Source organism: Manduca sexta, chromosome 4 (assembly GCF_014839805.1).
Source record: "Manduca sexta isolate Smith_Timp_Sample1 chromosome 4, JHU_Msex_v1.0, whole genome shotgun sequence".
Classification (NCBI taxonomy): Eukaryota; Metazoa; Arthropoda; class Insecta; order Lepidoptera; family Sphingidae; genus Manduca; species Manduca sexta.
Window position 1 is genome coordinate 2,268,314 of NC_051118.1, and position 127,093 is coordinate 2,395,406.

General features: G+C 36.5%; 6 protein-coding genes across 6 annotated transcripts in view; 3 read left to right on the forward strand and 3 right to left on the reverse strand.

The window, feature by feature from the left end:
- The window catches only part of LOC115444582 (myrosinase 1), a 16,345-nt gene extending 14,088 nt beyond the window's left edge, over positions 1-2,257 (reverse strand). The window contains exon 1 of the mRNA XM_030170410.1: positions 2,205-2,257. Coding sequence (XP_030026270.1) covers positions 2,205-2,233 — 29 coding nt within the window. The 5' untranslated portion in view covers positions 2,234-2,257. The remainder of the gene's footprint in view (positions 1-2,204) is intronic.
- An 18,020-nt stretch (positions 2,258-20,277) lies between these two features.
- On the forward strand, positions 20,278-37,054 carry LOC115444575 (myrosinase 1). The gene is made up of 12 exons (XM_030170402.2): positions 20,278-20,362; positions 20,711-20,747; positions 26,124-26,233; positions 27,664-27,811; positions 28,401-28,567; positions 29,596-29,856; positions 31,780-31,868; positions 32,697-32,844; positions 33,624-33,787; positions 35,400-35,552; positions 35,770-35,861; positions 36,850-37,054. Exons 1-12 carry the CDS (start codon positions 20,323-20,325, stop codon positions 36,968-36,970), a joined length of 1,530 nt encoding a protein of 509 aa, XP_030026262.2. The 5' UTR covers positions 20,278-20,322; the 3' UTR covers positions 36,971-37,054.
- Positions 37,055-60,944: 23,890 nt separating this feature from the next.
- LOC115444553 (myrosinase 1) lies at positions 60,945-99,386 on the forward strand. The gene is made up of 12 exons (XM_030170376.2): positions 60,945-61,045; positions 84,780-84,889; positions 85,372-85,519; positions 92,290-92,456; positions 93,020-93,280; positions 93,656-93,744; positions 94,364-94,511; positions 95,480-95,643; positions 96,133-96,282; positions 96,450-96,541; positions 97,426-97,549; positions 99,300-99,386. The coding sequence occupies exons 1-12, from the start codon at positions 61,017-61,019 to the stop codon at positions 99,381-99,383; spliced, it is 1,566 nt and encodes a 521-aa protein (XP_030026236.1). The 5' UTR covers positions 60,945-61,016; the 3' UTR covers positions 99,384-99,386.
- Positions 82,215-84,539, reverse strand: LOC119190287. Its single transcript, XM_037441822.1, has one exon. The coding sequence runs from the start codon at positions 84,323-84,325 to the stop codon at positions 83,474-83,476; it is 852 nt and encodes a 283-aa protein (XP_037297719.1). The 5' UTR covers positions 84,326-84,539; the 3' UTR covers positions 82,215-83,473.
- A 335-nt stretch (positions 99,387-99,721) lies between the features above and the next one.
- On the forward strand, positions 99,722-109,524 carry LOC115444555 (myrosinase 1). The gene is made up of 11 exons (XM_030170380.2): positions 99,722-99,779; positions 100,677-100,783; positions 102,173-102,320; positions 102,872-103,038; positions 103,330-103,587; positions 103,982-104,070; positions 104,460-104,607; positions 105,931-106,094; positions 107,383-107,532; positions 108,378-108,466; positions 109,320-109,524. The coding sequence occupies exons 1-11, from the start codon at positions 99,751-99,753 to the stop codon at positions 109,441-109,443; spliced, it is 1,473 nt and encodes a 490-aa protein (XP_030026240.2). The 5' UTR covers positions 99,722-99,750; the 3' UTR covers positions 109,444-109,524.
- A 1,584-nt stretch (positions 109,525-111,108) lies between these two features.
- Positions 111,109-119,202, reverse strand: LOC115444567 (myrosinase 1). The gene is made up of 9 exons (XM_030170395.2): positions 119,082-119,202; positions 117,952-118,058; positions 116,732-117,046; positions 116,080-116,340; positions 115,677-115,765; positions 114,073-114,220; positions 113,485-113,648; positions 112,213-112,362; positions 111,109-111,415 (listed from the first exon to the last, which is right to left on the reverse strand). Exons 1-9 carry the CDS (start codon positions 119,108-119,110, stop codon positions 111,203-111,205), a joined length of 1,476 nt encoding a protein of 491 aa, XP_030026255.1. The 5' UTR covers positions 119,111-119,202; the 3' UTR covers positions 111,109-111,202.
- Positions 119,203-127,093: the final 7,891 nt, after the last annotated feature.

The window sequence follows — 127,093 nt, forward strand, 5'->3', positions numbered from 1 at the left end:
AAGGCCAAAGGCCAAAAGACAAAATCAGTGGCCAAGTCAAAAGTACCCTGAACCGGCAAGAATGCATGACAAGATTGATGAAGGTGGAGGAAGTGAGAGAAGTATGCCAGAATTTTGCAAAGTGGCAATCTATAGTTTCTGCCTACCCATGAGACAGAGGCGTGATATTTATGTATTTTAGAGTCTTGTAACTTGAAAATCGGACACCTTCTAAAGTTGGTCTTGAGTACAGTAAATTGATCAATAAAATAAAAACCCTCGCTATTTAGTGATCAAATTTAAAAATAACTTCTTGTACTAACAATATCATTATTATTAGCTTTAAACATAGAAATATGGGTTTTTCAAAGCAGGTTTCTTATATTCCTCAAGTTATATAATAATATCCCACTACTGTAGCCTTGTTCAACCTTTTTTTATAGGCTGCAAAAACTTAGTAATACTGCCTCAGGGCAAACATAAATTCATTAACCTACATAACTTTTTAAAACATAATTAAAAGTTAACGTATTATGTATTTTAATAAAGTAAGTTAATTAAATGATTTTATGCTCATAGAGTTAGCATATAGCTATGATTATTGGTAATTTTCTGACTGTTTTTTTAAGTCAGGTGAGTTACGTAGAAAAGATAAGCGAGGCGCTGGCAAAATGTCTACAGACAGCGAACATAGCTGCACTAGTGAGAAAATCGAAAAATTTCCGGTTAAAACTTACTTAAAATATCAAATTCAAATCCTGAATTGAACTCAAAAATCTTTAAATACTAGATAGATATCGTATTGCACCATATTAGAGGCTGTATCTAAATTTGCTTTTGTATTTCAGAATGAAAAAAATATAGCAGACAGAACCACTGGTAAATGCTACTGTGAAAAAATAATATATTAGAGACCGTAATATTTAAATTTGCTTTTGTATTTCAGAATGAAAAAAATATAGCAGACAGAACCACTGGTAAATGCTACTGTGAAAAAATAATATATTAGAGGCCGTAATATTGAAATTTGCTTTTGTATTTCAGAAAGAAAACATTATAGCAGATAGAACCACTGGTAAATGCAACTGTGTAAAAAAAATACAGAATCATCTTGGTGGTAGGATTGTATGAGATCAGATAGCGATAGTACACAAGGTGTAAAACCCGACGTAGTGGCCCACGTTTCGTTTCGGGATCAGCCTGTGTATATCCGACTTCATGTCGGCCTGACATAATTGTGTCGACGGGGTAATCTCTCGCCAGTCGACATTATGTGCACTCTACTCTGATAAGATCAGATGCAGGATCAGTCTTTTATTAAATAAAATTAATAACATTAACACACAAAGCATAAACGCTTATGGAGCGCAAATATTTCACAGGAATTATTTAATTATGTATTGCGATAGCTTAGTTGGTTGTGGAACAGACTGCCGAGACAGATATCCTCATATAAAGAGAAAAAATCCCAAGGGCACACACCTCCGACTTTTCTAAAGATATGTGTGTATTTTTTGTGAATTATCGCTTGCTTTAACGTTAAAGGAAAACATCTTGAGGACACCTGCATCCTGAGAAGGTCTCTATAGGAATTGAGGGTGTGTGAAGTCTATCAATCCGCACTAAGCTAGAGTGAACGAAGGCCTTATCCCTCTCAGTAGTAGAGAAGGCCCGTACCCAGCTGTGAGATAGTATATAATACAGGGTTGATATTATTATTATATTTATGTAAAGTAATTTAGATAGTTTTTGATTGTAATAAATGTCTTACGAATTTACTCACGTCAAATAATTCGCGTAAGACAACACAATAATCAGGTCAATCCTTTTACAAAATTTAAAACTGCCTTTAAAACCCAGTAAACATAACAGAACTGAATCCTAATATAATACCATTTAATTTATAAACTATCTATAACATGGCTATATTTAATTTGAATTGTTTATTTATTTAATAAAATTAAGACGCAAAACAAATCACAATCAAAATTAAAGCAAATTATAAAATATACAAGCATAAAAACTAGATTGTTAAACTATTTGTCGTATTTTTAAGGGGTTTAAATTACTTAGTTTAAAAATATTCTATGCAATACCAGATGATCTTAAAAAATACATTTAAGACTTCAGTACACTTAGAACAAAAACCAATGTCCAAAAGTAAAAAAAATCTAATTAAGTATCACCTAAAATTAATTACTTTCTTTAACACGCTTACTACGTACCTGAACACGACCACACCATAATAATACATCTTGTTGACTGAATGACATTTTGCGCATCCAGCGAGCGGTGAATTAATAAAAAATGAACAGTTTCCAACTGAAACACACGTTACTGAGAATTGTATAAATTGGTTAATGAAGAAAGAATTCTTGTTCTCGATATTGTTAAATTGAATTTGAAGAAGCAATTGCGTAGGTCTGATGCCGCTTTTTTATGTATCTAAAATCTATAATGGGATACTGGAATCCCCCGGCTTAGGGATTGTAAGAGTTTGGAGGAAAGTTGAGAGGGGATATCTGGGGAAGGAGAAGGAACCTTAGGATAAGAGGAGAAGGCTAGTTAATGTGCGCTAGCTCTCATAGGACTCAATGTGAGCAGCAAATCATAATATTAGCAACCATGAGATATACACAGTTATCTGTGGTTTGAGCCGTGTCAAATGTCCCTCTGTGTATAGGCGTGCATTCAGTGTGGAGACCAAGCGCACAATAATTGCATCGTCTTCATTACACTTGATATTAATGTTTTTTTTTTAATATTATGTAACTAAAACCAAAGAAAATATTTCTTTCTTTCTTCTATTACGTGTAGTGAAGTGTTTATGGCGGGCTCGTTTAAAAAAAAAACATGTATTTCGAGCATACATATGCATCCATCATTTTTATCATCATTTTTGCATTGTGTTACTAAATTCAAAATGGTATTTTATAACAGAAAATAAAACTATCCAGAATTATATTAACTTGTACCACTTTTATTTTTATCAATGTATAATTATGTTTAAACCTACATATATTTTATCATTCCGAACGAATCAGTTTATTCAGTTCATATTCGCGAATGCAAGTGCGCAAAATTATTGAACGTTAAAAATATAACGCGGCATGACGACGATTACCAAATAATTTACAATAAATTATTAAATGTCGATATTGAGATGACATTTGCCTCATAACTGTTAAAATTTTAGCTAAAATTTGTTTCAAAGAAAAACAAATTTACCAATCAATAATTATAACATTTTAATAAAAGCAAGTATCAAAAAGTTATTGATTAAGTATAATTGTGTTGCGAAATTGAGGTCACATGATGTCAATAAAACGTGTGCAATTTAATTTACGTTGTAGCCAGTGTAACTACTGGACGTAATAAGACTTAATATCCCATGTCTCAGGAAGGCGAGCGCAGTGGAATAGCAAACAATACTTTATAATTTAAGGTGTTGGATGGTGTACTGTTTATGGGCGGTCGTTTCGCTTACCATCAGGCGAACGGCAAGCTCGTCTCGTCATTCAAAGCAAAAAAACTACGTCAAGGTAAGAACTGAAGTCTCAACAGTGCCCAACTTCCGGAGACATGCATTTTATTGCAATATCTTTCGCGACTTCGGCTGCGTGAAAAAGGATTTTCGGGATAACAGTCCCTGTTAACGGATTGTAAGAAGTGACGCAGGAGCCAGTGTGTGTGATGTCATTGACGGTAACATTTCTATATATATATATATATAAAAATGAATCCCTGTTTCCCTTGGTCACGCCATCACGCGTTAACTGGACCGATTACACTATTTTTTTTTGTGTTTGTTATTGTCAGGAGAAGGTTCTTATGAAAGAAAAAATTCAAAAAAATGCGCGGAAAATTAGAAAATTTAAGGAAAATTCACGACAATATTAATTTTACATAACAGTCAGTGGTTTGAAATAACTGTCAACGATCGACAATGCGCGCGTGCATACATAGTTGAGATAGGTCAACGTCTGTCGGGTCAGCTAGTGTATAATGTTTTTTCTAATCTACCGACGTTAGTTGCTACGATCAGGGGCCTTATTCTCTATCCCGCACGTTATTTTGACAGTGCGTAACAAGCACGTAACACAACCCATCATGTTTAGGACTATAGAAATTTGGCTTACAGAATACCATTCCACGCACATTTCTCGAAGATAACATGACACGGCCGCGTTACGCGTTTACACTATCATACAGAATAAGGGCCCAGTGCGAGTGTCACAAAAGGCTGCTGCGTTATTCCTTTTAAAAATATTAAAATCGAGGTAAATACGTTATAAACGGTTTCTCTGTATTTATTTTGCTTCACTTACGTCCGTGCAATAATAACAGCCCGCTTTTTTTTTACCAGGAAAAAATTTACAATTTACTATAAGTTTTCAACTGGACCTCTAGCAATACATCGGTGAAAATTACATTTGATAACGTTGTAGCCACGCTTGACCCTTTTTCTGCAGCTATTAAATCATATCAAGCAAAAGGCAATTCCCATGACCAGCGAGATATTATTATTGTTTTTCATTATATGTTTATCTGGCCATTTGTTATAATTATGCGGTTTTTTCAGACAACAATTTATGTTCTGAGAAAATACGTAAAACATAATTAAATTCTACGTTTCCGCAGATAACGCGACGGTTTATTATAACAGTTGAAAATAAATAATTTAAATAACTAGACAATTATAACAAAAAATCCTCTAAAACGTTTTACAAACACAACTTATTTATTTACTTTTTATGATGATAGTATTCAATTTCCTTTTTTAGTATTTTTCCACGACGGGCTTCGATTATCACCCGATACCAACAACTACATCCAATCACGTTGTATGTGCTGTATGTTACTTAGGAGTTGAGTATCCCGTAGACAATGACGCTGCCAAAGAAAATACAAATACTACGTAAGAAGAGACGGGACTTCCATATATAAAAATAAATGTAAGAAACGTCAAAACAGGGCTAGGTTAGCATAGGCAACATAACGACAATAACGAGCATCATAAAGTGCTACCAACATAAGATTAAAAATGAAATAGTGATGTGCAGTTAGTAGGAATATCGAAATCGATAATAATCTGCATATCCAGAATATCCAACAGAATGAAAATAAAATATATTTTATTGTCGTCGCGAAACCGCCTTTGATAATACTGCTGTCATTGGCGGTTTCACGACGGTCAATCTAGTATAAGGTAAAATAAAGAAATGAGTACAATTATCATTTTTATTCAGTCAAACGTAACATCTTCAGCTGTATTCCTTTTAAAATCGTAATTTGTAATATGCTTTCCACAAATGAATTTTCATTGATGAAGTTTTTCGATAGGCAAATAAGCTAGATCCTCATTTCCTGCCATTTTTACCCATTCTTTACACCTGAAAGTAAAAATGACGAAAATTTAAATATTCTGTTTCCCAACACTATTTCCCTGATTCAAAACTTTCAACAACTAATTTATTAGAGAAAAAACTAAGATTTATGAATGAAAATCAAAACAAAGATCTGTTAAATAAAGAAATTCCAACTTACCGAAGTTCGTCTAGAGGAAATCTAGCTACAGAATAACGTTTTATGCCATATTTACGCTCCAATCTCAAACCACATATTTCACATTTCCTATAGGCTATTTTTATAAATAAAATGTCCTGCATAAAACTAAATCCAAATAAACACTTTCAAACACCTATTTGCAGTTCTAGACATGGTAAATAAACACTTTTTCGGCTAAAAAATATGGTACCGCCGGTAACATTTGATCGATACAAAGCGCAAAGAGAATGATTAGAATTACATTGTGAAGAGAGTGAGGAACACTAAGAAAGTGAGCGAGACAAATATAGTCGCCATTAAAATTTAGCCCCGTTTCATACATTTGTTTTTTTACTATGAAGTTGCGATAGACTGGACGCTGCAGCATCAGCCAAAGGTCGCCATGTCTTAGAAATACAACCGAAGTAATAATAAACCCAATTTCAAATCAGTCAGATCCGTTAAAATAGAAAAAGAGCCTATGGTCTTCAAACGTTTGAAAAGATCTTAAATTATACCTAAGAACTATCTCGATCACACCAGCTTTCAAACAAGCGGAATCACATCGAAACCGGTCCATTTGTTGTTAGGTGTTGTTCATCCGCAAAGTCAAAGTTACAATATCTATCTACATTTTAAAATTATACAACTTTTTAAAATTTTTAGCTGTTGGTGGTCCGATCTACGCAGAATGAGCTCACAGTGTCTTGAAGTCTGGCAGCCAGTCATTTGGGTTCCGATTTAATTAAATGTAGAACTCGATCCCAGGCTTGTGCAAGCTTCCAACCATCTTCCCTATTAAAATTAGGATGTTTTTTAATAACATAAACCTCACGGATCATCCTAGGCCAGAATCGGTGTTCTTTGGCAAAATTAATCGACCGTCAAGAGATAAATACATACCCTAGATCTGTGGTCGTCAAAGTTATGCTGGCCCTAATTGCTTCCAATTCCGAGTAAGGTCATATAAATATACAGCTGTGGCGAAAGGTGAAATTTTCCGAAAAGAAAGCGGACTTAGAGGTAAATAGGTACTAATATGCATAAATGCTGTCTACAAATCATTCTGATGATAATTACATTTTACATAAATTACGAAAGAGAAGCCGGTAGTAATCGCATTATATAGAACCTTTGCCGCTGTTATAATGTCAAAATCATTACTACTCTTTTTTTATACGTGCATGGAATAGTGACTCAATGGTCCAATCGAACGTCGACTGACGATAGATAATATAGACATTGGTAGTCGACACAATTATGCCGGCCTGTTGGAACCGTATATACACAGGCTGATCCCGGAACGCGACACACGTGCGCCACTACGGCTTTAACACCTTGTGTACGGTGGTGGCTTTCCGGGCGAATATAAAATATATCCTACCATCAGTAAAATAAAGATAGCGCTGAACTGATGTAGATCTGGGGTTTTGGACTAGATGCCTTTCTGTAATAGCCTATTTTACGATGTAAGATGTATTTCGTTCGTTGCAGTCGAGTAAAACATCATACATTCATGTTGCAGAAGCGATTCAGTTTAGGTTCAAGACGGGCTGTCTTTGGGACTGTCTGACATCACTTTGGGTCATCCAAACTTCTCATTAATCAAAACTATACAAAGTTGAATGACGTAAAACCATAAATAAAAACATGTTTTTTATGTTTTATATTACGTGCATATTTTCATGTCTATTGTTCAGTAAAGGGACTGGTCGTAAGCGATTAACTTTGCCCGTGATCTTTTTCGTTTATTGTGAATTAACACAGACAATGATACTGCGCATTGATTCTGAGAGCATTGACGTATATTCTATAGATACGAACGTCCATATAAACTATTTGTTCAAAATCTAAACTAAAATGGCATCCGAAACGTCACTGTTATAACCTATTTATTCACTTGAACAACAAATAATTTTACTTATTGGACTAATATTTTTTATTCACATCCAGGTTTACATTTAGACTCGAGTTCTTATATTATGAGCGCCACTCTGTACATAACCACACTAACAAAGCATACCAAATTTGGGTGTACGGATTGCAGTACAGTTGACTCGACCACAATGAGCGTACGAAACACCAGATCTAGTACGAAGTACATATATATTGAAGTTACTACGTATTTTGAGACGCCTCCAGCAATATGAGGTATTAACCGTATTTTTTGAAGCAATCTATTCAAAATTTTAAATACAAATAAATAATATCAACGCTGTATGCGGCATGGACCTACTCTACATATTACTGAAAGGGTTTAGGCCTTAGTCCACCACGCTGGCCTAGTGCGGATTGGTAAACTGCACACACCCTTAAAACCTCTCAGGTATGCAGGTTTCCTCACGATGTTTTTCTTTACCGTTAAAGCAAGCGATAATTTACAAAGAATTCACATAATTTTAGAAAAAGTCAGAGATGTGTGCCCTTAGGATTTGAACCTGCAGACATTTGTCTTGTCAGCCGATTTCACACCTAACTAAGCTATCGCCGCTTTTGAATAATACATATAATATATGTATAAACTCTTTCCCTTGGTCCCGCCGTTCCTTGAGAACGCCAAAACGATTTCATTCATAATTTTTTTTTAAGATCTCATACTCTATAAAAGGTACGAAAAGAAAAAAGGAAAGAAATAAAATGATAAAGTTAGAATAATTTTTCCCGACCCGGGATCAAACCCGAGACTTTAGTCCAGCATATCTGTATACACCAAGAGAGTTCACCATAAACTCCTATATTAAAAATGCAAAAGTTAGTAATCATATTGTGACGTTCGACAGAAGCAAGACCCAAAGCATTAAAACTTTAACCTGTTTTCCTTCACTTTATTCGCGTAACAAAGACGGTATTTTTATAGACCGGACATTAGGATTCAATATTTTGCTCCAAAACTAATTATCAATTGATAATAAGTTGCTGTCTTATTTAGAATGTCCGTGTGACAAGATGTCACAGCGTCCTTAGATATTTATACAAGAATAATATCGATACCGGAAATTTCAATTGTCGTAAGGGACAAACCATCACTTTTCAGGAGAGCCAAAAAACATATTTTTTTTCACTTAAATTCGTTGTAACTTTTTCATTTGTAATCGGATTTTAAAGGTGTCTAGGGACCACAGATCTATTTTTTTGTGCTCTTTCTATTAGCTTTATCAAAATTAACGTAGGTCCACTACTTTCAAAGATAGATGTCCCTTACATCCCACCAAAAATGAACAAAACGCCTATACACCCTTGGCTTAGTAAGGTTGCATAGGTTGTAAAGGACATTTTTACGCAAATTAAACTAGCGTTTTAGGTAATAAATGTCACATTACCTCAATGTGAAGGGTAATAGAAGGTCCAAATTTATAAAATATTAAGAAATAAAACCCTTACTACATTTTTATTGCCTTTTTATTAGAGTAAATCGAATAAAAAAATTACATTCGAAGAACAAATCCAAGTCTTATAATGAAAAATAATGTTCCTGTATAAAAAAAAAAAACCTAATCCAGTATTTGGTACAAACTTTCACAATATTTTTTCATATTTTCTAAAATAATCTCAAGTATCAAAATAATAAAAAATTTAAATATGTCTATCATAAAAACAATTATGACTAGTTAAACAATATTAATTATAAATCAATGGAGTATCTTGCACACTTTACCCATATTTGGTAACGAAAGATCAAATACTCTAAAGTATGAAAATACTTATTCATCGTCCTTAGCCTCCTCCGCATTAGTCTCGGGAAGAGCATCTCTACCGAAAGCCAAAAACGGTGGCTCTAGGTATTCCTTGTGAATACGCTTCGGTGTAATTGCATTATTGCATAACTTTTTCAAATCATTAAATTGTTCTACTGATATAGGAAGACGATTTCCATAAAATGTTGGCAAAACTATGTTCTTGGGATCTTGGTTTTCTACAACTTCAGCCATTGCTTCTTCGTCTTTTCCTTTCCTTGTCTTTGATCTTTTACCTTGAAATTTCCCATTACTAAATAAATCCTTCTTCTTCTCTCACTTACGGCTATTATTTGGGGATTTTTATCTTCTTTCATAGAATACTTCACCTCTGCAATTTTATATTTATGATTGTTCAAAGTCACTGTTCGTATCTTTTTTAATTGTGTATTTTTTTTTATATTTATTTGCTATGGTTTTGCCCGTTTTCTTACCGATAAAGCGTATGCTGGCCATTAGCTTGGAGCCCAAATGATAATTCGCTTGGTCTCCCGTTCAATAACGGCATACATAGAATCAACTGGCATGTATTGATGCCTAGGTAATTAATAATATATCTGTACTCCTTGAATATTGACAGTAATTTTCAAAAAATGACTGATTGCGGTGAGTAGGTATTATTTAGCTTTTATTTTCCCCGGGGCAAGAATCGCAATATAATAAACATTTTCGATGGAACGGTTATCAATTATAAGAAGGAATTCACAAACACGAGTGGCAATGTCGATACCTCCACGTTTATCACGTCTATCACTCTCTCTCTCTCTCTACAAGAAACAATGTCCAATGTTAGTTTGGCTCTCATAGAATGTATGTGCAGTTATAATCGGCATATTTTTCTGGAGTAGTATAGAACCATGCTCTGCCCATAATATGGGGTAGTCAGCACTTCGTGTTAATCAAAAATTACAGTTAGTATATCTTTGAGATCAAATTCTGTGATTAAGTGATTATTAAATCTTTGATAGCTAGCTTTTTTCTCAGCAAATGAAAATCAATTTCCTTTTATCGTCCTTTCTTTGTACAGAGTATGCACTTGTTTTATTTTGGCGTATGGAAACGTATATTATAATTATTATTAAATATACAATGAATACTTTCTTACTCATATGAATTTAGAATTTTCTGGACAGTTTTCTAGATAGATTCTATAGAAATGTGTGATATTTCTATATTCTTGTGCTAATAAAAGACATTAACTATTCTTCTGGCATTAGTGCGATGACACTACACATAGTGTTTAAAAAAGAGTCAAAATAAGCTGCTGCTTCTTCACTATAATATTGGTGCTTTACGTCTAGATCCTTCACCTTTATTTATATAATATTCTTATGTTAGGCTTCTTCTACTTTCTACTAGTTTAGCATATTTATCTCTTAGTAATGCTTGGTTATTTACATCTTACAATCTAATCTCGCTGGCATCGTGGTTCAAAAAATGCTCAAATAACCTTTGTCTTTTATTTTATGATATTTCATAGCATTTATCTGGTAAATACGAATTTTCTATAATATTTTTTTCTTCTCTTACTTGATCTAATTTAATTTCATTTTCAATTAAATTTCAACTCAATCCAGCTTAGTTCTTAATCATTTCGTTTTATTTTTTCGTTATTTGCATGTTTTTGGTGAACCAGACTCCAGAACTGCCTAAAGAATATTCTTTGTCAACAGAAAGAAAATCAACGTGAAATTAAAATGTTTTTGTTGCACCTTTTTTTAGTAGTAGTTCTAAATTCAACATCAATCGAGCTATTTACTTTGGGTGTTGAATCACACCATGAAGAGTGACCAGGAGCAAGGCAGAAGCCGATGTCTTGTGTAGGCAGATACTTGTTACTGCGAAGTGTCTGAACGTAGTTTTTCCTCCTGGAAACTTTCCCTAATCCCAAGGGCCGAGCTTTGAAACGAATTTTGATAACAACCAATGGTACACATAGATAAAATGATGTTGGTATGTAAAATAATGTGAGAAGCTCTAGCAATATAAGGTTCCGATAAAAGCATAGAGTCTACAAGCTGATGAAATCTTAGAGGTTCAACAATAATAACAACTGTCTCTCGCAAAACAGTCCTCGCTGCCGCTTCGGTAATATAAGATGCAACTGCAGCATAGAGCTCTCCTTGATGCCAAAGGATGTCTAAATAATTGCCTCCGATACCCGTGATTTAAGGTCGTAACGGACATAAAAAAAAATATTAGACCTTTAAGCCCTTATTAAATTACGACATATATAATTGTTAACCGGGTCGTAACGGACAATAATAAGTAAGGCTACAAATATGACCACCTTGTTTTGATATTGGAAAAAAATTAAGGATGTAAATGCACTTTGCAATATTGTGGTCCAAAGTTACCTAGGTTATTTGGAAAAATGTACCTTAAGCCAGCTTGAAGTATTTACATGTCTCATAAGAACTATTTTCTCAAATATTTAGCTTCAAAATATCAAATTTGTCAGGGCGTAAGGGATTTTTTTTTAAAGATAGAATTATTTCATATATACCAATCGATAGAGCTCGAAAAGCCGAATCCGGCAATATATATAACTCATTTTCGCCAAAAATGTCCCTTACGCCAATTGAAATTTCCGGTATCGATATATTTACAGAAAATATGTTAATATTTGCATTAAAAACGTGCAAATGATTATATGGAAAAAATTTGAAGTATTTTACATTAATAGTTTGCTATTTCATGGTAGATAGAGTAACTATCACATAAGCGAAAACTTTGTAAGACAATCTTCCCAAAGTCCGCTCTATATAATCTTAGAACTCTTTGGTTATACAAATATTTGGAATCGCCAGAGTTTTTGGCGTCGTTTGATCTAGGATTTATAGTTCTATGACAATTTTACTATCATTACACAATTTTTTAATAAAATAAATAGTTTAATTAATATGAATTATAAGCGGAAAATGTTTGTATAACAATCTTCCCAATGTCCGCTCTATACATCTTAGAACTCTTTGACGCATAAGTCGTTAACACGTATATACCAAAGGGTGAGTAATAAAATATTGCTGTATTTCCAAATAAATAATAAAAGAGTAAAATGTTCTGACGCAAATATCGGCTTCACTTAAAAATCTGATTGCAAAGCGGTTAAGAATTTTTGACTTAACAAAAAATGGAGTCCCAGTTTGACTTATAAACCTTTTCATGTCGCTGCTTGGAACTAAGAAGCGTTCGTAGAAACCGTTGCAACTACTGATTTGGATGACAGAACAGACTCATTATAGTGGATAAAAAAATTACGCTTTTATCGCCGAGCCTATTGAGCCTATATATCAAATTCCAGGCTGATACTGAGCAGAAAAACCCAAAAATTACTTTGTCCAACCCGAGATTTGAACCCAGGACCTCAGGACGCTATCGTACCACGCATGCTGTACAACAGCGCCTGCCGCCGAGAAAAAACGAACTTTATTTATCATGTACACGAAGTTGCACTTATGATATATTAAAGCAATTTCCAAATATATGTAGTTATTTTTACTAAATTACATTTAAATTAATTTAGTAAGTACGGACTTTTTAAATTCCGCATAAAATTAATAAAAAATCGCACTAGGTAAACCAAAGAAGCTAGCTCGGGCTGGAAGGTAGGGGGAAATAAAAAAACACATCGCGATCCTCACCGGTGAGGACATGAGCTCAAAGCCTAGCTAAACTAACAGCCTTTCACTACCTAAGTGATAACTATCCGAAAAAGAAAGGCAGGAAGAAACTTCGAGCTTTCTTTTTGCCGTCAATTGTGTTTTCTTTCTAATCTTTTGTGTATAAAGTCAGATTAGTTATATAAGCTAGTGCACGCACTTCACCTGGAACGCCCGGAGAAACTTAGACATGCATGAAACAAATATTACACAACAATATTTAAAAAATAAAAGAGCGAAAGAATTAATAAATAACGGTGTACAGCACTGTACGGTAAGAATACCGTTCTGGAAGCCTTTTACACAGGTGAAGCCGTGAGCAAAATTGAATTTGTAACCAAATGCTGATTATTGCTATTTTTAATGAACAGGCGTTTATGGTAAATGGGCGAGTTGAACTCTCGGTTGTATTAATCAAGTGGATAATAATATTATAAACTTTTTTTTTATAATTATCTATCAAAATATATGTTGTAACCTATTCGGATATGAAATTGAAAGACATTTGGTTGAATATCTCAAAGGAATGGATTGATTTGATGCGGTTTTTATATAATAGTTTATAGGACTTCTATTATAGTGTTTTAAATTTTTTGTATTTAATCGGGAAAATGATGGATTATATTCATCATATTAAATAACACCATATTAACAATGTCCTTGTAAGTTTACTTATCTATATTATAATTTTGTTATGTGTTAACTAAAAGGCGTAATGTTATAAGTAATGTAAGTGTAGCAATACATTGAGCGGTTTTTGTGTGACTTGCTTATGAAAAATCAAATACCTATGGGTGGGTAGACCCCACCGTAATGCCTATTTCTGCCGCCAAGCAGCAATGTGTAGTCACTGTTGTGTTCCGGTTTGAAGGACATTTACCCTGTGTAACTACTGGACATAATAGACTAACATCTCATGTCTCAGGACGGCAAGCGCAGTGGAATACCAAACCATACTTTGTAATTTAAGATGGTATTTCTACTATTTATGGACGGTTGTATCGCTAACCATCAGGCGAATGGCAAACTTATCTCGTCATTCAAAGCAATAAAAAAATATATCCAAACAATTAAATGACACCTTATAACGACATTGAAAGTACGATCGAGAATGTACCGTCTTATCTGGACTCTAAATCTGATAGCCTTTATACCTATTAAAGCAATAAACATGTTTAACATTGCTAAAGTCATGCAAGGCCTTAATATAAGCAACCGAGACATTTCATCGCTAATGAGTAATGATAAAGTAAACCCGTGGCCAGACTTATTAATCAAATGACTGCCTTCTTAAAAAGATTTTCTTTAATCATGTTTTGTGTAGGTAAATGTAGAAAAAGCTAAAATTATTGTTTTTGAGTTATTCCCGTTCAGCCAGACAGACAAATGCGCCGGGGGCTGTTTTGTAATATAATTTTTTGAACGTTGAGTAACAATTCCGTCATACATGTCGTCTAACTCTCGATGGCCTCAAAAGGAATAATTTTTCCCGTTTTTGGAACAGTTTTCATTGATGCTCCGGTCCTACTGGTCAAAACTTGATGTTTTATAGCCTAGAGCATTCCTCGGTAAATGGTCTATCCAACACTTATATATATTTTTAATTCGAACCAGTAGTCCCTGAAATTAACGTTTTATCTTTACATAATAGTATAAATTAGATTCGTTTGAGTATATCGCGGTCAAACGGATGCAGCGGTGGACTTTTGTTTTTATAATGTGTAAGATCCTTCCGTACAATGTAATTTAAATACTGATTAATCTTAACGATCACATAGTCTATGAGTCTACATAAAACTAAAACTGAACCTTGCAATACAAGGTGTGGGAAATCTTTTGTTTACATAAACTATAGTAGGAGTAGGTATTAAGGACATTGTAATCTAGAATGGAGTAAGGTTATACAATAATGTAGGATTTTAAATAATATATACGTTCCAAGTCACTCCGCGCGCTATGGAGCGAGCGATGCTCGGATTCTCTGGTACATAAAATCAGAAATGAAGAGATCCACCAGAGAACCAGAGTAACTGATGTTGCTTGCAAAATCAGCACATTTAAGTGGAAGTGGGCCGGCCATGTTTGCAGACGGACGGACGATCAATGGAGCAGACAGATGCTGGAGTGGAGACCGCGATTAGGTAGACGTAGTGTGGGACGCCATGCACGACGGACGGAGGACTTGAAAAAAGCGGCGGGTAGTGGATACGGGCTACTCAAGTACGGGATGGTAGGCGCTCACTTGGGGAGGCCTACATTCAGGAATGGATGGAGAAAGAATGATTGATAGGTTCTTAAAACGGAATCCGGTAGGCAACGTCTTGGCTGTGCATCTGGCATTGCTTAAGGCGGATGCTGCTTACTATCAGGCGGACGGCTTCTAGTTTGCCCACTAAGGCTTAAAAAAATCAGAAATAAATTAGTAGTTATAATCCAAAATATGTCTAACTTCGATATTAAAAGTTGATAAACTTATGATATCATTTATGCTGGCTGATTATCTAAAGCTGTCGCGTGCAACACGTTTTCAAATTGCACGTTTAAAGTCTGATAAACAAGTCAATCTCTGACAAACTCCCACGCATCAAGGAAGTTAAAATATAGTATATTTTGATGATATCTCGGTGATTCCTTCCCGAATTCCATCACGGTGGCCAATCTCAACGGAGATCAGCCAGATACGCAGGAAATATTGTAATGCACAAGTGTGTGCACAATACACAAGCACTCTCTGTTCCTTCACTCTGATAGTCCGGTGAGACGGCAATCCGATATAACCGGAGAGATCAGCTGCAGGACCAACGGCTTTACGTACTTTCCGAGACACGAGGCTATCACAACACCACATGTGACATTGAAAAATAAAACACTAATATTTCATAGACAGTAAATTATAATTTCTACTTTTGGCCGATGACGAGAGCAATCTTGACACATGAATCACTTTTTTTATCACTATTATCTACAGCGATAAAAAAAGAGATACATTGGAAAACTCATAAAATTATGTCATTGACTATGATTTCCTCAACGTATAGGTACTGATTTTTACTAACAGAAAAAAGTAAAAATTAAACACTTTCTAACAAAGAATTATACCGCCTTCAAAAAACCACTAAAAACTAAAAAATTATTTAACTTTACCTATATGCAGTTTACCAAATTTGGAGTCGGTGCCCAAAAAAATTAAATATTAGTCGTTATAATTGCTAGTTCAGCTAGATAAATAAATGAACTTGAAATATATGAAACTTGTGGTAGTTCTCTCATATGTGAGAGTCCGACTGGGTAGGTGCCACAGCAATGCCTACTTCTGGTGCCCAGCAGCAGTGTGTAGTCACTGTTGTGTTCCGGTTTGAAGAACATTGTAGCCAGTGTAACTACTGGACATAATGAGACTTAATATCTCATGTGTAAGGATGGCGAGTGCAGTGGAATACCAAACAATACTTTGTAATTCATGGTGTTGCATGGTGTTTCTACTGTTAATGGGCGGTCGTTTTGCTTACCATCAGGCGAACGGCAAGCTCGTCTCATCATTCAAAGCAATAAAAAAGAATTGTCAACATAGTCCGACCGCACCTTGACTTAACGTAATAAACAAGCAAGTCTACGTCTACGCTCTGCGATAAGCTGATAGTTCATATTTTGCTGTTGTATACATATTACCTATACACAGATACACAAAGTCAATATGTGTGAAAAAAATTCGCAAAGTTATGCTTAGTTAAAACGCAAATTTATTCGATCAGCTGTAAGTCAAAACCCGCCATCTTGCCTCTTAATAAAGTTTAAACTAGGAACCGGTGATGTTTTTGGCAGCTATTTAAGCAATTCTTAATCATCTCTTAACGCTAAAACAAGTTTATAAGTAAGACTGATAGTTTCTATGTCGACTGTTTTTAATTCAACAAGTAAAATACAATCACCTTTTTTATACTCGATAAAAAATGAGCTTATTCCAAATAGAAATATTTTGAAATATATTCCGGTGGCGTCATTGTATTGTGCAGTACGACACCGCTCTAAAGTCCCGGGTTTGAATCCCAGGTCGGGCAGTATTGAGTTTTTCTCTTCAGTATAAGCTGCGAGTCCTGAAAATTGTGCTTAAATGACGATAGAATCTAATTTTTGAGGAAGGCTCATGGTCAGCAATGGACATCCTGCGGCTGATGACGATGATCATGACGATGATGATGATGATGATGATGACGATAGACGCGTGCCCTATATTAACGCACGGAACGCACGGCTAAAAGCATATGAACTATTTGTACATACCTCTTCGAGGATGAAGTGTGATTTGTTTTTTATAGCGCTATAGCCTAACTAGAGTGGTTAAGCAGTCCTAAAGAAAAACAAAAAATACTACTGACTTATTGCAGATTTGATAATTTCGGGCGTTTTAATTATTTATAGTAAGTACTGAGATACCTCCGCATCCTGTGGATGGGCATCGCGCAATTCTAGTTTATCAGAACCCAACCAATATTCCCTGGCGAACCTGATAGTAGGTACACATAGTTTACGAAACGTTTCTATAGGAGTAAGAATCGTCTTCTGAATCAGTGCGAAACTCTACTGTGGGATAGTCGCATTACTTGCTTTGATTGCAAAGCTGGTATTGAGCATCCTTTATTTCTTATTTGTACAGGTATTTGTTCGTTTATCGGCTGTCATGTCACCTATCGAGTTGCTCGTCATTAATTTGGATAAAAGAAATAATATATATTATGTGTTAAATGTTAAGACAGGTTTTAACGTCATCGCATGAACTCTTGTTAAAATTAGAACGTTGTTTTGACATACGTTTTTGGGACGAATTTTAATGAATCTTAATTGATATAAATTCGTTGTAGTGTAGTAGTTGAACAAATAAATCATACATTCTACATTCTGCTAAAATAATAATAATAAAACCGATCTGATTTCTTTTAATCAAAATTTGATTTGATTTGATTTTGAATCATGTTTGACAGCCATACGAAATGTTATTAATATGCATCCACTAATTATAGAAATTAAGTAAGAGACCATTGATTTACTGAAAGACAACTTTAAATTTGAACTTATTTGGATTCCAAGTCATCATGGTATTAAAGGAAATTATACAGCAGATAAAGAAGCTGAAAATTCCACAAAGGAAAATTAAATTGACAGTTCAATTAAATCAAGCTCAGTTAAATTAAAAAAATATTTTATACAAACAATTTGAATTTTTTGGCACATAAAATGGAAAACAAATAACACAAGTAAATTATTTAATTTTATGAATTCTATATTTGATAAATCTCCTGTCTTTTGCCAGTAGAAGAGATCAAGTTATTATTACTAGATTACGCATGGGGCATACAAATAGCACACTTATTCATTTGATAAATAAAGCTAGCAAAAACAAATGCGAATGTGGACTGAATTTAACTGTGTTACACCTATTGGAATATTGTACTGTTTATAGTGATGAAAAAACCTACTGTCCCAGTGCTGGGCACGGGCCTCCTCTGCTAGAGAGAGGGATTAGGCCAGCGTGGTGGCGCTGGCGTAGTGTGGGTTGGTAGACTTCACACACCCTAAAAATTCCTATAGAAAACTTCTCAGGCACGCAGGTTTTCTCACGATGTTTTTCTTCATCGTTAAAGCGAGCGATAATTCACAAAGAATACACATATCGTTTTTAGAAATGTCAGAGGTCCTGCCTGCGGACATTCGTCTTGGCAGTCTGTTCCACTCCCAACAAGGCTATGGCTGCTCCTCCTGCTCAAATACATTTTTTATATTATTGCGTGAATCTTTTTTTATGTCAGAAGTAAGTCGTTTGATACGTTTTTTTCTGTTCCCGAGACATTTAGAAATTTCAATAACATCTTAGAATTATATTTTATTGAGTTAAAAATATATTGTACTAGCTTTTGCTCGCGGCTTCGCCCGCGTGAAGGAGTTTTGATAAAAGCTCGATAGTAGCCTTCGCCCGCGTGAAGGTCAGTTTATATGGGATAAAATTTTATTTTCCACCAATTTTAACACCACTTTATTTTATATATATAGATATATTTTAAAATCGAATATACTAGCAAAAAATCACTCGTTGAATATGGGAAAAAAAGAAAAGAATAAACAGTATGGTTACACTGTCTGATGGTGTTGCTAATAAGGATCAAATTCTGAGATACAATGACATGCGGCAAACTAAAGGAATGACATCATTGTAATCGTTTAATTTTTAATATATTTGGCAAACACCTCGCAAATGTTGGGACCCGGTAAAGGACATGGTATTTTTGTTTTTGAACTTTTTAAATATTACTTTCTTACATAATAAAACATCAAAAAGCCTCAATAAAATTTTTGCGAAGAAAAGTTTTTTTTTATTTAAAAGTCGCTTGAAATCTGTTTTCCGTCAGCTACGACTGCGTTATCGTATTCTAATTGTATATTGTGTCGTAACATTTTTATTTTAAATGATTTACACAGTTTCAAACACCTTTTATTATCAGAGCATAAACTAATATTTTGCACTTACCTAATCAATATTTATCAGCACCGATCATAAGAATTTCACCGCTGATTTACGAGGCTCAATCCATGCTGCAGTTAATCTTATTACTAATATATATCCCTAAGTTTGTATCGACTGGCGAAGGGCCATCTCTCATCAGATGACACTATCAGGACCCTATTCCACTTTTTTTTTGTTTTCGCGGAGAAACTCTCTTATTACTACCGCCCAGCCTTCACAAAGGGCGACTGAGCGGTTATGTTGGGGTAACCGTTGCCTTACGACCGACAATTAAAGCGGCCCGGGACCATCGGGCGGCGGTCGGGCCGAGTTCCTAACCAAAACCTAATCTAAGTCGTTACGCACCGGCCTAGCAACTAAAAGTCCGCGTTGACCCTCTTCAGCGCATAAGGGACGACTGCGGGCTTCCTCGGACAGCAGGTCTAAGTCTTCGTCCGCAGCCGCCCCTGCGCGGTGCCGCCTTGTGGACCGCCTCCTAAATATGGGGGGAACTTCGCGCACCGAACGACGCCCTCAGCGTCAACGGCAGCATGAGGTCAACACCACACTGGCGTCCATCCCACCCTATTCCACCTACCATTGACTGAAGTATGCGTACCATGCCGTACGCGTCTATCTTTTATGGATATAATGTTTTATATGTGATATTTTGATGGTGGTAATGGAAGCTATTTAGACGAATACAATGCTAATCCGTATCTATTTAAATACGTAAATAAACTTAATCATTTCATGTATATTATAATTGCCTTTTGCATTATTCAATTCCAATTAATTCCTAAGAGTTATCAGGAAATGAAAACGCGCGCGACAAAATAAATTCAATTGGTCTCACATCGACGTGCCACACGCGGTCTTCCACTGTTACTATACAAGCCGAACGATGAAACGCGCCGAGATACATACTAAGGCAGAAAAAAAATGTAAGCATATGTTCTGCTACCGAGATGAAGCCGGGAAGGGTAACTAATTTTAAATAAGAATAAATGATTCCTGTAACCTAGAAGAGTTCAGAATGATATTTAATTGTTCAAAATGTCTCACGCGAGCGAAACGAAGAGCAGCGCTTAGTAAACAATTAAATTATTGTTGTATTTAATTATTTCTAAATGATTATTTATTATATCTAAAAGCGTTATAATTTATTAGAAATTTATCCACAAATTTAGTAACAAATATATTTCTCTGGACTTTTGTATTAATGACTAAAACACTTTGACCACAACACGGATTTAAACATTAGTATTTAAACCAATTTCCAATTATTTTAGTTACCATCATGCTGTTCTTCGGGCTTCTGGTTTTAAGGTAAATTAATTTTATATACTTATAAACCGTAGCAGACTGAGTTAGCTTTAAAAAATCGAGTTGTAGTTTTTATACCTTACATTTATGAAACAGTATTAACTAGGGGTCGCAATACCGGACCATTTTTCAAAACCGGTATTTTCGGTATTTCCGGTATTTGAAGAAATATTAGAAAAATAGGAAATATACTTACATTTAAGTTAGTAATTAAATGTCAAATTTTAATGACAGCTTAGTAATTAGTTAAAGGCTGAATGAAAAGAGATTATTTTCGTAAGCCAACGTTCATGCCGTTCTGATTTCTGAGAGCTGGCTCAAACCTCACCTTCCTTCTACCCTTTACCCCCTCCCTGGTTTCATTTTGATTAGAAATGATCGAGTTGACAGGAGAGGGGGCGAAATCGCTATATATTTACGTAGCGACCTGAAATATAATACTGTAATATCTTCCTCTGCTTCTTATTCTGCTTATGCGAGATTTCTGTTTCTTGAAGTTTGGGTCAAGAGAGTGAAAACCTTTCTAGGTGTTATTTACTGTCCCCGATCTCTTGATTACTTCTCCAGTCTGGAAACTTTAAGATCAGAATATGCTCATCACATAATCATGGGTGATTTAAATACTGATCTACTTGCCAGCTACTCTTCGCGATCTCGTAAACTCCTTACTGTCCTTGATTCTGATAAACTGCATGTCCTACCACTGCCTGCCACCCACCATAATATGGATGGTCACGACACTTGGCTTGACATTATCCTCACCTCTGCTCCTTCCCCTATTTTCTCCCACGGTCAATTTCCGTTCCTGGCTTCTCTCACCATGATCTCATCTACATGTCTTACGCCCTAAAACCTCCCAAATTCCCTTTAAGATATTGCACTTGCGTAGTTTTGGTCGCATTGATGCGGATAAGCTGAAAGGAGACGCTGCTAACTTTAACTGGGATCACCTATTGGCAGCCACCTCTGTTGACGATTATATTGATATTTAAAGAAAATTAAATTAAAACGTCCTCCTGCACCATGGATTACACATGGGGTTAGGATGGCGATGAGACGAAGGGATCGGGCTCTTCGCCAGTACAGAAGTTATCGTTCGGAGGAGAACTGGTGCCTTTTTAAGGCTGCAAGGAATCGGTTTAACCAGATGGTACGTAATGCTAAACACCGACAAATTCTCAGTAATATTTCTTCTTCCTCGTCAGTATCTGGAGATTTCTTGGAACTCTGGGTATTGGCAAAGTTAAAAACATAGATCTCCACGGTGCGACTATTGGTTTGGATGACATTAATAAAAATTTCACATCTGTTACCATGATTGATCACCAAAGCTAGGCGTCGTACCATGGATTTCTTAGCGGGTCTATCCAGGCCTAACATTAATACTTTTCATTTTTCTTCTGTGCCATTGGGTGAAACTAGAAAAGTTATCCTGTCCATTAAATCTAGTGCCACTGGCTGTGACAACATCAGTCGTCATCATCGTCATCATTCTACCAATCATGTCCCATATCATTAACGTCTCCCAGCACTGGTATCTTTCCGTCTTTGTGGCGGAGAGCTATTGCTATCCCTCTTCCCAAAAATCCCCTAACCCATCACTTGCTAAGCATTTCCGTCCCATATCCATTCTTCCTTTTCTCTCGAAAGCGCTCGAGGTCTGTCCTCACAAGCAACTGTCTGAGCATATGCACCGAAACAACCTACTGTGCCCACTCCAGTCTGGCTTCAGGCCTGGCCATAGCACTATTACTGCACTCCTCAAAATGACTGGCGTTATTAGGGCGGGCATGAAGGATTCCAAAGTCGTTGTTTTGGCTTCGGTTGATTTCTCCAACGCCTTCAATATAGTCAGTCACGACATACTTCTTGCAAACCTCTCCCACCTTATGAGCTCGCCCACGGCACTGAATTGGTTCTCGTCATATCTTCAGGGACGCCAACAGTTGGTGCGCCTAGACGATTCTTCGTCTAGCTGGCGCGATATAGACCGTGGCGTCCCTCAAGGCGGCATACTCTCCCCATTATTGTTCTCTATCTTCATAAACCTCATAACACAAAATCTTCAATGTGCGTACCAGCTGTATGCTGATGATTTGCAAATTTATTCTCAGGAGCAAGTCGATTGTGTGTCCGCAGCTGTAGATAGGATAAATAAGGACAATTTCGGCCTTTCGGTAAACCTCGTGAAATTGCCATGAAATACCAGGCCTTTATTGTAGGCAGCTCAAGGCTTTTAAACAGGTTGTATTTTACATCTATTCCCCCTGTTATGTTTTTCAGCTTTCTTTATCTGACAGCTTGCTGTTTGTTCAGCTTTGTTAATCTGACAGCCAACTAGATTCAAGTTGTATCACAATATTAGCCAATCACAACGGCCCTACGTCTACGCACTGCGAAGGCTGCCATGCCGTCAGCACTGAGAAACAGACTTGTTATCACAGCAATGCTCAGCCCTTAGATGAATAACGTCTTTGAGTAATGAGGATAGACTTTGAAGAACAAAAAATATTTCTAATAAAAATAACAATTAACAGTTAACACCGCTATGCCTAGAACAAAACAAAAGTAGCAATATAGCCATAAGCCATGTATTTTGCTCGCTCTTTATAGAATATACGCCTATACGAATGAATGAAATTGTAAGCAGCGTAAATTTTTGCGATTTAAAACGCGAGAAATTAATAATTATACACACATTTTGTACTGAATTTTATTTTTATAAAATACCGAAAATACCGAAAATCCCGGTTTTTGTAAAATCAATACCGGTATTTTGAAGTTCTTAATTTGGTCCGGTATTCCGGTATTTTCGAAATCCGGGATACCGGTATGCGACCCCTGGTATTAACCTTTAACTGTGGACGCGCGGTCTCACAGGCCGCTCGCAGTTTGAAAATTTCCACTTGCTCTCCGTGTATAAGGCGCTCAGTAGCTTCAGTTTTAGTCGCGTAACGTGTGTTAAAATGGGAGATAGTGTCGGCGACTATAAGGCCAGTTATTTGTCTTTAAACTTTAGACCGCACGTCCATGTTTCCTATACAAATTTTTTCGCCGATTGTGTTTTTTGCGTTATTTTCATTAAAAATGTTAATAAATATTAATGAAAGTGCATCTATGTCAAAATAAACGCCAAGGTCACAGCTGCAACATATTTATGATCTACTTTTAGAGTCGCACCAGTCTGATAATGAGGAAACTATCGAGGATTGCTTTTACCAGAAACTTATTTTATCCGAAAACATATAAGTGACTATGAAGATAATACCAATGTCTCTAGCATAGACGATAATATTATAAGAAGTATCAGCCCCAAGCGAGGATCCGCGAAAATTTATCTGGTTTGCTAGTACAGTACTAAAATGTTGGCTTGACGTCACCTATCAATATAGGCAGATAATATTGATAGGGGTCGTGAAAGGCACAATGAGCCCAACATAGCCCCCCGCGATTCCTGGGTGGTAGTTGTAATGCACATTCTCTGCGAAAACTAAAAAAATAAAAAGGTCCACCGAAACCAACAAAATTTTGAAAGGGGTCTATGAGATATATAAATCTGGGAACCTCTGCTCTAGACGAACCCCCTAGTTAGGATACTGACTCGTCAAAGCGCAAAACATGTCGTCTTTGTCCCCCAAAACTAAAGAGAAAGTCCAATTTTAATTGCATAAGTTCTAAACAGGTCATACAGTTACAGTGTTCCAAACCCTTGTGTAAAAACTGCCAATAATTTGATACATATTGGATCATTGTGAAAATTTTTATGTTTGAATTTAAGAAAACGTTTATTTGATTTTATGTTAGAATAAGCCTTAGATTTATAGAAAACACGGTAATTTTTTTTAAAAAGATTAATTCATTTAAGTTTTCAGCCCTAAAACTGATCTCAAGTAAATTTATGCCAAATAGTGCCTTTAACTGTTAATATGATTTGATTAGGTGAGAAAAAATAAAGATTGATTAAAAGCTTCTAAATTATTTCATTTTAATATGCCTAGAAAATAATGAATATAATAGCGTAAAAATAAAATTTATATTTAAGTTTTATTTTAACTCAGAACATAGCGGTCCGAGAGACCGCGCGTCCGTGGTAGTGTGACAAAAAAATGACGTCCATAGTTAAGGGTTAAGTAATTGTTAGATTTGCGTTAAGCAACTGTGGATTTATGTAGCAAATATTTAAAGCAATAGGATATAGTGATCGGATCAGAAATGAGCTCGGTAGAACGAAAGTCACCGACATAGCCCATCGGATTAGCGAGTTGAAGTGGCAGAGGGCGAGGGCACAGAGCTCACAGAACTGATGGCTGATGGGACAAGAAGATTATGAAGTAGAGGCCACGAACTGGCAAGCGCAGCGTCGGACGTCTACCCACGAGGTGAACAGAAGACCTCATAAAAGTCGTAGGGTGTCGCTGGATGCGGGCCGCTTACGGATCGATCTGGAAATCTTTGGGAGAGGCCCATGTTCAGCAGTGGACATCCTGTGGCTGATAATGAAGATGATCAGTAGTTCCATTATTGTATAAAAATTAAAATATAGACAGTTTGTTGAGTGGCTTTCGTATTATTATCGAGGAACAAATTGGCAGTCTGCGTGGCGCCTTCAAAAAAATATAAATGTAAGGTCAGTCACAGTTAGTCATTAGCTGCTGTTTTTAAGGATTTGTTTTTTGTATATTTAATAATAAATAGCCAAGTTAATGATTATTTAAAATAACTTCTATAGAATTTATGTTTAAAAAAAATATTTGTGTTTAATGCGCTGAAAAAGCCTCTGATTTTACGCAACGCACCTTATACTACTTATATACATACCATCTTTCGAATATGCTTAAATAATAAGTAGGTACAGTCAGCCACAAATCAAGTCTTCAAATCATCGATATAGGTTAAATTTAATTGCATTTTTTTGCTTGGTGTAAAATATAGTTCATCCTCTTTGTTTTTGTAGTGCAAAAATTTGCCAAAACATAATTATAAAAGCGGTTTAAATTTTTACCCCTAATTCATAGACGTTATTTATCTAAGGACGGAGCATTGCTGTGATAATAAGTCTGTTTCTCAGCTTTTTTTATCTGACAGCTTGCTGTTTGTTCGGCTTTGTTCATCTGACAGCCAGCTAGGTTCAAGTTGTATCTCAATATTAGCCAATCACAACGGCCCTATGTCTACGCACTGCGAAAGCTGCCATGCCGTCTGCACTAAGAAACAGACTTCTTATCACAGCAATGCTCCGTCCTTAGATAAAAAACGTCTATAAATAAGGGGGTTAATTTGTTCAATATTTTATGTGGGTGATATATACATATAATAATTTATGACCATATTTCTTTATGAAAAATTAGATTAGTTACTATCACAGAATTTGTTGTTCAGTGCCACAGCTTCAGCGAGCTCGTGTCCCATCGACCCAACATTCCCATCATGTTTCAAACTGGGCGCATCCACTGCAGCTTATCAGATAGAAGGGGCTTGGAATGTTAGCGGTAAGTCTTTTCTATGTGCTATCCTACTAATATTATAAATGCGAAAGTTTGTGAGGATGGATGTTTGTTCCTCTTTCACGAAGAAACTACTGAACCGATTTGCATGAAACTTAACAGTAATATTGTTTATACATCAGAATATCGCATAGGCTACAATTTATAATGATTTTGTGTACTTTGGTCATAATAAACCGACACATTTCAAGTAAGACAGAAAAAAAAACGGAAAATTTCTTCACGCGTGCGAAGCCGCGTGCTAAAGCTAGTAATTTATAAAGGACACGCCCTTTGTCTATTGCCGGGATAAAAAGTCATTAATACATAAAAGGTATCCCTTTATGTAGAATCTAATTATCATTAGAACGATTTGTAGGCCGCATTTATACATATTAGTACCTATATGTTGTGTCATGTTCCTTTTCGGAAAATTTCACCTTTCTCCACTGGTATATTGAATAACTAGCGACCCGCCCCGGCTTCGCACGGGTGCAATGCTGATACTAAATACACTACAGAAAAACTGTGAGCGTTGTATATAAAAACATACCGGCCCGCTCTGGCTTCGCACGGGTATAACATAACAAAATAACTGTATTTCTCCACTATTTAATGGATGTTATTATACATATAAAATCTCTTGAATCACTCTCTATTAAAAAAAAACCGCATCAAAATCCGTTGCGTAGTTTTAAAGATTTAAGCGTACAAAGGGACATAGGCACAGAGATAGCGACTTTGTTTTATACTATGTAGTGATAATCAGTATTACGTGTAATCTCACACCTGAACAGAGTGTATGTTGTATAAGTTTATATATTTTCACGTGTAAGATTTTTATAGATAAGCATTAAAATATATATGTATTATAACATTTCTTTCGAGATTATATTAATATAATTTAATCTATTTATTATGCATATTATATATTTATTAGTTTATTCAGCTCTAATGGACGGTATCTTGCTGTTATATCAATAAAACTACAATCTCTTATAGTATCGCCATTGTCATTAAGTATAAGCTAGAAGATATATTACAACAATAACTATTATAATACATGATGTACGTATTCTAATATCAATTTAAGTATATTTTATGTCTTATTGTGATAATGAATATTTATCACAATAAAAGAGAAAAAGACGTGACGACATAAATTAAATTTGAAACTTACATTTGTTCGAAGTTTTGAATTTTTGAGCTACTTTTGTGGCTGACTGCACCACCTACAAATTCCAGTACAATAAAAATCTTAATGTATATAATTAATTTTAAAACACAGTTTATACTAATCTATTAGTATTTAATGTAATTAATGGTAATGTTACTTCAACAAAAACAATAAAAGATCATCAATTTGGATCTAAATTTGACCTTATATTCTTAACCATCTCGCAGCCGATACAAAGCCGATATTAATATGATTTCAGATAAAAGTGTTAGTATTTGGGACAACTTCACTCATAGAGTACCGAGAGTGACCGTAGATAACAGCACGGGAGATGTCGCGTGCGATTCGTACAACCTGTGGCAGCGGGACGTAGAAATGGCGGCTGAGATGGGCCTGGACTACTACAGGTACAGAGACTTTCCAGCCCTCACACCCACCACTACAATTCCTGTAAGCCAGTATCAGCAGTGGCATGCATTATGACACCGAGCAGTGAAGCTCGGCGAGCCTCAGGGAAAACTAATCTGTCATTATCCCGCAACGTAATTAATTAAATAGAAAAATAGCTGAGTAGGGAGGAGTTGGAAATGTTAATTGTCTACTTACCTTCATAGCAATGCGGGTGACAAAATCATGATCTAAGGAGGCATTTTAACCTCAAGGATAGGGACGTTTACCACAGGTACAGCCCAACAGCTACAGTCAGCCTTCATTGGATGTATACGTATATAGAAAAATTACAAAGTTTTTAATACATGGATAGCGACTACCGTACATAAGGTGTTCAAACCCACCATAGTGACCCACGTAAGTGTGTCGCGTTATGGGATCAGTGTGTATATATCCAGTTCCAACAGGCCGGTATAATTGTGTCGACCGCCCCTCTCCACATACCATCAGATGCAGTGGGGTCATTTTGGGACTGTTGAGCAAGGGTTCTTCCAGGTTGAGAGGGTTTCTACCACACCCTATCTCAAGTGTGTATTTTCTTTCTAGATTCTCTATATCCTGGCCTCGCTTACTGCCGAAAGGTTACGATTACTATGTGAGCAAAGATGGCGCTGAGTACTACAATAATTTGATAAATGGCCTCCTGGAGCGTGGAATTGAACCGGTTGTGACGCTGTACCACTGGGACCTGCCAGATATCCTGCAGCAGTTAGGTAAGTCTGGTAACTCGTAGGTATCACCGCGATGTCTATTTCTACCGCCAAGCAGCAGTGGGCATGTAGTACTAGGCATTATGAGTTCTAGGAAAAGTTCTGGAGTGGCGACCTCGAACCGGGAGACGCAGCGTAGGCTCCCCACGAGATGAACGGACCTGGTGAGGGTCGCCAGAGTCCGATGGATGAGGGCGGCCCAGAACCGGTCCCTGTGGCGCTCAATGAGGGAGGCCTATGTCCAGCAGTGGACGATTCCCGGCTGAAATGATGATGATGAGATCTATATTTTGTCTTAGGTTACGAGCACAGTACTTAGTATTTTGTAATCCAGTTCTGTGTGGTGTTTATAGGCGGTCGTATCACTGACGATCAGGCGAGTGGCATGCTCATCCCGTTATTCAACTGCAATAAGTACATCTTCATTTAGTAGAAGCGTGTTTTGTACTTGAAACATTATGCTATACGTTTTGTCTTCGTTGAGACGTGAGCATTGCGTTGTCATGACGACCGACGTGTTTATTCACGCAAACGCGCAAGCGCAGTATCTACCAAATTAATAGGATTAAAGCCTGTTGTACACGGGTACATTAAATAGTGTAGTAATACAGTAGAGTACTGATTGTACCAATGTAAACAGATTTGTTAGATTGCTGAATTAAATCTACTAAACTGGTGAGTACTTGGAGCCAGTCCTGCATTTGTAAATAGGCCGTATAAGCCGCGGCCCGCGGGCGGCAGATTTCACAGGACGCTCACTCGATTTAATTAATCATTCGTTTATTAAACTTTAGTGCGTTCCAAAATACAAACAAATGGAATATTATTACGTATTTTAGAAACCTACATACATACATAAACCTATCTACATGGGGCGGCGGAAATAAAGTGGCCTACACTCATAAAAAATATAAATCCGGCACTGCTTGGAGCTCTTAGTTCAAGCACATTGACTGCACTGTTTACTCTACGTAGACAGAGCTTAATGGTGACTACTTTAATCAAAATTATACCTTCTTTATTTTCTGCAGGTGGATGGACTAACCCTTTGACAGCAGATTGGTTCGCGAACTACGCTCGCATTGTCTTCGATCTCTACGGAGACCGAGTCAAAACCTGGATAACCATAAACGAACCTATCGTGGTATGCGATGCTGCCTACGCCGCGGGGTATACCGCTCCAGGAATCAAAGAGCCTTATTCAGGAGTATTCGTTTGCACGAAGAATGTTCTCCTAGGCCACGCTAAAGCATGGAGGATTTATGACAAAGAGTTCCGACATTTGTATGATGGTATGCATTCTATTTTTAAAATATTTGTATTTGTGTATCTTTTTTTTTGATTGGCAAAGGAAGGTGATGTCATACCACCGGTTTAAGGATAAATAAATTGTTCTTACAATGATAAATCCTTAAACTGTCAATCATGATGTAAACGATTTACTTTGTAATTAATTTTTCTAAATTGTTGTTGTTAAAAATAATAATATTTTCACGGAAGATAAAGATACTGACTCATGGATGACGTAGTTGTGTTGCCGTACTAATGCTGTGCTGAGGTCTCGGGTGCGATCCCCGGTTTGCGTAAATAATTCGTGCTCGGTCCCGCGATAGGCTTGCCTCCTGTCAAAGGGGACAGAATATACGTTATGACGAAATTTAATGCACTAGTTACACCTCTACTCACCCTTTCGGGAATAAAAAGCGTGGGTGAATATGATAAAAAATAACAAAATTAAAATAAAGGTATACTTGGTCCTAATGAAGAAGAAAATTTTGTTTTTATGATAAAATAAATAAAAAACATTGACAATTATAATTTTTGTCTTGGTGTCATCCTTTAATTTGTTTATTTGGGCCTCTTGTTCATTATGTTAACAAGCCAATACCATAGTCAGTTTTAAATAGGCTGGCAAAGGAAGCTCGGTCAAACAGCCTCATGTTGGCACCACGTTTTTAAACTAGACATACCCACTGCTTAATACGGATAGATATACGTTTAATAGTTGTGGTATAGCGGTCCACACAATACATGTTTGTATTATCTATGGAAGAACAAACTGGCTAAATTCCAGCTACCTAATGCGTCCTCGACCAATAGAATCGTAGTAGTTTCGATAGGCGTGGCTACATCACTATTCACTGGTTATTATTTAGATTTAAAAGATAATATTTATTTACAATTCTTAAAAATGTCGTAACAGTTACAAAACAAATTGAAAAAATTGTTTTATGGTTGATTTTATTTGAGAGTTATAAATATAAATTTGAGGAAAAATACAAGTATTTTTATAGGTTGCATTAGTCATTACAATATTACTAACTGGAAGGTTATCGAACTTTTGACAACATGAACATCGATAAGTGAAGCCCATTACTTCATAGAATAAATTGAACTGTCTATAAGCGGCGAAGGTGGACCCTCTGCCAGATAAGTTTCCTTTGGATCAACGGTATCTGGCTATCGAATTGTGAACCTCAATTTTTTGGTCATGCTAATGTAGACTCCGTCAAGTCTCCGGTGGATTCTTGAGGGTCCACCTGGACCACTTTAGGAAACAATGGCCTAGCTGTTTTGACAGGCAGACAGAGGGGCAACAAAATGATACTACAAGGTTCCTTTTGAGGTACGGTGCCCTAAAACTTAATAGGGAAATTCAGGAAGAAAAAAATTCTCAAAAAACAATTAAAGAGTATATTTTAATAGATTTTACATGGATTCTAAGTTGCATACTATCGGTACAAAAATTTATATATGGTTAGAAATTGAGGCGAGTTATTAAAAAAATTAATATAACTATCGCTGGCTACAGAAATACTTTCGCCAATGATTCGCTACGACTGTCCACGAACAACTGCCCCGATCTGTGATATAATATATATAAGATCCTGACTTACGTTTGTTAGCCTGGCAAGGGCCGGCTTATACAAACACAGCGGTCTTGCGGGTGCGTGCTTTAGGCACTGCGAGCCCTTAAGTGACCATGCTGAGGGCGACCCTCTAGAGGGTCACGACCTCGGCTCAGGACGGCCACTGAGAGAAGATGTTTTGGGGACATCAGCGATTATGGAAACGCGAAAGGAGCGAAAAAACGACCTAACAGTCTAACATGTGACCCGATCTGTCAAACGCTCAGTGATTTTATAGCAAAAGAGAGTCACAAATACCCTCACAATATTTTTATTGTAACAATATATTATCCATTTTACTTGCAGGAAAAGTGTCAATTTCAAATCACATGATATGGTTCGAGCCAAAAACAAAAGCCGACGAAGCATTGAACGAATTGGCAATGCAATATATAGTAAGTACACAAAGTATAGAGTCATTTGTATATCTAGGATGCAGTGGTGAAGGGTCCATACAATTCAATTCCTGACGGCTTCCCTTGTGTAATTTATATAAAATTTCCATACCGCATTTATGCATATTAATAAATCATTTAAGTAGTGTCGGGTACCCTTTCTGTAATGTATCCTTTGCGACTACGCATTGGGTTCAGTCAGATGTGTTTTATAACACAAAAAAACTTAAAAAAAAAGAAAAGGAAAAATCACTAAAATATAATGGAATTATTTACGGTTCACTTAATAAGGAATGAATAACAGCCATTTTCAATAAGCGATCCTAATCTCAATCTTCAATCCGATTCCGTGAATGACCAATCAAAATAACTCATTTGTAAGCATGTCAAAAACACTTTGTTCTGATTGGTAAACCTTCGCGATAGATCTAAAAAAGCGATTGATATTGTTTATAGAAAATAGAGGTGTAGCATAAGTAATGTAATCTTCTTTCCGATCTATCTTTATGTTTACACACATTAAATATTTGTTTGGAATCAATGCCTCAGTAACAAACACATATACATAAACAATGTAATTGCATATTTTTAGTTTCTTGTGATTTTTTATTTCATTCGCAAGATATTAAGTTAGTCTAGAAGTCCACCTTAGCAGGTAAACAGATAACACAAAGCTTAGAGGACTAGAAGCAAAAGTAAAATTGCACCCGATTTACTTATATAACAAGCTCGAAGGATATATAAAAAAATACTTCCAAACGAAACCCACATTGGTTACCTACAAACTAGAACTTATCGATGGTGATTCCATATTATAATTTCCTCCAGAACGGAAGGTACGCCCATGCCATTTATTCAGAAGAAGGAGGCTGGCCATCATCCCTGGAGAAGTACATGGCAGAATATTCTGCCAAGCAGGGCTACCCTCGTTCCCGGCTGCCTGTCTTTACGGAATATGAAAAAACATTGGTCAGAGGTAATATTGAAGGACTTAGTCTTACCGTTTTGTAATCAGATATTTAGGTATCTTGATTGACTTGGTGGCGTAGTGCGTACGCTGTAGGTATGACTACGACTACCGTGATTAGGTCTTGGGTTCGAATCCCGAGTCGGGCCAAAAATTATTGTGACTGGATTAATCCATGGTGTTATACCCCCGTGCCGTAGAAAGCACTTAAAGCCATTGGTCCTGTGCTTGAGCTCTCTCATGTCGGATTGCCGTCTCACCGGACTATGCAAGTGAGAGAACAGAGAGTGCACCTGTGTATTGCGCACATACTTGTGCAATATAATAGTCCTGCACACCTAATTGATCTCTGAGGGATTCATTAACTGTCTCGATAAAATCCTTGCAGTAAAAGGTAGCTTCTTGCTACCTTAACTTATCATTAAATCATTGTCGTAATCAATCATCATTAAACTTAATTTATGGCAGTTTAGGCATACTTCGTATCCCGGCCACACTGAAACAGGCCGGCATATTTGTTTCAACTGGCGAGGGGTAATCAGTCGACATTCTATCTTGACCTTACTCCACTTATCATCAGGTGAAGTGGGGTCACTTTGCCATGGCTGCACAAATATACGAGAAAAATGAACCTACCTTATTTATCTCTGCACCACTCTAAGGTTGACTGGGAAACCAAGCTTTAGCATTAAGTCCGCCTATATACATTTGTATTTTAAATTCAATGAATACAAAATTAAAAAAAAAATAAAATACTTTAACACTGACCCAGATTTTTCCATTTTCAGGGACCTTTGACTTTATAGCAGTAAATTATTACACCACTAAGTTAATTCGTCCGGCGCGAGAGGGCGAGGTGGTTAACGACCTCTTTGTCTCTGGAATACCGGATCTGAACGCGGTCATGGAGTCGCCTCCAACTGCTACGTACGGTTATTCGACGCTAATGTCTGTGAGTAATCATTTACTGCAAAAATATTCCGGTAAAACCGTTTGTACATTTGCAACATCATTTCCAGAACGAAATTTGTCATATGTGATAATCTAGAACTGGTGTCTGTTTATATAGAGTAAGAAGAAGATCCATTAATGATGTATACGCTGGGTTTCTGGGGGTAATTACCCCTACGTGGGTATATCAGCTATTTCACAGGGGTAACAAAGAACCTAATTATAGGATCATGAAATAAAAAAACAAAGCTGACGATAAAATTGTAAGGCGGTTGTGCTTTATGATTAATGAAGATATTTTGTATGTAATGTTTGTTTTGATAACATTTTGAAGGTGGTATATATGGCGGTACAATCAATGCATACACCGCCATCTCGTCAACATCGCCGGAACTGCCAGTTGATCGATGCTGACACAACTGTAGTGATAACACACAGCAATCACGCTAGATGGCGACAGACGATCCTGGATTACGCTTACACAATTTGAGCGACGCGTTGCATATAACCACTTCCGGATAGGAACCGTCGGAGGGGCCGCGGCCGGTCACAAGCAACATCTGCCTGACTGGAAATCTTCCCCTTCCATAGAGGAGCGCATCCATCAGTTCCTCTACAGCGGTGTCTACCTTTACGTCGCTAAATATAAATTAGTTTTCCACAGGGGTAACAATACTGTAAGGTTAGGAATCACTAAGGTAGACGTATATCAACAGTGTAGCTTTATAACTGATGAACAAATATTTTCAAATACTACCTCAGTGATGTCACTGAGCGTATGTATGTATGTCATATCTCATACGCGTACTTATGTAATTACGCGTATGAGGTATCGCGACCACGTTGAGATTTAGGAAGATTCTATCTCCAGGTCTCTGATTCTCAGCATTAGCATAGAATCTCCAAATGTTCAGGTAATAGAAATATGCTCACTCCTACAGGACCTAATATAGCTGGTATACATTCCCTCCCGAGGCAATTGTTGTGCCCTCAGTCTCCACACCGAATGCACGCTCATGCACGGGGGACATTTGTTACGGCCCTAGGCACACAGTTCCATGTGTATACCTCATAGTTGTCAATTCACATTGAGGCCTATAAGGGCTCGCGAACAATTCCTAGCCTTATCCTATAGGGGGATTCCAGTATCTCATTCGCGGGTTTCCTCTGGTATTGACTGCGGGGTCCGATACCAAAAATAAATATAATAATAATAATATCAGCCCTGTATTATATACTTGCCCACTGCTGAGCAGGGGCCTCCTCTACTACTGAGAGGGATTAGGCCTTAGTCCACCACGCTGGCCTAGTGCGGATTGGTAGACTTCACACACCTTCGAAATTCCTATAGAGAACTTCTCGGATGTGCAGGTTTCCTCACGATGGTTTCCTTCACCGTTAAAGCGAACGATAAATTCACAAAGAATACACACATGATTTTTTAGAAAAGTCAGAGGCGTGTGCCCTTGGGATTTGAACCTGCGGACATTCGTCTTGGCAGACCGTTCCAAACCCAACTACGCTATCGTCGCTTAAAAATAAATATAGCTGGTAAAATATAGGTGTTATCTACCCCTGAAATTAGAAAGGTGTGATGCTATGTGTGATTCCAGATCTATCCCAAAGGACTGCGCAGGATACTTGGCTGGTTGAAGGACACGTATGGAGACCATGAGATGATGTTAACTGAGAACGGATTCTCTTCTTCAGGGAGCGAGTTAAATGACCAAGAGCGGATCGACTTCATAAGAAACCATTTGGAGCAGGTATTTTGATATAATTTTTGTATCATTTAACAGCACAGAATTGTTAACTTGTTGCCAAGAACAAAAACACACAAATACACACGCCTAACATTGGTAGAGTAATGCTTTCAATAGGAGAAAATAATAACATAAATATCGCGATAAAATCCGTAATATAGTTTTATTTAGATATTGAGTTCAAATTATTTTTCTTAATTTAATTTTATTGGATTTTCAGCTACTTCTGGCAATGAAGGTGGACCATATTAATGTGTCAGGGTATACGCATTGGTCACTTATGGACAACTTCGAGTGGTTAGACGGATACACGTAAGAATGTTTTAATAACTATGAACTTTCTACTGTAAAAAATTGAATATGATATACGGGGTAAAAGAAATTTAAATCGAAATTATAAATAAACTAACGCGTAAAGTAGTGGCAGAGTTGTCAATGGTGGTGTTTAAATGTGTAAAATAATCCCATTATTCATAAGGGTTTATCTAAGTTTAGCTGTGATAACAAGTCTGTTTCTCGGTGCTGACGGCATGGCAGCCTTCGCAGTGCGTAGACATAGGGCCGTTGTGATTGGCTAATATTGAGATACAACTTGAACCTAGTTGGCTGTCAGATAAACAAAGCTGAACAAATAGCAAGCTGTCAGATAAACAAAGCTGAGAAACAGACTTGTTATCATGGCAATGCTCCGTCCTTAGATAAATAACATCTATGAAGGCAAGTCTTTTTGTAATTTGTCGCAGTATGTCCAATAGTGTTGCTAGAGGAAGAGCGCTAGGCGGTGTTATTGATTTGTTGGAAACCCTTTTTTGTACTCGCTTGCCGACTGGGGGTGGCAAATTTGATGTTCGCCCTGGGTGACAAAAGCCCACTTATGTAAAAATATTATCTACATAATATTTTTAATGAGAACTAAGATCTCGGTTACAATTCACTTGTTTTATTCATTCAAAAGTAGGATCATACATATACATGTAGTATGTACTAGATTTGGCGTTCCGAACATTGACTGTGTTCATCTGAATTGAACTGCACTCCACTCAAACTGACTTTAGAATGGTCTATATTGACAGCTTGTGGTTGTCATTTTGGTTCAGATTTTGAACAAATATTTTATATGGACATTCGTGTCTATAGAATATACGTCAATGATCATACTGCTTTGTGATTAATTATTGTGGCATGTAACTGTTTCTGGGCAGGCGCATTACCAACACTCGAAATCAATCAAAACAACAAGAATATAATACTAATATTTTAGACAGTATTTTATAATAATTATGTTTAATTTTATTTCCAGATCAAAATTCGGGCTGTACGAAGTTAATTTCACGGATCCCATGCGCGAGCGCACGCCACGAGCTTCTGCAAACTATTATTCTAAAATTATTAAACAAAGGAAACTAGATATATGCTGTTAAAATACTAAAAACCTGGTATTGTTTTTATAAAGTGGATTTAATGTTTTTAATAATATAATAAAATTTATCTATGCGGCAAATAAATCCGTGGTTTGTTATGCTTATCTCCGTCCAATTTTCTTATATTGGGGTGTGTACCTTTTTCTTTGATTTCGTAGAGAAAGTGCTTTATTAATACTTGAACAGCCGTCGTTAGGAGCGACTGAACGGTTATGTTGGGGTCACCGTGCGGTAAGACCCGATGTTGAGCCAAACGGAATTAATGTCGACCTTCGGGCGACCGCCGGGCCGGGCCGTACAACGCACGGCATGCCAACTAAAACTCCGAGGTGGCTCTCTTCGGCGCATTAGGGACGGTTAAGGGCTTCCTCTGATAGAAGTGTCCTAAGTCGTCGTCCGTTCGGCGCATAAGGGACGGCTAGGGGCGTCCTCTGACGGTAGTGTCTAAGTCGTCGTCCGCAGCCGCCCTTGCTCGGAGCCACTTTGTACGGCTCGTCTCCTACGTGGAGGATTGGAAGGACGGTGGTGGTTATATCAATATGGCGAGTCCAATGGAATAGCAATACTTTGTAATTCAAGATGTTGGAAGGTGTTTCTATTGTTTATGAACAGTCATATCGCTAACCATCAGGTGAACGGCAAGCTGGTCTCATTTAAAGCAAAAAGAAGAAATAAGTTAGAGACTGGACAACAGGACTAAATTTGTGCTTAAAAATTAATTAGCTATTAGTAATACGTCGTCTTATTAAAATGTTAGTGTGATAAGATGTCACAGCGTCCTTAAATATTCATATGAACATAGCATATTTACAGAAAATATATTAATATTCGCATTAAAAACATGCTAATCACGATATGGAAAATTTATAAGGTATTTTACATTGGTGTCTTGCTATTTCACAGTAGAATGGTTAACCTTCGCATGAGCGCAAAATTTTTGTATGACAATCTTTCCAATATCCGGTCTATATAATCTTTGAACTCTTTGCTTTGACTATAAACAATTAGAGACTTACAAAAACCTTCTTTGTTAAATAATCACGTAATACGGTGACGCGCGTTTTATTTCGCTGCCAACAATAATGAGACTAATTACTAAAATCCTTTATTACGCAATAAAATTTTTGTCTTACATCAAAAGTTTACTGTTGACTGCCTTCATAGCGTAGTTGTAATTGCACGTATGAATACGACTATCGCGCTGAAGTCCTGGCTTCGAATCCCGGGTCGGGCCAAAAACTATAAGTAACTGGGTTCTTCAATCAAAAAAAATACTGAGTCATAGCTCGGAGACAAGAAATTGGAGGTGTGATACCCCCGTGCCTCGGAAAGCACGTAAAGCCGTCTTGGACATTTCCGATTGCCGTCTCACTGGAATATGAGAGTGAAGGAACAGAGAGTGCATATTATACCCAGCAAAAATATAGGCTTATAATTTGGTACGGAACCCCGAATACGTAGTCAGATTAGCGTTTATCCGGTTTTGATTTCTATAAAAATGAATTACGTTTAAATACTTTATTTATAAACATCAAATGTTGCGTATAAGACATATTTATGGTTATTAAATTACCTTAACACAATTTTATAATCATAATCTTTAGTATTATTGCATATTTGACCGTTTCGCTCATGCAGTTCATAATAATTACATTCATCATAAACAAAATATCTTAAATGTATTAAAACTTGTTTATTAATACGACTTGTCATAATTAATGTTCATAAAGGATTACAAAAATATTCTAAACTAGCGTTTCCCGCGGCTCCACCCGCGTTAAAAAGTTTTTCAGGCTAAAGTTTTCCCTTATGAAAGTAGTAGTTTCCCGGGACCCTATGTTCTTCCCGGGGTCTCAAACTGTCTCCATACCAAATTTCATCTTAATACGTTGGGTAGTTTTTGAGTTCAACATGTTCAGGCAGACAAATGCAGCGGGGGACTTTGTTTTATTATATATTTTTTAGAACTTTTTAAGAGGTACAATCCCGTCATACATCATTGTTGCATAACTTTAACCGTTTACGCAGCGCACATAACGGAAGCTCTCAAAACTAATAAATTGTCCCCATTTTTGCAACATGTTTCATTATTGCTCCGCTCCTATTGGTCATAGCGTGATGATATATAACTAAGAGCACTCCACAAACAAAGGGCTATTCAACACAAAAAGAATTTTTCAGTTCGAATCGGTAGTTCCTGAGATTAGCCATGACTGCTCTGCTCCTATTAAGTATAGCGTGATGATATATAGCCTATAGCACTCCACGAACAAAGGGCTATCCAACGCAAAAATATTTTTTCAGTTTGGACCGGTAGTTCCTGAGATCAGCCATTACTGCTCCGCTCCTATTGGGTATAGCGTGATTATATATAGCCTATAGCACTCCACGAACAAAGGGCTATCCAACGCAAAAAGAATTTTTCAGTTTGGACCGGTAGTTCCTGAGATCAGCCATTACTGCTCCGCTCCTATTGGGTATAGCGTGATGATATATAGCCTATAGCACTCCACGAACAAAGGGCTATCCAACGCAAAAAAGAATTTTTCAGTTTGGACCGGTAGTTCCTGAGATCAGCCATTACTGCTCCGCTCCTATTGGGTATAGCGTGATGATATATAGCCTATAGCACTCCACGAACAAAGGGCTATCCAACGCAAAAATAATTTTTCAGTTTGGACCGGTAGTTCCTGAGATCAGCCATTACTGCTCCGCTCCTATTGGGTATAGCGTGATGATATATAGCCTATAGCACTCCACGAACAAAGGGCTATCCAATGCAAAAAGAATTTTTCAGTTTGGACTGGTAGTTCCTGAGATTAGCGCGTTCAAACAAACAAACAAACAAACAAACAAACAAACAAACAAACTCTTCAGCTTTATATAATAGTATAGATTATGTTTTTATAAAAATTTATTAAATTAGCTTTTGCCTGCGGCTTCGCCAGTGTTAAAAACTGTTTCCATGTATTAGCCTATAAGTAGTACCCAGGGGTAATGTAGCTTCTTATTAGTGAAAAAAAAAAATCAAAATTGACTTAGTATCATGACAGTCATGATTTACATCAAAGAGTTCAAGATTATTGTTACGCGCTGCTATCCTAGCCGATAACATCGGGCGTTTCCGGAAGTATTCGGCTGCGCGAGCAGGCTGGAAGAAGAGATACGTCACACGGCGACTATTCTATTATTCTCTCTGGTTGCGCGTAGTCAAAAAATGTCTAAAATTGTATTCTGTAATTATTTCTGCTAATATAATGTTTAATACTGTAAAAAGAGCGTTTAAGAGAGTTTATATAGAGCGGACATTGGAAATATTGTCATATAAAAAATTTGCGCTCATGTGACGGTTACTCTATCTATCGTAAAATAGCAAAACACCAATATAGATCATATTTTTTCAATATCGTGATTTGTAAGTTTATAATGCGCATATTAGTATATTTTCTGTAAATATGTTATTTTTTATTAATATTTAAGGACGCTATGACATCTTGTCACACAACATTTCAAATAAGACAGCGACTTATTACCAATTAGTAATAACTTTTTAAGAACAAGTTTGGTTCTGATGTTCAGTCTATAATTATACTGTTTAATGTTTGGTTTACATAATTATATAGTATAATATGCGTTAATTAAACAATTATCATAAAAACAATATAAAAAAGGCCATACAATGTTTAATGTTGTAATTGTAATTGCGTTCTCTAATGTCTATATTCATTGGCGCGGTTTAATTGTAACCTATCTTAGATTAATTGATGGTAAAACGGACTTGATTTGTGAAGTGACGCGCAATTTTGCTATAAGGAAGAATGACATATTTATTCTTCGTATAAAATATTGTGAAAACGGTATTTTTCCGTTGGGCGGTATTTTTTTAGTAGGTTCGTATTAGCGCGAAAAATTTAGATCGAAATATAGGCTACTCTACACACAATAGAGGTTTCATGCTAGGAATGATTAACTTCAATAACGTCCCGATTTCTAAATTAGTAACCAGTATATAGGTAATGTTTAAATTTTTTTTTGGTTTTTTATTGGTTTTTGAATGCGGTATAATTAGTAGTTAATAAAGTTTTTATTTTTTGCCTTTTTGTGTTAGTAAAAATCAGTATACGCTGATGGCATCATAGTTGACATCATTTTAATAGTTTCTTGATGTATCAACAAAGTCATGGGTCCATCAATAATTAAATTGATATGGGACCAGACCACCAGCTTTCAAATAAAAAAGAATCATCAAAATTGGTTCACACAGTCAAAAGTTCTGAGGTAACAAACTTAAAAAAATACATTTGAATTGAGAACCTCCTTTTTTTGAGATCGATTAAAAAACAAATTCGCACCGCCACTTCCCACATATTTAAACTTTACCGTTACTACAGTTATATGATTTACGTTTCGAAATTTACACGCGCGATGTTTACGCTGCCGACTTTTAGTACTAACACGCTGGTCAAATTACTATTCTCAGTCCGCCCCGTGACCATGAAGGCTGCAAAGTCTGCGAAACGACCGGAGAAAATAAAATCCGTAAATAGTTTTAATTCAATACACTTAGAAAATTAATTAATGATTTTTGTTAAACGCTCTTTTACAGTTAACATTATATTAGCAAAATAATTACAGAATACAATTTTAGACATTTTTCGACAACGTGCAACCAAATGAATAGTCGCCGCGTGACATATCTTCTCTTCTGCCAGCCTGCCCGCGCAGCCGAATACTTCCGGAAACGTCCGATGTCAACAGCTAGGATAGCAGCACGTAACACTTTACCATAGCGCGTAAATTTGTAGAGCTCGGAGTTCAGTTTCTTAATTTTCAATCGGTAACAGATTGATAGCGTCTGTCCAATCTCTTATGCTGGAAGATCAGAAACTTTTTAACAGGTGGTAGGTCTCTCATATGTGAGTGTTCGTCTAGGTAGGTAGTAGGCACCACCACAATGTCTATTTCTGCCGCCAAGCACCAGTGTGTAGTCACTGTTGTGATGAATATTGTAGCCAGTGCAACTATTGGACATAATAAGACAACATCTCATGTCTCAGAGGGCGATTGCAGTGTTATACCAAACATACTTTGTTATTCAGGGTTTTGGATGCTGTTTCTACTATTTATGTGCGGTCGCATCACTTACCATTAGGCGACTGGCAAAGTCTCGTCATTCAAAACAATAAAAAACAAACTTGCTAAGTTAATTTAGCCTACTTCGCAGACATATTCTTTCATACTCATCATAGTCAATTTTCACAACTATGCGAGTTAACCTTAATATTCCATCAGCATCTTGCATTAGAAGTCGGTGTAGCCCCAGCTTAGCCAGCTCAGTAAATCATAATATAAAACATAATAATTTTACGACAATGTTATAAAATTATTGACTAATTGCTCACAATTGAATGTAAATTATAGTAGCAAAGTTAATTATATATCAATATAATTAGGTTTGTTATTATATTAACAGGTTTATAGGAAATTGCCACGGATACCTTCATAATTATACCTTTATAAATATTAATTGAGAATACTCATGAAATACTGAGTTTTATTCGTGGTTTCGCCATCTTGAAAGTATTTCCCGGGATATTCTATCTGTAAAAACATATCATCATCATCATTTCTGCCGGGAATCGTCTACTGCTGGACATAGGCCTCTCCCATTGAGCGCTATAGGGACCGGTTCTGGACCGCCCTCATCCATCGGACTACGGCGACCCTCACCAGATCGTCGGTCCATCTCGTGGGGGCCTGACTACGCTGCGTCTCCCGGTTCGTGGTCGCCACTCCAGAATTTTTTAGACCCAACGGCCATCAGTTCTACGAGCTATGTGTCCTGCCCACTGCCACTTGAAATTCGTAAAAACATGTAATTAATGTATACTTAATTTTTTTACTTTTTATTCGTAACAATATGCTATTTTACGTTTATTAGATGTATCAAATATTTACGTTATTTAAAATATAACATAAAAACACGATCAAAATCCGGTAAAAAATCAACATGTGAGTCTTTAAAATCCGATGAAAGCCCTACATTTCAAAACACGAAAAGAGACGCAATGATATTTAGTGACGTCATCAGGCATAACGATGCCTGTGAAAGAAAGAGTTAGCGCGCTATATCCATTCAGCGCACATTGCAATTTTTGAAATATGAATTTCTGTTCCATTACTTAACTATTTTTATTACTTGTTATCACAAAAGGGTTTCTTTTTCGTATTATTTGCTACCTATAGAATAAAAGTCAAAATCTGACATTGAAAAATATTCTATTGCAGAAAGGCATCTAGTCTAAAACCCCAGATCTACATTCGTTCAGCGCCATCTTTGTTTTGCTGGTGGTAGGATATATTTTATATCCTGTCGGATAGCGACTACCGTACACAGGGTGTCAGAACTCGCCATAGTGGCCCACATAAGTGTATCGCGTTCGCAGATCAGTCTACGTATACCAATGTGGTTCCAACAGGCCGGCATAATTGTGTCGACTGGTGAGGGGTAATCATCTCTCGTCAGACATTCTATTGGACCCCACTCCACTTACCATCAGGTGCAGTAGGATCAATTTTCCATGCACGTTTAAAAATACTTTTAACAAACATCTCAACAAACTTTAGATCTATATGAGTAGGAAGTATGGTGAGGAAGGTATGCATTGTAAAAAACGTAATAACATTCCAGTATTTACCGAAACATCTCAAGAGCTAGCGCTGAGTTCGCGATAATAGAGTCTGTAATCTTAATTTGCTTGCGTCATGGTGTGGTGCGAATAAATTATTTGTATTAGACGTAACTGTCTATCTAGTTATAGCATCTGGCACTATAATAACCATAGACACAGAAACATATGAACCTTTTGGGTAAGGTAATGTAATTGTCGACTTTGTATTCTGTATGTACAAAGTTGATTTTGCATTTGACTGCCTCAGTGGCGTAGTTGTCTGCATGGTACGGCAGCGCTCTGAAGTCCTAGGTTCGAATCCCGGGTTGGGTAAACTGATATTTGGGTTTTTCTGCTCAGCATCAGCTCGGAGTCTGGAATTTGTGCCCGATATGGCGATAGTCTCGCCACCTACCAGATCATGGGACGGAACACATTTAGCGAAAACTGGGTGCCCTGTTTGCGCCTCTGCATACCCTTCGGGGAAGCGTGATGTGTTTGATTTTGCATTTGCAGTGTGCAGTGCTGTTTAAAAAATCGGATCATGACGGCCAGGATTACCTCAAAAGGTAGTAATTTCTAACTAAGCTACAAAGGTCCAAGAATAATTTTAGATCAATATCGATTTTCTCAAAAAACATAATGGCTTTTTGCACGGTTTTTACTAAAAGATAGTGCAATTCCTGAGGAGTGTTTAGGAAATTTTATGAAATATAACAATTAATGTTGAATAGGTCGCGTGGTTATACAAAATCTCGTGGGTCAAGATTTACGCGGGAAAGACTTTGACGCACTGATTGCCACGCGGTCGAAACCGCGGGCACGGTTAGTAAAAATATAATAGGAGATATAGACAGATACCATTCGCATCCACAAATTACAAGCGAATTATGTTTACACAGTGTCATTATGTTTATTATGTCATTAGTCTATCCTCACTTGGACATTGACTTGTTTTGTATGAGCACCAAGATTATTATAAAAACCTTGATGAGGAACATTTCAACACGTGCGTTAGATTTTGTAGTGATTTTCCTTTTATTTACCTAACACACTAGTGTAATATCCTTGATACTTTTATTATTATCGTTTGATTTTTAAACATTCTTAGTTTGTGAGTATTCATCGGTCCATCATAGACTATAATGCACATTTTGAAGTGCAACTTTTTTAGAATCGTTGAGATTTGAAATTCGAAAAGAAAATACGTCACGGTATTTGAAAAGGAACAGCGTTCAACCAGCCTGCATGTTACTGTTTGCATCCTTTTATTCTTTTGTTAGTGTGTGTTTAATACTTGTGTTGCGCATGCGTATTACAAAGCTCTAATAAGCGTATTTGTGTATTTTTATTTATGTGATATTTTAATCTCACTAATAAATTAATTCTGCAGGTATGTTTTAGTATTATTAGTCCATGGAAACGTTACATTTGGGGTTGCGTTTTTTAGAGGACGCAATTTTATTTTTTTGAAGTGTAGGGGGGGGTCAGTCTAAAGCTAAAACCAAGTTTATGGGGTCGCCACCCTTGTCCCACGGCCGCCATCTTGAAAATAGGGGTTGAAATGGTTTTTACGATGTATCTCTTAAACTATTTATCTGACAAAAATAATGTATAAACATTTTTTGTTGCAAATTAAATTCTCTACAACTTTGGTCTAGTAACTTTTTGTCTTAGAACTATAAATAAAAAGTTATAAGCAAAAATGTTAAGAAATTCAATGTTAAGCAATGTCCATTGCAACGTCATCAGAACGTGTGTTTATAAGGTTCATAATACTTTTTGTACTCTCATTAATACCCAAATACCCAAGGGACCATTAGGGAACAAAAGAACATCTGCCTGCTATTATTATTATTATTTCTAACCTCTCTTATTGTAAGAATAGCTGATAATATTGTGTTGAAGTTGTCCTAAGTAAGTTTTTCATTAGCATTTTGACTTTTAAAAGTCTTTTAAAAGTCAAAATGCTAATAAAAAAAAAGTAGTTTTCACTAAAGTTAAAATCGTGTCTAAAATCATTCGAAATCGTCTGTAGAATTAAAAACTGAATAAAATACATCCGCACGTACAGAAATATGTAGCACAACTAAAAGATATAAGTTGAACGACAACTTCAACATAATATTATCAGCTATTCTTACAATAAGAGAGGTTAGAAATAGTGATGTACGAATGTCATTTTTTGAACATTCGCGAATGCGAATGCGAATATCTGCTACCGACATTCGCGAATGCGAATGCGAATGTTTAGTTTTTGTTCAAATTTGGCGCCAATTTTCTATGATGATTATCTAAATTTTATTATTATCTAAGGTGATAATTATCTTAACATTAGAAAGTTATGTAAACACTGATAAAAAAATTATAGAAGAATTTGTTTTTGTTTCTTTCAATTGCTTTTAATTTCTTAGTTGCTAATGTGTTACAAGTTCTAATGAGAATTACATTTTAAGCTTTATTAAAGTAAACGAAATAATTTTGTTTATTTTTAAAGTTTAATATTCCTCTACTCAAGTTTAATTACTAACTTAAAAACATGGTAAAAATAGTTAATTAATTGGTATGTTTTAAGAAAGAGAGGTATTTTTCTTTGAGAGTCTGTAATTTTTGTTTGTTTGTTTAGACTATATTTATAGTTTATTGTAGAAGAATATTGTTTTAGTTTAGATTTTGTTTTTATTAACCTACTATTACACACACACAGTATTACGAATATTATCTTGGAAGGGATATGCAGAGGCGCAACCAGGGCACCCACTTTTCGCCAAGTGTGTTCCGTCTAATAGTGTGACAGGGGCGAGCCTATCGCCATGTCGGGCACAAATTTCACACTCCGGGCTGATACTGAGCAGAAAAACCCAAATATCACTTTGCCCGATCCGGGATTCGAACCCAGGATCTTAGAGCACTGCCGTACCGCACATGCAGTAGAACTATGCCACCAAGGCAGTCTACTATTATCTTCAATTTTTTTTTCTGATATTGACATTCGCAAAACATTTTGCGAATTTTGCGAATGCGAATGCGAATGCGAATATCCAAAAATATGCGAATATTCGCGAATGCGAATATTCGTTACGTCACTAGTTAGAAATAATAATAATAATAGCAGGCAGATGTTCTTTTGTTCCCTAATGGTCCCTTGGGTATTTGGGTATTAATGAGAGTACAAAAAAAGTATTATGAACCTTATAAACACACGTTCTGATATCGTTGCAATTGACATTGCAACGACATTAGAACATTGACATTGAATTTCTTAATATTTTCGCTTATAACTTTTTTATTTATAGTTCTACGACAAAAGTTACTAGACCAAAGTTGTAGAGAATTTAATTTGCAACAAAAATGTTTATACATTTTTTGTCAGATAAATAGTTTAAGAAATACATCGTAAAAACCATTTCAACCCCTATTTTCAAGATGGCGGCCGGTGGACAAGGGTGGCGACCCCACAAACGTGGTTTTAGCTTTAGACTGACCCCCTACACTTCAAAAAATAAAATTGCGTCCTCTAAAAACGTAAGGTAAGGCCTAAAAATGTAACATTTCAATGGACTATATACAAAAGTAATAAAGGTTACATTTATCTTAATACCATTATATAATAAATCTATTTTTCAGAAGTTTTACTTCTGCCTTGTGTGTATTACACACACATACTTATTTGTTTTTTAATTAATTGGTGTAAGCTTGTAATTGACAATTAATTTCTATCTCATTTGTCAAAAGACTGCTTTCCCTTCACTCATAAAAAAAAAAACTTTATTGCATTAATCACTAAAAAAATACATTTTTGCTAAGCATAACACTTACTTTAAAATAATTATAATGCAAAAAATGAGCTTTGTTTATTATAAAATAAAAAAATACAATTACTATAATTATGTTATGTAGTACAATTAATTATCCAGAGTCGAAGCCAGTAATAAAAAAATAAAAAAATAAACTCGTGTAAATGCGTCACATAAGAGCTGCTTACGCAATTATATAAAACGTAACAAACATATATATATATTGTATACTGTCCCACTGCTGGGCATGGGCCTCCTGTACTACTGAGAGGGATTAAGCCTTAGCCCACCACGCTGGTCTAGTGCGAGTTGGTAGACTTCACATACCCTCGAAATTCCTATAGAGAACTTCTCAGGTATGCAGGTTTCCTCTCGATGTTTTCCTTCACCGTTACAGCAAGCGATAATTCACAAAGAATACACACATAATTTTTAGAAAAGTCAGAGGCGTGTGCCCTTGGGATTTTGAATTTTGAACCTGCGGACATTTGTCTCGGCAGTCCGTTCCACAACCAACTAGGCTATCGCTGCTTTTTTATAGTATACAATAAAATTATCATATTATTAGGCATGAAAGACATTAAACAGTATATTCAGTTATAGACGGACATCAGGGCCAAAGTGCTCCAAAAGTTATTACTAATTGGTAATAAGTCACTGTCCCATTTGAAATGTCCGTGTGACAAGATGTCACAGCGTCCTTAGATATTAATACGAAAATAATATATTTACAGAAAATATATGTGTATTAAAAATTTCCAAATCACTATATGAAGTATTTTAATGTTTTGCTATTTCACGGTAGATTGAATAACCATCGCATGAGCGCAAATTTGTATGACAATCTTTCCAATGTCCGGTCTATATAGTCTTAGAACTCTTTGCTAGGCATTAACAAAAGCACAAAAAACATAACGCGTGCGAAATCAGCATGAAAAATAATAAACAAAACAAGCAAAACACAAATTATTTTTAATTTATAGCACCTATTTAGTTTGAAGTTGGTATTTTTTTATTATTGCTAGTTCTTATTTTTCACATAAGGCCGACTTACGAATCCGCGTAAAACATTTGCGTCACACAGGTTTTTATTTACTATTATGAGCCTTTAATTTTTTTATGATTTTATTATACTATTCTAACATTGTTAGATCTGAAAAATAGATTATTTTAACTACTCAGAACCACAGATGTTATTATTATAATTAACTAGCTTTTGCTCGCGGCTTCGCTCGCGTAAAAAAGGTTTCCGGGATATTATGACTAAATTACACAAAACTATTATAAATTGTAGCCCATGTGTTATTCTGATGTATAACCAATATTACTATAAAGTTTCATCCAAATGCTTTTGGTAGTTTTTACGTGAAAGAGAAACAAACATACATCCATCCTCACAAACTTTCGTATTTATAATATTAGTAAGATTTATTATTAGAAGCGTTTAACTTCATATGTGTATATGTTCTGGAATTTTGCAATCAATATTTCACCCACTTCCACTGAATCTATCGGGCTGAAATTGGGCACACACGTTTGGTTTTCGTGACAAGGCTCAATTATTTAATAGCCACCATTTTTAATCCAATATGGCGGACGTTACAAAATGGCGATTCCAAATTATTTTATGATTCCTGAGAGAGTTGTGTACTCGTTTGGGAATTAACAAAAATATTTATTACCTATTTTGCGAGTATATTAATGAACAAAAAATTAAAAACGAATTATATTTTTTTCCCAGTATCTTGCACTGTAGTTTATGCTTTAAACTGATTTTGAAAGCAACACCAGAGTTTCTTGTCCGTTCTTCTCTGGTGAGAAGTGTTGCTCAGGCGAGCGTTTTAAATAGTAACATATTTTTTTCTTGTCACTCGAAGTTATAAAACCCGTTATAGTTACCCACATTAGTGTGTCGTGTTCCGGGATCAGTCTGTGTATATCCAGTTCCAACAGGCCGGCATAATTGTCTCGACTGTCGACGGGTAATCATCCTTCGTCAGGCGACATTCTATTAGATCCCACTCCACTTGCCATCTTGTGGAGTAGGGTGACATTTCCATGCCCACTTAAAAAAAAAAACAAAATCATTGATTACTCAACATTTGGTTTTGATTTATTACTTATTCCTAATCAGCCTTATTTTCACTAACTATATTTAACAATAAATTCACTGTTGTTTATAGTTATATAATATAATTATTTTATATGTATTCGTTTTCTTAACATTAATTATAATTTAAATAAAACTAATTTTCGGATTTTATCGCTATTTTTTACGTCACAATATTCTCCCGACGTTTCGAAGACTGCAATCTTCATGGTCATGGGAGAGACTGAGGTGTTCGTCATCCAAAAAGTCAAAATTACAATATCTACCTACATTTCACTATAATTATAAATATAATTTTATTTGCTGATGACGGTCGATCTACGCAGAATGAGGTCAGTCTCTTGACGATATTGAAGTATATATTGAAAAACAGTTTTATTTCGATATAAATCTAAGAAATCATTCGGTGCAGCGCAGACGACACCCTTTATTTGTCCGCGACGCACATGAAGTCTGCATGGCGCGCTAAAAGTCCGCCGCGGATTTTTTAGTCCCAAAGCACGCAACGCACATTGAACATTCTACCTACAGAACTGTAGGAACGTACATACATGCTATGGAAATGCAGATTAAGGCGTATTATTTTAAACTTGAAGTACTGAAAAAGAAGAAGAAATAAGTAATTTTGGGTACATTCTTTACTTTCGGTTAGAGTACAAAAACGACAGTTTTCTGTTAAGCATTCAATCCTAAAACAACATCCGGACTAATTCTTTAATATTATAAATGTCTGTATACATTTAATGATCTGGTATCCATTTTAAAACCTACTTTGACTCATTGAATTTCGTGAGGAAATCTGCATACCTGAGAAGTTCTCTGTAGGGATTTTGAGTTTTTGTTAAGTCTTCCAATCAATCCGCCTTAGGCCTGTTTGGTAGGCTAAGGCCTAATCTGTCTGAGTAGTAGACGAAGCCTGTCCAGCAGTGGGACAGTATATAATACAAGACTAATATTATTATTTTAATTAATTCGAAACAATGAGGAAGTTTTGGTACATGCTTATGCGTACATCGATCTATAGCGCCACGGTGTTATACATGTGCTTACGTCCTCCACTAACGCGTTTAGATTTCAGACTTTAATGTGCACCATCTGCGCTAGCGCACGTTGAAAGAAAGGTTCTTTTCGCGCGCACTTTTTGTGCGGCGCCGCGCGGTGACATCTGCCAGAATTCACGGTTTTTTTTGCACCGGAGGTTTTGACCGTAGTCTGCGCTGCACCTTATTAATTACAATTGCCTCAAAGCGATACTAGTTCAATCGTATAATATAACGTCATTCGTAATATTCCTCGAAGGGTATTGATAACACTAAAAATAATAAACGAGACATGTTATATTTTCCTCTTATTATAAAGATTAACTGACTGTTGGTATTGTTATCTTACTAACGTCTATTATAATTATTATTATAAGTTGTTCTCCCATTGTCACTTATACACAGTAAATTTCGACGTTATTAGATATTATACTATTTTGCCTGAAACAATAACGTTCTCTTTTAAATCACGATTGTATTTGTAACTCTACGCATACCAATTTATTATATTTGCATACGTAATATGTCGAATAATCTAACAATATACTATCAAAACTGTAGAGACGTACGCACTAAATTGAACATATTACATACTAGCGACCCGCCCCGGCTTCGCACGGGTGCAATATTTCTCCACTATTTAATGGATGTTATTATACATATAAACCTTCCTCTTGAATCACTCTATCTATTAAAAAAACCGCATCAAAATGCGTTGTATAGTTTTAAAGATTTAAGCATACAAAGGTAGGTAAGCATACAGAGAAAGCGACTTTGTTTTATACTATGTAGTGATGAATATATGGGCTAATTCATATGATATAATTTTAATTGAGATCTGACTAGTGCATTAGATACTTGATAATAAATATATCGAGGATAGGTATGCAGTTTATCGATGTGACCGTAATGGTTCCGTTACAGAGAAACAGGATGGTAGCGGAGTACTTTCTCTGGCTGTGATAAAAACTTTAATTACCACTCCAGTTCAAATTAATGTTGCGCCATACAATGAACTTGTTTTCATAAATCTGCCTGGAGGTGGTCAAAATGATGCATTAGTGAAGCATATATCCCTCTGAAATGTTCTGCTAATATATAATGCTCATTTTGAAATGAGATGAGATTGAGATCTTCCGTTGCGTAAACGGTTAAAGTTACGCGACAATCAAATTTTATGACCGATTTGTTTCTCTTAGAAAGTTCCAAAGATGTTATTATAATTCACTGATGGTAGGTCTTTCATATGTGATCCGCTTGGGTAGGTACCACCGCAATGTTTATTTCTGCCACCAAGCAATAATTTGTACCTAGTCACTTTTATGTTCCAGTTTGAAGAACATTATAGCCAGTGTAACTATTAGACATAATGAGACTTAACATCTGATGTTTCAGGATGGCGAGCGTAGTGGAATACCAATAGGTACTTTGTAAATTCAAGTAGTTGGATGGTGTTTCTACTGTTTATACGCGGTTGTATTGCTTACAGTTAAGCGAACGGCAAGTTCGTCTCGTCATTCAAAGCAATAAAAAACATAAGTGTGTTTATAAGCATTTGATCTTAAACTTTGGCAGAAAGAAAAGATCACACACTAGCCGTGACCTTTATTTATCATTGTATATGGCCTTATATATCCATAATTGAACAATTAAGAGTTTTAAAATTAATAAATATTTTTTTTTTCTATACGCAGACACACAACTTCACGCATTCATCCACGAAGGGGTATGCAGAGGCGTAACCATGGCATCAACGTTTCGCCAAGTGTGTTCCGTCCCATGATGTGATAGGGGGCGAGCCTATCGCCAAATCGGGCACAAATTCCAGACTCAGGGCTGATATTGAGCAGAAAGACCCAAATATCAGTTTGCCCAACCCGGGACTCGAACCCAGGACCTCAGAGCGCTGTCGTACCACGCATGCAGTATAACTACCCCACCGAGGCAGTCAATATTTTTTCTACACAGTACACAGTGCACGGTAAAGTGGCCCCGATTTATAATAATGAATATATAATAATATCAGCCCTGTTTTATATACTTGCCCACTGCTGAGCACGGGCCTCCTCTACTACTGAGAGGGATTAGGCCTTAGTCCACCACGCTGGCCTAGTGCGGATTGGTAGACTTCACACACCCTCGAAATTCCTATAGAGAACTTCTCAGATGTGCAGGTTTCCTCACGGTATTTTCCTTCACCGTTAAAGCGAACGATAAATTCACAAAGAATACACACATGATTTTAGAAAAGTCAGAGGTGTGTGCCCTTGGGATTTGAACCTGCGGACATTCGTCTTGGCAGTCCGTTCCACACCCAACTAGGCTATCGCCGATTTATAATATGGATATTTATTTCACAATGCCACTAAAATTGTTTAATCCGTATATCCTAAAGTACACAATATCATCTATATATATAAAAATGAATCCTTATTTCCCTTGGTCACGCCATCACGCCTGAACGGCTGGACCGATTTCACTATTTTTTTTGTTGTATTTGTTATTGTCAGGAGAAGGATCTTATGGAAGAAAAAATGAAGCAAGTTGAGCGGAACGTTAGAAAATTTAAGAAAAGTTAATTTCAGCGATTGACAGAATGCGCGCTGCAAATTCATAGTTAAGACGGGACAACGTCTGTCGGGTCAACTAGTTATTTATATTTATAAGCAACACTATTAGCCAACTTAATAAGGAACGTTTTGGTAGTAGAAATTTTCAAAAATACTTAAAACTGATTCTTGAATTAATCGTAATTCTTTGCATAATTCCGCTATACATGTATGAAAGGAATCTCAGGCTGTTTGCTTAAAGGAGATTTTTTTTTATACAACAATGTCCCCATAGTACACCTGATGGTAATATGAGTGGGGTCCAATAGAATGTCGACTGACGAAAGATGATTACCCCTCGGCAGTCGACATAATTATGCCGGCCTGTTGGAAACGTATATACATTATACACAGATCGGAACGCGACACACTTACGTGGTCGAATATGGCGGGTTTTGACACTTTGCGTACGGTGGTTGCTATCCGGGGGGAAATAAAACATATCCTACCACCAGCAATGATACAATTAAGTTGTACATAAAGTGGTATTCCCCAATAAACAGCTATCACGCCAGATGCCGCACCGTTCAAATTACAATAATTAGAGGAATCCCGGGCAACGCTTCTCAAGTGTAGTTCGAACAAGAAATCGTTTCGGTAATAATTCGGATTTGATATAATATTTTAACAAATTCTTTTTTTTATATTGGTCAACGCCCTCAAAAATTCCCAATAGAGAATTTCTTAGGTATGCAGGTTTCCTCACGATGTTTTCCTTCACCATTAAAGCAAGCGATAATTGACAAAAAATACACACATAATTTTTTAGAAAAGTCAGAGGTGTATGGCCTTGGGAGTTGAACCTGCGGACATTCGTCTTGGCAGTCCGTTCCACACCCAACTAGGCTATCGCTGCTTACGCAAGCAATATAATATTCTTTAAATACATGTTCTTATGTTTACATGCACATTCAATCTTTTCTTGAGGTCGGTACCTCGTTTATATTGTCAGCTAAGCAAGTAACAAACAAATATACAAAACTATGTTCAGTAATGACTTTTGATTGTGTTCAATATGCTTTATAAGAATTATCATTCAATATGACATACTTATTCATTGAAGCGTTAAAATCTAAACCAGAGGTTTCCATACTTATATTTCTCATAGACCACTTTCAAAATGTTCCTGGTTCCGATATGCCTGCAGCTAAATTTTTACGATATTTTCCAGAATATGCAAGTTTGAGCTTCCTAAAATATTATCTACCTACATTGATGGATCAAGTCAAAATTTTAGTTCTTTACTTTGGGAATCAATGATCTAGACCATGTGGAATCTTTTTTGCGTCTTAGATATAGTAGATGCAGCAAATACAGTTTTTATTATAGTCTGCCATCCAGTCCACAAAAAAGCTATAGGGAAAATGGTCAAATCGAAACGATTTCATGGGAATGAAATATGTGAAGAAACCACATGGTATCAAATGTCAGCTAGCGTCCAAACATGAACTTGATGTGTCAGGCTGAAGACAGGGTAAATGGCGTAATGGACAAAGATTGGCTGATGATGATGATAATGATGATGATGGTGTCCGACACCGATATGGTATTGTATGGAAACGATCTAAGGATTTGAAGAAGAATGGCATCCAATATCCTCGTCAACAGGACTATATATTCATTAATATATAGTCATTAGTAGGTAGGTGAATTCGTAAGACAACACATATCTAAATTGTCTACAACTTTATCTAAAACTAAATATTTATCGTACGAAAATACTTCAATTTCTTTTCAAAACACAAAGACAAGAAACGTCACCGTCGTCTTCTTCAGCTTTAGAAGTCCACTGCTGCCCATAAGCCTCTTCTAAACATCAGTCATGAGTGGTTGGCTAACATGCCACTGCATTTATTTATTTATTTAGTTACGGACCAACGAAGGATACACGGCATATAATAAAAACAATGTCGTAGCCTTTTTACAATTAACTATGTGACGTGCCTCTTTAATTATAGGAGACTACAGCATGCAAATTTATATATTGGTACAACATTGTCTTAACTCGAGGTAATTGTTGCGCACTTCGTTTCTACACCGAATGCACGTCTGCATGGGGGGACATTTGTCGTGACCTAGGCACACGATTCAGTGTGTTCTCTTGGTTGTCAATACGCATCGAAATCTATGAGGGCTCGCAAAAATCTCCTGGCCTTCTCCCCTCCGTACACTCTGAGAAGGTTCCTTTTCCTTTCCCCACACTTCCCTTCCTCAGATATCCACTCCCAACTATTCTCCAGGCTCTTGCAGGCACTAAGCCAGGGGATTCTAGAATCCCAACCGCAGGTTGCCCCTGGTTTTACCTGCGGGATCCGATAACCAATAAATCAGTGGCTCAAGAATGAATTTTACACCTTAGTTGCTAACCAATAAGCATTTTCATAGCTCGTAGAACTTATGGCCTTTAGAGCGGAAAAGTTCTGGAGTGGCGACCACGAACCGGGAGACGCAGCGTAGGCCCCCCACGAGATGGACCGACGACCTGGTCAGGGTTACCAGAGTTCGATGGATGAGGGCGGCCCAGAACCGGTCCCTGTGGCGCTCAATGGGAGAGGCCTATCTCCAGCAGTGGACGATTCTCGGCTGAAATGATGATGATGAAGCACTTTCATAAACTCTTCACCTAAACAATTTATCAGGCGCGCAGCAAATAAAAATGCTAAATAACAAGACTGTTATTTATTTGGCGTTTTTCGCTTCACACGCGTACTGCGTCACAAACTATTTAATACAATTAACCATTGATGTAATTAGACGGAGTAGCGCGGTTTGATGACGTTAAAACAAGTAGGCCAATTATTATAAGCAAGTGTGCGTGACGGCTGCGTCATACGCTGTCCCTATGTATTTCTTTTTAGCCTTGTGTGTTATTGTTGCATGGTTTCCATTCTATGTAAAGAAAATTGTGTTCTAATACAATTAAAAATAATTGGCTAGAAACATAATATTTAATATCTCTGATTATATTTTTTTAATTATTCTAATAACAAAGATTTTATTAAATATATATACACAAGGCCTGAATACAATTTATTTTATCTCCTGATTATCCGAATTTAGTTTGTAATGGTGTTCAAATTATTACACCATAAAATTATAATAAAATTATTTTACATAAGATTATTTTAAAAAGAAATTTACTTCTGATTTGATTTTTCTCTTTTTATGTATATTTAATTATTTATTTTTAACCAAAAATATAATTGAATTTGTAGTTTTGAAAATTGTAAATTACTTTGGATAAATTTTTAAATTTTTTTTTACCAATGCTGGTTTCATAGACTGGCAACCCAAAAGAAATGGCGAACTCAATTTAATTTATGCATGTCAACGGGCTTATTTTGCAAAAAGTTACTGTAAGTAATGTAAGTTGCCGGTGATAAGTGACATTATTTGTTGTTTTAAATCGACCTTTGTAGTTTGTGCACACTTTAAAGACAAAACCGATATTTTCAAACCATGTAAATTTGGGTAGCAACAGGTGTTAACGCAGTTACAGCTTGAAGCGCACTTAGGGCGGGAATTGACTACAGAGGTGAACAATTCACGTCTATTTTTATCGAATTTTTTGAAGATTTACGTTTCTATCTATGCATGGCAATCCATAGTCGATGCCTACTCCTTTAGGATAGAGGCGTGATATTATGTATCTATACATATTATTAATTAAAACAATTGACATTGTTTTTGCCCTTTCGCCCGGCCATATAGCGCATTTATCATGTGAAGCCAAAAACCCTTCAAATAATTATTAAAATATTTTTTTCTTATTATCTATTTAGAAGTTAAATCATAAACAAAATATAGACGGTTGGGAGCCAATTGACTTGAGTGTTATTTTTGCAAAATTGATTTCCATTACATATTTGGAATCAGCACATATTTTCAACGTGAGTTCATTATTTTTATTTGAAAAAAAGTAGCTTAATAATTTCTATTACACATTTGCAATCAGCAAATTTTTTTTCAACGTTTTTTTGTTTTTTTTTTTTATTAAAATCAAAGTCACTTAACTACCGTTTTCAACAAAAGACCCCAACAGCTATCGATCGACTAAAATGGACTATCGGAATAAAACTAGGTTTCTGATTTTATAATGGTTTCTTTATACTTCAATTTTATCCCGACGTAGTACAAACATAAAAAAAACTCCGATAAAATTCAAAAACTTATTTTATATCTATGTCCTTCGCGTTAACATAATAATGTACCAATAAAAAAAAAATATATTATATGCTTTCTTAATTTTTTTTTTTTTTTTATTTATTTAGTATTAGGGAAACACACAGAACAATTACATCTGAACATAAATACATAAATATAAAACAAAATCCAGCAAAGTTTCCACCAAAAGCTAAAACAGACTAGGAGATTTCTTTATTTCTTTAAAAACTTTGTACACGTGATACAGACGAACTTAATGCTAAGGGCATTCTCTCCGAGGCAACTTCAGGGCGGTGCAGAGATAGAGGGAGGAAGGTGTATAATAAAAAAAGGATAATAACATTTAGATAAAACAAATGTATATGTCCTTATATATATAAATATATAATATATATTTAATAATGAAATGAAATAATGCATTTGAACCTGTAAAATGTTGTTCAATATTTAGATTTCGTCAATATTAATTACCACCAGCTCCGAAAGTAGTCCTCAACAGAGAAGAACGGGCAAAAAGCTCTGGTGTTGTAAATAAATAGATCAACATATTTATGACGGCGCGTCTCATGAAAGTCAACGTCTAGAGTGACACCGTCAGTCACTCTAGCGAAGCGTCGTGTCGACGGTAGCGGGGCCGACCATCTTTACTTGGCTTTTGGTGGTACAGAACGGCCAGCGCACCACGTTTGCGACGATTCGCTACAAAACGTGTTAATCAGTGTATCAGTGTGCTAATGAGTTCAAATTGTTCTTATTAATAAAGCACTTGATGAAACTTTTAAATAAATATATTCAAAGAGATAAAAAGATATTGTACGTTAAAACAGTCAGAGACAAGGGAGGGGACTTAAAAACTAGTAATGTACGCTGACCGGTGAGCTGTCTATGGGTCACTGGTATTTGCGTTTACTCCAACACAAATGAATCATGAAGGCCCTCCTGCGCTTTCAAATTCGTTAATAAGCTAAAGAGAAGAGTCGATTACTTTAATTGGTTTATTTTTGAACGAATTGAATGTTCCAATTTCTATCGTGCATTGAAAACAACCGCTAGCCAATTTACCTTCAACCGTTGACATAATATTATAAATATGACATAAATATATAAAAAAGATATTGCACACCTCGTGCTGGCCAGGAAGTAGTTCAAAACTGGTTTTCCCTCCCATCTTCCTATGTTATGCTGAAGGTTTATAGCGGTTTCCTATCAAGCGACAAATTACCCATTTAATAAGTAATTTAATGAAAATAAGTATTTAAATTATACATATATTTTTAACGACGTATATTAAACTCACGCGCGTCCAGTAAAGCCAGGCTGCGCTTTGTCTATGACTTGAATCTATAAATGGTAGTATTCCCATCAGGTGACCGGAAAAAATCCGCACCTTAGCACTACCACTGCTCTCCACGGTGCCAAAGATGGAAACAGATGGCGCCACTTATTCGAAACGAAAGTTTCTTCATGTCCAAGGCATCGAGTCCAGCAATGAGGAAAACGATGCGGGGAGGATATTGAATAGACCAACTTATTCAGGGTATCTAGTACCATTGTCTCAATAAATAATGTGAATATTGTTTGTTGGCTTTCGTATGGATTAGAGTTTGTAAAGCCTATACAATAGTTTTGTATATAGGCATTGTACTACGTACTAGATTTGGCGTTCTGAACATTCAGTGTGTTCAACTGAATTCAACTGCAATCCGTTCAAACTGACTTTAGTATGGTCAATATTGACAGCTTGTTTGTGTACGGAGTGCCGCTCATGATATAAAAACTCGAGTGTAAGTGGAACCTGGATTTGAATAAAAAATATTAATCAAATAAGTAAAATAATTTGTCGTTGAAATGAAAATGGTTTATAACAGTGCCATTTTGTTTGCCATTTAAGTTCAGATTTTGAACAAATAGTTTATATGGACGTTCGTGTCTATAGAATATACGTCAATAGGCATAGCTATGTCCACACAATCCCTGACCGTAAGGGAACTAGGGTCCAGATAGTGTCGACGGGCGTGTGATATATTTTGTTGAGGTTGCATAGGCAAACATAAAACCTCTTTATATTATGTGGACTGGCAGTATATTTTTTGAATTATTGTATTTAGAATGATTAACTATGTCGAGTTGTTACTAAGCACTATACTGCTGTGCTAAGCGCAAAAGCGGTATGTCAAGGAAACCTTATTTCGAGATAATCGAAGTCTTGTAAATATGGTTTCATAGTTTTGTATATAAAACTGAGATAGATAAAAACTTTTAAGGTTTTTTTAACAAGTTCTAAACAAGATACCGTTATTTAGGTAAGTTTATTGAATGGGTATTTAAGGTTATAGCTTAAGGTCCATTTTTCATAAATTTTGTTTCACCTTTAATCTGGGTAACTAAACAAGTATTGACAAGTAAAGAATTTAAATTCACGTCTAGTTAGTGATTACTATTAGTTCTCGCAGTTGAAAGAAAAACGTAAAAATAATTAATAATCATGGATATTTCGGCCTTTAAAATTTAATATGACGAAATTTTAAAGGCCGAAATATCCATGCATATTAATTTTTTTACGTTTTCTTACCCATCCTAGACGTGAATTAAACAAAATACTATTAAAATGAAACAAAAATGAAAATGGACCTATAACCTTAAGCTATCTGACGACATAAAAATCAAGAAGTTGATTTTTTTTTGAGATACTAATTTGGAGCTAAACACGGCAGTATATGCTATCTTATTATGGTTGTGTTATGACGTGCAATAGATTAGAAATATATAAGTCGATATTTTACCGTAGGTCTAGTTTGCTTTCACTCCCTAAGCACTCTAATTCTGTTGTACAACTCTGCTAGGGCGATTAGAAGCCCAAGAATATTAAAAACAAACAATTGACAGTTATATAAAATTAATATTTTCGTTAAGTTTTCTAAAATTTTCTAATTTTCCGCACAATTTTTTGATTTTTTTCTTTCATAAGATCCTTCTCCTGACAATAACAAACACAACAAAAAAAATAGTGAAATAGGGATTCATTTATATATATGTATATACATCATAATTCTAACACAGAAATAATTATTAGAATTCGGTAAAAAATCAACAAGTTATAAGCTTTTGAATTTTGGTAGAAGGTGTAAGTGTCAAGAAACGTGTAAAAAGGCGTATTACCCGCACGTGACGTCATCGGGAATAACACAACGCGTACTCTTATACAAACATTGAATTTTGATAAATACAAATTACTGCCGCATTTGTTGACTAATTTTAATGCAGTATTCATATAAGTGTTTTTTTTTGGAACAACTGGCTTTGACCTAAAATAATGTACAAAATCTGGCAAAGGAAATAACTTATTATGCCCGCCGTTTTGAATTTTTTTTTTAATCCCTATTCCTTGATTTAATTGCTACAACGCATTCATGTTCTTCTGATTTGATTTTATAGTCTATGAAGATCTTAACGTCAAGTAAATCATTTTCTTATTGCCGCTCTAAAAAAACTAATTAAGTACTTGCCCATACATCTTAAACTTTTGGTATCTTAACGCTCACAAAAGTTTACTGAGAGTAAAATTTATTACTTCTTCCTGAAACTACGTGTGAATGTTTGAGAAACGCTTATATGAACTCCTGCAATGATCAGCACACTGTAGTTAGTTCTCGGGATGTTGACACTACAGGCGGTTGTGCTCTGGTGAGTCGATTTGAATTTCGAACAATTTTTAAGTTAATTAATTTGTATTTCGAATAAAAATGTTAATTTCTAATTTTAAATTAATTTAATTGTTTGCGTTGAATTTATTCGTTATTATAATAAACATGATGAATGTGTAATTAAATTAAATTTAATCGGTCGTAAATACAATAAAAGATAATTAAAGTTGTTATGTTGTCAAATTAAATTAATTAACACTTTTTTAATTTATTGAGGCATTTTTATTGCGTAAAATTTATATAAAAATTAGACGACCAAGTTAAGTGAATAGAAAATTGTGTGAGAGTTTCCAATAAAGCTTTACTTCATTATATCATATAATTTTAGCAATAGTGGTAAGTATGTGCATATTATATTTATTGATAAAAAGTATTTCCGAGAAGTGTGTTCCAGTACAAAAGCTTATTGCTTTAGCCTGCATTCCTGTATTATTTACTGTAATTATTAGTTATCTATACGGAAATAGGGTTTATTTTAGCTATGTAATTCAAACAATATAATGTCAAAATGTTATATGTTACACACGTACAGTGCGATTTCTATTTGCAAATCTTTTTTAACCTGATTGACTTGGAAGAGAATATTGCACGCAAATCGATAAGAAAATTTAACTTTATAATACAAGTGTTAACTACTTACTTTGCTGTTGGTAGGATATATTTTATATCCGCTTGGATAGCGACCACCGTACACAAGGTGTTAAAACCCGCCATAGTGGCCCAGATAAGTGTGTCGCGTTCCGGGATCAGTCTGTGTATATCCGGTTCCAACAGGCCGGCATAATTGTTTTGACCGTCGAGGCGTAATCACCTCTCGTCAGTTATTTATTCAAATAGACTAAAGATGAAAATTATTTTATTGAAAATTGTTTTATGTATTACAAGGTGATTTTTATATGGTATTACTAAATAAAACCGCATTTTATTTATCTCTGCTAACATTGTGCCAAAAATTATTCATGAATAACAAATATTTTCGCAAAACAACTCGGTTTAAGTTTTTAAAATTTTCCATAATTTTGTTATTTAATGAGAATGTGGTGTGCGTAATTGTATTTTTGAATGAAAGTATGCTGTTTCCGCTTATTTTAATACGTGAAACAAAAACTGTATACGTTTATACGAAAATTACTTCGACGGAGGCGTATGAAATTGGCATAGTTAAAGTTTACGTAGCAAAGGAGTTTCTATATAGTATACATTAGATAACTATACATTATATAGACTAGCGATAGCCTAGTTGGTTGTGTGACGGACTGCCGAGACGAATGTCCGCAGGTTCAAATTCCAAGGACACACACCTCTGGCTTTTCTAAAATCATGTGTGTATTCTTTGTGAATTATCGCTCGCTTTAACGGTGAAGGAAAACATCGTGAGGAAACCTGCATACTAGGGAATGCAATCTCGCGAGATTTTAGACCTAAACCGAGATCTCGCGAGACCATGAATCCAGTTTTCCGTAAATTTAAATAACATGCATGTCTTAGTTTTAACCGACTTCAAAAAAAGGAGGAGGTTATCAATTCGACGTGATTTTTTTTTTTAATTTTTTTTTTTGTATGTTTGTTACCTCAGAACTCGCTCATTTATGAACCGATTTGGAAAATTCTTTTTTTATTCGAAAGAATTTCTCTCCAGATTGGTCCCATAAATTTTTTCAAGATCGCTTCGTTAGTTTGGTTTAAAAAATTATCCAATATATACTTGTTATGTGAAATTATTTTTTGGTTTTGAGTGGTTTTTGAAGGCGGTTTAATTTTTTGTTAAAATTATTATCTTATATGTTGATGATCAGTAAATGGATTTTATAGCTTTTGCATACATTTTCCGTAAAATATACTCAATCTCGCGAGATCTCGCGAATATAATATAATAATAATAATATCAGCCCTGTATTATATACTTGACCATTGCTGAGCACGGGCCTCCTTTACTACTGAGAGGGCTTAGGCCTTAGTCCACCACGCTGGCCTAGGGCGGATTGGTAGACTTCACACACCTTCGAAATTTCTATAGAGAACTTCTCAGATGTGCAGGTTTCCTCACGATGTTTTCCTTCACCGTTAAAGCAAGCGATAAATCACAAAGTATACACACATTGATTTTAGAAAAGTCAGAGGTGAGTGCCCTTGGGATTTGAACCTGCGGACATTCGTCTTGGCAGTCCGTTCCACACCCAACTAGGCTATCGCCGCTCGAATATGATATGAGTAGGATAAAATCCGCAAAATAGTTTTATTACAGTAGAAAGAAATTTTAGAAAAGTCAAATCACACTGACGCCATTCAAATAAAATATAACAATGCAATAAAAAACAACAATTGCGAAATAAGTAGAGTATCGTAAACGTCATAGTGTGGGTGCAAAACTGGGCCCATTCTGCACAAGCCGTGGGCGAGCCATAACACTGGTCTGCTATGGCCCCGCGAATTTTTGTAATAGTTGACCTCACCAGAAAATTTCGCAATAAAAGCGAAACTATTGGGTCAGTAGGCGTGCCTATTTCCATAAACAACTGAATTAGCTTTCTAATGACCATAAAGTGTGAATCAGAGTTTCGCAAATTTAGATATAAACAAACTAAAACGGTTTTTTTTTAATTGCATATTTTCTCCAAACTTTGAATGGCAATGGATTAAAAATTTTACTACTTTTTTATTTCTTTTTGAATCAATATTCAAAACGTTGTAATAGTGGATGAGCAACTTACCTAAAAATGTATTCGTATCGACGAAGAACGAATAAATAATACGATTTTATGAGCTTACATTACGTTAGTAGGCAGATCATTATTTACTAAAAGAAATATGACCAAAAAATAAAATAAGTCAAGTCACAAACACCTCGTAGTTAAGTAGTAATTTTGAAACTTTATGTTGTACTTTCACCTACTCACCTCGTTTATATCTAAAAAGATGTAGGTAGAGGCGCAACTAGTCAGTTTAAAACTTAAATACCTCAAATAAATAACAACTTTCAATTCTGGAAAAAAATATAGCGGGTCTTTTATTGTGGAAAACTCCTTCAAGCGGCCGAAGCCATAAGCAAAAGCTATCACAATAATTGTATTGCAATTTGCAACCACAACTACGATGTGGATGTACGTGTGAATGTACCGTTATATCGTCCAGCGGTCTCCGCGTTTACTTCTAAACATCTAAACGCCTTCACTACCTCTCATTTATACTAATATATAAAGCTGAAGAGTATTGTCTGAACACGCTCATTATAGGAACCATTGACGTATATTCTATAGACACGAACGTCCACATAAACTATTTGTTCAAAATCTGAACTAAATTGGCAACCAAAATGTCACTGTTATAACCTATTTATTCACTTGAACAACAAATAATTTACTTATTTGACAATTTTTTTTATTCAAATTCAGGTTAACACATAGACTCGAGTTCTTATGTCATGAGCGCCACTCCGTACACAACCACAAGCTGTCAATATTGACCATACTAAAGTCAGTTTGAATGGATTGCAGTTCAATTCAGTTGAACACAATGAATGTTCGGAACGCCAAATCTAATACGTAGTACATATATATCGATGTAGGAACTACTAAACCGATTTTGAATTTACTAATTGGAAATTACATTACTTCTGAGTGTTATTATAGGTTATTTTTATCACGGGCAAATATAAAACAAGACTTTTATCTTGGATTAAAGTAATTGACGCGGGCCGAACCACGACTAGAAGCTAGTATATTAATACAGTTTTAAGTTTTTTGTCTTGTCTTTCACGAGAACAGCTAGAAGTAATAAATCATAATGATTTATTTAACTGGAGCATTGTTATTCAGATCATAGTCGTATTTTTCTGTACAGAGTACGGATGATGAATTTCAATATTCGTTTTATTACTTTGTAACAAATGTATGAGTGAACTACTACCTTAATGCCTAGTCCATTAAGGTCACGTGCGGCAAGGCTCTGAATTAAAACACGTAGCATCAGAAAACCTTTCTAATTATTTATTTTTTATAGAGGCACGGATACTTCACCTTAATGTACCTGATGATAAGTGGAGTCCAATAGAATGTCGACTGACGAGAGATGATTACCCCTCGACAGTCGACACAATTATGCCGGCCTTACCGGATATACACAGGCCGATCCCGGAACCCGACACACGTGGGCGCATGTGGCGGGTTGTAACACCTTGTCGTGTACTTGTGCGTGGTCGCTATCCGTGCGGATATAAAATATATCCTACCACAAACATTTCAAGTTTCAAATCGCCTTAGTTACTTTATTTGAAATTACTTATAGTAGGTCTAATGTATGCGAATGGCCGTATGGGTAGGTACGAAAGCAATGTCTAATACTACCGTCTTCAGGTAAGTCAATTAGCCTTTCAACCTTAGATATAAAAAAAATATCATGCTTGGTTGAATAAGGCGTGCAAGTATAACGAAAATTTAAAAATAATTTTAACAAAAAATTAAACCGCCTTCTAAAACCACTCAAAACCAAAAAGTTATTTCATATAACAGTTTCAGTATTTACTACTCAAAAACATACAGTGAAAGGTGTAATACCAAGCACATGTATGGTGTTTCACCTTTTTTTCCCTTTTTTTTAGGGCAGGGAGTGTAATACACCCACATTGACCGTACAATACTGCATGGTGTGTACCCCACAGTCTTTTAATGTTGTTGAGGTTGAGTTGAAGTCAAAGACGACCATTTAATGATCACGTTGTTTATTTAAGTTCACAAAAGTTGTTTGTTAAAAATAGTTAAAATGTAAGTAATGTTGATTGCACGGTGGCGTTAGGTGAACTGATGCGAATACATTTATATAATGAAAATGACATAGTAACGTAAAATGCTGACTCGCCCGTGCAACTATAGGTACACGGCGAGTTACAATGTGCGGTTTGTATAGCATAAACCGTACAATTATGTAACGGGAGAAGCATTGGGGTAACGCAACCAACGCAAAAACATAACTAATAGGTTTCGCTCGCGGCACGACTATTGCGCTGAGGTGTTACCCCTGTGCCTACCCCTGAAAAGGTGTGATGCTATATATATACGTATGTATGTATGTAAGAAGTAGACTCAACCAAAACCCAATACCAAAACACAACTAATGTATTTCGCAATGCGTCTATCGCGACGAAACGTGACGCCTCTGCATACCCCTGACACGGAGAAAAGGTGTTATGCTATTTGTATAAGTATATGAGAAGTACACTCAACCAAACCCAACGCAAAAACATCACTAAAAATGTCACAAGAAAGCAAAATTCGCGATTTCGTTCACTTTAACAACATAATTATTCCAGTTTTTTTAGTTTGAAAACCAAACTACAGGAGCGATTTAAAAAAAAATCTATGGGAACAATCTAGACGTATACTCTTTCGATTAAAAAAAGAACTTTTCAAATCGGTCCATAAATGAGCGAGTTCTGAGGTAACAAACATACAAAATAAAAAAATAAAAAAAACATTCTCGTCGAATTGATAACCTCCTCCTTTTTTTGAAGTCGGTTAAAAATAGGATACTTATAGAGCCTTCTAGGTCACTCTTTCTTTCATCAAAGAGAATGGCGTAGGTGAGGGATGGCGAACCAGTGGTACGCGCGCCAGTGGTACGCCAATTTCAATTTTGACAGAAAACAAAAATTAAGACAATCGTTAATAAACCTAAAAGGGAAGTCGGTAGGAATCGGGTTGTATGGACGCTTCACCACTGCATTCTATGTTAAAACGACAATCCATATCTTTGGATAGATCTATGACAGGGACTAATTAAAATAGTCTGATCAACACAAAGATTATAATATGGTATTTCTGCTCAGTATTATATTTAAAAATGGAAAAAAGCTCGCCCTCTATTACATAGCTGACGAAATACTATATACATCTCTGCCTACCCCTGAAACAGACGTATGATATAAAGATTGCGGATTTTCCTCTATGCGTTCAAAGTCCATGGACTCAGCTAATAAAACGCAGTGAAGTATTACATACGCTCAAGCTGTAGTCACTAACATTGCAATAAAATTGTTGGCCACTGTCCAAATGAACTCATTTAAATATTATCTAGATTTAAATTATACTAGATTTTGCTTGCTTCTTCCCTTGGTAAGTCTGTTCCGGGATAAAAAGCATACACACACGTTTATCCCTAAGGCGGTTTAAAAGACCGGCTAGTGTACCCAATTTTTGTCAAATGTGATCCCATAATGTCGATTAGGAAATATTTGGGAGAGCCCCATGTTCGGTAGTGGACTTCCTGCGCCAAATGATGATGATGATGTTGATGATGATCCCATAACGTGATAGGCGTAAATTACTAAGATTAACTTTCTTATTAATGAAAGAATTTTGGAAATCTCCGAACCTACTTCTAGAAAAGCTCGTTGGTAATCGACCTTCAACATCAAGTCGACAACCCAACAAATATAACAGTCTACACGTAAATAAGTCACAAATTGTGTTCACAATATAATATTATAAATACAGTCTGCAAATCCTTCTAATGATAATTACATTCTACATAAATTACAAAAGGGAACTGCCTCGGAGTTTTTTACTGCATGCGCAGTACGGCAGCGCTCTGAGGTCCTGGGTTCGAATCCCGGGTCGGGCAAAGTGATATTTGGGTTTTTCTGCTCACTATCAGCCCGGAGATTAGAATTTGTGCCTGATATAGCGATAGGTTCGCCCCCTATCACAATACCATCATGGAACGGAACACACTTGGCGAAAAGTGAATACTTTAGTTGCGCCTCTGATACCCCTTCAGGTATAAATGCGTGATGTGTGTGTGTAGGAAAGAGACGCCGGTAGGAATCGGAAATATGGACTATTCGCCTCTATAACGAAGTAGTAAAGTAAAAATCTTCAAAAGCACTTACATTAGGCGTGTCCAAATATATTAATTAAATTACTTTTAACAACATTGGTAAGAAACTTATCAATTACTAGCTTTTGCCCGCGGCTCCGCCCGCGTTACAAAGTTTTTCAGGCTAAAGTTTTCCGTTATAAAAGTAGTAGTTTCACGGGAGCCTATGTTCTTCCCAGGGTCTCAAACTGTCTCCATACCAAATTACATCTTAATACGTTGGATAGTTTTTGAGTTTAACACGTTCAGACAGACAGATGCAGCGGGGGACTTTGTTTTATAATATATTTTTGTAGAATTTTTAAGAGGAACAATCCCGTCATACATAATTGTTGCATAACTTTAACCGTTTTCGCAGCGCACGCAATGGAAGCTCTCAAAAATAATCATTTTCCCCGTTTTTGCAACATGTTTCATTACTGCTCCGCTCCTATTGGTCATAGCGTGATGATATCTAACTTAGAGCACTCCACAAATAAAGGGTTATTCAACACAAAAATATTTTTTCAGTTCGAATCGGTAGTTCCTGAGATTAGCCATTACTGCTCCGCTCCTATTGGTCATAGCGTGATGATATATAGCCTATAGCGGTCCACAAATAAAGGCTATGCAACACAAAACGGCTGGCAACACTCGTACTATAACAAGCAAATTTTTGTAGCTCTGGTAAAATAACTTATTAAAATTAATTATAATAACAATTCAGTCTCGAAATAGTTGTTATTGCAGTAATATATTGATTATTATTATAGTAATTGTGCAAAAAATGATGTAGTGTCGGATTTAATAGGGTTAAAACATACATGTGTGACCTGAGGCCATCTTGTGCACGCCGTTATAAAGACAATTTTGTGCTCGAGCATTTACTTCTAATCTGCTTGATCTATCATATGATGGCATCTACAATAAAATATGGTTGCTGTTTAAATCGGAATTCAATAGGAGACGATCTTAAATGCTCTCAATGTCGAATAGTTTTTCACTATGGCTGTGTTGAACGAGCGGGAAAGAAGCCATACAAGGACTTGACTGCCGAATATAAAAAGTCATGGATTTGTTCTCTGTGTAATAACAGAAGACTCAAGGACCCTGCCAACACATTCCATTCTCCTCAAACTAGTGAAGAGCAGGACAATGTCACGTTTCGGAAAAAACAAGCTAGCCTTGCAGTTACGACTAATGACAGCCATTTTCGTGAAATCATACGAGACGAATTATCAAAATTATTGGATCAGTTCAAGTCTAACATTCTTCACCAGTTTGATATATGCAATCAGGAAATCCTGAAACGTTTAAATGTGGTCAACGATTCTCTAATTGAAGTAAAGCAGGACTTAGATATTAAAGATAAAATTATCACTGGACTACAAACAGAAAACAAAGATCTGCATTCAAATATAGTTGATTTAAAGAGACGTTTGTCTCTGATGGAGCAACATTCAAGATCCTGCAATGTAGAAATACAATGTGTCCCTGAATTTAAGACTGAAAACCTGTATAAAACTATCAAACAGATAGCGAATATAGTAAAGTATAACATTAATGAGGCTGATATACATAATTGCACTAGAGTATCAAAACTCAACAAGGAAAGTAATCGGCCACGGTCAATAATTGTGACATTAAGCTGTCCCAAAGTGCGCAATGAGTTCCTTGCTGCAGCAATCATATACAACAAGAAGGCAACCACAAAAATGGGCAAACTTAACACAAGTGATTTGGGCATAGCAGGTGAGAAGCAACTTATCTACATATGTGAGCACCTGTCTCCAGCCATGAAACATCTGCATGCAGCTGCTAGGGCCAAAGCTAGAGCCTTGAACTATAAGTTTGTTTGGGTAAAAGGAGGCAACATTTATATAAGAAAGGATGAATCATCTGAGTATAAATTTATAAAATCAGTTGAATCGCTTTCTGACCTAAAATGAAGAACTTAGTAATTATTTTTTTTTGTGTGATATCCTCATTACTTACTTAGCTGGGAAATATGCTCGTGTAACTCAGTCCTGGTATAGTATATTTACAAATATTTTCACAACATCTTGAAAATATTAATACTACTGAATAGCCATGTTGTATAGCATGTTTCCCACTATACCTTGTGTTATAAATTATAAATAATTATCTTTAAGTTATATGCACCTGGTGCTGCCTACTTAATTTGTTTTGGTCAGCGATATAGAAGTTCTTGTGCAATTTAATTAATATGTACCTTGTGCCTATGTGATTATTGTTGTATTGTATTTTTTTTTTTATTGTAATTATTTCTTGTTCTTATTATAGAACCTAACTATAGTGTTATGTTCATGGTATCCACCATAACATCACAATTTTTTTTTTTTACTATTTAAAGAACTTGAAAATCTTTTGTTTTATGTTGTATTGTATTTTCTTTTCTTTAATTTATTGTATTGCTCAATGTAAGGTGCAAGTTTTATACCTTATGGAATCTTGTACCTGAATTGAGATATTTAGTTGCTCATAGGGCAACTATAACTGTATTACTAGCTGTCAGAATTACTACAGCATATTATAGTGCCTTGTTACTTAATTTGTGGGTTAAAACCACAACTAATTTTTAATTTTTTGTTACTGTTTTAGTTCTAAACTATTATGATAAAAGAGAAAAAATGTGTTTATCTGTGCTTAGTTTACTCTTGAATTTGTAATATTTTATGTGAAAGTTGTGAGAATACTGATTTAACTTTTATGCTTATTATTAAGTTTAAGTAGAAGTTGTAAGTTTTATTTTGTTAAGAATGCTAATTCTAATACTTGCTACTGAAGTATTAGTATGATATGGATCTCAATTGCTATTATTAAACTTATAAGAAAAGGGAAGAAAGCAGAAATAAAAAAAAATAAATAAATAAAAAATACTTAATACAATTACATACATAAGTATATATTCAATATGTGTATATATATTAGAATGAAAGCCTAATAAGGTAACATTATTTTCAAACTTTAATGTACTTATGTATATCTGACTTAACTTTACTGCCATTTAACCTTTATTGTTTTTGAAATTTACTGCCTTAGAAAAAACTATGTAAATGGCTTATTGTTCTTATATGACCTAGATAATTCCAGGTCACACATATATGTAGTAGATGCCCTGTTACACTTAATGAAAAACAATTATATTCTTTCATGTTACTATCAAAATGTTAGAGGTTTAAGACTGAGTACTACGGAGGTTCAACAACAAATATTGCAATATAAATATGATATCATAATCTTAACTGAAACTTGGCTAAATAATACTATCTATGACTCTGAATTATTTGACAATAACTATGAAGTGTACAGGCGGGATAGGGAGGATTCTATATTTCATCACAGAGAAAGGGGAGGAGGGGTTCTTATTGCAGTAAAAAGAAATATATATCTAAACGTATCAGTGAGTGGGAGAGTGACTGTGAAGATGTCTGGGTAAAATTTATTGTAACAGAAATGGTAAATCGCTTAATTTATGTGCTGTATATTTGCCCCCTCCTGTCACTTTAGCAGTGCTTGATAACTACGTAGACAAAGGTAGTAATGCTTGTCTTGACAATGATAATATTATGATAGTGGGTGATTTTAATCTGAGTGGAATTGACTGGTTGCAAAGTAGTAGTGATTGCTATATGGTACCTAATAATTATAATAATTGTATTATTAAAAGTAGTTTGGTTGACTTTATGTCCTTAAGTAATTTAGTTCAGTTTAATCACATTAGAAATAACAAGAATAAAATACTTGATCTTGTATTGTGCAATAAGTTTATGAAGACTGGTGTTACTGAATGTCTATACCCCATTAAAGTTATTGACAAATTACATCCTGCTCTCGAAATAACTCTTGAATTAAATCTTGATGATAAAGTAAATAACAATATATCTAAACAAGTGCCTAATTTCAGGAAAGCCGATTATGAGCTGATTAGAAATACTCTAGATGTAATTGATTGGAATTTTGAGCTAGGAAATTGCCTTGATGTGAATGAACAAGTAGATATATTTTATAAAACTATTAGAAGAGTTATAACATCTCTAGTTCCACTTTCTCCTATACGTAAATCTAATAACTATCCAGTTTGGTACACAACTAACCTAATTAAAATGCTTAAGCGTAAATATAAATATCGTGCTAATTTTAAAAAATATGGGAATCCGCTAGATAAAATTGAATTTGAGTATTTACGTAATGACTGTGATAGATTAATTCGTATATGCTATTCAAACTATATAACATCAATCGAGAATTTAATAACTAAATGTCCAAAATACTTTTGGTCACACATTAAAAACAAACGAAAGTCTAGTTCCAACTATCCATCTAATATGAGCTTACACGACACTATAGGCAACAATACTTCCCAGATTGTTAATATGTTTGCTACACATTTTTCCTCGGTTTTTGATAAAGATGAAACATGCGATATTAGGGTTCACAAACTTTCTACAGAGTTAATTCAGGAATTACATGATATAACTATTGAATTGAGTAACATAAAGAGTAAATTGAAAAATCTTGATGTAACGAAAAGTGCTGGCCCTGATAATTTGCCACCGGTTTTTATGGCAAACTGTGCAGATCAGCTCTCAATACCTTTATTTATAATTTTTAGACATTCACTAACCTCAGGTATATTTCCTGACGTGTGGAAAGAGGCACGTATTGTCCCCATACATAAAAGTGGTACCAAAAACTTAATTACTAATTATCGCCCCATATCTATTTTGTCCACATGTGCCAAAGTTTTTGAATCTCTAGTCCAAAGTCATATTTATAATCACGTTCGCAATCTGTTATCCAGCTCTCAGCATGGCTTTATGTTGAAAAAGTCAACTACCACAAATCTTATGTACTATGTAGATGATGTAACCCTATCGGTAGACAAAGGAGCTCAAGTAGATGCAATATACACGGATTTTTCGAAGGCGTTTGATAAGGTGAATCATAGGATATTAATAGAAAAATTGCCTAAAATGGGAATTTGTGGTAGTATTCTTGATTGATGTAGATCATATTTGTACCAAAGACCTTCTAAGGTAGTTATTGATGGTTTTGACTCTAACCCTTTTATAGCTCATTCTGGAGTTCCTCAAGGATCGAATTTGGGGCCACTTTTATTTAATGTATTTATAAATGATATTCCGGAAGTGTTCTCCTACTCTAATTGTTACCTATTTGCTGATGATCTCAAAATTTCTCGTGTCATTAATGACTTTGAAGACTCTATACTATTACAATCTGATCTTAATAAATTGTATGACTGGTGTATAACTAATAAAATGTTTCTTAATCCTGCGAAATGTTGTCATATCAAGTTTACATTAAAACGTAACAAAGTGAACACCACTTATAGCATTGCTGGTGAAATCTTAAATGAAGTACCCCAAGTTCGTGATCTAGGTGTGGTTGTAGATACTAAGCTTAAATTTACTAATCATATTGATAATATTATTGACCTTGCCTATAAATCACTAGGATTTGTTATAAGAAATGGTAAAGAATTTAAAAATAAATCTACTACCCTAATGTTGTATAACAGTTATGTAAGAAGCAGATTGGAATATTGTAGTGGTGTGTGGAGTCCAGTTTATAAAGTTCATTGTGATCGGATTGAGAGAATACAAAAAGTTATTAAGACATTTAGCTTATAGATTTAGGCCACCCAAACATGTCAAAACTTACACTGATAAAATTAAATACTTTGAAATGCAAACTTTGAAAGACAGACGTGATCAACTTAGTTTGATGCTTTTGTATAAAATAGTCAACGGTGATATAGATTGTCCACCTCTTCTCAATAAATTCTCTCTTAATGTACCTACTAAAATCCCTAGATATCCACGTCCCTTATTTAATTGTAGATTCAGCCGAACTAACCTTGGTAGCCACTCGCCTGTCCCTCGCTTATCCCGATTATATAACCGAATTGTAGAAAAATCTGATTGTATTGACATATTTAACGACTCCCTTCCTATCTTCAAAAGAAAATATTGAACTCGCTTGTTGAAACCTAAATTCAGTTTTATATTCAGTCTTATATTTAGAATATACTGCACTTATGGTGCAGCCAATTGTTAATTGTTATGTATTTAAAATGTTCATGCTGTGACAGCCTGTAATTGAAACAGCACTGCAGAAATTACTTACCGAATTCTTAAAAAAAAAACTATGTAAAGTGTATGTTTTGTTGGCTGTACAAATAAATAAATAAATAAATAAATAAATAAATAAAACGAATTTTTCAGTTGAAACCGGTAGTTCCTGAGATTAGCCATTACTGCTCCGCTCCTATTGGTCATAGCGTGATGATATATAACTTTGAGCACTCCACAAACAAAGGACCATTCAACACAAAAATATTTTTTCAGTTCGAATCGGTAGTTCCTGAGATTAGGCATTACTGCTCCGCTGCTGTTGGGTATAGCGTGATGATAACCTATAGCACTCCACGAACAAAGGGCTATCCAACGCAAAAAGATTTTTTCAGTTTGGACCGGTAGTTCCTGAGATTAGCGCGTTCAAACAAACAAACAAACAAACAAACTCTTCAGCTTTATATAATAGTATAGATTCATTTAAATTAAACAAAGGACTTTTCACTGATAAAGAAATAAGGACGAATAATTTTAGTCCACCAGAATATAAAGAGTCATTTTGACATTGCGTTCTAGAAAATAATATTTAGCTATAAGTTCATCGAGCCGTGGACGTGGCGTATTTCTACAGTGTGTAGTCACTGTTGTGTTCCGATTTGAAGAGCATTGTAGCCAGTGTAACTACTGGACATAATAAGACTTAACATCTCATGTCTCAGAATGGCGAGCACAGTGGAATACCAACAAAGGTACTCTTCTGCCTGGAAAAAATAAAGCCAAAAATAATTTATAATTACCTAAATACTGAATTTTCAAGTCGACTAATAAAAATTGTTAGCTGAGCTAGATAAATACATGGAGAAATAAAAGAAAACAACGTTTAATTTAACGTAATTGCCATTTGCATGTTGTATGTTTTACTACCAAGATTTATTATTTAGATTTGGAAACATAGTTTTTATGTAAAAATATTTACATACCAAGATATTCTTAAGTTATGTTCGCGTATGTTTATTACTTATAATTTTAAACATAGTTCTTACGTAAAAGTCATTGCATATAAATTGTTTACGTAATTGTCTTGGGAATTTGGTTATGATAACATCCACATTGTATCTATGTATATAAAAATGAATCCCTATTTCCCTTGGTCATGCCATCATGCGTGAACGGCTGGACCGATTTCACAATTTTGTTAGGAAGGCTATAAAACATCTCGTTATGACTAGTACTAGCGGAGCGTCAATGAAAAATGTTGCAAAAACGGGTAAATTAATTACTTTTGTAAGCTTCCGTTACCTGCGATGCGTAAACGGTTATAGTTGCGTAACAGAAATGTATAACGAAATTGTGGCTCTTAAAAAGTTTTAAAAATCTATATATATATAAAAATGAATCCCTATTTCCCTTGGTCACGCCATCACGCGTGAACTGCTGGACCGATTTCACTATTTTATTTTTTGTTGTGTTTGTTATTGTCAGGAGAAGGTTCTTATGAAAAAAAAAATTAGAAAATTTAAGAAAACTTAACGAAAATATTAATTTTGCATAACTGTCAGTGGTTTGAAATAACTGTCAGCGATCAACAGAATGCGCGCGTGCATACATAGTTAAGAGAGTACAACGTCTGTCGGGTCAGCTAATGTATACTAAAAAAAGTCTCCGCCGCATCTGTCTGCCTGCCTCAAAAGCTACTCAACGGTTTAAGATTTAATTTGGTATGATTTTAATTTGAGACCTTAGGAAGGATATGGACTACGTTTTATCCCAGTAACTAGCTCCCCTAGAAAAGAAAATGTTTCTGATTTTTGGATAGCGATAGGAAATGCTATTCACGCAGGCGAATCCGTGAGAAACACTTAGTTGATGAATTTTTATGCACGATGTAGTTCAATTTTTTTTTTTATAGATGACGAATAATTCTAGCTGAATTTTCGGCCAATTACAACAGAAATTAGCTAAGTACGCAGCAAATATTATAATGCACAAGTGTGTGCGCAATACACAAGCACTCTCTGTTCCTTTACTCTCATAGTCCGGTGAGACGGCAATCCGATAAAACCGGAGAGAGATCAGGCGCAGGACCAACGGCTTTACATACTTTCCGAGGCACGGGGGTATCACATCGCCAACTTCCTGATCCCAAGTTGTGACTGAGTAATGTTTTAAGATGGGAAACACCCAGTCACAATTATTTTGGCCCGACCCGGGATTCGAACCCAGGACCTCAGCGCGGTAGTCGTACTTGAACCGTGTACAATTACAACTACGCCACAGAGGCAGTCAGTTTATAGATTATATTTAGTTTATTTTAGTTTATTTGGGAAACAACAGAGTACAATTTTACATATCTATATATATAAAAGAAAGTAGTGTTGGTTACACTATTTATAACTCAAGAACGCATGAATCGATTTGGCTGAAAATTGGTATAGAGGTAGCCTAGAACCAGGAGACGGACATAAGACGTGGTATAAGAAAGCAAAATTTGGTATGGAGATAGTATAAGACCCTGGGAAGGTTATAGGCTACAGTCCCGGGAAAATATATAGTAGGACTTTTATCCCGAAAAACTCCTTCACGCGGGCGAAGCCGGGAGCAAAAGCTAGTATAATATAAAAAAAACAACAATTAGAAATACATAATCCACAACAGTTTCTACAGATTACAAAAACATGTAACGAAAGAGGTGGCGCAAAATAAGTACGCACCAACATCTAGAGAACATTATGTAAAAAAAACCTTAATGTATAATTATTTGGCAGATAGAATTTTTTTCCTGTACTAAATAAGATTCCTCTATAAAGTAAGGATAGCAAGAATTTAAATCCATTTGTTGTTACCTTAACTTGTTTTAACTATGAATACTTGAGACCAATTAATCATTATATTTATGTTTTTTATTTACACGGAAGGTTATTCTAGGAAATAAATTACCATAATAATAGACCCTGGTTCGATAAATATTAATTTAATTAACTTAATTAACAAAGGTAGAAAACATACAATGACACATCGACACTATATATTCACGTGTTTGTGAAAAAATGTAAATAAATATTTATCGGTGATAGCCTAGTTTAAAAATCATGAGTGTATTCTTTGTGAATTTATCGTTCGCTTTAACGGTGAAGGAAAACATCGTGAGGAAACCTGCACATCTGAGAAGTTCTCTATAGGAATTTCGAAGGTGTGTGGAATCTACCAATCCGCACTAGGCCAGCGTGGTGGACTGAGGCCTAATCCCTCTCAGTAGTAGAGGAGGCCCGTGCTTAGCAGTGGGCAAGTATATAATACAGGGCTGATATTATTATTATTATTTATCGGTGACAAAATAATGAACTAAGGATGCATAACCTTAAGCATAGGGCCGTGAAGTGATAGGCGAAGCCGCAGACTAAAAAGATAGTATATTATAAATTTCGAATAGCTTTTGAAAATACGGTTAATACACCGTTTTGCTGGAGGCATGATCTCATATTTAATCTCTTAATTCTGCCTTTCCTAAATGACTAATAAATAAAGTAATACACATATTAAAAACAGGTCCAAATATTTGATCCAAAATTAAATTAACATTTATATTCGTCCATAACAATTAGAATGCTATAAAAGTGTTATAAAATTTACAATAGCTATTGAAAATGTGCAAAATGTAATTTGTTCTTGATTAAACAACATGTTTTGGGACGATAACATCATAATTATGTATGTATGGCATCCTTAATTAGGAAATTTCGGTAAGCAATCGTGCATATTGACGAAATCTTAAAATAAATCGATTTCATTTGAGGTCAATATGTGGTTTAATCCAAATTTTAATGAGAAGGTTTTTTAAGATGTTTAATGATTTTTGTGAATGTTTAATTAATTTCGGTTAAAATAATATATTTTAATGTTGCAACATTGAAAATGTACTTTTTACGCTAATTATCGCCATGACTCAGGAATACTACATACGTAAATTATCACTACATAGTATAAAACAAAGTCGCTTTCTCTGTCCCTACCTTTGTATGCTTAAATCTTTAAAACTACGCAAAGAATTTTGATGCGGTTTTTTTTAATATAATGTCGAGGCTTGTCTTTGGGTGAAGTGGTTTAAATAAAATATTGGTACTGTTCACATTAAAATGTATTGAAAAAGTCATCACTAATTACAGACGCGACTCATCTGCGACCCGACAAGCCCAAGACTGGCATATTGCATAAATGCAACGTTGCATGCCTACGTCATGGCATTGTCGTCTCTACATCATTCCTCCCCTTTTTAAGAATTACCGACATAGTACATCTAAAACATTTTTAAACTAACTTATGGGATAGTGTAAACAAAAGTATGTTATTACGATTATACGTACAAATTGCTGTCGCGATAGAATATAATAACAATGGTATCAACTTTCAAGCATGTTATTTATTCAACGGGTCATATAAAAGTCACACAATTCTAATCACTGATATATTGGAACATTAGAATATTAACTAAAACTTTATGCGTACTGGATATTCGGTGCCTGTTGCTGAACATTTTTGTCAATTTGACCTAATTATGTGGCAGCAATCAACTCCTTTCTGGCCCAACTTTTCGCTCCTTTGTTACACTTTTTCACCAGAGACACATAGTTAATAATAACAAAAGCACTTGAACTTCTACTATCACAGTTCCATATAGCTCCAACTTTTGCTCAACGGAACTAAGGTTGGCGTCGTTCGCGCCGTTTTGGGCTATGATTATTTCCTCTGGTTTGCTGTACGATTTACCCATTGTATAGTTTAAGTTATATATTACGTACTAAGATTAATCTGTGCTCAATAGAACAATAAAACTTAAATGTAAAAGTATTGTATATAAAGTATATAAATGCTTACAATGTAATCTATTTAAATTATATTTAAAGTCGCCATCATACTACTAAGCGAAACGTAGCTACAGTAGCTGTTACGTTTGTAACTATACTAGTTAACGACTTCATTATCAATATCGAGCCGCTTAGCATTACCATAGCTTTCACTGGACAAAATCCTTTGACAAAATTCTTAGTTGCTAAATATAAAGTATGTCAGAACATATGCATGTTTGTACGAAAATAATTAATTACAAATAATAATATTTCAGTGAAGTTATTACAATAGGGTACCGGACTCATTTTTTTTCTTTACTATTATCAAATATTTACATATTATAAATTATAACACAGAAGGAATTATTAAAATCCGGTAAAAAATCAACAAGTTATAAGTCTTTGAATTTCGGTGGAAGGGGTAATTAACAAGTAACAGAAAAGAGACGAAATATCCACATCGCGCCCACTTCTGCACATTACAATATTTTAAATATGAATTACTCGCTCATTTTTTAACCAATTGTTATGCAGTTTTCGCAGGAGTGCTTCTTTTTCGTATTATTAACCATTACATATAGAATAATGTACAAAATCAAGCATAGGCCGGTCCCCTATTACATTGTTAGATTAAACATTTTAAGCTAACACTACATAGGATAACATATTAACATTACATGAATCGTACGGGTACTCTCGTCGCTCTTCCACTACGCGTGGTACGAGTGATAGGCACTTCACCCTCTGGAACCTCAGTATCTGCCAAGGTTGTTTTATCACTATCATCACTGAGATAATACGCATAGTCCATTGAAATGTTAGATTTTTTAGGCCTTACCTTGCGTTTTTTAGAGGACGCAATATATATTTTTTTAATTGTAGGGGGGGTCAGTGTAAAGCTAAAACCAAGTTTGTGGGGTCGCCACCCTTGTCCCACGGCCGCCATCTTGAAAATAGGGGTTGAGATGGTTTTTACGATGTATCTCTTAAACTATTTTTTATCTGACAAAAAATTATAAACATTTTTTGTTGCAAATTAAATTCTCTACAACTTTGGTCCAGTAACTTTTTGTCGTAGAACTATAAATAAAAAAGTTATAAGCGAAAATGTTAAGAAATTCAATGTTAAGCAATGTCCATTGCAACGTCATCAGAACGTGTGTTTATAAGGTTCATAATACTTTTTTGTACTGTCATTACGTACAACACAAACCCGCGGTTGTCGGCTTGTAAGCGAATTACTTGGATCCTGAATCGCTTTGGCACAGATGAAGCAATTGTTCACAAAAACAAATTTTTACGAACTATTTGGGAAGTTACTGTACATATTGCGTGTTATTGTTATTACGTGGACAATCGAACCGATAATGTTGTTCGTCGTCGCAGCAGTAGCTCCAGTAGTTTATCGTCAGTTTCAGAAGCTCCAGAGCCAGACTTTGATTTTCGAACCAGATATTCGAACTTTCCTGCCTGATATTTGAATGTAATATACCTTGTTATCTCTATTTAACACGCGAAAAGGTCCATCATATGTAGGTTGTAAAGGCTTACGTACAGCGTCGTTTCGTATAAAAACGTAATCACATATTTCTAAATCCGGGTGAATAAATATGTTCTGTCCTTTATTCTGCCTAATAGCTACAGACTGAAATTTCCTAATGATATCTCTTAATTTGTATACATACTCATGACTACTATCTATTTTTACGTTTGATTTAATATCATAATAATCAGCCGGTAACCTTAAAGTTGTTCCGTAAGTAATTTCTGCTGCGCTAATGCCAGTGTCGCTTCTTACTGCTGTTCTCAGTCCTAGTAATACAGTTGGCAATTCAGTTACCTAGGATGATGATATGTTGCATAACCGAGCGGTTAATGCAGCTTTAAGCGACCTATGCCAACGCTATACCGCCCCATTGCTCTGTGGGTGGTAGGGTGTTGTAAGTGATTTATTTATACCTAACAACCTCATTAGTGTACTGAATAATTGACTTTCGAATTGGCGTCCTTGATTGCTAGTTAGCTTTTTTGGGCAACCAAAACGAGAGATCCATCCTTCAAATACTACTCGTGCAATAGTTTCAGCAGTTATGTCTTTAGTAGGAAAACATTCTGGCCATCGTGTCCCTTTATCTACTATAGTTAGACAGTACCTAAATCCTTCTGGTGAAGTGGGTAGAGGCCCTATTATGTCTACATGAATATGTTCGAACCTGTCACACTGGGGAAACGTTCCTAAACCTAACATTGTGTGTCGATTAACCTTTGATCGTTGACATTTAATGAACATCTTGGCCCATTGATTGACATCGCGATTCATACTCGGCCAATAAAAACGATCTTGTGCCAATTTTCGAGTGGCTTTACTCCGGGATGGCTCAAATTATGTACGGTATCGAAAGCAATACGCCTAAACTTATCAGTTAAATAGGGTCTAATTCTACCATTTGCTATATTGCAAAAAATATATATCCCGCTTTCAGGTAACATTATTTTTTGTAAACCATTAGTAGCGTTATAAGAATTCATTATTACTTATATTGTATTTATAGTTATTATAGGTTTTTTATATATACCTTCTTTCTCAATGTCATATTACCGTGATGCACCTACCTTGATTATCTCTGCACCACCCTAAGGTTGACTGGTAGAGAATGCCTATGGCATTAAGTCCGCCTGTATACATTTGTATATTAAGTGCAATAAATAAATAAAATAAAAATTCAATAATTGTTGAACATAGGTATCCCGTTGTTGGTCTCTAGCGAGTTCCTGGTAATCTATAACGGTGGGACAGTTTATTGTTGCAACTCGTGATAATTTATCTGCAACAATATTATCCTGTCCACTCACATGTCTGATGTCTGTAGTAAATTCACTAATGAATAGCAAATGTCGTGTACGTCTAGGTAATTCTGTCTCATTATTTATTTTGGAAAACGCGAAAGTATTAGTTTTGTGATCCGTATATATTGCTAACTGCCGTCCTTCGACCATATTCCGAAAATGACGAATAGCTAGGTAGATCGCCAACAGTTCCCTATCGTATGTGCTATATTTGCATTCAGTTTTAGACATATTTTTTTAAAAATAACCTAAAGGTAACCATGCATTGTTAACTCGTTGTTGCAACACCGCACCTACATATGTATCGGAGGCGTCCGTCATAAGTGCAAGCGATGCATCGGCCACCGGGTGCGACAACGTGACCGCTTTTCACAAGCTCAACTTGCATTCTTCGAATGCTTGCTCAGCGATTGGGGTCCATGCAATGGGTATTTTGTCCTTCTTTTTCGGAACCATGAATAAAACTATTAAGAATTGATTGAGATGAAGAAGCGTTTGGTAAATGAGACCTATAAAAGTCGACTATGCCCAAAAATCGTCGCAATTGTTCGATGTTTTCGGGCTTGGGAAATTCATTAATAGCTTTAACTTTATCACCAAGTGGACGAATCCCGTCTGATATCACGAGATAGCCAACAAAGTCTATCTCTGTCTTCCCAAACGTACATTTTGCTAAATTTATAGTTATATTATATTTGTTTTTGGTGCTATAATTATGTCATCAATATAACAAAATATATCGTCTTTGCAATCAGCGTCCAACTCCTGCTACACGGTATGATGCATGAACCGCTGGAACGTTTGAGCAGCATTGCGCAACCCAAACGTATATTGGGATATATTCCCATACGTGGGAATTCGTATAACCCGAATGGTGTAATAATTGCAGTTTTTTCTATGTCCTCTGGCGCTACAGGAATACAGTGATAAGCTCTGTTTATATCAATCTTTGAACATATTTTTTTACCAGATAGTAAATACGTGAAGTCGGATAGACGAGGTATAGGGTATCTGTCCGGTTTGGTAATAGAGTTAAGCTTCCTATAATCTCCACACGGGCGTAACTCGCCATTCTTCTTGGGTATCACGTGCAGTAGACTGGCCCAAGGACTCTTTGAAGGTCGGCAAGTACCTGCTTCTTGCATGAATCGAAACTCTTCTTGCACTTTCTTATATCTAGTCGGCGGTAGAGGTCTAGCCCGCGCAAATACTGGGGGTCCAGTTGTCTCGATGTAGTGAAAAACACCATGGGTAGGTATTTCCCTGTACGCTGCAGGCTTAGTAATATTAAGGTACTTACATAATAAATCGTGAAATGGGTGAGTATTCTCTACTGTTTTCACGGTCGGCTGATCCACCTTCACTATACTGGCAACAGATTTCAATTTTGTTAAATTATCAATTAACCTACATGACCTTAAATCTACCATAATCAAACCGTAGTGAGCCAGACAATCTGCCCCTATAATTGGTTGGGTTACCTCGGCGATAATGAATGATTTATACGGTCGCCGTAAACTAAAGTCCAATGACATTATCTTAGTACCGAATGTCTTAATTACACTTCCGTTTGCCGCGTATAGTTTATATTTACTACTTTCACTCGCAAAACGTTTGAACTTGGACACTGGTAAAACTGACACATTGGCGCCGGTATCAAACAAAAATTGTAGACCGCTTTTTTGTCCTTAATACACAGGCGCTGGGTTACTACGCTGGTACAGACATCCGCCTCTGACTGTACCGCATTTAGTTTTTTTCCGCTTCAGTCTCCTGCTGCTTCTGCCATGCACAAGGTTGAATGCATTTGCTGGCTTTTCCCTTGTACCGGAAGTGGAAAAAGCACAACCAATTTGGGTTTCTCCGGTTCACGTGTCCTGTGCGATCGTGGCTTCGTGATGCAGGGCGACGAAACTTCTTGTATCCGTTACGACTAAACGATCTGTTTCTCGAGTTTGAGGTTTCCAACTGGCTCAAACGCTGCGTTAGCTGAGCAATCTGCTCTACCAGGCTTGGCTGCGTGGCTGGTAAACTGTTCCTAGAGCACGACACCTCTTGGATTTCTGCAAATCGAGTCGTTTCGACAACTTTATCTGCCATAGTAGCCAGCTTCTTCAAATCTTTCAGTTCACTTACTGCGAGAATTGCCTGTATCGCTGCTGGTAAATGTCCCATCCATAGCATACTCAAAGTTTCGTCCCCAAACTTGTTTCTAGCAAGGTCTCTCATTCTTCTTAGAAGTTGGGAAAGCTTCTGGTCTCCCAATTCTAATTCTTTCAAAAGCTTTTGAACCTGCCGAACCTCTGGCTCCTCATACACGATAAGTAGTCGATTTTTCAAGGCTTCATACTTTTTGGTGTCGGGCGGAGCCAATACAATATCGCTTACTTCTTCTACCTGCTCACGGTTAAGCTTCGCAACAACCAAATTGTATCGTGATTCGTCGGCCAACTTCTGATTTGCTACCACCGCCTCAAACTGGGCGAACCAAAGACGTGGTGATTCCTTCCAGAAATCCGGTATCCTGCTTGACACGGTTATTTGTGCCAAAGGGTTTTCGCCCATCTCGACCTTAACTGGAGCTAATGACGAAGGATTCATTTTTATCACGTCACGTTCGCGTCGCGATCACTTTAGTACTTGTCGGGGTCACCAATGTCGAGGCTTGTCTTTGGGTGAAGTGGTTTAAATAAAAGATTGGTACTGTTCACATTAAATTGTATTGAAAAAGTCATCACTAATTACAGACGCGACTCATCCGCGACCCGACAAGCCCATGACTGGCATATTGCATAAATGCAACGTTGCATGCCTACGTCATGGCATTGTCGTCTCTACAGATAGAGTGATTCAAGAGGAAGGTTTATATGTTTAATAACATCCATTAAATAGTGGAGAAATATTGCACCCGTGCAAAGCCGGGCGGGTCGCTAGTTATTAATATAACAAAAAAAATCAAACCCACATTTACTACGCTTGAATTATGTTATCATTTTTCATCTAGATACCTTAAGCGTTCTTTATAACAAGTTCTTGTAAACAACTCTCTTTGCAGTGCCATTGTGACGACAGCATGGTGCTTCGTGGACCTCTCGTTCCCTCCAGGGTTCAAGTTCGGAGTAGCCTCATCAGCATACCAAGTGGAAGGCGCATGGAATATATCAGGTGCGTTTTTGCGGACACTCTTTTTTAATTTTAGTTTTGTAATTTTTGTCGTTACCTCAAATTATAATTGAATAGTTCTTTATTAAAAAAATGTTATGATCAGACACAAAAATAACTGAATAAATAATATAGTTACTTTTTCAGTTTTTATTATTTCTTTCTAAATAATAAATAAGTATTTTTTTGGATATTAAAATGGATTATACATAAAGTACCGGCAAGTAACGGCGGCCATTTTGACGTTTGTACGCTCATCAAGTTTCTTTTTATTTGTTACTACTCTGAAGGAGCTAATTGTCGTACATTGTCAATAGTGACGTGCAGTAAAATTTGTGGAATGTATACTGCCGTGCTAAGCTCAATCTCAAAAAAAAAAATCAAAATCATGATTTTTATGTCGTCGAGAAAGAACTTACGATGCCGGTATTAATCGGTTGTATAGCCGTTTCGCCACTGCTGACTACATAAATTGCGTGTTCCAGATAAAAGTGAGAGTATATGGGATCACTTCTCACACACACATCCAGAGAGGATCGCTGGCGCAGCTCATGGGGACGTGGCCTGCGACTCCTACAGGCATTGGAAACGAGACATTCAGATGGTACACGAATTGGGAGTGCACTTCTACAGGTAACCACTGGGGTTTAGGGATGAAGTGGTCAATAGGGAGGGGGAAATTATATCTATCTCTCTCTCTGTCTCTAATCGTTCGCTCAAAGCTGAGGATCGTGACCGTTGTCACTTGGTCGAGTCTTGGACAGCTGATCGCCAGGCATGACGGTCCTCCGCCAGATGCAGTGCCTTCGGGACAGTGTTGGCTAGCGTTTTGATTCTAGCCATGACTATCTCGATCTAAACTAATACGATAAAGTGGAAATGTTTGTGAGTTTGTTTATAGGTTGGTAGGGGTAATCTCTAGAACTACTGAACTGATTTTGAGAATTCTAATAAGCTATATTACTCTTAAGTGTTATAACTCCTAAATGCTAGTATAGGCTGTTTATCCCGGGAAAAATAGAAGCAGACGTTAATTCCGGAACATATTTTTCATGTCGCCGAAGACGCGTGCAAAAGCTAGTAGGTAGATAAATCAACTGATCTGATTGCCAAACTTCTATCAATATATAATAATCGCCGCGGAGCTATAATTGAACTGGGCTGGACACGTCAGTTGTATGTGTGACGCTTTGGGCTAGGATTAGCACTTTATGAAACCCTCATAGGCGTAAAGGTAGATGTAGAGTTGACCGTGTGTTTGATGGTAATGTATGGGAGTCACAACTCTAGCTATAATGAAACTCCAAAGATGGCACTGAATATATTATGTATTTCAAAACTCCAGAGTACGTTTAATACAAAGTGGCGTATTTAGGTGGTAATAGTAACAATTCGTAATACGTACTAATTAAACAAAGGCGCACGTTGCTTTTATATGGGAGGTATGGTGTGACACAGCGTTCTCGCACAACTCCGCACGTGCACTTACATAGCTGCGCAAGTGTGTGTGTCCCAACACCATTCCCCCCTTTTACAAAAAAAATAAACGCATAAAAACAATTTTATAAAAAGAAGTAACCACACATAAGTACAATAAAAACAATATTTGACAAGTAGAAATTCATCGCTGACTAATAATAACGCTAGACACTGGACACTGATGCTGTTGTTGAACATTGCAATAAGTTCGACGCGTCAACAGCTCGTATTACGCGTAGCTGTCTGCAGAGGCCTTATTCTCTATCCCGCACGTTATTTTAACAGTACGTAACAAGCACGTAACACAACGCATCATGTTTAGGACTATAGAAATTTGGCTTACAGAATACCATTCCACGCACATTTCTCGAAGATAACATGACACGGCCGCGTTACGCGTTTACACTATCATACAGAATAAGGGCCCAGGTGACGAGATGTTTGTATTCGTTGCAGCGATTGATACCTCTTTTCTTAACCACTTTTTAACTTTGCGTCGACATTGTAACCACACTGTAGTAACTAACACGATGACTAGCAGTGATGCTATGACGATCAATGTTATGTTAAATTGATTAACTTGCGATTCAACTGCGCTATTCTGGGCTATAACTACTTCTTCTTTACTATAAGTTTTGCCCATTATTACGATTATTTGTAAAGTGTAGCTTGTTCGCGAGGTCTATAACGTATGAAGTTATAGCACTATAAATGCTTCTTATACCTTATGACAATGTCCAAGTAAGCAAATAAAATGGTACAAATAATTTAAAATCTAGGTCATCGTTACGCAGTTTGTTCGCGATGGGTAACGTTTGACAAAGCAATTTGTTTTAAAATAATTCAAAGTTATAACGTTAATATTATAAAAGACATAAAATGTGTACAAAAACTGTCCATCGCGAACGCTTTGCTCATCAAGCAGAAACATGAGCAGGCATGTACTCGACATACCGTCGACGATACCGTGCGTTGTTTACGACCTGATGCAATTTATTTATTTTATTAGGACATCCAGTGGTAATTACAATAAAACTTATAACTAAGTAAATCATTTAAGCAAAACACGTGTTAAAGGCATTACCTTTAGGCGTCACAGCATGCACCGAATGGAACTACTTATTTAGTTATTTAATAATAATATAGTTAACAAATAAGAAAAACATCAAAGTATGTAACAATAACAAATGTGAGAGGGATCAATGATTGTTATCATAATTTATAACTTTTAAAACCTGAGTTCGAAAAGCTGCCAATGCGTCGTTAAATACATCTATAGACTGGCCGAGAGAATTGTAAGTTCGAGACAATCTGGGTATTGCCGAATTATATTTGTTATTAGTTCTAGTTAGTGGTGGACACAACAGACAAACAGGCTGCCTCGGCAGGCGGCTGGGTACGCGTATTTTTATGGCTCCTAATAACGGTGGACAATTAATATAATTCCGTAAAATTTTGTACAAAAATGACATATCTAGAAGTTTCCTTCGATCATTCAAAGTAATCATTTTGAAATATGTTAATCGGTCAGCATAGGAATTAAGTTCTGTGTTTGACTTATTGTGATAATATGCGAGATGTCTTGTAAACCTTTTTTGTATGCGTTCAATGCGAAGTTGGTGGACTGAGTAATACGGACTCCAGACGGTACTACAGTATTCTAAGGTCGATCTAACATATGAGTTGTAAAGCACTATTTTTGTGTAAGGATTTTTGAAAACTTTACCATTCCTAATCACAAAGCCAAGCATTTTAGATGCTCTACTAATAATGTTATTCAGGTGAGGTACAAAAGTCAATTTGGTATCGAAAATTACACCTAGATCACGCATTGTGTGGCATTCTTGTAAGGGCGCATTATTTATGTTATATGAAGTTGAAAATTTATTGTGGTTACGGGTGAATTTTATTAGGTTACATTTCGTATTATTTAAAGTTAACCTATTACTAGCACACCAATTTGCTAAGTTATTTATATCTGACTGGAGCAAAAGACTGTCGTCTAGGGTGATTATGACCTTAGATAATTTAAGATCATCTGCAAAGAGATAAACTTGACTGTATTTAATTGTAGATGTTATGTCATTTATTAAAACGTTGAATAACCAAGGACCCAAATGTGATCCCTGAGGAACTCCAGAGCTGGCCGTGTAAGTGACGGACTCGAAACCTTTCATAACAACATACTGATGGCGATTCTCTAAATATGAAATAAACCAACTTAATAAACTGCCATAGATGCCGTAATTATGATAATATTAAATAATAATATCAGCCCTGTATTATATACTTGCCCACTGCTGAGCACGGGCCTCTACTACTGAGAGGGATGTAATTTCTTAATAAGTATATCATGCGAGACTCTATCAAAAGCTTTTGAGAAATCCGTGTAAATGGAATATACTTGGTGTCCAGCGTCAACAGCGTCCACAAGATAATTATGATAGTTTATTAGATTCGTGTTGGTTGATCTAGATTGAACGAACCCATGTTGATCGTTAGTAAGATGCTGTTTAAAGTGAAATTTTAAATGTGAATATAAAAGGGATTCGAATACTTTGGCAAACACTGATAGTATGGAAATGGGCCTGTAGTTGGATATTAGTTCAGGGTCTCTGGCTTTGAGTATTGGCACCACCTTGGCTCTTTTCCAGACCACGGGGAAGACTCCTGTGTGAAAAGACTTATTATATATTAAAGTTAAAGGTTTGCTTAGTGCAGACGAACATTTAGTGACAAAATACGATGGTATACCATCGGGACCGTATCCTTTATTAGGGTCCAGTCTTTTTAAATATTTGTATGTTTTTGAACGCGATATATTTTTTATACTTAAGGTGCTTATATCATGCCCGCCACTATTCACCCCGGCGTGAGTTTTGGTATCAATGGGTGGACAATTAATGTATGTTGATGAAAAATACGATGCAAACATATTGCATATATTCGGTACCTGTTGTTGCAGAAGTATTATTGTGTGTCATTTTATATGGATATTGATTAGCTGCGTTGTGTTTTTGCTTTAAATATGACCAAAAATATTTCGGATTGCAAGAAACACTCTCTTTAATCTTGTGTATATAGCTATTATAACAAATTGTGGTTAAATTTTTGCACCTTTTATTTAAGATAACTAATGATATGTGATCTAAAGGATTTTTAAATATTCTGTACGTATGCAATAATTTGATTTTTTCTCTGTTTAATTTGATTAATTCCTTACTGTACCGACAAGGGTGTCTGCCGTTGCGAGCTTTGGTTTTAGGTACATATTCATTTATAATTTTGTTTAAGATGCTGTAGAACTTGTCTGTCATTTTATCAATGTTCTCATATACGGCGAGTTCTCCCAACCAGTCTATACTGTCCAGTTTTGAAACTATTAAATCATAATCAGCCTTGTAAAAGTTATATTTCATCTCTATATTTTTAGGCGTAAGTTGGGTCGTAGTAGATACACATACGGATATGTCTAATGGAATGTGCAGTAGATCAACATTAGTCAACACATTAGTCGACGCATTTACTTTTATGATCAGTATGTTGGATAAAACTAAATCTAAAATCTTGTCACTATTATTGCAAATGTTGTATTGAATTAATCCGTTAAGGTTGGCAAAATCAATGAAATATTGACTTAATGATGATCCCCTGTGATAGATCGTTAGTTCCGGGAAGTGACCAATTGATACAACTCATATTAAAATCACCAACAATACAAACATTGGTCATACTATCGGAAACGCCGTTAAAATGGTCTATGAAATGTTCTAAGATATTCCGATTTACCGGCGGTGGAACATATACTGCACACAAATTGAGATAAAAGTTATTTGTAATCTCTATTCCGACCCAAAGATCTTCACAGAGACTCTCCTTATCTTTGAGACGTGAGGATTTGAGCTCTTTTGATACAGCTATTAGTACCCCACCTCCATCCTTATGTTTGTGAAAGCCAGCGTTTTCGCGATCTCTTCTATACACAATATAGCGATTATCAAACAATTCTGTGTCCTTAATGCCATTATTTAGCCACGTTTCCGTAAGTATAATAATGTCAACATCAATGCCAGTAGTATTACAATAAAAATCGTGAGTTTTGGTGCGGAGACCTCTCACGTTTTGGTAGTATATCTGGATACAGTTGAATTTTAGTGTTAATATACCAATGAAAATACTATAATCTAACAGTAAGGAATTAATTGAGTTTGTCCAGCACATCACAGTATATGAATTGCGAGGTTTCGGTTTTGCGTATAAATATTCGCTCTTGCTTTACCCTCACAAACTTATATCCCTTTTCTCTCGCTTTAATACGGGCCGCTGCATGTAGTTTCCTGTTACTTGGTGAAAGATGTTCTAGTACGAAAATTGGCCGCTTTTGGTCACCCATGCCTATGTGACTGGTGTTGAGTTTATCATTTGAATTTGCTTTATTATATAAAATGACTTTGGCTAGAAACATGTCCCGCAGCCGAGTTGTTGCCAATTTCACGATGATAGCGCGAGGTCTGCTGTATTATGCAATAGTAATGATTCGAAGAATTCTTTTGCACATGATACATTTTGTAAAATATTAACACTGTGTATATGAACGAAGAAAAAAAAATTATAAAATGTAAAAATAAAGTAAAAATGTGTAAATAAAATGTATATGCTTATATAAAATGTGAGTCCTAATTAATCCATAAATCTTACACGAGTATTGATTACTCGACCACTTCTAGTAATATGTTGTTGCCTATTTCCGGAGGTTGTGCCAAAAAATTGATGTTATAACTTCCTTGGGCATGTGTCGTCGCTCACCTTCTGCGGTGCTAAGGTGGTTTCAATCCGGATGAATCAGGCGCGAGGTTCATCTACCCAGAAGTCGGGAATACGCGTATGAACGGATACTCCCAGTAGATCAGTTTCTTTTGTCTGTGTATTTGGAGCTTTGGTTGCAATCTTGAAGATCACGTCGGATGAATCACGTCTTGTGTATCACGTCGGATGAATCATGTCGGGTGGATCACGTCGGGTGGATCACGTCAGGGTTACCATTGTAGAGTTGAGTGTGTTTTTAATGGTAATGTATGGGAGTCACAACTCTAGCTATAATGAAACGCTAAAGATGGCACTGAATATATAATGTATTTCAAAACTCCAGAGTACGTTTAATACACAGTGGCGTACTTAGGTGGTAATAGTAACCAATCGTAAGACGTACTAATTAAACAAAGGCGCACATTGCTTTTATATGGGAGGTATGGTGTGACACAGCGTTCTCGCACAACTACGCACGTGCACTTACATAGCTGCGCAAGTGTGTGTGTCCCAACAATAGACAATAGAAGTGATGGCGGGACCAACTGGATTCATTTAAAAGGAGATACCTGGTTTATGGAATAATCTAGGGAAAAACTTGACCCAAAATTGAGGTTTCATAGACTAACCCCCTTATTCATAGACGTTATTTATCTACGGACGGGGCATTGCTGTGATAACAAGTCTGTTTCTTAGTGCTGACGGCATGGCAGCCTTCGTAGTGCGTAGACATAGGGCCGTTGTGATTACCTAATCTTGAGATACAAGTTGAATGTAGTTGGCTGTCCGATAAACAAAGCTGAACAAACAGCAAGCTGTCAGATAAACAAAGCTGAGACTTATGATACTATACAAATCTAATAAAGCCATTATTAATTTATTACTTACATTTCCTTAGTTTAGGCCCGTAGTGTTGTGTTAACCAGCTTTGAGCCGATATAAGTGTCCATTATAATAAAACAATAATTTTTGATACAATTTGATAAAACAATTCTTTTGATGGCCATAAAGAACCGTTAAGATATTTAAGATATTTCGTTTTATATTGCTATTAAACAATTAACTAGTCGACCAGTTTAGAAATTTAGTTACTCCAACCAAAGAACCTTAATGTGCAGATTCTCTATATCTTGGCCGAGGCTGATGCCGACTGGTTTCCCGAACTACATCAGCGAGGATGGCAAGCAGTACTACAACAAGCTGATTGACGGACTCCTGGCGAAGGGGATCCAGCCTCTGGTCACCATGTACCATTGGGACCTGCCGCAGAGGCTGCAGGAACTCGGTAAGGCGACAATCCACTGATAGGATAAGGAGGTCTTTTGATTTATTTAAGGACAGACTCCACTTCTCTTGTTGGTAAGAGTGGAGTCCAGATAGATCATAACGAGTAATTTTTATCCCAGCCAGTTTATCATTATATCAGTTTACTGGTGGTAGGTCTCTCATATGTGAGAGTCTGCCTGGGTAGGTACTACCGCAACATCTATTTCTGCCGCCAAGCAGCAGTGTGTGGTCACTGTTGTGTTCCGGTTTGAGGACATTGTAGCCAGTGTAACTACTGGACATAGTGGACATAGTGGACATAGTGAGACTTAACATCTCATATCTCAAGATGGCGAGCGCAGTGGAATACCAAACAATACTTTGTAATTCAAGGTGTTGGATGGTGTTTCTGGCGTTTATGGGCGGTCGTATCGCTTACCATCAGGCGAAAGGTCTCGTCGCGTCATTCAAAACAATAAAAAAAATGCCGGTCTTTCCAAATCGGATATAAAATAAGATCGGAACGCGGCATAATTCCGGCAATTCATTCCAAAAATGTATTCAACACTATAATTACATTAGGCGGCTGGACCAACCCCCTAGTTACTGACTGGTTCCTGGACTACGCTCGCACGGTCTTCTCCTTGTACGGAGACAGGGTCAAGACCTGGATCACGATCAACGAGCCGCTGGTGATGTGCGAGATGAGTTACAATGACGGATCCATGGCTCCTGGGATCATCAGTCCCGAAGTCGGGACGTATTTATGCAATAAACATACCCTTCTGGCTCATGCGAAGGCTTGGAGATTGTACGACAACGAGTTTCGCCATAAATATCATGGTAAGTGGAGTATGATTGTCTTAGCATCCGTATTATTATAGCTGGTTTTTGTACGTGAGGTCGGTGCAACAAGCTTGCAAAAACAATTTATCTTAGTTTTTGTGTCCGTTTTCATGAGTTCAATATCATTTTAGGCAAACAAATCCCGGGCAAATTATTTAAAAAAAAAGTGTTTCATGGTTTAAGTATTCAGACGAAGACATCTTTCTTTTCTATTCAAATAAATTTTTAGATTGTGGTACCCGTACCAGAGCCTTTTTTCAGGATTCAGTCCCAGATAAAGCCTACACCTCGTTTTAAGGTGCTGAGGAACTGGGACCAGTTGAGCTAGAGACCCCCGGATATTCTTGCCTATTATTATCAACTGATTTCCAGGTGAAATATCCTTAGTCAACCACATGTTCTGGTACGAGGCTGTTATGTCTGGTGAGGAAGAAATTACAGAGTTAGCCCAGGAAAACTCGGTAAATACCATCTTTTATATCAACTTTAATAATAATAATAATAATATCAGCCCTGTATGTATATACTTGCCCACTGCTGAGCACGGGCTTCCTCTACTACAGAGAGGGATTAGGCCTTAGTCCACCACGCTGGCCTAGAGCGGATTGGTAGACTTCACACACCTTCGAAATTCCTATAGAGAACTTCTCAGATGTGCAGGTTTCCTCACGATGTTTTCCTTCACCGTTAAAGCGAACGATAAATTCACAAAGAATACACACATGATATTAGAAAAGTCAGAGGTGTGTGCCCTTGGGATTTGAACCTGCGGACATTCGTCTTGGCAGTCCGTTCCACACCCAACTAGGCTATCGCCGTTTTTTATATATCAACTTTACATTATTTGATTTCCTATAATTTTTCAATATGCATACTCATATACATCTTAAATCCTTTGTAATTATATAAACGAAAGGTTTTTGTCGTATATAGACTATGCATCATAGTGACATTGTCGAATGGATTTCGATATATCTAATGGATCCGGAAATATAAGGTCTATGTTAAACTTGAATGCCAGGCAAAGACCTACAGATAAAAAAATGGTGCATTTTTTTTACTAACACAGTCTCCTTGCAGGCTGGCCGTTACTCCCACCCAATATTCTCCAAAGAAGGCGGCTGGCCTTCCTCCATTGTGGACGCCCTGGCGTTGAACAGCAAGCGGCAAGGGTATCCCAAGTCTAACTTCCCGTCTCTGACCAAGGAAGAAATCGAGCTCATGAAAGGTATAGTACTCAATTTTTTTTTTAACTTACAAATCCATGTCTAGATGAGCGATCCACTCGCCTAGTGTTAACCGCTATCCATAAATAATAGCAATATTGTCCAAAACTTTGAATATTAGTGCATGGCACTGATTGCTTCAAACTGAACAGTGGCACCATCGTTGGTGGTAGGATATATTTTATATCCGCCTGGAAAGTGAACACCGTACACAAGGTATTAAAACCCGCCATAATTGCTCACGTAAGTGTGCTACGTTCCCGTCCAGCTTGTGTATATCCGGTTCCAATAGGCCGGCATAATTGTGTCTACTGTCGACGGGTAATCATCTTTCGTCAGTCGACATTCTATTGAACTCCACTATATTAAGCGTCAGGTGCAATTTGATGAGCCCGTATAAAAAATAAACTCGCGGCCGTAACCCTCAACCATTAGATGTGAAGTCTCATAATGCCTAATGATTACACTGGCTACAAACCTTTAAACCATAACTCAAATGTGATTCCACAGTGTTACTTGCGGGTATATTAGCAATTGCAATATTGGATGCGATGGAATAATGAATATGGGCCACGAAGGTCAATCTTAACGGAGATCAGCCAGATACTCTCGATACATTATAGTGCGTGTGCGCTAATACACAGGTGCACTCTCTATTCCTTTTCATAGTCCGGTAAGACGGCAATCCGACATGACCGGAGAGAGACCAGGCGCAGGACCAACGGCTTAACTTGCTTTTCGAGGCACGGGGATATCACACCAACTTCCTGACTCCGAGCTGCGACTTAGTAATTTTTAAGATGGAAATACCCAGTTACAAATATGTTTGATTAGAATCCAGGACCTCAGCGCGTTAGTCGAACTCGTTCCGCGTCCACATTACAACTACACCACCGATGCATATATTAACTGTAGTATAACGATATAATACAGGAACATTCTAGAACTGGCAACCCAATTCATGTTTCAGGAACCTATGACTTCTACGCAATGAATCACTACACCAGCCGTCAAGTTAGGAAGAGCAAAGGTGGAGAGAAGTTTGGCTCGTGGCCCATCAACGATGGACCTGACTTGGACATCAAGCTGTCGGCACATCACAGCTGGGCGAGGACTGCCGCGTCGTGGTTCTATGTAACTTTCTTATTTAACACTAGTCATTGCTCGCGGCTCAGCCTGTTTCAAAAAGATATCCGAGATAAAATTCTCGCTTTATATTTCACCGGGATAAAAAGTAGCCTATAGCATACAACAGTAATGTAACTTATTCTTATAAAAAAAACTACGAAATCGGTTAAGTCGTTGCTGAGATTAGCGCGTTCAAACAAAGAAACTTTTCAGTTTTATATATCAGTATAGATATAGTTGATGCCCTAAAATTGGAGCAAATAAAAATAATCTAAAAACCTTAATTAATGAATGATGATAAAATAAATTTAAGTTAGTAATTCACTCCTTTTTTAATATATTTATTTGAAATTTACACCTTCGTGTTAGTACAATGGTTTTTGGATCAGAACATGAAAAAAAAGCTGAATACTTCATCAGAAAAGAAGACGTGTAATACTAAAAGATAAAAATGCTACATATTCCTTTATTCTCAAAATTACCTTATTCTTTCAGGTCAATCCGCCAGGAATACGAAAACAGCTTGTGTGGTTGAGAAAACATTATGGAAACCTCAAATTCATTATAGCTGAGAACGGATATCCTTCTTCAGGTGGAAAACATGACCCTGATAGAATAGCATATCTGCATGATAATTTGGAACAGGTTAGTACATAATAGTGTTTGTTTAAACCATTTTCCTTATATTTATAAATTATCTTTGCTCGCGGCTCCGTACGTGTGAAAAAGTTTTTCCCATTTTTGTAACATTTTTCATTGATACTTCCCTATTGGTCCCATTAATACATCTACCTTTTAAAATCATATTTCAGATACTGCTCGCCATTCAAGAAGACGGCGTGAACGTCACAGCATACACGGTGTGGAGTCTCATGGACAACTTCGAATGGATGGATGGTTACAAGTAAGTTACAATTTTTTCATTTTGTAAAATATAGGAAGATATTATAACGTTGAGTTTTCGAACGACCTACATCTCAGTCTACTCCGTCAGCATAAAGGCTGCAGTCTTCGAAACGTCGGGAGAAAATAATATAGAACGTGATAAAATCCTAAAACTAGTTTTATTTAGTAATTTGAAATTCTTGACCAGCCACGGCCAACTGCATCGAAGCTGTGGTTGTACTACGGTACGGCTGCTGAATAGGTTTCGGGTTCGTCAGAGTGGGGCAAAGTGATATTGGTTTTTGTTCTCAATAGCAGCGAAGATTGGAATTTGTGCCCGACAACCTATCAACTCATAGTATGGAATAAACATATCGGAGAGTGGGCGCGATAGTTGCGTCTCTGTTAACCCTTCGGGGATAAAAATCATGGAGGTGTGTGTAGAAAACATGTTCATCAAGAATTTTAGCTGTTTATAATATTAGCGTAAACTAGGGACGTTTGCATATAGCGAATAGCGATAGCCTATTTGGTGGTGGGTGGAGTACCGAGACAAATGTCTGCAGGATTCTAAACCCTAGGACACACAACTCTGACTTTTCCAGAGTTATGTGTGTATTCTTTTTGAATTATCGCTTGCTTTAACGGTGAAGGAAAACATCGTGAGGAAACCTGCATACCTGAGAAGTTCTCTGTAGCAATGTTTGAGGGTGTGTCTACCAACCCGCATTAGCTCAGCGTGGTAGACTAGGGCCTAATTCGTCTCAGTAGTACGGGACGCCCGTGCCAGCAGTGGGACAGTATATACTACAGGGCTGTTATTATTATTTATTGTTATAGTGACGGTAAACTCTCCACTTTATTCGTAACAGAAACACCAACACCACGATGTTTATTTTTCAGAACCAAATTCGGTCTTTTCGAAGTAGACTTCAACTCTCCAGAGAGGAAGCGCACTCCGCGCGCCTCCGCTCATTACTACAGGAAGGTGATCAAGGCGCACTCCCTCGATGTTCCTAGACCACATGTAAGTTTTTTATCTACCTGACCAGTTTACTATGCAGCTGATGAGATCAAGTGTGATGCTATCGCTTATAGACCAGTGGTAAAGGGTCTATATAACTCAATACCTATACAACCCTTTTGTAGAATTTATGGAGTATCTAATTATTCTTAGAACTATTTTCCGATCGCATTAATGCATTTTATGAGATACTAGCTTTTGGCCGCGGCTCCGCCCGCGTGGTATATTTTTTCGTTACAATCTCTCAAAAGTTATAAATTTTCCTCCTTTTTGGTACAGTTTTCATTTCTGCTCCGCTCCATTTGATCATAGCGTGATGATATATAGTCTTCCTTGATAGGTGAGCTATCCAGCACTCAAAGAATTTTTCAGTTCGAAACAGTAGTCTCTGAGAATAGCCCGTTCAAACAAACAAACAAATTCTTCAGCTTTATATAATAGTAAAAAGCATTCTATGTCCTTTTCCTGGTTCTAAGCTACCTCCCCACCAACTTTCAGGCAAATCGGTTTAGCTGTTCTTGAGCTACAAATAGTGTAACTAACACGACATTCTTTTATATATATAGATATGTTGTATCGGGTTCCTTTTTGAAAAACATTACGTTTCGCCACGGTTACAGACAGTATAAACATGACCCAGCCCTCTTAGCATGTGTCTAATAACGTCACTCGTAATTGAATGTTGTTTAATTTCGATGTGATTGGTCGAGAGACCAATGCGTCAGTCACGTGTAAGTCTATCAACCAATCACAAAACGACACGGAATCGTGACGTGTTTTTTTGCCACCATCCAAGCACACAGAATTTAAAGTACAGACAGCCGTAACATAGCTAACCAAATTAAAACATTTAAATTAACTTGAGAGCAGAGACTGCGTAGTTGAGTGTGGAACGGACTGCCGAGACGAATGTCCGCAGGTTCAAATCCCAAGGGCACACACCTCTGACTTTTCTAAAAAATCATGTGTGTATTCTTTGTGAATTTATCGTTCGCTTTAACGGTGAAGGAAAACATCGTGAGGAAACCTGCACATCTGAGAAGTTCTCTATAGGAATTTCGAAGGTGTGTGAAGTCTACCAATCCGCACTAGGCCAGCGTGGTGGACTAAGGCCTAATCCCTCTCAGTAGTAGAGGAGGCCCGTGCTCAGCAGTGGGCAAGTATATAATACAGGGCTGATATTATTTATTATTATTAAATTAACTTGAGAGCAGAGACTGCGTAGTTGAGTGTGGAACGGACTGCCAAGACTGCAGGTCCAAATCCCAAGGGCACACGTCAGACTTTTTTAAAATTACATGTGTATTCTTTATGAGTTATGGATTGCTTTAATGGTGAGGTAAAAATCGTGAGGGAAACTGCATGCCTGGGAAGTTCTCTACAGGTATTTTGAGGGTGTGTGAAGTTTACCAACCCGCACTAGGCCAGCGTGGTGGACTAAGGCCTAATCCCTCTCAGTAGTAAAGGAAGCCCGCGCCCGGCAATGGGAAATTAATTTACATTAAACATTTTTTTTTACATATTTCATTGAAAAAGATTTTTATAAATAAATTATAGTAACTAATAGAGGAGTCTATCTTTTTGGTTTGGGAAAGCGAAATTTTATCAGTACCCTGATGCCTTGGGCCAGTGGGTGGTTATATAAGATTTGCCCATTTGTCTTATTACCCAGGATGGAGCCCGAAAACCCGTAAATACAATCAGAAACTATCTGTCTGAAATGCTTTGCATTGAAAATTTCTTTTCTTTTCAGTATCGCCCAGAGCCTTCGAGCAGTGGGATCAACCTACCATCTCTTACATTATTTAGTACAATTTTATTAATTAAATTATTTTAGTTACAATGTGGTTTTATTTCTTATATAACAATCATAATAAGAATGTATTATGCACTTGTATATATAAAATATATTTTTATTTTTTTTAAATGATAAATGATGATCTATAATCGATACATTCTGTAAATTACTTACAGAATGTATCGATTTACTTTATTTTGCCTGGGGATCCGTCGTTCAGATTCTGCCTTAACTTCTACACAAACCTTCACATCTATACTAAAATCACTGGATTTTACTCTCAATACTTAGAGGACTGCCTCTAAGTATTGTTCGAAATGTCTTCCTGTAATCACAATCTCTCGATATCTACGTAGAATCCAAATCTTTATAAGATAACGGAAGACGTATATATTCAGTAGACAAAATGTTTTCATCTCAAGTGGCCGTAGTCAGGTATGAATCTTAAGTGATAATCTCATTTCTGATAACTGTTTCAGTGAGCAAGAACTTACTACATTTATGATTGATTTTCAATAGATACAAATTATCCATAAATTAAATTAATTTCACTGAGGGGTGATTTTTGGTAAAATAAAACGATTTAATCGTAAGGAAAAATATTTTTTCATATGTTTCGAAATAGTTTTTTTTTTTCATATTTTTCGAAGGAAGTACTAATGACAGTTGTATAATTGTTCAATTATATCATATTTATAACCACCTAGATTATAATTTAATTCAAGGATAACTTCTAATTGAATATTTCAAAATCAGTTAATGAAGAAGTGAAACACTTGACATATTATATGGTTAAACCAAATGCAATTTGTAAATTATTGTGTCATATTTTATTACATTAACAACTAATATTGGATTAATATGAAATCGCCCCTGAATGGGCTAAATTACTGATGGATTTTCAATGTTCATTGGATTACAAAGTTTTAATATTTTCGTAGATTGTGATAATCTCCCCTTATTCATAGACGTTTTTATCTAAGGACGGAGTAAATCTGTGATAACAAGTCTGTTTCTCAGTGCTGACGGCATGGCAGCCTTCGCAGTGCGTAGACATAGGACCGTTGTGATTGGTTAATATTGAGTATACAACAATGAATAAGGTAGAAATTAATTCTAGTAAGCTGGCCTAGTCCAATCCGCACTAGGCCAGCGTGGTGGACTAGGGCCTAATCCCTCTCAGTACTAGAGGTCGCCCGTGCTCAGCAGTGGGCAAGTATATAATACAGGGCTGATATTATTATTATTATTATTCTAGTAGGTTCAAATATCAACGAGTTGTGCGTCAAATTTCCGCAGTAACTTTGAACGATCCCCATATCGATATTCCAGCATATTGCTGACGCTTGTGGGCGCCGAAGAGCTCGTGTTCCCACCAGGGTTCAAATTTGGTGCAGCTTCATCAGCTTATCAGATCGAAGGCGCCTGGAATGTTAGTGGTATGTTCATACATGAAAATAACCATAAAAATAAAACAGCTATTATTTCTACTACTCAAATTTGAATCCGTGCTTTCCGGCGTTTTTGCCATGCCTATTGTAATCAAATCTAACAGCTCATGTGACAGGACCCTTTCTTTTAATTTTATTCGAACTGCTTTATAACTAGCCTATCTAGTTGTAAACGCCCCTATCCTTGAGGTTAAAATGCCTCCTTAGATCATGATTTTGTCACCCGCATTGCTCTGGAGGGAAGTGGACAATTAATATTTCCAACTCCTCCCTATCTTTCTATTTATTAATTTAGTTGCGGGATAATGACATATTAGTTTTCCCTTAGACTCGCCGAGCTTCACTGCTCGGTGTCATAAAATGCTTGCCACTGCTGATCCTGGCTTACAGGAGTTGTAGTGGTGGGTGTGATGGCGAGAAAGTCTCTACTCAAATTAAAATTAAAATTCAATACTAAGGTTTATGACTTCATTGAATTAATTTGTAATAGTTGCTTTTGCGGCGTAGGCCTCCCCTAGATTTTTCAACACCTCTTTTACACGTGCTGTTGCATCCAGTTACATTCACATCTTTGTTCAAAGATATCTCTCCGCCTTATCTTTGGTCTTCCTCTTTTTCTGTTATTTTCTCGTGGTATCCACTCGGTTCATATATAACTATCAGTATATCATAGGCTTACAGAGTTATCTTCGTTAAAAGTACTTAACCCTCGATTGGTCTCAGGGATTCCTTTGATCCCTATAAGTAAGGGAATTGCCTAGTATCCAGAAAATGTTTTGTTATTAACCTTATTGTTAGTGATTACAATTTTTATTTCACTTGGTAAGATACTCAACCACTTTGGACAGTCTTCCAGTCAGTTAAAACTGCTATACTTACTGCCTGATCTTGAAAATCCAGTATGTATACTGAACCTGATAGTAAGTACAATAAGATTCAATATTGACTTCAACGAAAAATTGTCTTTCTCTAAATCGTCAGACATATATTCAAGGCCCTGGGCCCTTATTCTGGGCCCTTATTCTGTATGATAGTGTAAACGCGTTACGCGGCCGTGTCATGTTATCTTCGAGAAATGTGCGTGGAATGGTATTCTGTAAGCCTAATTTCTATAGTCCTTAACATGATGTGTTGTGTTACGTGCTTGTTACGCACTGTTAAAATAACGTGCGGGATAGATAATAAGGCCCCAGAATACCCACGTTATTTTGACAGTTCGTAACAAGCGCGTTACACACTTCATCGCGTTCACGATCATTGACATTAACAAAAAGAATACCATACAGCAATTTCACGAAGATAACGTAATACGGCAAAATTATTAGTAGGTATACACTGTCATAGAGAATACGGCTCTGTATAATCATGTAACTTCAGACAAAACGGAGAGCATTTGGGATCGAGCTTTACACACGTTGCCGTGGATGAGCACTGACGGTACGAATGGCGACGTGGCCTGTGACTCCTACCACTTGTGGCAACGGGACATCGAAATGGCAGAGGAATTGGGACTCAAATTCTACAGGTATTTTAGCTGGAATACAGTATGTAAGATATGCAGTAGGTCATATTACAGTGTCATCTCGCCTTTTTCTTCTCAGGAGTAGACGTGGTGTATTTTACCCAAATGCAATACTGGTGGTAGAATATTTGTATCCGACCACGTACACAAGGTGTTAAAACCTACCATAGTGGCGCATATAAGTGTGTCGCGTTCCGGGATCGTTCTGTGTATATCCGGTTCCAACAGGCCGGCATAATTGTTTTGACCGTCGAGGCGTAATCATCTTTCGTCAGTCGACATTTTTTCTGGATCCAATTTCGCTTACCGTCAGGCGCATTTAGGTCCCTGAGTGCCCGTATAAAAATGTTGTTAGGTCCCATAAAATACGCAGCGACCTTATTGCCCATTACTCCGGTTATTACATCCGTATAATCCTATACTCCAAAGAATCCAATATCACATTCACCTGGAGATCAAAACCCAAGATCAACACGGCAATCGTATTACATGCAAAATATAACCACACAGTGAATTACATTTTAAAATTATAAATTACGTATAAATTATTTAAGGTTCTCATTATCTTGGACAAGGCTCTTACCTAACGGATTTGCCAATAAAATCAGCGAAGACGGCAAGAACTACTACGATAACTTGATCAACGGTCTCTTGGAAAAAGGCATTGAGCCACTGGTCACTATATACCATTGGGACTTGCCACAAAGCTTGCAGGACTTAGGTAGGTTTGATCTATTATTCCAAATGGTTTCGTCTTTAATTCTCAATATATTTATTGTTAGCCTATTCCTTATTATTGATAAAATATCCTCGCCACTAAATTTGAAATTTCTTGAAAGCTTAACGGACATAAACGTAGTTACTTTCACCTTTATAATATTATTTAGCATTATTCTTATTGCAATAGACTGCTCTCCTGTTATATCATGGAGCGGTGATCAGCTCAGTGATTATCTTCCAATTTCCTTTACCCATCGAGGATTGAAAGTTTACAAATCCTTTCATATTCTAGGAGGCTGGACAAACCCATTGATCAGTGACTGGTTCAAAGACTATGCTCGTGTGGTCTACTCCCTCTACGCAGACAGAGTCAAGACCTGGATCACCATCAACGAGCCCGTGGCCATCTGCGACACCGCATACTCCATGGGGACCTTCGCCCCCGGCATCATTCACTTGGAGTCGGTCTACTTGTGCTCCAAGAATGTTTTACTAGCACATGCTAAAGCCTGGAGGGTTTATGATGAAGAGTACAAGCCTTTGTATCACGGTAAGGTCGCGGAGGTCCGATTAACTTCCTTGTTTGCTCGATATTTTGTCGAATGCGGATGTTTATGAGCAGTGACTTGAGCATGGGACGACTTCTCTGTTTTTTTGCTATCTTATAGTATAATTAAAGTTTTCTTTTAATTCCTTATGAATGATTTTGTGGTCTATACAGAAAGTTGATGATACTGGAAGTCACCACTTGCTTTTGGAAGGAGTGTATTGAAGGCTTTCAAATAACTTAGAATCTAAAGAATGCACATAGTTTAGGAAAGTCTTTAAATTTTTTAGGTGATAGTCATGGTCCCCCTTGATCAAATTAACCTATTTCGTTAACCAGCTCATTTTTTCCTCCATGTTTAGCACAAAAATTATAGAATTATAACATATAATTTCAGGCAAGCTATCGATATGCAACCACTGGGTTTGGTTTGAAGCTCATACAGAGGATGATGAAGAAGCGGCCGAACTTTCTAGACAATACTCGGTGAGCAAATTCATTCTCTTCTCTCCTGTTCTGACAGCATACTCCTGTGATAATTCTTTAAATAAGATAAATTTCAAATAATTATGTATATACTGCCCACCTCTAAAGAAAATTACAAAATGCTGAAGGAAAGTTATTACTTCAAGTCATTTTTGAGATAGTGGAATCAACTTGGGATGGTAATTTTGGAAATTATACCGATGATATTTGGTGTTAATTTCGGTTTAATTCCATTAGCAGAATTTTAAAATTATTATCTAATGCCGAGTCAACCTCTCGATCAAGCCGACATATCATGCAATCAAAACTCTTTGCAGCAAGACTCTGAATTAAAACAGATAACATCAAAAACATTTCTAAATTATGTCTCATCTGTGTTATGAATTTAGGTTGGACGATACACGCACGCCATCTACTCGAACGAGGGAGGGTGGCCTCCTGCCATCGAAGAGCGTCTCAACGCGTACAATGTCTTACATGGCTACTCTCATCCAAGACTACCGCCTTTTACTGACGAAGAAAAAGAACTTGTGAAAGGTAGTAATATTATTTTCAAATATTTTAGTTTTTTCAACCTCAATAAACAAGCCGGTCATTAGCTAGTGATTTGGATTTTAGCTGATCAGCTATCAGCTGGTAAGAAAACTTTTATCAATAAATTCTGTAATTGCATTCATAATATAACCCCGATACAAAAAAAAAAAACGCTTAAAAGTAAGAAATGGAATGTGTTTGTCCTTTTAACTTTATTGTCAATTCTAAGTGATATTTTACCCAATCGTCCTCGCGTCGGGGCCCGCTAAAAAGTATTAAAAGTATTTTCATCTCCAATTTCGGTGTTCAGACCTCCCCCTTCCCCCACTACTTGATGCAGAAGCATTAACACAAAGTTACCATATGTATATACTACCGAAGCGACAGTACACCAAATTTCAAATCAATCGGACTTGTGAAAATAGGAAATGAGCTGATGATCTTTAAACGTGTCAATAGGTCTTTGTAACGTTCCAAAATGAATGTCTTTTATGTACTTTGAGTAATTTCTCGAGGTTTTCACAATTTAAAATTTGTTATAGCAGTAAATAAGATAGATTTAAGGTTAATAATAGTTTCTAAAGCAGCGGTAGCCTAGTTGAGTGTGGAACGGTCTGCCGAGACGAATGTCTGCAGGTTCAAATCCCAAGGGCACACACCTCTGACTTTTCTAAAAAATATGTGTGTATTCTTTGTGAATTATCGCTTGCTTTGACGGTGAAGGAAAACATCGTGAGGAAACCTGCATACCTGAGAAATTCTCTAATAGGAATTTTCGAGGGTGTGTGAAGTCTACCAACCCGCACTAGGCCGGCGTGGTGGACTAAGACCTATTCCCGCTCAGTAGTAGAGGAGGCCCGTGCCCTACAGTGGAACAGTATATAATACAGAGCTGATATTATTAAGTTTAATAAAGCATAATTAGTATAAGAAGGACGACACTACTCTATAAGCATTTACTTTGTACCTAATAGTTGTGACAAATAAATAAATTATAGCAAAGAACTATCTTGGTCACACCAGCTTTTATATATCAAAACCGTGTCAAAATCCATTCGCTTAGGAGCTACGATGTAAAATACATACAGAAAAACAAATGCCAATGTCGAAGGGTGTAAATAACCCAATTCGTGCCGACTTCCCTTAATTAATTTATGTTAAATTTAAATATCATTCGAACGATTTGCAGACTACATCTATACATATTAGTACGTATATGTTGTGTAGGGTTCTCTTATGGAAAATTTAACCCCTTGCCACTGAGAGATACGTCTTGTAGGTACCCTTGTAACACCCCTTTTTCCTTCGGGAAAACCTTTATTTCAGGGACATACGATTACTATGGGTTCAATTACTACTTCAGCCTGATGGCAAGGCGGGCGCTCCCAGGGGAAACCATAACTCCTCACTACGTAGCCGGCATCCGCGAGTTGGGAATAGTTATGGAAGCATACCCTGACTTATCTCCAACACTCCCACCGGCCTTTTATGTAAGTACTAGTCGACCCGACAGACGATGTCCTGTCAACTATGAATTTGCAGCGCGCATTCTGTCAATCGCTGAATTTAACTTTTCTTAAATTTTCTAACGTACCGCTCAACTTCCTTATTTTTTTCTTTCATAAGATCCTTCTCCTGACGATAACAAACACAACAAAAAAAAATAGTGAAATCGGTCCAGCCGTTCACGCGTGATGTGACCAAGGGAATTAGTGATTCATTTTTATATATATAGATGATTGATACTATGAAGGGATAAAGACCTCGCTTATAATAAGGTCATATTCTCATATTCCCCGAGGGTTTTGACTTATCCTTTAAACGAGATTTAAAAAGAGTACTCATACGGTAGGCAACGGCTTGGCTGTGCCTCTGGGATTGTAAAGTCCATGGGCAGCAGATGCTGCTTACCACCAGGTTGACCGCTTGCTCGTTTGCCTACTAAGCAATAAAAAAGTAAAATAAATACTCTAAATCTGACCTTGACCTGAATCCTATCGACACCGGCATTGGCACTGTAAAAGACACTAACATTTGACACTTCATATGAAATGTATGTAGGCTCGGGAAATACGATCAAGTAAACAACTTTTAAAATTATATTTTCGCGGACCGCTTCCACCTTGCGCGGTTTTCCCGTGAGGCCATTTTGCGCTCATTTTATTTTAATCCCGCCCGTGCTACCAGGAATCCGAAATCAGTCCTCATTTATATCTTTCTGACTAGCATTTGATCAATTATAACCTATCATAGATTGCATCTAGTTTTCAATTAAGTATAAGCAGATGTTAACGTTGTTAATTGTTTCTTGTAGACTCGTTTCCGTAGTGTAATTTCAATTATGGCATAGGTTTAAGGAAGACAATCTAGTCTTAATGTGATTTAGTGCTTACGTATTTTTTACAATGATAGTGTTCTGTGCTATGCTTTTTATTAAAAAAAATACTGTAGTCAAATACTATAAGGGGCCGTTCAAGTACTACGTAACGCAATTTGGGGGGAGGGGGGATCTCGTACAAAGCGTTATGTAATATTGTTTTATTTTAAAACAATTACAAAGGTATTTTAGCGACTTTCCGGTATTTTGTATAAAGAATATTAAAAAAAGACACTTTAGAGTTACATAACTTTTGGAGGGAGGCTGGGGCGTACAGGAAACGTTACGACTCGTTACATGGGGGGGGGGGATCCAAAATCTTCAAGAAATTGCGTACGTAATACTTGAACGGCCCCTAATTAACTATACTGTTTGATGTCTAAAGATGATATCTTTGACAGAAATATCCAGAAGGACTGCGCAAACACATATCCTGGATTCGGGAGAAATACGGTGATCTAGAGCTGATGATCGCTGAAAATGGGTTCTACAGCACCGGCAAAATGAATGATTTTGACAGAATGGATTACATGCATGATTGTTTAGAACAGGTATTTGTAATATAGAGAGTAGAAACAATGGTTTTAATTATGAGTGTCAGTAGTTTCAGATCAAAAGCTAAGCTTAGTTAGTTGCTTAGCTCGCTTGGTTGAGAAATTACCATTAGAACGTAGCTTCGTTTACATAGCCGCCTGCACACAAATATGTACAAATATCTCTGAGCTTAGTTAAAGTAGTTTAGTGTTTCTATATGAGCTAAGTTAAAGTAGTTTAGTTTCCGGTCTGCCATCCGCATAGAGACTGCTCCGCTAATTGCAAAACCAAATAATTAATTTCATTTGTTTCCTAATTAAACTTGATAAATCTGCTTTTGAACGCCAGATCTAGTACATACATAGTACAAATATATCAATGACCATTACGCCCTTTTCCATACTTTTTATTACGAAATGATATTTTGCTAAAAACAAAGAGTTCTAAGATTATATAGTGGGAAGATTATCTTACAAAAATTTTGCGCTTATATGATGGTTACTCAATCTACTGTGAAATACCAAAATACCAATGTAAAATACTTAATATTTTTTTCATATCATGATTTGCACGTTTTTATTTCGAATATTATATTTTGAGTAAAAATATTATTTATGTATTAATATTTAAAGACGCTGTGACATCTTGTCTTGGATATTTCAAATAAGACAGCGACTTATTAACAATTGGTAATCACTTTTGGAGCAATAATTTGGCCCTGATGTCTGACCTATAACTAACTATATAGTTTAATGTCTTTGGCTAAAAACAAATATGCACATAGCATGTCATTTTATATGACTTCAACGCCATCTACGACAAAAATATTGCGGAAAGAGCTGATGACCTTAAATGATTACAGATGTTGCTTGCGATCACCGAAGATGGAGCCAACGTGACTGGCTACAGCTACTGGTCCTTAATGGATTCCTTTGAGTGGAATGAATCTGGGTATGCTGTTCTATAATAATATCAGCTTTGTATTATATGCTGTCTCATTGCTGGGCTCGAGCCTTTTCTACTACTGAGAGGGGTTAAGCCAATGAGAGAGATTATCGACTGCCTCAGTGGGGTAGTTGTACTGCATGCGCGCTACGACAGCGCTCAGAGATCCTGGGTTCGAATCCCGGGTCGGGCAAAGTGATATTTGGGTTTTTCTGCTCAGTATTAGCCCGGCGTCTGGAATTTGTGCCCGATATGGCGATAGGCTCGCCCCCTATCACATCATGGGGAAAAGTGGGTGCCTTGGTTGCGCCTCTGCATACCCCTTCGGGGATAAATGCGTGATATTGTGTGTGTGTGTGTGTGTGTGAGAGAGAGAGATTATGGTGTTCTATAGACTGATAATAAAATATCTAATACAATCGGGCTTTTAAATCAAACGCTAACGATATTACGTTGCAAAGATAGTTGGTAAACGTTAGAAATTAAATAGCTATTAACAGTGTGTTCAGGGTGTCGTGGTGTAAGGGGACTGATCCAAGCACTTTCCTCGACGCTAACCATCGTAGTGTGCCTGTGCACTTATGCTGCTCACGCACACTGTAAGCGATTAGGGAAGGTAGTGGCGTCTTTGTGGATGAATTAATACAGTAAACGCCACAATTCATGACCACAGATTTATACAAATTTTACGTAAGGTAAGGCTCATGTAAGGGAATAAGTTTCATCGACTCACAAACCAATTGCGCGAAACATCACCGCATTGACGTCAAACCTACCAATCCCGAATGTGCTTAGGACTCCTGCCTCTATCTGTAACAAGTTTTGCGTCATAAATTTAAATTCTACATTACCTTTCCAGGCTTAAGTTCGGTCTATATCACGTAGACTTCAACTCTACGGAGCGCACGCGCAGTGCGCGGGCATCAGCTGATTATTACAAAACTGTCATCAAAAACCACGCACTGCATTCACCGAGACCTTGAAATTATGCTTTAGATGCAGTTATTAATTAATAAATGTATTTGACGCCTTTTGACTATAAAATAAATGAATTTGACAAATAATATGATTTTTTTATTACCAAGAAGCCATATAACTGGTAAATGGTTATCGACGCAAATAATGATTAAGTTCATAATAAACTTCAATACTAAGATATTTATCGACATTCACACCTTTTATCCCTGGAGTGGTAGACAGAGACGCAACTAGTGCTTCCCCATTCCGCCGTGTGTATTCCGTCCCATGATATGATCGGGGCAAGCCTATCGCCACAGCAGACACAGTTTTTAGCGTCCAAGCTGATACTAAACGTAAAACCCAATATTACGTTGCCCAACCCGGGATTGGAACCCGTGACCTCCACCGACTACGCACACAATATTACGTCCCCCATGCAGCCAGCCGTGTGTACGTTACAAAATTAAAGTAGGAAAAGATCCTGCAGTCATACAATGGTCATAACTGATCTCTAGTCATACATAGGCTCCGATCTTTATCTCTGTAATGTTAGACAGTGGTGGAACTAGTCGAGCCACAAAATGGAGATCCACAATTCGTATACGGGGACCCACGAAAATTTATCTGCTTCGATAGTAAAGTACTAAATTGTTGGCTTGACTTCATCTATGTAGGCAGTAATATTGGTAGGGATCGTAAAATACAGTGACCCCAACAACTGTCCAGCCACCCCTCGCGATGGCTGGGCTGTAATGGATTGCCATTACAGCCCATTGCAAGTGCATTAGCACTTTCTTTGCGTAACCATAAACGAAGGTACACTGGAACCAACAAAATTTTGAAAAGAAAAGTTGTCTATGGGAACAACAGTTTGGAAAACTATACTTTAGAGGAAAGTGGAAAAAAAACCAACTCCTCCATATATTTCTATTTGATAATTTCATTGCGGGTTAATAATAATTACTGCTCTCCGAGACTCTGCGAGCGTCACAGCTTGTTATAATGCGGGCCACTGCCGATCCTGCCCTACAGTAGCTGTAGTGGTGAGTGTGAGGACGAAAGTCTCATCAACTATAATATCAGACAAGCTACAAAACAGATAAACAATGTTACAACACCTACATCGTTTTTTTTTTTTGTTGAACGCTTCGTCTAATTTATACAGCGGTAGCCTAGTTGGTTGTGGAACGGACTGCCGAGACAAATGTCCGCAGGATAAACCACCTCTTTTCTAAATATTATGTGTGTATCCTTTGTGAATAATTGCTTGCTTAAACGGTGAAGGAAAACATCTTGAGGAAACCTGCATACCTGAGAAGTTCTCGGCAGGGCTTTCGAGGGTGTCTGAAGTCTATCAATACGCACCAGGCCGGCGTAGTGGACTAAGGCTTAATCCCTCTCAGCAGTAAAGGAGGCCCGTTTTCAGCAGTGGGACAGTATATAATACAGGGCTAATATAATAGTTATTATTGGTTTAATAATTACTACTACCACTAGCGGACTGTGCAAAGTTAAAGTACAGAAAAAACAGTCAAATTTTATATATATTGTTAGCATAGAACTTTTTAGTGAGGGTATTTGTAACACTTCTTGCTATAAAAGCGCTGAGCGTTTGACAGACCGAGTTAGTTGGTTGTTGACAGTCGTACCAGTCGGTTGGTTGGTGAGATATTTGCCGAAAGTATTTCTGTAGTCAGCGATATTTTTTTTATTTTAATTAGAATCGAATCAGTTTTCTAACAATATTTAAAATTTAACACGTTCAGTCATGAATATTTTAAATCATAGCTCAAAGTTCAAAGAGTGTCTTTGTATTAGTTTCTTGTAGAACTCTGCGGATGCTTTAGGAGTCCTAGTTCGTTCTGGAGACGTGAAGTCCACTTCGTAGAGGCCGAACCTCGAGTTGTACCCATCTGTCCACTCGAAGTTATCCATGAGGGTCCACGCGGTGTATCCTGTGATGTTCAGCCCGTCTTCTTTGATTGCTAAAAGAACCTAGGAATCGAAATTATTTGGTAAGGCCTCATTTAGATGTAGCAATTATTGCTAGCAAGGGCATTGGTGATTCTCGCCTGGGTCATCATCTCAACCATAGGAAGTCCACTGCTGAACATAGGCCTCCCCCAAGGATCTCCACATCGATCTCGCCTGGGTGACAGGCAACAATTCCCTACCCTAAACAATAATCGTATAAGTTTTTTGACAAATATTAAAAATATATATAATACTACCACGCCTGAACAAGTATGTGTAAACAGTGGAAAGATTCTTGTTCTACATAATCTAACTGAACATTATTATGCCATTGATGTATATTCTTTGGACACGAACGTCCATATAAACTATTTGTTCATAATCTGAACTAAAATGGCAACCAAAACGCCACTGTTATAACCTATTTATTCACTTGAACAACAAATAATTTTACTTATTTAACTAATATTTTCTATTTAAATCTAAGTTTATTTATTTATTTGAACAGCCAACAAAACATACAACTTACATAGTTTGTTTTTTAACAATTCCATAAGTAATGGCATTGAGAGCCGTATAGGTAAATAGGTTTTTTACTCTCTGGTTTTCCTATCTGTCCTTCGCACATATGGCCGTAATTAATTATAGATCTCAATATTAGTCTATCACATCGCCCCTATACCTACACTGCGAAGACTATCATGCCGCACAAAGAAACGGACTTATTATCAAAGCGTTGGTCCGTACTTAGCTAAGTAACGTTTGTGCATAAGCACTTACGAGTCCTCGTAGTATTGTTCGTGAACACAAATGCTCACCTGTTTTAAATAGTCTCTGTAATAATTTATTCTTTCCGTGTCATTCAATCCGGTCTCACTTGAGTAACCGTTCTCTGTGATGATGATCTTGATGTCACCGTATTGTTTTCTCACCCACAAGAGCTGTTGGCGTATACCTTCAGGGTACACCTGGAAGAAAATCAATCATTTACAAGTAACAAACTGATGGAAGATACAGGTCTTCACATGGGCGCCGGGAGGGTGGTGGAAGTGAGTGAACATGCAACCCCTTGTCCAGAAAGAGCAAAAATATGTCACTGAATAAATCTACAACAATAGAAACTATCGACCACAGAGATTTTTGTTTTTTAGTTCCTCTAAACTAGTTGATAACACTAGATACGAAGACAAAATTTAGAACGTAACCAGGTGCTCGACTTTCTAGAAGTGAACACTACATGCATAAAATTAATATATTAAGTAAGTTTACACGGTGTTTATGATTTGGTATTTAAAAAAAAAAAACTTTATGATATTATGTATTATATTGCGTAGGTGCAGATGCATCTTCCTAAAACTAATCTTGGCAGTGCCCATGGGTTTCCAGTAGGCTCACGGTCACGCTCTCCGACATTGTACGAATAGTTAACAACAGCTGGTGCTGTTTTGTATTGCCATGCTTTTGTTTGGTACCTAGTACCCACCCAGGGGGGCTCTCACATATGAGAAACCTACCACCAGTAAAATGGTTGAAAGACTAACGTTCTTCCACCTGGCTGTCTCAAAACCACAATCGTCATCATTCAATATGGACTTGGTACCGTGTTTCTTATGGTACATTCTAGAGGGGTAGACCGGGCTTTCGTCTCCTTCCAGACCGGTAAAATTGCCTCTATAGTAAATGGTGGTGATTCCTAACCGAATTTCGGCAACGGCGGCCAATCTCAACGGAGATCAACCAAGTAGGCAGGAGATATTATAGTGCACAAGTGTGTGCGCAATACACAAGCACTCTCTGTTCCTTCACTCTTATAGTCCGATAAGGCGGCAACCCGACATGACCGGAGAGAGTTCAGGCGCAGAACCAACTGCTTTACGTGCTTTCCGAGGCACGGGGATATCACAACGCCAACTTCCTGACTGCGAGCTGCGACTGAGTAATTTTTAAGATGGAAAAACCCAGTCACAATTATTTTTAACCCGACTGGGGATTTGAACCCAGGACCTTAGCGTGGTAGTCACTCGTACCGTTTATAATTACGACTACGCCACCAAGGCAGGTAGTTTTAAATAAATACAGTACAAACTCACATAGAACCAGAAAGAGGGTGTAGATTTCCAATCTGGATGCACTTCGTATTTGCCGTTGATGTGGGGAGCATCTCCAAGAGGGAAGGGACCAAGTTCCTCGCCCTCCTTCGCCTTGCGTATCAGCCGGCTTGTGTAGTGGTTGAATGCGTAGAAGTCAAATGTACCTGTTAATAGATTTGATAACTATCAGAGTGATGAACCGAAGCCCCTGACTATAAGAAACAGCAATACCATCTAGCACATTGCTTTTCAAAGTGGGGGGCGCGCCCTTAGGGATGCGTGACAGCATGTACAGGAGGGCGTTAATGTACACTAGACTCCGGGCTGATACTGAGCAGAAAAACCCAAATATCCCAAATATAAATATGACCCAAATAAATATACGTTTCAACGTTCATTTTTCGAAGTAGACCCTCAGTACTGGCACACTATGGCGGTTTTGACGTTTATCCGGTCATCAAGTTTCGTAATTTAAGTAATGTCGAGCGTGTAATTATCGCTCGTCAGTCGACATTCTATTGAACACTACTCCACTTACTATTAAACGCAGTAGTCACTCTGCCGAGCTCGAATAAAAAAAAAACTCACCTCTAATATATTCTACTTCCTCCTTCGTAAACTCTGGTAGGATAGACCTCTTATATCCTTTCTTTTGGCTGAGTTCAGCGATAACTTTTTCTATGACCGGAGGCCAACCACCCTCTTTAGAGTAAACGGGATGTGAGTACCGGCCACCCTAATAAAAAAGAAAATACGTAAACAATAATCATAAGTAAGTATACATAATAGCGGCGATAGCCTAGTTGGTTATTGAACGGGCTGCCGAGACGAATGTCCGCAGGTTCAAATCCCAAGGGCACACACTTCTAACTTTTCTTAAATGATGTGCGTATTATTTGTGAATTATCGCTTGCTTTAACAGTGAAAAACATCGTGAGGAAATCTGCATGACTGAGGAGTTCTCTATCCAATTTCGAGGGTGTGTGAAGTCTACCAATCCGCACTAGGCCAGCGAGGTGGACTAAGGCCTAATCCCTCTCAATAGTAGAGGAGACCCGTGTCCAGCAGTGGGAAGTATATAATACAAGGCTGATATTATTATTATTAAAAACTTGTGTTTCGGAATTAATACGAGATAACAAAAGCTAAATTATCTATTAGTAAATATAAATGCTGGTTTCTTCAATTTGTAACACATTTCATATATTTATTTCCTGCACTGAATACGCTTAGTTATTATAGATTAATCTTATTTGGATATAAATATTTGTGTTTAAAAGTAAAATCGCTGTTTCGATCGTCGACCGACCGTCGATTAATCAGTAATATTAAACAATTACCCTTATTGGCATTATGATCATACTTTAAACGAGTATAACAAATAAAAACATGTTTGACTTTTACGGTATACGTAAACTAGATAAACGGCCCCCTGTTTAAAAACAAGATAAAGGATTTTATCGGTATCATAACATATTATATAACAAAGACCCCCGCCGCGTCTATCTATCTACTTGATAAACTCAAAAACTACTCAACAGATTTCGATAAGATTTGGTATGGAGATAGTTTAAGATTCTGGTAAGGTCATAGTCTATATATCTTAGGGAAATTTACAGCGTGGCTTTATTCTGGAAAAACTCTGTCACACGTAAGGCGCCGTTTAAGTATTACGTAACGCAATTTGGGGGGACGGCAGTCTTGTAAAACGTTACGATGCGTAACAGGCGCGGGAGGGGAGTCTCGTACAAAGAGTTATGTAACATTGTTTTTTTTATTTTAAAACAATTACAAAGGTATTTTGCGACTTTCCGGTATTTTGCGTTAAATCATTGTGAATATTAGAAAAAAATTGTAATTTTAAAGTTAAATAACTTGGAGGATCGCGGGGACGTACAGGAAAGCGTTACGGCGCGTTACATGCGGACGTGGGAGGGTCAAAAATCTTCAAAAATTGCGTTACGTAATACTTGAACGGACCCTAAGTCGCAAGCAAAAGCTAATAAATCATATACAAAAAGTTAAGAAGACCATAACCAATGATCAAAAATATTTACATCTCTTAAGAAAGCATTGCCAATCTTTGCGATTGACACTCACTAACTGAAATACCAATGAGCAAACCTAATTGTAGAGCCTTTAAACATTAGAATTACCAAGGTCGAGACGATTTAAACGCCCCATTAACTTACTATGTATTCTCTAGCAGTTTCAGCCAACTCTTCATCTTCAGGGGAGAATGGCTCATACCACATCAAATGGTTGGCCAGGGATAGTTCACCTAAATAACAAAAAAAAAAAACAAACCATGTTAATGTTGTAAAACAATGCTGATATAAGATCGATAGTCGATTGACAGAAAACATAAATGATCCTACTGTTACTTAACCAATTAATTTAATACTTCGATCTAGATTCACAAAACAAAATCTTGAAACATAATAAATTATCTCAAATAAGGTTGGCAACGAAAATGTTAATATAGAACTTCACAAGCCCGTTGCAAGAACGTATTTACACTTCTATGCAATTTACACTCTATACAATTTACGGAATATTTACAAAAGCAACTCCTCTTTCCAAACTATAACTAACCTTGATACTTCGCCTTGAACTCCGCCTCATAAATCCTGTAAGCCTTCGCATGGGACAACAGAACATACTTATTACACAGATAGACTGCATTGTCAGGATCTTGCCAGCCTGGTGCCATGATCTCTGACCCGTGACCAATGTCGCAGATCGATGATGGCTCGTTGATAGTGATCCAGGACTTGACCCTGTCTCCGAAGTGGCTGAAGACCACGCGCGCGTAGTCTCCAAACCAGTCCACGATGAGGGGGTTGGTCCAGCCGCCTGGAATTGAAGAATAGTTTAGCGTGCCAAATGTCTGGATGTCGGCAGTTTTGGGACTCTCATGGCCATTCCATTTGATGTCAGTGTAGTTAACTATGTAAAATAGTTAAATGCTTACCGATTAGAGATATTTAATTCCTCGAGAGATGTCAGAATAATGCTAGTTTATTTTAAAGGTCGGCTTATCGTGGACAATTATTAGTTGAAGTTAACTTCTATTTCTGGTATATTATGCATTAAAATATTATATTAAGAAGAGGTAGACTGTCTTTATATAAAATGGAGCGGGCATCTGTATTACCTGAAGCTAAGTTGTCATCTTCGTTAATACCAAAGACATTATCGACACCTTGTCGACTTTGAAGTACAAGGCTCTTTATCAATTACTTACCCAAATCCTGAAGTCTCTGCGGCAGATCCCAATGATACAGCGTCACCATCGGCTGAATACCCTTCTCAAGGAGTCCGTCGATCAGGTTATTGTAATAGTTGAGTCCATCCTCGCTGATCTTGTTGGCGAATCCATTCGGCAGCAGCCGAGACCAGGCTATGGACATTCGGTAGAAGTGCAGGCCAAGATCGGAGGCCATTTCGATGTCACGTCTCCAGAGGCGGTAGGAGTCGCAGGCCACGTCTCCGGTGGAGTGGTCAGCTATGATGTGAGGCTTCTCGTGGACAAACCTATCCCAAATGTTTTCGCCTTTGTCTAAAATACGAAATGTCAATCAATATTTCATGGAGAATAAAAAGCGGCGATAGTTTAGTTGGGTGTGGAACGGACTGCCAAGACAAATATCCGCAAGTTCCAATCCCAAGGCCACACACCTCTGACTTTTCTAAAATCATGTGTATATTCTTTGTGAATTATCATTCGCTTTAACGATGAAGGAAAACATCGTGAGGAAACCTGCACATTTGAGAAGTTCTCTATAGTAGTTTCGAGGGTGTGTAAAGTCCAACCAACCGACCAACCAACCCGCACTCGGCTAGCGTGGTGGACTAAGACCTAATTCTCCTCAGTAGTGGAGGAGGCCCGTGCCCAGCAGTGGGACAGTATATAATATAGGGTTGATATTATTATATTATTATTGTAAAAAGTTACCGAAGAAAAATATCGCGACTATAGGCAAGGAAATTAATAGTAATCGACGTGGTCTAGGGAGTTTAGATGAGGGTAATTCGGTCAAAAATCATCAAGGAAGACAAAAAATAAGATGTAAGTTCTTGCTCATTACCTTCCAGTGTACGAAGGGCTTTGAGAAAAACAAAAAAATGTCCTTGAATAAACCTTTTATCGCAGTTGAATGATACATGCAGCCCGCTTGATTGTAGGCGATACGACCATTTAGAATTACACAGCACGACGTGGTACTTTACTGAGCTCGTCTCGCGAAGACATAAGATGCTAAGCCTCATAATGCCCAGTAATTACTAGCTACAATGTCCTTCAAAGCGGAACACAACAGTGCATGCACACTGGGGCTTGGCGGTAAAAATAAACATTACTTTTGTACCTACCCAGACGACCTCTCACATACGAGAGACCTACCACGAGTGAAGGCAATGATATTATTTTTTCTTGCTCGCTAGAATACGTATAAAAAAACAAACCACTGGCATTCCAGCCGCCTTCCACTTGGTACGCTGCTGACGCGGCTCCGAACTGGAACCCTGGGGGGAAGTCCAGATCCTCGCATGTCACTGCTGCTACCAGCAAGCTAGGAAAAGCAAATGTTATATAACATCAATACTTAAGTTAAAGGAACACCAAACTAAACTAACATCACAAACGAGATGTAATGAAATGGAGAAAGATTATCTACCAAATATTTGAGTTCTATCTTTAAATATAGAGCCGCTATAGCCTAGTTGGGTGTGCAACGGACTGTCGAGACGAATGTAAGCAGGTTCAAATCCCAAGAGCACACACCTCTGACTGCTAAAATTATGTGTGTATTCTGTGAAGGAAAACATCGTGAGGAAACCTGCACATCTCAAAAGTTCTCTATAGGAATTTCGAAGGTGTGTGAAGTCTACCAATCCGCACTAGGCCGGCGTGGTGGACTAAGGCCTAATTCCTCTCAGTAGTAGAGGAGGCCCGTGCTCAGCAGTGGGTAAGTATATAATACAGGGCTGATATTATTATTATTATTATTCTTTGTGAATTATCGCCTGCTTTAACGGTGAAGGAAAACATCGTAAGGTAACCTGTATCCCTGAGTTCTATATGGGAATTTTGAGAATGGTTGAACAGAAATATATTTAATGTAAATACATTTCATCAGATTTATTATGCGTCCTATGATCAAAAGACACAGGTATGGCCATATCTGTGACAAAGGCATTAACAATAAACCTACTGAATTATTTACAATTGATAATTTGAAACTTAAAACATTGCAGTAACGATTAAGCGTGATAACAAATAAATCTGTTTATCGTAAACATTTCAATTTTAATATCGATGGTTGAAACGGTAATTGACATGAGAATTTTTTTTTTGAAAATTTTTAATTATTTTAAAATAACAGAAAATAGTGCTGTCTTAAAATATTTGTATGAAAATTTTTAATTATTTTAAAATAACAGAAAATAGTGCTGATCTTAAATATATATGAAACTAAGTGTCGCAAAAACTGTCGTTTAAGTCAAATCAACCGTCGATATCAATTTTTACACCATATTATTCAACTAGATTATGTAAAAATTACTTCAAATAATTAAATATTGGGCTGTCTTACCTAAACAGGACTATCCTTAAAGAGAACATGTCGATTACTGAATGGTGGAAGTTTGATTATTATCGTATCAAACGCAAATTTCGTGTGGACAGCTAGTTCACGCGTTACTTTGCGTATAGTATTTAGGCTTGCGTAATCATAAGTATGTTCGTGTAAAATAGCCTTAAGATAATGTAACAGGGGACAGAGGGGCTTGTTGTAAATAAGAACAACGGTATATCTTCAGATCAACATTATTAATTAACCAATTAATAAATACTACAACTCTTCATTTATAAATTCATGTTGAAAAAACAACTAAGTATTTATTACACAAATAACATTTTGAGGCTAGTTGTAACACCTAATAGGGTGAGAAGGAACAGTAAAAAAAGGAAATATAACCATTTTATATGATAAAAAAACCAATGACGTTTTACAAATAGACGCGTCATACATAACGTGACCAGACGTCCCGTTTTGAACGCGACCGTCCCTTTTTTCGGTAATCTGTCCCGGTGTCCCCACAAAAAACTCGGGGACGTAAAATTGTCCCGTTTTTCGAAACCGTGCCAAAATTTAAGAGCCGACCGGGCTGCTACTTGACTACAACGCCTACGAATCTTTTCTCTAATGAATAATATGTGGACATCTGAAAAAACTCAGTTATAGATTCCAGTTCTGAAAACGATTTTAATAACTAAAGTCAATGTATAAAAAAAACAGCTATAATAAAATAAATTTGTTCTTCAGACAGATATAAATAAAACTGAACATTTGTATCTTACATAATATTTTTTATTAATATTTATCTAATAATTTAATCCTATCTTATTTTAATAATATTATAATGCAAAAGTTTGTAAAAAGGTTTGCATCTTTTGTATATTTGTCAGAAGTAAACGCAGAAACAGCTGAACAGATTTGTATACAATTTTGTATTTAGATCAAGTTTTGCTTCTTAATTTTAATGGGAAAACGCAATTTTCCGAGTTTTCATACGTGCAATGCTCGGCCGCCGAAGTATAAATTTTCTAATAAGCGTGTGTTGTTTTTTTCCATTGAGAACCTATACTTGACGTAAATAAACCGATGTCCCGTTTTGAGACGAAAAATAAATGGTCACGTTAGTCATACACTAACAAAATGGCACATAAAAACGGCGCATTATTTGCTATGGTTCCTGTAGATATAATTACAAATTGGCTCGAAGAAGGAATAAAGAGATGCAGCATACATTCGTTGGAAAAGGATATATATACATCGACAATTACGTAACAACGTTAGTGCCGCACGCTCATTGGCCGTTAAGTCAGGCAATTACCTTACTTTCGTCTTGCCAGTATTGAGCTCGGACAACGTATCTATGTAATAAAACATCTTAGAAAAAACTATGCGATTGATTCATGCTAAACTTTGTATGAAAAAACATACCTAGATATGTATATTTTTATTTAAAATTTCGTCATATTGCCAATTTATTAACATTATATATTATTTTCGTCATATTAAATTTATTATGAAACCACATACTTATCTACTTAAAAATAACACTTTATAATAAGTTACTTGAGCCTAAGGTGTAAAAATAAAAAGTTTAAGTTTCGAACAAAATAAATATTAATAAAAGTTTTTAATTTTACGCGCCCTAAAGTCATTACTAACTAGAAATCGTTGCAGCAAATCATACTTTCAGTCGAAATACACCTCACGCACGCGCCATATTCGCATCAAACTACAATGTAATCAAAATCGAAAACTAAAATGGATTAAAAATAATCGTTATTAATGGATGATATTTGGCACGATGTCTGCAAAGGTGAAGACGAGTATGTGGTTTCATTTAGTAACGCAATGTCAAAATGATCCTGTATTTACGCGAATGCTAGACATTAAAATTAAACTATTTTACGGATTTTATCGCGGTTTTCATATTTTACTTTTTCTCCCGACGTTTCGAAGATTTTGCAGCCAAATTGTTCGTAGATAACCAACGCAACGATGAAGCAAAGTCAGTTACAATATCTACCTACATTTTACAATTATACAACTTTTTAAATTTTAGCTGTTGGTGGTCTGATCTACGCAGAATGAGCTCACAGTGTCTTGAAATCTGGCAGCCAGTCTTTTGGGTTCCGATTTAATTAAAAGTAAAACTGGATCCCAATAATAATTAAGTTATATATTAAACTTAAAAAGTTGAAGTTCGTTGTAAAAAGTCGTGTGTGACTTACCCCTGTTACAAAAATCCCCTCGATCCCCTACAAATAATTTTGTTTCTCATGTTGATTTTATTAGCATCTTCATATCCATCACACTCTTATGAGAGGTTGATAAGGCCCAGTTTCCAATATGTTGCTGTAATGTCTCTTAGTTTTTTTTTTTATTTCCCGTCTGGTTTATTTATCATCAAATTTTGGGCAAAAAATAAAGTAAAACACGAAACCGTTTTTTGAATTGTAAAATGGGCGTAGTTCGTATCATACTTTAATATTATATATATATTACAAGCTTTTACTCGCGGCTTTGTACGCGTGAAGGAGTGTTCCGGGATAATTTTACTTCCGACTTACTTGATATATAATAATATCAGCCCTGTATTATATACTTGCCGACTGCTGAACACGGGCCTCCTCTACTACTGAGAGGGATTAGGTTTTTGCGGATTGTTTGATTGCCAGTGCAGATTGGTAGACTTCACACACCTTCGAAATTCATATAGAGAACTTCTCAGATGTGCAGGTTTTCTCACGATGTTTTCCTTCACCGTTAAAGCGAACGATAAATTCACAAAGAATACACACATGATTTTAGAAAAGTCAGAGGTGTGTGCCCTTTGGATTTGAACCTGCGGACATTCGTTTTGGCAGTCCGTTCACATCCAACTATCGGTATATGTTCTTAGTTATATTATAATAAAGTTAGTAAAATCATGTTATTGACATATGTGTTTATTTCTGATGTATAAGAGAAGTAACTATGGCAAACAAAATACAATTAGTTCTAAAATAGAACATATAAAAATAATAAGTCACGACGAAGGTTACAATCTCCAACAGCCGCCCTAATCGCAGTTGTGACAGAAACAAAACAAATAAAATAATTAAGTTTCTAAACCTAAGTTAACTACACATCGTTTGTGTGCTAGAGGTCCGAGGGCCTTCGTTAGTACATCAGCAGGCATATCGTTACTTCTTATATATTCTAACTTAACAATATTATTAGATACCTTTTCCCTAATAAAGTGAAACCTAGTATCTATATGCTTCGTCCTGCTGTGGTGTACAGGATTTCGAACAAGATTAATGGCACTTTGGCTGTCAGAAGCTAAGTTAACTGAACAAAGTATACCTGTTATCTCGTATATAAACCGACGTAAGTAACACGCTTCCTTCGTGGCAGACGCTAATGCCATATATTCTGACTCGGCCGAACTTAACGCAACAGTAGGTTGCTTCTTGGATTCCCATGATACTGGACCTCCACTTAACTTGTAAACATAACCGGTGTATGACCTTCTGTCGATTGGACAGTTTGCCCAGTCTGCGTCACAAAACCCTTTAAAGGTTCTCTATTCTTCCTGTAAACCAATGAATAGTTTAGGGTACCTTTTAGGTATTGCAGAATCCTTTTAGCAGCATTCCAGTGTTCTTTAGTAAAACACGTATTAAATTGACTTAAATAGCTCGTGGCGTAAGCGATGTCTGGTCGTGTGTTTACCGCTAGATACATGAGGCATCCTATTAAGTTTTGATAAGGATAAGACTCACCGACTTGACCATCCATTCTTTTTTCCATATTCTTTTAATTAATGGAGTATCCACGGCCTTACAATCCTTCATATTAAATTTTTCTAATATAGAAAGAATATAATTTCGCTGGTTCAACCTTATACTCTCGGAATCACTTTCAACTTGTAGTCCCAAATAACATTTCAGTATTCCGAGATCTTTTAATGAAAAATATTTCGACAAATCATTCTTGACAGTGTCAAATGTCAAATCAGAATTAAAGAAGACTATTATGTCATCAACAAAGATTCCTAATATTACAAGTTCTTTACCAAAAGTTTAGTATACACACAAGGTTCGGAAGGAGTTCCTATGAAACCTATTTTAGAAAGCGTTTCATTTAACTTTTATTCCAAGCTCGCGGTGCCTGTTTAAGACCGTAAAGAGATTTCTTCAATAAACAAACTTTGTTTTCTTTTACCCTTTTCAATAAAACCAAGAGGTTGCTCCATGAAAACTTCTTCTTCTAAATCTCCGTTAAGGAAAGCTGTATCGACATCTAAGTGCTTCATTCTCAACTTCATATCTGCAGCTATCGACAAACAACGTGCGGAGGGAAGAATGACGAATCACTGGTGCGAACGTCTCCTTGTAGTCTACACTTTCAACTTGATGAAAACCTTTGACGACGAGTCTCGCTTTATACTTGATAATATTACCATAAGCATCCTTTTAATTTTGTAAATCCATTTACATGGTATAACCTTTTGTTAGGTCTATCTACTAAATTCCATGTATGGAGTTTCCTTAAGGAACTATACTCATCAACCATAGCATGTTGCCACTTGAGCATCATCGGCATGAGTAGCTTCGTAATATGTCGTAGGTTCATTAGAATCTACCATTGACGTATTGTAAGCTTTATAAAAATTTGTTGCTTTTCTATCTCTGGAAGGGTATCTGCGCTCAGGGTGCGATTCCTGTTCCAAATTCGCTGTCACTTCTTCCACACTAGGCATCCTTAAGTCACTGAGAGACTCTCGCTCTTCCAGAGTCACTGACTCTTTTGCACTTTCTAGATTTACTGGTAAAGTTGCTTCAGCCGCCGGGCTGATATTCTCATCACAGTCATAGAATTGACAGTCATGATCAAACTCAGACTCAATCTCTTTTTGCTCATCAAATAACAATATAGATTCTGACTGTGCGACAGATTGCTTCTGCTTTAGCGCTGTAAAGCAATTTTCAAAAAGGTTGCATCTCTGGATATAATAACTTTTCGTGGGTTAGCAGGATCCCTAAAAATATAAGTGCCTGGATTTTCAGAATAACCGACGAAAATTGCTTCCTGTGCCTTGACATCTAATTTCTTCCTGTGACACGAAGGTATATGGACTAGAGCTCTACAACCAAACACTTTTTAGATGGCTAAGATCACCTTTTCGTCCATACCATTTGTCATAAGGAATTTGTCCACCTAAGGCTCGATGAGGAGACCTATTCTTAAGGTAAATGGCAACTTGGAATGCATCTTCCCAGAATGCTTTCGGTAGTGAACTTTCAGCTAGCAACGTTCTTGCCTTTTCTGTAACCGAACGATGGGTGCGTTCCGCTACTCCAACTTGCTGAGGACTATAAGGCGTCGTTGTTTGATGTTCAATACCTTTTGAAGCAAGATAATCAACAAACTCTTTATTCACGAACTCCTTACCTCCATCAGTCCTAATTGCTTTAATTGTTTTATCTAACTGATTTTCAACAAAACATTGAAACACACAAAATATATCTTTGACTTCTGTTTTAGAAGAAATAAAATAAGCAAACACTTTTCGCGTATAATCGTCTACTATTGTCAACATATATCTATTTCCTTGAAAAGAAGTTGTAGACACCGGTCCCATCAAATCCATATGGATCAGTTCCAAAGGGAAGTAGCCCTATTAAACGCTAACCTTTTGAAAGGTTTTCTTGCTTGTTTACCTTCCACGCAAGCGATACAACTAGTTTTATCTACTCCTGTATACTTTATACCTACCTTGTGATTTTTCAGTTGGTTCATGCCTATACGACACAAATGTCCTAACCTTTTGTGCCAAATTTGATAACTATCCTGACAGCCAGAGTGCACATCTTGTGTCAAAAAATTATCCGCCACATTCTCGGAAACATTTACAGTACCATCTAAAACGTACAGTCCACCACAGGGCGAGGCATGAGCAACAGATTCACCTGTAAAATTAAAAGTATCAGATTTATAAAAGTTACATCCATTTTTATCAAAACACAAATAAAACCCTTTTCAACAGTTTTATATACAGATAACAAACTAGCTTTCAAATCTGGTATATAAGCAACATCACTAATATTGTTGACCACGTTCTCGGGCGTGTTTATTGAAATATTTCCAATTCCGCAGCACTTAATCTGTTCTCCATTTGCGACAGTAACAGTACCTTGATTCTGTATCGAGATATTCTGAAACCAGTCCCGTCTAGAAGTCATGTGTCTAGTACAACCTGAATCTACATAAATTATGTCCTTTCTTGGGTTTCCAGAAGTATTAAGACTTGTAAATATCGTATCATTGGTATTTACCGCATTGCCTTTCTCCTTCTTGTTTCTCTGTGGACAGTCTGGTCTCTTATGTCCAGGTGTCTTGCACTCATAACAAACTATATTCTTCTTCATTGACTTAGGCTTCTTCTTCGCATGAAAGACAGAGTCTAATGATGTAGCCACATCTTTGGACATTTCATTAAGCAGTTTTGTTTTCACCAACTCTGTAGTCACGTCTACATTGCAATTTTCTAAAGCCATAATGAGAGGTTCATACCTTGGAGTTAGACCTCCCAAAAGTATTGCAGCAATAGACTTGTCCTCTATGACTACATCAATATCCGCAAGATCCTGTGCGGTTGACATAACTGCGTTAATATATAGTTCAATATTTTTGAACTCTGATAGACTCAACCTGTACAGTCTACGCTCCAAAATAATCTTCGTCCTATTCCCTTATCTTCAAAGGCTTTTGCAAACAAGTCCATGCCTCAGATGCAGTTTTCGCACATCTTATATGGGTTATCGCTGCACCTTCTACTGATAAGCATATCTTTGCTAATGCCTTTGCGTCTTTGCGTACCTTTGTAGAGGCAGGGGTTGTGTCTCCATCTCGGTATCCACTAATTGTTTCCCCATAAATCCTCATGGATAAGGTAATTTCGCATCTTGAACTTCCAAGTCGGATATCCATCTTTTATCCTCAAACAAGGAAATAGTAGATGTGATCGACGCAGGGAATTTTTCATACTCGAAACATCTCCAGATTCATGTGACATTTTCAGACTATTACTATTTCCTAGTCACACAAAAAAATATATACAACTTTATTTTACTAAAAAACGTGAAAAAATCTAAGAACTAAGCGTTCGTGCTGATAACGTGTTGTAAATATGGTATATGTTCTTAGTAATTAAATAAAGTTAGTAAAAAGATGTTATTGACATGAGTGTTTATTTCGGACTAAAGAGAAGTAACTATGGCAAACAAAATACAATTAGTTCTAAAAATAGAACATATAAAAATAATAAGTCACGACGAAGGTTACAATCTCCAACACGTTCCACATCCAACTAGGCTATCGCCGTTTTACTTACTTGATATATATCGTTATATTATAACCAAATTACACAAAATTATTGTAAATTATAGCCTATGTGTTATTCTGATGTATAACCAATATTACTGTAAAGTTACAACCAAATCCGTTTAGTAGTTTTTTCGTGAAAGAGGAACAAACGTACATACATTCATCCTCATAAACTTTCGAATTTATAATATTACTAAGGGCATGTTTCACAAGTTTCAAGTAACTTTTATTTGACAGTTATCGTATTAAACAATAATATAGTACATATATATCGATGGCTAATGTAGCTAGTACTCATTTTACACCATTTGTTTAATTTTAAACATTTGACATTTTGATATGACAGTGACTACATTAGTATGTAAAATGATTGCAATCTTTGCAAGAGATTAAGGCTGCGCCCCTTGGTCTAAACACTTCAAATACTTAAAATATGTGTTTTCGTTGTCTGTCAAAACATAATCTATCTAGATAAGATCACAAACATCATTTGAACTACAGATAAGAGTGACGCACGCTGCAAACAAAAAAGTACTCGGACAAAAAATAGCAATGCTCAAACTTTTGGATAAAAAAGCCGACTTCTTAAGATGTTCTCTGCAGCAATACAACACGCTTATTGTATTTTTATCAGCTATCTACCGGAATGAAATATA

Excerpts from the sequence above, each read along its gene's own strand:
- LOC115444553 (XM_030170376.2), top strand. The coding sequence starts at position 61,017 with ATGTTGACACTACAGGCGGTTGTGCTCTG. Across the intron at positions 61,046-84,779 it reads CTACAGGCGGTTGTGCTCTG|TGCCATTGTGACGACAGCAT; the intron begins GTGAGTCGATTT and ends CTCTCTTTGCAG. Across the intron at positions 85,520-92,289 it reads TTGGGAGTGCACTTCTACAG|ATTCTCTATATCTTGGCCGA; the intron begins GTAACCACTGGG and ends CTTAATGTGCAG.
- LOC115444575 (XM_030170402.2), top strand. The coding sequence starts at position 20,323 with ATGAAACGCGCCGAGATACATACTAAGGCAGAAAAAAAAT. Across the intron at positions 20,748-26,123 it reads TTCGGGCTTCTGGTTTTAAG|TGCCACAGCTTCAGCGAGCT; the intron begins GTAAATTAATTT and ends TTTGTTGTTCAG. Across the intron at positions 29,857-31,779 it reads GTTCCGACATTTGTATGATG|GAAAAGTGTCAATTTCAAAT; the intron begins GTATGCATTCTA and ends TTTTACTTGCAG.
- LOC119190287 (XM_037441822.1), bottom strand. The coding sequence starts at position 84,325 with ATGAATCCTTCGTCATTAGCTCCAGTTAAGGTCGAGATGGGCGAAAAC.
- LOC115444567 (XM_030170395.2), bottom strand. The coding sequence starts at position 119,110 with ATGTTCTCTTTAAGGATAGTCCTGTTTAG. Across the intron at positions 117,047-117,951 it reads AGGCGGCTGGAATGCCAGTG|ACAAAGGCGAAAACATTTGG; the intron begins GTTTGTTTTTTT and ends TTCGTATTTTAG. Across the intron at positions 115,766-116,079 it reads GTTCAAGGCGAAGTATCAAG|GTGAACTATCCCTGGCCAAC; the intron begins GTTAGTTATAGT and ends TTTGTTATTTAG.
- LOC115444555 (XM_030170380.2), top strand. The coding sequence starts at position 99,751 with ATGTTTTCATCTCAAGTGGCCGTAGTCAG. Across the intron at positions 100,784-102,172 it reads AGGCGCCTGGAATGTTAGTG|ACAAAACGGAGAGCATTTGG; the intron begins GTATGTTCATAC and ends ATGTAACTTCAG. Across the intron at positions 107,533-108,377 it reads TGCATGATTGTTTAGAACAG|ATGTTGCTTGCGATCACCGA; the intron begins GTATTTGTAATA and ends AAATGATTACAG.